This window comes from Mustela nigripes, chromosome 5 (genome assembly GCF_022355385.1).
Source record: "Mustela nigripes isolate SB6536 chromosome 5, MUSNIG.SB6536, whole genome shotgun sequence".
Lineage (NCBI taxonomy): Eukaryota > Metazoa > Chordata > Mammalia > Carnivora > Mustelidae > Mustela > Mustela nigripes.
The window spans coordinates 16,725,175-16,861,987 of NC_081561.1; the positions used below are offsets into that span (position 1 = coordinate 16,725,175).

At 41.3% G+C, this 136,813-nt stretch overlaps 2 protein-coding genes and 1 pseudogene across 3 annotated transcripts; 2 read left to right on the plus strand and 1 right to left on the minus strand.

Moving 5' to 3' along the window:
* Positions 1-29,470: 29,470 nt before the first annotated feature.
* On the plus strand, positions 29,471-39,127 carry FAM8A1 (family with sequence similarity 8 member A1). The gene is made up of 5 exons (XM_059399506.1): positions 29,471-30,266; positions 31,451-31,571; positions 33,181-33,304; positions 34,041-34,180; positions 35,672-39,127. Exons 1-5 carry the CDS (start codon positions 29,549-29,551, stop codon positions 35,814-35,816), a joined length of 1,248 nt encoding a protein of 415 aa, XP_059255489.1. The 5' UTR covers positions 29,471-29,548; the 3' UTR covers positions 35,817-39,127.
* A 2,192-nt stretch (positions 39,128-41,319) lies between these two features.
* On the minus strand, positions 41,320-114,693 carry NUP153 (nucleoporin 153). 2 transcript variants are annotated; one of them, XM_059399507.1, is made up of 22 exons: positions 114,583-114,693; positions 99,566-99,791; positions 88,951-89,199; positions 88,694-88,833; positions 88,482-88,610; positions 82,682-82,798; positions 82,543-82,587; positions 82,378-82,434; positions 80,326-80,469; positions 76,821-76,873; positions 76,441-76,567; positions 69,065-69,202; positions 68,018-68,116; positions 66,907-66,997; positions 61,504-61,629; positions 58,789-59,412; positions 55,587-55,781; positions 51,730-52,614; positions 48,974-49,330; positions 48,047-48,319; positions 42,897-43,074; positions 41,320-42,703 (listed from the first exon to the last, which is right to left on the minus strand). In XM_059399507.1, exons 1-22 carry the CDS (start codon positions 114,691-114,693, stop codon positions 42,619-42,621), a joined length of 4,449 nt encoding a protein of 1,482 aa, XP_059255490.1. In that variant the 3' UTR covers positions 41,320-42,618. The 2 variants fall into 2 exon arrangements, with proteins under 2 accessions (XP_059255490.1, XP_059255491.1); XM_059399508.1 differs by lacking the exon at positions 114,583-114,693 and adding an exon at positions 114,188-114,285.
* Positions 100,202-100,602, plus strand: LOC132017131 (large ribosomal subunit protein eL31-like; annotated as a pseudogene).
* Positions 114,694-136,813: the final 22,120 nt, after the last annotated feature.

The following is a 136,813-nucleotide window of genomic DNA, read 5'->3' on the forward strand; positions in this document are numbered from 1 at the left end:
AAAGGACCTAAGTGTGTGGCAATATGGTATTTATGGGAGCCGTAAGTCACATGTATTCCCCATATCCTAGGATAAAGAGAAGCTGGAGGGAATCAGGGATTTTCCTTCCTATTACAGATCTTATTTCTTTAGCTCTGACTGCAATGATGAATTGAAACAGAAATTTTTATATTTATTGAATTGAGACAAAACAATTGGTTAAGCCTATTGAAAAAAATCATATTTAAAAGCCTAAGTTATCCAAATTATCTGTCCACATTCACTAAATAAGTGGCCGAAACTGACCTATACATCCTCAGTCACGCTGATATGGCAGTATCTGAAGAAGAAAGAATATTTTAATGGAAGCCCATTCAGTGGATGTGGAATTCAGAGAATGGTGTCCCATCATTAACTAAAATCTAGCTCTTGAGAGAGTCATCAAAATGTTCTCTCATTTGCTAGCATCTAAAATAACTACAACAGCAATATGGTCTACATTCTGCATGCTGCTTCTTCCAAATGGCTACACAACTATTTTATCAAATTAATTCCATACTCTAGTTTTCAGAAATAATTCTCTCCTCAACATCTCACCAGATAGGCATATTTCCAGTAGGGCTTATCTTCTGCGGAAGAAAAAAGCTCCAATTTCGTTAACTCTTCAAGATAGTAAAGTAGGTCTTACACTAATTAGAAGGAACTTTGGAATGGGAATCAGATCTGGTTTCCATTTGGGATCTGCTACTAAACTGAGGTGTGTCCATTTGAAAACTCTGGTGACACTTTTAATGACGTGTCATTTTTTAAAAATTTTTTATTTTTTAATATATAATGCATTATTGACATGTCATTCTTTTAAAATGAGATCAATGTGTTAATTTTTTTCAGGCAGGATTAAACAAATATACAACAAAACTGCCGGTGATAAAATCTCTAGCTGCCCTCCAAAATCTATTCTTTCATTAGTAGACTACACTTCCCAGCCTCTCTTGCAGTCCAGTGGTCACGTGACCAGGTTCTCTTTGAAGGAAGGTGAGTAGTGTAAATCCCACTTCAGGACTCGGTCTTCTAAGACAGCGTATTTTCTCAGCGTTCCCTTTACCTTCCACCAGTCAGATCCCGGACACAGCAGCCAGCCTCCATAATGCCGATGACAATACACTCTGAACAAGTCAAAAACACCAAGTTAGAAAGTTGTGTCCCTGAGCCACAATATGGAATTCAGCCGCTCACTGACGCAAACCTGTTTGAGGTAGTTAAATGAGAAATAAATTTCAGCCCAGGTGTCCACTGATAGATGCACGGATAAAGAAGATGTGGTACGTGTACACAATGGACTATTACTCAGCCGTAAAAAAGAATGAACTCTTGCCATTTGCAGCAACATGGATGGATCTAGAGGGTATCATGCCAAGTGAAACGTCAGTCAGAGAAAGACAAATACCATATGATTCCATTCATGTGTGGAGTTTAAGAAACAAACAAACAGAGACAAACAAAAAAACAGACACAACTATAGAAACGGTTGGGCGCCTGGGTGGCTCAGTGGGTTAAAGCCTCTGCCTTCAGCTCGGGTCATGATCTCAGGACCCTGGGATCGAGCCCCGCATCAGGCTCTCTGCTCCGCGGGGAGTCTGCTTCTCTCTCTCTCTCTGCCTGCCTCTCTGCCTACTTAAGATTTCTATCTGTCAAATAAATAAAATCTTTAAAAAAAAAAAAAAACTATAGAAACTGTTGTTACCCGAGGGCCAGTAGGTGGGGGGGATGAAGATTAAGGAGTGCCCTTCACTAGGATGCGCACTGAATAATGTGTAGAAGTGTTGACTCACTATATTGTTTGCCTGAAACTAATATAACACTGTATGTTAACTCTACTGGGATTAAAATTTTAAGTATATATATATACATATATATATATATATACACACACACACTTAACTATATATACTTAACTATATATACTTAAGTGTGTGTATATATATAATATATATAAAATTCTAAGTATATATGTATACTTAAAATATATATAAGTATATATATACTTGAAATTTTATATATATTATATATTATTTATATATTTGTATATATTATTTATGTTTATATAAATATAGCTATATATTTAATTACTTATATATATAAATATATATGTGGTGAATTAAGGAATAAAATAATTCTTGCCAATGATTTTAAAAAAGCAATGTTTATATTGTGCTTAACTATTACATATTTGAATTTACTTATCACAAAATTTGCCTACCAAAACTTACATGCCACCTAATGAACCCTTTGATTTACTAGTTCAAGCACCAGAAACACCTTCTAGTAATTTGGAAAGATGTGCACATTAAGTCAAGTGAGCATATATCAGAAAAACAGATTGTAAGAACATTTTTATTAAAATGTTATAAAATGAATAAGTCACAGAGATGAAAAAACAGGGAATACAGTCAATAGTGCTGTAATAAGGTTGCTTGGTGACAAATAGTGGCTACATCTATTACAGCGAGCACTGGGCAATGTATAGAACTGTCGGGGGCATCTGGGTGGCTCAGTTGGTTAAGCCTCTGCTTTCGGCTCAGGTCATGAACCCCCCCCCCCCCATCCAGCTCCCTGCTTCTCCCTCTCCCACTGCTGTTTCCCTGCTTATACTCTCTCTCTCTCTGTCAAATAAATAAATAAATAATCTTTAAAAAAAAAAAAAGTGTTGAATCATTACATTGTACAGCTGAAACTAATAAAGCACTGTATGTAATTATACTTCAATTTAAAAAATTAAATAACAAAACAAAGGTTACCCGAAGGATCTTTTGACAGCCCAGCTAAAACAATGTAAAATCAGTTTTAAAATCTTAAAAACTAAAAATGTATGCTCATTAAAAGAACTATGTTTAAGGGGCGCCTGGGTGGCTCAGTGGGTTAAGCCTCTGCCTTTGGCTCAGGTCATGATCTCAGGGTCCTGGGATTGAGCCCCACATCAGGCTCTTTGCTCGGCAGGGAGCCTGCTTCCCCCCCCAACACCCCGCCTACCTCTGCCTACTTGTGATCTCTCTCTCTATGTCAAATAAATAAATTAAATATTTAAAAAAAGAACTATGTTTAGTTTCTATAGAGAGGTATATAAATATATATGACAATAAATCATTTAGTATAGTGTTTAAAACTGGATCATAATTTTATGACTTTCTAAAATTTTTTTTAATTACTTCTCTGCACTTCAGTTTGTTCATCTTTAATAGAGAGATGATGATAATAACAGTATTTACTCACCAGATTGTTTTTAGGATTAAATTAATATTGATATAGCACATAATAAAGTCCCCTTAGTTAATATTATCATCATCATTATAGCATTGAGACAAATATGGAAAGATACCAAAATGGCAGCAATGGTTATCTGAGTAAGGAGTTGAAGGAAAAGACATTTTCTCTTTCTATTCTTCTTTATTGTTTGAATTTTCACAATAAGCTTATATGCATTTCATTACTAAAATTCCCATAATTCTCTATTATTAAAGACTAATTTTTTCAGAATTTTATTCTTGAGTAATCTCTACACCTAATGTGGGGCTTAAACTCATTATCCTGAGATGAAGAGTCACAGCTTCCACTGACTGAGCCAGCTGGGTGCCTCTAAACACCCAATAGTTTTTTTTATTAACGTTTAATGTATTATTTGCTTAAGGGGTACAAGTCTGTGAATCATCAGTCTTACACATTTCACAGCACTCACCATAGCCCATACCTTCCCCAATGTCCATAACCCAACTACCCTATCCCTACTCCCCTACCCCCCAGCAAACCTCAACTTGTTTCCTGAGATCAAGAGTCTCTTATGGTTTATCTCCCTCCCGATCCCATCTTGTTTCATCTTTTCCATCCCTACCCTCCCACGACCATTCGCCCTGCCTCTCAAATTCCTCATATCAGACAGATCATGTGATAATTGTCTTTCTCTGATTGACTTATCTCACTCAGCATAATACCCTCTAGCTCCATCCACGTCATTGCAAATGGCAAGATTGGGGGGGTTGATGGCTGCATAGTATTTCATTATGTATACATGGAATATATATATTCCATATGTGGAATATATATGGAATGTGATATATATATATATATATATATATATATATATATGTAAAGAAGATGTGATATTGATACCACTCATCTGTTGATGGACATCTAGGTTCTTTCCATAGTTTGACTATTGTGGACATTGCTGCTATAAACATTCGGGTGCATATGCCCCTTCAGTTCATTTTATTTGTATCTTTAGGGTAAATACCCAGTAGTGTGATTGCTGGGTCATAGGGTAGCTCTATTTTCAAATTTCTTTTTTTTTATATTTTCATTTATTTATTTGACAGAGATCACAAGTAGGCAGAGAGGCATCCAGAGAGAGAGAGAGAGATCTCGAGAGGAAGCAGGCTCCCCAGTGAGCAGAGAGCCAATGCAGGACTCGATCCCAGGACTCTGGGATCATGACCTGAGCTGGAGGCAGAGGCTTTAACCCACTGAGCCACCCATGCGCCCCTATTTTCAAATTTCTGAGGAATCTCTATATTGTTTTCCAGAGTGGCTGCACCAGCTTCCATTCCCATCAACAGTGTAGGAGGGTTCCCCTTTCTCTGCATCCTCTCCAACATCTGTCATTTCCTGACTTGCTAATTTTAGCCATTCTGACTGGTGTGAGGTGGTATCTCACTATGGTTTTGATTTGTATTTCCCTGATGCTGAGTGATGTTGAGCACTTTTTCATCTGTCTCCTTACCATTTGGAAGTCTTCTTTGCAAGAAATATCTGTTCATGTCTTCTGCCTGTTTCTTGACTGGATTATTTGTTCTTTGGGTGTTGAGTTTGATAAGTTCTATATATATTTTGGATATTGGCCCTTTATCTGATATGTCATTTCCAAATATCTTCTCCCATTCTGTCAGTTGTCTTTTGGTTTTGTTGACTGTTTCCTTCACTGTGCAAAAGTTTTTTATCTTGATGAAGTCCCAATAGTTCATTTTTGCCCCTGCTTCCCTTGCCTTTGGCGATGTTTCTAGGAAGACCTTGCTGCGGTGAGGTCGAAGAAATTGCTGCCTGTGTTCTCCTCAAGACTTTTTTTTTTTTTAAGATTTTATTTATTTTCCTCAAGACTTGATGGATTCCTGTCTCACATTGAGGTCTTTCATCCATTTTGAGTCTATTTTTGTGTGCGGTGTAAGGAAATGGTCCAGTTTCATTCCTCTGCATGTGGCTGTCAAATTTTCCCAACACCACTGTTGAAGAGACTGACTTTTTTCCATTGGACATTCTTTCCTGCTTTCTCAAAGATTAGTTGACCATAGAGTTGAGGGTCTGTTTCTGGGCTCTCTATTCTGTTCCACTGATCTATGTGTCTGTTTTTGTGCCAGTACCTTACTGTCTTAATGATGACAGCTTTGTAATAGAGCTTAAAGTCTGGAATTGTGATGCCACAATTTCTTTTTCATCATTCCTCTGGCTATTTGGGATCTTTTCTGGTTCCATATAAATTTTAGGATTATTTGTTCCATGGCCTCGAAAAACATTGATGGTATTTTGGTAGGGATTGCATTAAATGTGTAGATTGTTGTAGATAGCATAGACATTTTCACAATATTTGTTCTTCCAATCCATGAGCATGGAACATGAGCATGGAAACATGGAACATTTTTCCATTTCTTTGTGTCCTCTTCAGTTTCTTTCATGAGTACTTTATAGTTTTCTGAGTACAGATTCTTTGCTTCTTTGGTTAGGTTTATTCCTAGGTATCTTATGGTTTTGAGTGCAATTGTAAATGGGATCGACTCCTTAATTTCTCTTTCTTCTGTCTTGCTGTTGGTATATAGAAATGCAACTGATTTCTGTGCATTGATTTTATATCCTGGCATTGTAATGAATATACAAGTATATTCATTGTAATGAATATACAAGTCCTAGCAGATATGGAGTGGAGTCTTTTGGGTTTTCCACATAAAGTTTCTTATCATCTGCAAAGAGTGAGGGTTTGACTTCTTCTTTGCCAATTTAGATGCCTTTATTTCTTTTTGTCGTCTGATTGCCAAGGCTAGGACTTCTAGTACTATGTTGAATAGCAGTGGTGATAATGGACATCCCTGCTATGTTCCTGACCTTAGAGGAAAAGCTCTGTTTTTCCCCATTGAGAATGTTATTCGTTGTGGATTTTCATAGATGGCATTGATGATATTGAGGTATGTACCCTCCATCTCTACACTGTGAAGAGTTTTGATCAAGAAAGGATGCTGTATGTCCTGGAAGCTTTTTATCTCTCCTTCTATTTTCAATGAGAGCCTAGATGGATATAGTATTCTTGGCTGCATGTTTTTGTCATTTCATGCTCTGAATATATCATGCCAGTCCTTTCTGGTCTGCCAGGTCTCTGTGGATAAGTCTGCTACCAATCTAATATTTTTACCATTGTATGTTACAGATTTCTTGTCCCAAGCTGCTTTCAGGATTTTCTCTTTGTCACTAAGACTTGTAAGTTTTACTGTTAGATGACGGGGTGTGGACCTATTTTGGGGGGGGATTCTCTGTACCTCCTGGGTTTTGATGCTGGTTCCCTTTGTCATATTTAGACAAATTCTCTATTATAATTTTTTCCAATGTACCTTCTGCCCCCTCTCTCTTTCTTCTTCTTCTGGAATCCCAAGTATTCTAATACTGTTTCATCTTATGGTATCACTTATCTCTCGAATTCTCCCCTCGTGGCCCAGTAGTTCTTTGTCTCTATCTTGCTCAGCTTCTTTATTCTCTGTCATTTGGTCTTCTATATCCCTAATTCTCTCTTCTGCCTCATTTATCCTAGCAGTAAGAGCCTCCATTTTTTATTGCACCTCATTAATAGCTTTTTTTTTATTTCAACTTGGTTAGATTTTCGTTCTTTTCGTTCTCTAGTACCTTCCAGGCTTTTTTCAAGCCCAGCTAGCGACTTGATAATCCTCATTCTGAACTCTAGTTCTGACATCTTACTAAGGTTGTATTGATTAGGTCCCTAGCCTTCGGTACTGCCTCTTGTTCTTTTTTTTTTTTTTTTTTTTGAAGTGAGTTTTTCTGCCTTGTCATTTTATCCAGATAATAATAGATGAGGGAACAAAATACTAAAAAGGTACCAATAACCCCAGAAAGATATACACTAACCAAATCAGGAGAGACCTGAAACTGGGGAGAGAAGAAAGGAGGGAAAAAAAAAAGAAAAAAATGATATAGATATAGGGGCCCCTGGGTGGCTCAGTGGGTTGAGCCGCTGCCTTCTGCTCAGGTCATGATCTCAGGGTCCTGGGATCGAGTCCCGCATCGGGCTCTCTGCTTGGCGGGAAGCCTGCTTCCCTCTCTCTCTCTCTCTCTCTCTGCCTGCCTCTCCATCTACTTGTGGTTTCTCTCTGTCAAATAAATAAATAAATAATCTTAAAAAAATATATAGATATAGATAAAGACATAGATATAGATATATAGATATAGATATATAGATATATTAGACTGGTGAATATAACAGAGTCACACACTTGATTTTGGGTGGATTTTGGTCTGTTAGAAGAAGCTGCCTCCCAAAATTTTAAAGAAAGAAAAACCTATATACACAAAAATAAGGTCAAACATGATGAAGGGATGGTATATGACTGTAAAGATGAAAATTTTAAAAGATTCTAAAAAAAGGAATTGATAAGTTAAAAGTTGTTTGAAAAAAAGAAAAAAAAAAGAGGAAAGAATGTGATCAGGCTGGAGACTAGAACAAAGCCATGTGCTAGATTTAGGGTATGTTTTTGACCTAATAGAAGAAACACTATATATATATATATATATATATAGAGAGAGAGAGAGAGAGAGAGAGAGAGAGAAATCTATATGTATACAAAATAATAAGTTTAAATACATTGAAGGGACAGATAGAATATGACTATAACAATGAAAATTTTAAAAGATTTTTTAAAATATGTTGATAAGATAAAATAGTTTTTAAAAACTTTAAAATAGGAAAGGGGAAAAATTTTTTAAATAGAATAAGAAAAAAATAAAATTTAAAAAATTTAACTTTGAAAAACTAAAGAACCATGGGGAAAAGAGCATGAATTCTATGGGTTGCGTTGCCCTACCTCTTGAGTTCCGCAGTTCTCATTGATCAGTGAACTTGGTCTTGGCTGGATGTTCTTGCTGATCTTCTGGGGGAGGGACCTGTTGCCGTGATTCTCAACTGTCTCTGCCCAGAGGTGGAATTGCACCGCCCTTGCCAGGAGCCGGACTAAGCGGTTCTCGCTGGGGAGGTTTTGTTCCCTGAGCGCTTTCCGTAGAGCTCTGGAGGGCCGGAATGAAGATGGCGGCGCCCAGTCTCTGGCTGGAGGAGCTGAGAGCTTGGGGCCCCACTCCTCAGTGCACCCTCGGAGAAAAGCCGTCAATCCCTCCCGTCCCCCTGGTCTCCGGCCACGCTCCAAGCTCACCCAGCCTGTGACCGAGCGTTTCTGTCTCTGGCGCTCGGCCCTGTTTGGAGTCTCCAAACCCAGCAGATTCCTGCCATGCTCCTCCCAGAGGAAGGTGAATCTCCCCAGATCTGCCACTTGTGGGGTCCCTGCTTGAAGCACAGTGACCCAAACTGTGCCTCCGGTTACTGTTTTAAGGTAACCCCGAGCTGAGAGCTCACTCCTCAGCTCCATCTCTGCCACGGCTCCCCCACTCCGATACCTGGGGGCTCTGCTGCACTCAGACATCCCCCACCCTTCTGTGACTCTGCAGGACCTGAGACCGCACTGTCCCTGCGAGGGCTCCATCTTCTCTTAGTCTCTGGAGTGATGTCCCTCAGTAGAGCAGACTTCTAACAGTCCCGATTTTGTGCTCTGCTGCTCCACCACTGGCCCCTCCCCCCAGCAGTCTCTCTTCCCATTTGTCGCCTGGGACTCACTTCTCCGCAGGTCCTACCTTCCAGAAAGTGGTCGTGTTTCTGCTTCTAGAATTGGTGCTCTTCTTCTCCTCTATCTCCTGTTGAGTTTGTAGGTGTTCAGAACCGTTTTATAACTGTCTAGCTGAACTCCTGGGACCCGACAATATTTAGGTCTCTTACTACATCCCCATCTTGGTCCTCCCCCAACACCCAATAATTTTTAAAACACATTCAAAAGAAGATAACTACATTTTGCTTTATCAGTTTCCTTTGGTCTGCTACATATTAGAGGTTTCGGTTCCAAAAGAGCACACATGAAGAAAATGTTTTGTAATCAATATGAAAAACTATAACCCAAAGGGAAAAATCAAATTGTTTTCAGTGCTTATTATTTAAAAAGAGGTAAAGCCTATTTAACCAACACAATTGCTCAGAACCTGGTGATTTCGATTCAGCAAATTAAACATTTTTTAAAGATTTATTTGAGAGAGAGAGAGAGAAAACAAGCAGGGAGGAGAGGGAGAAGCAGTTCCCTCCTAGCAGGGAGCCTGATGCGGGGCTTGATCCCAGGACTCTGAGGTCATGACCTGAGCTGAGGGCAGACAATAAACTGAGCCACCCAGGTGCCCCTAAATATTTATTAAACACTTCTATGTGATGGTACTGAGTATATAAGGGGACAAGTGTCACAGTCCCTACCTCAAGAAAAAATATAGATTCTTTAGAAAAACTTAAAATTGTTTTAACTCCTAAAAGGATTATTAAAAAATAACGCATGCTTTCTAAAACATGAGGAGAAAGGGGAAAAAGTCATACACCAAAGTACAGCAAATAAAAGATATGAGACAGAATAGAGCAAGATGAAACCTAAGACCAAAGGTATTACAGAAATAGGTATAAATGTGATACATTATAGCACAAGAATATAGAAACTCTATTCAACAAATATACGCACAGTTTTTATTTTATTTTATTTTTAAGATTTTATTTATTTATTTGACAGAGAGAGATGACAAGCAGGCAGAGAGGCAGGCAGAGAGAGAGGAGGAAGCAGGCTCCCTGCTGAGCAGAGAGCCCGATGCGGGGCTTGATCCCAGGACCCTGAGACCATGATCTGAGTCGAAGGCAGCAGCTCAACCCACTGAGCCACCCAGGCCCCCTACACACAGTTTTTAAAAGCACATCTAAAACAAGGCATCTCAGGACACCTGGGTGGCTCAGTCAGTTAAGCATCTGCCTTTGGCTCAGGTCGTGGTCCTGGGGTCCTGGGATCGAGCTCCATGTCCAGCTCTCTGCTCTGCAAGGAGCCTGTGTCTCCCTCTGTCCCTTCCCCTGCTTATGCTCTGTCTAGCTCTCTCTCTCATGCATCATTCTCTCAAATAAATAAAACCTTTTTAAAAAGTTTTTTTTTTTTAAATTTGAGAAAGCATCCACAAATGTGAGAACTAGGAGGATGGGTAAAAGAAATTAAATGAATGCAAACAAGAAAGGAGTCACAATACTAATCCTATATAATAAAATTCAAAGTAACTCTATTAAGTAGAGTTATAAAGTTAAAAAATGTATAAAGTTACTCTATAAAGTAACTCGCTTTATAATGATGATGAAAAAGAATTCACAGTTAAAATACAACTCTCAGGGGCCTGTCAGGGTGCCCGTCAGTTAAGCGCCTGACTTTTGGCTCTGGATTTTTGCTCAGGTCATGATCTCAGGGTCGTGAGATTGAGTCCCAGTGTAGGGCTCCCCACTCAGTGGGGAGACTGCTTGTGGATTTTCTCTCTCCCTCTTCTCTGCCCTTATCCCCTGCCCCTCTAAAAATAAATAAATCCAAAAGAAAACATAACTCTCAGAAGTCTTTCTGTGGTTGTGTCAATTTTCTATTACTGCACAGCACATTACCTCAGACTTAACTGTTATCCCACAGATTCTGCAGCTGGAAGTCTGAGCATGACATGGTAAGGGCTCCGATCAGGGTCTAACAAAACTGAAATCACATCAAGATGTCCTAGAGCTGTGTTCTCATCTAGCGCTCATCCAACACTTGGGGTCGTCTTCTAAACTCATTCAGATTATTAACAGGATTCCATTCCTTGAAGCTGTAGGACTGAAGTCTCTTATTCCCTTGTTGGAGATTGGCTGGGGATCCTTCCTAGCTTCCAGAAGCCGCCCTCAAGTCCTTGCCGCAGGGCCCCTTCCATAGATGGTTCACAACAGGGCCATTTCCCTCTTTAAGGCCAGAGTGAGGATCACTCTCCACATATCTTTTTTTTTTTTTTTAAGATTTTATTTATTTATTGGACAGACAGAGATCACAAGTAGGCAGAGAGGCAGGCAGAGAGAGATGGGGAAGCAGGCTCCCTGCTGAGCAGAGAGCCCGATGTGGGGCTCGATTCCAGAACTCGGATCATGACCTGAGCTGAAGGCAGAGGCTTTAACTCACCGAGCCACCCAGGCGCCCCCACTCTCCACATATCTTAACAGCTTCCATCTCTGACCTTTAAACTCTCTTTTAAGGTTCACCTGATTTGGTCAGACCCACCCAGGATAAGCTACCTTTCGATTAAAGTTGGCTGCGCAGGTACATTCATATTATCTGCAAAATCCCTTCCCCTTTGCATATAATGCGGCCTAATCTTGGGAGGAATAACTCGTCATATTCACAGATCTCTCTCACACTCAAGGGAGAAATTACACCCAGTATGTACACCAGGAGGCGGGGATTTTTGGAAACATTCTTAGAGGTTCTGCCTGCCACAACGTGGAATTGTTTTTCATGAAAATGTGTTCAGCAATAACTTAAAAATGCAAAAAGACGAATTTTATAAAATACAAAAGAGGCGGGCTCTAATGTGTATTTCTCTCTTGGACAGATTGGGCAGGCAAAATTACTGTGACCCTGATATAAAAAAAAATCTAAATTAGCACGCCTGGGTGGCTCAGTGGGTTGGTTAAGCCACTGCCTTCGGCTCAGGCCATGATTTCAGGGTCCTGGGATCGAGTCCCGCATCGGGCTCTCTGCTCAGCAGGGAGTCTGCTTCCCTCTATCTCTCTCTCTCTGCCTGCCTCTGTCTACTTGTGATCTCTCTCTGTCAAATAAATAAATAAAATCTTTTAAAAAAAATCTAAATTATATTATTAATGAGATTGATTTGAAAGATCTTTAGAAGTCCAAAAATAGAGGAAATAGGTGTTTTTCCAGTTTTTTGTGGACTTAATCCTTTATTAGGGTGAAATGAAAATTTAAGAGCCTAAAGAGTAATTATTATATGGGCCGTAGTATTTGAGGGCAAGGTAGTCAAGCCAAAATGGGAAAAAAAATATTTTTTCTCTATTCTAACCACTGAGAAATTTTAATCTAATGCTTGAATTGAAGAAGAAAGCAATATTGCAATAGCAAATTAGTGACAACAGAAGCACCGAGTATGAAAGATTTTAGAATGATTAGCATACTGGCAAAAAAGTTAGAAAAAGGAAACAAAGCTTATTAAAGGAATAGTGTAGGCATAAATTAATAAAGCAAATATTAAAAAATCATAACAATATTTTTTTGCATTTGAAAAAGTAAAAGAAAATGTAGAAAGATCTATAGAGACAATGTGACAATCCTTTGGAGTGCAAAGATATTTCTTCTTTTTTTTTTTTTTTAAAGATTTTATTTGTCAGAGCGAGTGAGAGCGAGCACAGGCAGACAGAGTGGAAGGCAGAGTCAGACGGAGAAGCAGGCTCCCTGAGGAGCAAGGAGCCCGATGTGGGACTCGATCCCAGGACGCTGGGATCATGACCTGAGCCGAAGGCAGCTGCTTAACCAACTGAGCCACCCAGGCGTCCCGCAAAGATATCTCTTTGTGGCTTGAATTCATTATAACTGGCAGATTTTACTTTTGCAATTAAAAACAGATGAGAGGTAGGCAAAGTAGGAATATTCTGACTTCCGCAGGTTAGCTGGAAAGTGCTAATTATATTGACTATTTTTCCAGTATCTTATGAAACATTTAAAAATTGGGGCGCCTGGGTGGCTCAGTGGGTTAAGCTTCTGCCTTCGGCTCAGGTCATGATCTCAGGGGCCTGGGATCGAGTCCTGCATGGGGCTCTCTGCTCAGCAGGGAGCCTGCTTCTCCTCATCTCTCTCTCTGTCTGTCTCTCTGCCTATTTGTGATCTCTCTCTCTGTCAAATAAATAAATAAAATCTTTAAAAAAATAAAAATAAAAATAAAAATTGATCATTCAGTAATTTGAAATTAGCATCAAATTCCAAAACACAAAAAATACACAGGCATTGTTTCTGAGCTCAAAACAATGAGGCTAGAAAACTAGAATTTTAAAATAACAGAAAGATTAGCTATTCGTCAGTTCTTTGATTTTTTAATTTCTTCAGGTATAAATATCTTTAGGTTTTTGTGTTCTTGAGTCAATTTTAGCAGCTTTTTTTCCCTAAAAACTAATCCATTTAAGGGGTGCCTGGGTAGCTCAGTCATTTAAGCATCTGCCTTCGACCCAAGTCATGATCCCCGAGTCCTGGGATCAGCTTGAGCAGGGAGTCTGCTTCTCCCTCTCCCTCTGTCCTTCACCATTCTCTCTCTCTTTCCCTCTCTCTCAAATAAATAAATAAAATCTTTTTAAAAATCCATTTGGATTATTTAGAATGAAATTAAATGTCATATTGTGGGATTTTTTTAATTGCTTCAGTGTTTTCAATTATATATTCTTCCGTAATGTTCTATAACTGTAGTTTCTTTTTTTCTTAATTAACATTGCCAGGGTTTTCACTGTACTGTTTTTTTCTTCAAAATACTAGTTATCGAATGTGACAAATTACTCTACTGTTCTTGATTTCTAGCTTTTAATTTTTGATGGCTACCTCATTTATTTTCATTGGTTTACTTTTACAAATAATCCTACAGGAAATATGCTTGCCTTCTATCTTTATACCGTAGTGCTCATATTTCTGAAAGGCAGATTCCTAAGAGCGGAATTCAGGAATCCCAAACTGAGACATTCTGAATGTTGGTGGGTGCTACCAAAATTTCCTGCAAAAAAGTCGTGCAAACGCACACTCCCTTCAACCCTGCAGGAGTGAACCTATTTCTCCACACCTCATCAGCACGGGGTACCCTCAATCTTCTTAATTTTCCAGTCTGATAGGCAAAAACAGGACATGGCCTATTTGAGTACACAAAATTGATTAGAGGTGAGGGGGGTGGCAGAAATTACTATATAACGAGAAGATAAATGAGGTGCCTGCGTAGCTCAGTTGATTGGAGATCGGACTTGTGACATCAGCTCAGGTCATGACCTTGAGGTCATGACCTCGTGACTGGGATTGAGCCTGAGTCAGGTTGTGACCTTGAGGTCATGACCTTGTGACTGGGATTGAGCCTGAGTCAGGCTCCCTGCTCAGCCCCCAAATAAACAAAATCTTTTATAGATAGATAACTGATAGATAGATAGATAGATAGATAGATAAAGTGAGTCAGGATATTAAATTTAGAAGAGCATACAGGTCAACAAAACTCCGTAGACAAAGAGAAAGTGGAGAAGCAACCAGAACTGAGAACTTTTTCATTCTTTTGACCCCCAAGAGCAAGTAGGCCAAGAGCAGAGTGGGAACTGGATGGAGTTGGGTTGAAGTTTCAGTTCCCGTCCGGCTTAATGATAGGTGATTGTACAGTGGGGAGAAATCATGTAAATAAAGTAAGTGATAATGAGGAGGGAGACAGGAGCCCTAGGCTAGTTGGCTCCGTCCTGGAGGGAATTCAGGGAGAAATCTGGAAGGAGCGGTGCTGTGGCCAAGGAGTGAACTCTAAGGGAAGGCTGTGAGTTGAGCACCGAAGGGCTGGTTGGAACTGGCTGCCCACGAGCTTCTGTGGGCCCAGTAAATGAAGGCCCAGCGAGCAGAGGCAAACAATGGATGTTTCCAACATTCATTTGTACTAACACTTTGTAAACATTTGTCCTCTGTCTTTCAGAATAGCTTTGCAGTGCAATGCAGCCACGCTCTGCCTCCCCACCTGGACCCTTCTGGGTACCACACTGCTCTCTGACCTGTGGCTGGGGCACCTGTCGGCTCCTTCCCTCCTGATGTCGCTTCCTGCACACATCTACTTATTTCCAGCTTTTTACCTCATGCTATCCATACCTTAAAAGCTTTTATTTCTCCCCCAGTTCTCGAATTTCCAAGTAAAACATAATTCTAGCCCTAAAACAGTCCTCCGTTTCAGGCATCTCAAGGGCACCAGGTGTATACGTACCTATAACCTGAGATTGTCAGCAGTCCTTGGTTTCCATTAGGATCAGATGAAGACCAGATCGATTATTTTTAAGATCCCCAGGTTCTGGAGTTGCGTTTGGACGGTGTGGTAGAGTTTTTAGCTTTGGAAATTCCTCCACCTACTGGTTGCCTAAAGTCAGTTTCCATTATGTAAGACTTGGGTTGCTTTCTGAGTTCTGCCTGCTTTCAAGAACATGTGCGTCTTGCAGATGCTGATGTGTTTATAAATCGCTTTGAATTCCTAAAATCAAAAATTCTGTTATAAAGAAAGTATATCCTTCTAAAATATTTAAAAGCAGAGGATGTTTCTCAGTGCCTTTTTCACAACCACTAGAGGGCAGAAAAGCATCATATTTGCTCCAAGTTTAGCTAGAGAAAAAGGATGCCTTATGTTATGTGTATTTCTAGAATTTAGTACTAATATCAAATTATTATTATTATTATTATTATTATTATTACTATTATTATTAATTTTAGGGGGGAGGGGCAGAAACAGAATCCTAAACAGGCTCCACACACCCAGGCCCAGGGCAGAGCCAGACCTGGGGCTCAATCTCAGTCATTATCTGAGCCAAAATCAAGGTCAGATGCTTAACCAACTGAGCCACCTAGGTGTCCCAAAAAGCAAAGTATTTTTAAATGTCATCTTTTATTTGGTACACTACACATCTTTCGGGAAGAAAACTTCGGTGGTGGTGGTTTTATCATTTTTTTCAAACTTTTCTACCGCTGTATCAAATCAGCCAAACTTTATTCCTGAAGTGGACATTTTAAAGAGCAGTTTGCCCGTCATGGGGTGATTCTGTCATATACCATCAGTACGAACAGGTGAAATACATTGATCGACTAAATCTCACTAAAAATGAGAGAAATCAGTATTAAAACAACAGATTCGTGGCTGCTCAGTTTTCAAGAACTCTTTTCCATGGTCCTAGCAAAACGTGGATTCAGGCATAGCAGAAGCAGTTAGCTACTCTCCTAACGCAGTCCCAAACTCCTGGAAGAATTCGCTTCTCTCTACTTCCTTCCCTTCCCTTCTCTCCGCCATCAAACTTTCACCTTTCCAAACCCTCAGGGACCTCCTACTGGCCATATCCAGTGAAGGCTCTTTAGCTAAAAAGACAATAAACCAGCCCTTGCTAAGCTACACAGAAGAAGAATTTATGGGGAGGGCGTGGGCTGGCTCCGCCGGTAGAGCGCGTGACTCGATCTCCGGGTTGTAGACGTGAGCCCCATGTGGGGTGCAAAGGGTACTTAATACTAAAAATCTTCTAAAAAAAAAAAATATATATATATATATGTATATATATATGAAGGCTATCACAACCTCTAAAATTAAAGGAAGAAGTATAGATAGCAAGAGATAATCAGCGGTCTTATCAGGGGTTGATGCTGATAAGAAGTGCATACTTGTTCCAAGTCCCAAGTGCTCAATCGGCTGAGCGTGGGTGTGCTGCCACCCCACCAGCAGAAGGCCCTGACAGCCCCACTTCAGCTGCGCAGAGTGGGAGAGGGGCATCAGGAAAGGGAGACTGGCGTGCTGCTGTTTCCAAAGGAGGGAGAAATCAGGAGCGGGGCCCACCGCCATTGTCATTCTCCTTGGTTTCGTTCACGGCTTCAGCACCCGGTGTAGCTCCCTCCCGTGGAAAGTCTCTGCTGCTCAATCAATCCCACCTTCCTTCCCACCCCACTATTTTCTCTCTCTCTCTCTCTCTTTTTTTCCCCCCCCTTCTTCAGTAGGACCCTGGCCTCTGTTCTTGGCTTTCTTTTCTTGTCATTTCAGAGTTTTCCACCTACTCATCACCTGCAGGCTTAGGAGTCCACAGTCCGTATTCTTCCAGACACACGACAGCCAACAGCCAGTACCCCTCGGACATCCCAGGGCCATCTCATGGTCCTGCCTTTCACCATCTTGTGCTTCCTTCCGCCTTCTTTTATTTCCATGGATGGCGTCACCTCCCACTCGCTCAGGCATCCAAGCCAGAGACTCTGCAGCTTCTCTCACTCTCGGCAAATCCATGCAGTCGCCAGATTCCAGAAGCGGGCCTTCCTTACTGTCCCTCGAACGCCTCCTCTCCTCTACATCTCCCTGCTGCTGTCCTGGCTGAGGCTCTGTCCACGCATTTAAACGCCAGTCTCCTGCTGGAGTCCCTGCCTTCAATCTTACACCATCCCATGCCCCCTACCCCGCACACATGGCCACGGAGAGATGAATCTAAAGAAACAAATATGACCGAGTTTATCTCCCCAAGTTTCTGTCCCTTCGATAGCTTCTGCTGTCCCCCAGATAAAGTCCTAAACTCTCTTATGAGGGACAAAAGCCCTTCCTACCCTGGCCCCTCTCTACTTGTCCAGATTTATCTCTACTCAGGCCATCCCAGACCATAAGCACCAGCTTCGCTATTTCCATGAACTTTGTTCCTCTCGCATCCTCTCCCTGGAGCCTTCCTTAGTCATCTTATAATAAATACTTTAAGACTTAGCTCAGCCCAAAGTCACCTCCTATATAAAGCCCTCCCCGAGTCATACCTCTATCTCCCCGGCAAATGGAACTGGCCACTCCCTTCTTCAGGCTCACGCTTATTTTGCCTAGTACTTGTCAATTTTTCTCACCTACTACATCCCCTGAACTGCAAAGACAGGAATTAACTCACCTTTGTACTCCTCGGACAAGGCATAGTATCTGTACCTTAAAACGCTCAGGAAAGGACTATAAACAATTCCTGACTTAGGATGGTGGGACTTTTTGACTTTACAGTGGTGCGGAAGTCACAGGCATTCAATAGAAACCATACTTTGAATTTTGAATTCGGCTCCTTCTGGGACTAGCAATGTGGGGTGTGATCCTGTCCCATGAGGCAGTGCGGTGGCGGCTCCTGGCCGGCCCAGCGACCCCCAGGGTGAACCACCAACGCACCCACAACCAACCACTCCGTCCCATATAGCTGTTCCGTTTTCACTGTCAGTACAGTGTTCCACCAACTACACGAGATTTTGCCCAGCTAAAGGATAATTCTAAGCCCATGTAAGGTAGGCTGAGTATGATATTCTGTAGATTATAGGTATTAAATGTTTTTCCCCCACTGAGGCTGGGTTTCTTGGGACCTAACCCCATCGATGCAGTGGAGAAAATCGACATACTCACTTGAGGAACCCACGGAGAACAGAATCCCCAATACCTTCTAGCTAGAATCAGCGAGGCCAGTCGAGAGATGCACTGTGTATCAGCGACTCTTCCAAATCTACTTGCACAGTAGAATTGCCTTTGGAGTTTTTAGAAAACACAGATGGCTAGAGCCTAATTGAGACCCGTTAGATTAGAATCTTTAGAGGTGGGACGTGACACGGGTGGCTTTTAAGGGCTCCTCAGAGACTGTAGTGTGCAGCCAGAATTGGGACCCACTGGTGCACAGCATTCCTGAAATGACTATAGCCAGACTGTAGGAACAAGAGGAGTGGAATGCCCAGGTAACTAGGGGCTACCCACCCAGGAAAGAACATCGGCATCACTGGCCTCTGACCTGGGCACTGGTTCGTCATCAGTGAGGAGAAATGCTTTCAAGAGCAACTTGAATCTTATATGTACCACTTGAAGTGTTTTATGACCCAGCTCTAAGGAAGTTTGTTGAAAATTAATACTTGTTGGGCACCTGGGTGGCTCAGTGGGTTAAGCCACTGCCTTCGGCTCAGGTCATGATCTCAGGGTCCTGGGATCGAGTCCCGCATCGGGCTCTCTGCTCAGCGGGGAGCCTGCTTCCTCCTCTCTCTCTCTGCCTGCCTCTCTGCCTACTTGTGATCTCTGTCTGTCAAATAAATAAACAAAATCTTTAAAAAAAAAAGAAAAGAAAAGAAAAGAAAATGAATACTTGTAAAAAGCTATAAACAGGGATCGACCTTCCTTCTTCTCCTGGAAGACGTTGCAGGAGAGAAACTGTAAGCTATTTAGTTCGCTGACAAGAACGAAAAAGGGAATGTGAGGAACTCTGGAATCCCACCTGGTTTAGGATTCTTTTGGTTAGGAGTAACAGACACAAAGGGAAAAGGGACTTACTAGCTCGAGCGACTCTAAAATTCAAGGAGATGGTTGCAGACACCGCTGGATCCGAGAGAGAAACAGGTCACAAGAGTATTTTCTGTGTTTCTCTATCTGTCAGTCCTACCTTTCTCTACGTTGGTTTCACTTTCAGGCAAAGTCATTCACGTGGCGTCAGAAATGGCCACCGACAGCTACAGGGAAGGCAGGAACCATCCTTGCGTGCAGCCAGCGTCCAGCAAACCTTGGGCGCCTCCTTTTAGATGGCAAAATCCCAGAGACGATCCGATTCCTGATCCTGTGGCTGGCGGATACTCTGAGGTGTAGGACCAGAGGCCACAGTCAGTCTCATCAGAACCACAGATTAAGAATGGGCGGAGAGGGGCACCTGGGGGGCTCAGTGGGTTAAAGCCTCTGCCTTCGGCTCAGGTCATGATCCCAGGGTCCTGGGATGGAGCCCCCCATCGGGCTCTCTGCTCGGCAGGGAGCTTGCTTCCTCCTCTCTCTCTCTCTCTGCCTGCCTCTCTGCCTACTTGTGATCTCTGTCTGTCAAATAAATAAATAAAATCTTAAAAAAAAAAAAAAAAGAATGGGCGGAGGCGTGGTTCTCCCGTGAGACGCCGAATAATGAAAAATAAGTCTATTTTGTGTGGTTCAACTGGTACAGAGGTTTGTGACTATTATCCTGTGATGGTTACTATTTCTGGGTTATAATCCAAAGACTCTGACTCTGGCTAACAAGGGCCTGGGGAGGATGACGAGAATAATGGGTGATTCACAGAATCAAAGGGAAAGGTGAGCCGACTGTAAAGCGTTAGGAACCAGGGACACTCCAAGGATCCAGTAACAAGCTCACGGACGATCTGTTTGGACTGATGGGTACCCGGCCACTGCAGTCACCGTTCAAGACTCAGGTTCTACTGAGACAAAAACCCGTTGGCCCAGCTGTGGGGCAGGTTGGTAGAATGATGCTCGACAGTCCCATTGCCACAAGTATCGAAAGAATGGGGGTGGGACGGTTTTCCAAATCATGAGCAGGATGCTGTTGCTCAAAGGAGAAAAGGGTCCTTGGTAGTAAAACCCAAAAGCTAATGGATATAAAGTTTGTTAGGCAGGATGCATAGTTCTAGAGACCCACTGTACGATATAGCGTCCACAGTTAACAATACCGTATTGTACACTTACAAATCTGTTATGAGAACAGATCTCATGTCAAGTGTTCTTGCCACACACACACACAGCCAAACACCAGCTGTCCTCCCAAACCTCGGAGGCCAGAGGAAGGATCAGATAAAGGCACTTTTCCGCCATCTTGTTACTTACAGCAACTAAAACTATCGACTGTGTTTAAAGTAAAATTTTCTAGTCTGGATCTGAAATCCAAAACAGTTCATACCAAATACAGAAGAAATAAAATGAAAATGGCCCCCTGGACACTAGATGTGCATGACTCTATGATGTCAGCTACCGCAGATCTTACTGAGCTTTCAAATACCTCTTCTGTGCAGGGGAAAGGGGGTACGTCTTTTCGGGTATCAATCCCGCAGGGATCGTACCCTGCCAACAAATTTTAGTGTGTCTCAGAACCGATTGGAAATCTTACTAAAACACAGCTTGGTAAGCCCTCAGGTCCAGAGCCTCTGATTCAGGAGGTCTCATATGCAACCCAAGAATTTGCATTTCTAGCACATTCCCAGGTGCTGCTTCTATTTCTGGTCCAGGAACCAGACCTTGTAAATCACGGCAATGGATTCGGCTTCCACGGCTCTCCATGGTACCGTCCTCTCACAGTCAGCCATGTCCTCTTCAGTTCGGTGCTCTTTCTCCATCTCTGTCTGTCTTCCGTGACTCTTCTGTTCTATTTCAGACATTTTCTTTCCTAACCTTCTGCTCTTGTTTGATTCTATAAAAGTTCTTTCCCACTACTATTGTCTTCTTTCGCTGACTCTCCTGTCCCTTGACTGATGTGCACACAACTTGTGTTAGCACTTTTCACCCACAGAAAGTGTACAGCTGCCGCTACATACTACATACTTGAATATGGAATGTGAAGGCAGAAGACTTTTTTTTTTTTTTACTCTAACAGCAGAGTGTGCTTTGCTGACACGGAAGCCAGATCCCGGGGATATTATTTGAAGCTTCTCTTTTGAATCATGAAGTCAGCCCCCTGCCTTCTTTCTTCTTTTCTTTCTCGTCCACCCTTCCTTCCTTGCCATCAGAGTAATATCTTTTTTTTTTTTTTTTAAATCAAACAGTAGAAGAAAAACAGCAAAATTCTGCCCCACCTTTCCCCACTCTGGGCACTCTGTCCCTCTCCCTGGAAGCAAGCTCACTGGAGTATAGGGTGTGCACTGCACAAACTCGCTGATGTGTTCACAACACAGATAGTGTTTATTTTCTTGCTGGCAGCGGTGTTTTTTGTTTTTGCTTTTACAAAATCAGAATATTACATTAACTTCCTAACAGGTTTATGTGTCTTGAAAAAAGGGAGCCTCCACTTAATTTCCATGAAGGTAACCGTACTTCCAATGCTTTCAGCTGTTTCGTCCGACATTTGCTTCCGTATTTCTAAATACGTTTACTTCAACTTCTTTATAGCTCAGCTTTAGAGGTCATGTCATTTAGGAGTCTGTCAGCTCTTCTGTGTAGGAGATCCATGTTTAGCTTCCTCATGCCCTCCCCCACCTCCTCTGTTTCCCCTCCTCTCAAAGTTATATATGCCACAGTTTGGGCTAAAACAACAGTACTGCTTTTAGGACTCTTGTAAATATTCCTCAAAGATGAGCCAAGTTGCAATTATGACTGTGTTTCCTTTCCTTTCTTGAGCTGTTTTTTTTTTTTTTCCTGGTATTTTTTTTTTTTTAAAACTGTTCATTTTCCATCACCCTTATTTCCATTTCCTGCTTGGAAGTCTGTAAAAGAACAGCTGGAGACTACTCAGCGATCATTTCTACACATCCGGTAGTGTGCGTAGTGGGAGCCCAGACCAGCATTGCCTGGCAAGCTGAGCGTGCCAGGCCTCAGTAGGGAACAGGTGCGTGGGCAGAGAGGACCTCCTTGCTCGCCTCTGACCTCAGGCAGAGTGGCAGTAAACTTGGGACATGCAGCAGTCCACTTACGCTGGAATTCCTCCCAGGCCGCAGTCTTCCTGGCAGCAGTGTGACTTTCAAGCTCTTCTCGATCTCTTCAGGATCTCTGGAGTAGAGACGAGGCGTGATCTGCCATGGGAGTTCACAGGAGATGTTACCGTGTGCGCGCAGAACCTCCAGGGCCAGCATCTGCATCAGACCCGCTCAGGGAGCTCCTTGTTGGTGCTGGGATGGCAGCGTCCATACGGCACAGAGGAGGGTCTGTGTTTCAAAGAACAATGGAGACAGGTTCCCTGAAGACAGTTCTCTGAGAGGCTCGTGGTCAGCCCTGGGATCAGTATCTTCCAGAAGGAATGACTCCCAGACAGCGACCCAGATCTAGCTGGGGAGGGTTCCAGGAGGGAAGCAGCCAGGAACAGGAGTGGCCCCTGTGGCAACAGCACCCTTCTGCCCAGCTCGCCGGCCAGGATTCCTAGAGGATGTGACATGACATCAGCTGGGTTTTCAATAGAAACAGTGGCTGGAACTGCCAAGCAGAAGCTTCTATCTTGTTCTCTTCAGATTCGTGATGCAATCCTCTCATTTTCTTCTGTAGATGTACCGCTCCATTTGAAAACCAAGGTCAGTGCCATCCAAGTTGTACTTCCACAAGGAATTGAGGACATCTCCTTTTTCTGTAGGTCAGCAAGAGCTCCAGACACTGTAAACATTTCTCTTTAACTTACGACTGGAACTCAGAACACCAGCATACAGACCTCGTTCTGGGTAGCAAGGAAAGGCTTGCTTTTCCTGGTAGTTAAGGTGGCCTTTCTTTTTTTTTTTTTTTTTTTTAAAGATTTTTATTTATCAGAGAGAGGGGGAGGGAGAGCGAGCACAGGCAGACAGAATGGCAGGCAGACGCAGAGGGAGAAGCAGGCTTCCTGCGGAGCAAGGAGCCCGATGTGGGACTCGATCCCAGGACGCTGGGATCATGACCTGAGCCGAAGGCAGCTGCTTAACCAACTGAGCCACCCAGGCGTCCCGAGGTGGCCTTTCTTTTTAAAACATTTGGTTTTAGGGGCGCCTGGGTGGGTCAGTGGGTTAAAATATTTGGTTTTATACGTATCCAGCTATTTTTTTTAACTGCCAAGTGTTCATCAATATTATTCTCCACAACTCTAACATATTAATAGATTTGTTTTTGGAAAGCTCTTTCCCTAATCTTCTACTTTTATTTTTATCTTCTGGTAGGCTTCAGGATAAAGTAATAAGCTGGTTAACCAAACTTTCTTGTTCTTGGACCCGTGAATGGCAACAGAGAGGCTTTCTCTGGGACCATGTCGTTTCTTGAAAGAAGAATATTGCTATATCTAGCTTGGGAGGCATAGGTTTAGCTGACGGGAATTTCAAAAATGGGGGTGGGGGAGAAACTGGGAATGAGGAGTCACTGATAGACTTTTACTTAATCTCCCACATGTCAGCGCTGTGTTCACTTCCACTACGCAAAAGACCTTGTACCTCCTGTTCCAAGCCTTCCTCCTTAAGTCAGTGACCTTTTTGCAAAACTACCTCTATCTTGTCAGTTTATAATTTTATTCCTTTGTTTCATTTCAACAGGTGTTCTGGAAAAGAGATGAGTACGTGGGGTCAGTTCACCATGCTTAAGATGATTTTTCTCAATCTCATTTAACTCAGCAGTTAGACCTGTGCGAGGATCTAAGGTTTTTTTTTTTTTTTAAGATTTATTTATTTGACAGAGAGAGATCACAAGTTGGCAGAGAGGCAGGCAGAGAGAGAGAGGGAATCAGGCACCCCGCTGAGCAAGGGTCCCAATGCGGGACTCGATCTCAGGACCCGAGATCATGACCTGAACCAAAGGCAGCGGCTTAACCCACTGAGCCACCCAGGCGCCCCGGATCTAAGGTTTTTAAAGCCATTTCTTTTTCGCACTGACTTCCTTGTTTCTGTGTTACATTTCCTTTTTGCTGAAGTATACCCTTCGGCGTTTAGGTGTGAATGAAAAACATTCCATTTCTATGTGATGGTTTATTAGAAGGGGAACGTCCCTGTAATCCCTTCCCAAATCAAGAAACAGAATTTTGAAGCCTGTCTGTGAGCCCCCTCCCAATTACCAGCCCCTCCCTCTCCCTTGACTTTGATCACTTTTTTGGTATTTCTTTCAGTGAATCCCCCTAGACATTATATTTTAGTCTTGCTCTTTTTTTTTTTTTTAAAGATTTTATTTATTTGACAGACAGAGACCACAAGTAGGCAGAGAGGCAGGCAGAGAGAGAGGAGGAAGCAGAGCAGAGCAGAGACCCCGATGTGGGGCTCGATCCCAGGACCCCTGGGATCATAACCTGAGCTGAAGGCAGCGGCTTAACCCACTGAGCCACCCAGGTGCCCTAGTCTTGCTCTTTTCTTTAATCGGGTGCCTTTTCAGTCTCCTTTAATCTAATGGTTCTTCCCATCCCTTTCTTTTCCTACAATGTATCTCTTGCCGAACTCAGCGGTTCCTCAGTCTGGATTCTGCAGATTGCATACCAAGGGTGTATTTCAACATGCTTTTTTGTTTTTTGATTCCTATAAACCGGCAGTTAGATCCAGACACTTGATCAGACTCCAGTTTAGTTTCTGTATTTAGTTTCTGTATTTAGACATAAGTGACGTGTTACTGTTCATTCTAATTATTACCTTTATTGAAACTCAAATGATCCCATCTTTGGCCAAAGGGAACCTCTTGAAGTTGGCTTCTGGGTCCGTTGGACATGACCTTAGAAGGCTTTAATAGTTCCTCTGCTCTCTGGTATTACAAGACATATCATGTTCATTCTATGCATTTCCTGCCCCAGATATAGAATCATCCAACCCTCCAATAAGCCCATTTCTTTTAGTGGAACATGACACTTGAAGACCACCGTGCAGGTGATAAGGACAATGACTTCCTGAAAAGAATCAGAAAATCAGACAAGAGATAGGTAAGAGTTCAGACTAATGATAATTACTCATTTTATGCAACATTCCACACACATTCTCAAAATACAAACATTACCACCATCATTATACTGAAAAGTTTAAAATTTTTTGCCTATGTTCTTCCCATACTCCCCTCCAGTTTTATAGAAATTTCGTATCAATATTTCAGAACATATATCCATCTCAGATGACACTCTCTCAACCCTGTATTAGATGTCTGTTTTTGGACTCTGGGCTCCAAATCTTTACTTGCTCTGCAATAATGGGGCTGAACTCTGTAAATACTCCTTCCATGCCAGTTGGTCAGATGTTAGGTTTGGTTAGTAGAAGGCACTGGAGAGCCACGGGGGAGGAAGAGGCTTCCCCTTCCGGTTTTCATGTGCTAACTTCCTTGGGCTCCCACAGAAGGCAGGGTTCCTTCCGATACTGCCGGGGGGCCAACACGCAGCAGCTGCCCAGGCCACCCCCTCTCTTGGATGGCTTCAGAGTGGCAAGCTGCTGGCCAAGTGCCTTCCAGAGAAACCACTTACAGGAAGGCGCTCTCTCTGGACCGTGGGAGATTTCTAATAAGTCCCACTGAGGCCACACTTCTGTGAGCTTGTGTCCAGCAGTGAGCCCCAGTCATGCCCTCCCCAACAAGGTCCAGACCTCAGCCCCGGGGTGGGGGTGAGGAGCCCTTCCTCGGGCATTCAGTTTCAGTGCTGGGAGTGGTGGCCGCTCCCCAGATCTACTGCTCCTACATGGTAGGACTTCTCTTTGCTTCTTACCCTCCAACTTCCCCTCACTCCAATTCCATTAATAATGCTTTATAGCAAACGTTCTCCATTCCGATTACTCTGCGGTTTCTGTCACTTGAACGCACCCTGACTGAAACGCACCCTCATTTAGTCTTAGAGCTACACGTAATTAAAGATTTAATGTTCATCACTGTCCTTCTGCCTTTGTTTTTATTGCCTGTTTTTATACTTGAAAATCAGTTTTGTTGAATATAAAGTCCTCAGTTCTTGTTTTCTTTCTTTGAATACTTTAAATGCTTTGCCATTTTCTCCTCTTATGAAGTGGTAATGTTGAAGTCCTATGATAATCCAGTTTTCTTTCTCTTTCTCTAATAAATGTTGGCCTTAGAGGCACCTGGGTAGCTCAGTTGGTTAAGCGCCTGCCTTCGGCTCAGGTCATGATCCCAGTGTCCTGTTGGAATCCCACTTTGGGCTCCCTGCTCAGTGGGGAGCCTGTTCTTCCTCTCCCTCTGCCTGCTGCTCCCCCTGCTTATTCTCTGTCAAATAAATAAAATCTTTAAAAAAATAATGTTGCCCCAAATGACCAAAACGTGAGGTGTGGTCATTTTTACTAGAATACACCTTGCTATTCATTGTTTTCACAGTATGCTTTTTCAGTATGAGGCTTTAAAAAGATATGTGAATATACATATGAATATATATTACAGGGCATGTGTGAATATATATACATACAAAAATATATTTGTATTTCAGGAAAAGTTCTCTTAAAGTACCACGCGCTGTATTTGTTCTGTTAACTGGCTCTGGTGTTCTTTATGGGGTTGGGGGGGGACTTCTTTATCCATATACTGGATCCTCTTTGCCAATCTTCAGTGTCCATCATTTCTTTCTCTATACTTCTTTTGGACTTAAAAAAAAAATCTCATTTTCAAATTCTAGTTCTCTTTGGACACTATCTGTTGGGTTTGTTCCTCCTAGTTTGTGTTGTGTCTGTGTCTGTGTTCCTCCTAGTTGGGTACTCTTTTCAGATCTTTTCTCTTTTCAAATTTCTAATTCTTTCCTAAGTTCTATTACTTCATTTCTGAGTTCTTCTTACTCTGATTTATTTTTGCTTTTTATTTCTTTTATCATTTTAACATCTTTACAATTTTGATCTGATTTTTTGGGCATTGACCACTGTGCCTGTTTTGCATTTGTGGTCTGACCTCATCCTCTTACATTCTGGGGCTTGTGGTGTTATCTGTTAGTTAGTTTTGCTGTAAACATTTCATGCATTTTTGGTTTCACTACCTAGTCTGTTTCTCTGTAGGGGCCCATGGAGATTCAAAACTCATGTACTACCAGTTTTCCAGAAGCCATTTATATTTTTGAGTCATAAATACTTCTCTTTCTACATCCCTGGGATTTCAATCCTTAGCTGAATGACATGGGAAGGGGATAGGGTTGATCAGTATGTTATTTGGATCGGCACAGTGCATTACATCACATCTCCACTCTTGAGCATTGTTTACTTGGTTCTAACATTCTAGGTTGTCAGTACTTTCTCTTCAGTACTACATATATTCATTCTACTCTCTTCAGCACCTATTTTTACTTTTGAAAACTTGGCTTCCAGTCTAAATGTCATTTTTTGTCAGTAGTTTATGTTTTGATTACTATTGTTAAACTTTTCCCTTTGCTTAAATTCATCATGATGTATGTGTTATTTTCTTAAGACTTGATCTTTCATTCTAAAGCATAATCTTTCTTCAATTCTAGGAAATTTGGGGCTATTACTGCTTTGAATTTTGCCTTTCTTCTCTCTTTTGGGATGCCTATTGGATGTCCTGTTGAATGTTCTCATATTATGTAGAACCCCCCAAACTTGTTGATTTACGTAAGCCAAAAATTTCTTTCATTCAAGCTAGTTAGAATTCTGGTTTTGTTTCGTTTTAATCACTGAAACAGAAACACTCTTACTTTACTCAAAAGGCAGGTCAGAAAATAAACCAAAAAATAAGTGATTCCTGAAGTAATCAACTGTAGCCAGATATCTGTGAAACCTGAACTACTCCTGAACTTTTTAGTTATGCAAGTCATGAATTCACTTAGTTTTTCTCTTAAATCAGTTACAAGCCAATTGCAAGCAAGAGTCCTGATTACTATAAATGTCTACTATGCAGGTGGCACTGTGCCATGTGCTAATCAATGATATTGAAAACAAAGTCCATGCCCCTAATAACTGCAATATTTCACACTCATTCCATATCACCGTCATGTCTTCCTGCTTCTCCTGCCACCCCCAGTCCCAGAACCCTCCAGAGTAGGAATGCTTATTTGCGTAAATGCTCCAACTTCCTCACAATTCTTAAAACCAAACATGTTAAGAGTAACCTTGCTAGCCATAGACCACCATGATCCCTCCCTTACTTTGGATTCTTATACTTACACTGTCTTAAATAGGTCTTCGAGTGTTTCATGAAAGGTCCTTCCCTTTAATCATATGAGCTACTGAACCTTTTAAGGGCAAAAGTCAACCCTTTTACTATTCTAGTTCCCGGGGCAGTCAAGAATGTTTCTGGACATCACTAGCAACAAGTGTGACCACAGTACTTAGCCCCTAAAGGTCTTCGGAATGGTACCGCGATACAAACACATACTCTTATCACTTAATCAACTTCATGACATTTGGAAGTATATTAAAATATAAAAATATAAGGTGCTATATACAGTTCAGAGGAAGGGGAAATCATGCCTGGGCCCCAGTATTCAGAGAAGGCTCCAAAGCCCTGGGATACGAACGGGTCTCGCCGTAACAGAGTATAAAGGAATAGATACACTAAAGGCCGAGACGAAGGCTTGAGGAAAGGCAGTGTTGCTAGTGTACAGCCGTGGAAAGTAAGATTTTAGCGACACAGGTTAGCTCCGGCATAAGGACGAGTTTCGATCTTAAATCAACATAATCCCTATAATCCCACTTCCCGTCCTTTGCACTGAAAATCCCTGCAGCCGAGCCATCCTGTAGTTTGGGGATTCATTTCTTAACCCTTAACCCCGGGGACAGGTCTTGCGTCACCGTCTTGCGTCCACACGGCCAGGGCTGATTACTAGAAAGAACGCAGGCGGAGTAAGCAACAAGCCCCGTGCCTGGAGACCCGCGGTCGCGGCTCGTCACCGAAACCGGGACCCCGGACCTCCCTCGGAAATCCTCCTCCTCCCTCCGCAGTTTCTCCTGGGACAGCCTGAGCCCACCTCCCAGGGGATGATGTGGGGAAGCCACGGGCCTTAGACTTCGTGAAGACCGTGAGAGTTGGCGAGGGAGCGGGCAACCTGGTCCGAACACCCGAGGAGCCACCAGCTCGGGTCAGCTGAGACGCCCGACGCCGGACGCCCGCGCCGCTGCACGCTGCCCCTCCTCCACGCCCTCCCTCCCCGGCTCCGCCCAGCGGCCTGCGACGCCGAGGAGAGGCGGGGTTTCCGCTTCCGGTGGCGGATTGTTGACGCCTGCGGCTGCTGCGGTGGCGACCCGGCCGTTGGGGAGGGGCTAGTGGGGGAGGGAGACGGCGCAGTGACAGGACCGCCGAGGGTGCTGCTGAGGCGACGATGGCAGAGGGGCCGGAGGAAGCCCGAGGCCGCCCTCCTGGGCAGGACGACGGCGGAGGAGACGCCGAGCCCGTCCCTTCCCTGAGAGGCTCTCCTGCCGCCGCCGCCCCACGGCCCCGGGACGGGCCGCAGGCCGAACCCCAGGCCCCGGGCAGGCCCCCCGTCCCGGGCCTCGCGCCCGCCGCGGGCACCACCGAGGAGTCGGAGCCGCTGCGCGAGCCCGGGAAGTGCGGAGAGGCGGCCCCGGGCCCTCGCGCGGGGCTGCAGGAGCCGGCAGGCCGCGAGGCGCCCGAGGCCGCCGCGCCGCGAGAGAGGCCGGCGCGGCTGAGCGCCCGCGAGTATTCCCGGCAGGTGCACGAGTGGCTGTGGCAGTCCTACTGCGGCTACCTCACCTGGCACAGCGGCCTGGCCGCCTTCCCCGCCTACTGCAGCCCCCAGCCGCCCCCGCCGAGCTACCCCTCGGGCGGTGGCGCCGCCGCCCCCCAGGCCGCGGCGCTGCCGCCCCTCCAGCTGGGCTATTACAACCCCTTCTACTTCCTGAGCGCCGCGGCCGCCGGGCCTGACCCGAGAGCGGCTACCGGCATCACCGCCGCTGCTCCGGTCGCGGGCCTGGGAGCCCGGGCTCCGCACGGGCAGGGGCCCGTCCGGACAGCCCCAGTGACCAGAGTGGGACCCGGCGCCCCTTCGCGAAGCCCGAGCGAGACCGGGCGGCAGGCAGGTGAGCAGCGCGACGGAGAGGCGGGGCGGGGCGGAGCCGGAGGGTCTTAGGGGCGCTCTGCGGGGGGTAGAGCGGCCGCGCTTGCGACTTCCGGAGCCGCTGCAGCCGCGCGGGTTGTGTTTCTCGGCGTTCCGCGGCGGTCGTTCGCCCAGGCTGGAAGTTCCTGAAGTGTGCGGCGAGGCTGTACGGGTTCCTTTTCCTTTAGACCCGGTCCTCCGACCTGATTCCCTTATTCCTGGGACTAGTCGTCTCCACGTGAAAGGAGATGTTTGCTCAGGAGACTGGCCGCTTGATCTCTGTGCTGTGGAGACCGAGCTCAGAGCTTCGTTCTCGGGTGGCAAACCCACTCTGAGGGCAGGGTCGGGGTCGGGGTCGGGGTCGGGGGTGCGGGTCGTGCTGGGAATAATCCAGACGTGGGCTTATTATGTATGATGCGGTCTATGATGATAAATGGTAGTATCGGTATCCTTGATGGGGGAATTGATGAAGCTGACGGATATGAACGGAGATTGACATGAATGCAGACGTTGTTACGAACCTTGGAGCCCTGCCTGATGTTCTTTGTAATATTGTCTGTTTACTTCTGTATGGGAATTGGAACACTAGTTACACTTTTTAGTTTATTAGTTAGACTTTCTGTTTACTTTGTTCAGCCATATAGGAGACAAGATCTAGTTTTCCTGAATTTGATCCCACTCAGAACTTGCGGTGTCAGATTGATAATCATTGGATTTATTACACAGAGAAGCAAGACAATCTTAATGAAGAGGGGGTAGTATGAGGAACGCAGGCGTTTACTTTGTAATTATCTATACTTGACCTGGGTTCTTACTAAAAAATGTTTTATTTTGTGTCACAGGCTTGGTGATCACCAGGGTATGCTTTGGAGTCCCTAGTGAAATGTATTGAGTGCCTTAAATAACTTAGTATCTGTGAAATCGTTTTTAAACCGTAAGGTGGTGAAAGCAAACTTTAAGCTGTTCAGTAAATAGTGGAATAAATAGCATGTGGTACTGATAGAGATAGTCAATACCATGAACTGTTGTGAGGTTTTAACTTGTTTTTTTATTAGCTGGTTATACCTTGACTTTGTGTTCTCCATTTATTACCTAGCTTGGGTTCTAAGGCCTTTGTGAAATAATTAGTTTTCCTTTTTTTTTTTTTTTTTTTTTTTTAATTTACAGGCAGAGAGTATGTTATTCCATCCTTGGCCCACAGATTTATGGCAGAGATGGTGGATTTCTTTATTCTCTTCTTTATAAAAGCAACCATTGTCTTAAGCATTATGCACCTCAGTGGAATAAAGTAAGTTAAGGTTATTTGCAGAAAGGTTTTAATGTCTACTGCATAGAAGTCTTGTTTTCTGTAGTTCTGGTCATGGCCGCAGGTGACTGTGTGGACAGTCAGTGTGCCAGTGTCATGATTTCTCCTACAGGGAGCTCCTCCAAGGAGCTTGGTCATATTTGTTTTCTTGCTTTTAAGAAATAAGTACAAAAAAGAAAGAACAATGAGTTCTGAAAGATCTGTGGGAATCTCACTTATCAAAAGAGGGTAAACATTTGATTTTTATTCAACCATTTTATTAGACTAGGCATTAATTTCCCTCTTACTATCCCATTCAGAGTAAAAACATAAAGAGCTTTGGGTAGCTGAAGTGTTGGTAATCAGTTAGACGGCTTTTCCAAATGGGATAGCTGATAGCTTATATATCGGGGGAAGTCCCAAGAGAACTGCAAAGTGAGCCGTGTGTCTGAATGATCCTCCTTTCACATTAGTAATCACAGAACAGTGACCGCTTGCTCAGCCCTTTCTATATATGCTAAGCGCTGAGCTCATTTCATACGAAGTCTTCAGTTGTATCACCAACATGAGATGCAGAGCTTCATACTTCCTTTTTGTAGACTGAAGTTTGGGTTTACTTCAAGAAGTGAAGCCCGGAACTTACAAATCCAAAGGTAGTAAGTGTGTCAAGATACAAACCCTTTGGTGAAATTTCAGGGTCCTTGCCAGGAACCTGAGTGTTACTTGGATTCCGCTGACTCTGCTCTCCCACCTCCCACACAGCCAACCAGGTACCAGCTCCTTTCTTTTCAGGCTCCCATTCCGCAGCCTCTGGCTCAGACCATTGTCCCTGTACTGTTTCATTGTCACTGCTTCTCCCCAGTCCAGTGGTTGTCATCTCTTATCTGGATCATAGCAAAAACCTCCTGACTGGTATCTCGGTCTGCCATCTCCTGCTCTATCTCAGTCCAGTCTCTGATAGTAAAACCAAGGAGATCATAAATTCGGATTCTGCCCCTCTCCCACCTTAAAACTCTTCAGCGATTTCTTACTGCCATTAGGATAAAGGCTTGTCTTCCTATCACTTAACAGATGCTCTTATTTCTGACCTGCTGTACTTAATATTTGAGCCACACCGTCCTGCTTACAGCCTCCATCACAGCCTTGTTCTGTTCCTAGGCGCGCGCTCTCCCTAGTCTCTCTCTCCTGAAACTCCCCCCGCCCCCTTCTTCTGTCTGGCTAACTTCTCTTCCTACGCAAGATCTCAGCTCAAACTCAAACGTCCTTTCTGGGAAGCCTTCACTCCCTAAGTGAAATGTACCTGGAACATGTCTCCCTACTACCCTGGGGTTCTCCGTCATCACCCCCATCCCACTTCATTGGTACTTTGTTGTGCTTTGTCTGGTAGGTAAGAGTCTCTGTGAGAGCAGAGATCAGGTTGAGTCCCTGAGGCTAGTTCGATGCTGCTTGTTTGTTGAACAAGCTAATGAATGTTCTGTGAAGCTAAAATGTGTGGAAACCTAAAGATTAATTTAGAATTTCAGTTTTAGTTTGTGACACTGCTGGAAAAAATACCAATGCAAATTGCTCTGGTAAATAATTCTTTATAACCCCAAACTATTGTTTTGTATAGGGATATCTCTAAGTTTGCTATGCATTATATAATAGAAGAAATAGATGAAGACACATCAATGGAAGACTTGCAGAAAATGATGATTGTGGCTCTTATATACAGATTGTTAGTTTGTTTCTATGAGGTAAGCTACTGACTCAGCAAATATTCACATTTAACAAGTTATTTTATTTATTTTTTAACAATCTAATTTTAGATGATCAGCCCAACATAAAAAGTAATGGAAATTTATAGTTATGCATGTTTCTGTCAAATATCTCTTTAACTTTTTCCACATGTTCTTTAACGTAGTATTCTTCAAGTCAAAAAGCAGAACTTTTGAGTGGAGACAATTTCTTTATAACATATTTGAGCCTTGTGGTCCAAAAATATACTTGTAAGTTGGTTGTGGAACTTGAAATGTATTTTCCATAGAAACAAATTGCTAAACAAAAAAAGAAAATGGGTCACAGAGAAATCTTACAGTAGACCTCTTGTGGTACTGAGGGTATAAAAGACTTGCAGAGAAGCCTTACAGCGTTGACCTCCCAATATTCTGAGATTCTTTCAACTTAAAATTTTAAAACATGAATAACATGGCAAAAAAACTTATCTTTAAAATTGGTAGAGTTGAGCTAGTAAATTATTTTTAAACTCTCCTTCTCTCGGGGTACTTGGGGGTCTCAGCGGGTTAAGCCTCTGCCATAGGCTCAGGTCATCATCCCAGGGTCCTGGGATCAAGCCCCGCATCTGCATTGGGCTCTCTGCTCATCGGGGAGCCTGCTTCCCCCCCGCAACCGCCCGTCTGCCTCCCTGCCTACTTCTGACTTCTCCCTCTGTCAAATAAATAAATAATCTTTAAACTCTCCTTCTTTCCTTAGATAATTTGCATTTGGGGAGCAGGTGGAGCTACCCCAGGGAAGTTCCTGCTCGGCCTTCGCGTGGTGACATGTGACACATCAGTGCTTATTGCACCGAGTCGGGTTTTAGTGATTCCTTCCTCAAATGTTAGCATTACAACGTAAGTTCTTTTCTTGGCTTAATTTCCTACATACATACGAAAATAATTAAGTGTAGAATTCAATGTTAGTCCTAAGTTATACCATTTGATAAGTATTTTTAGGATGTTGGTATTTTTTTCCCATGGCATGTAATGGTATTAACCTGTGTTAAGTTTAAAACGGAAAAGGTGGAGGTTTTCAACTGTTGTGGAATTGTAGACCCCTCTTCAGTGTACAATTTCAAGATAATCATTTTATGGAATAAAAGTTGCGAGGGGGTTTGGGTGGTGGCGGTGTCTGATCAGTGCTCCGTACCTAGTTCGGTTTTTCTCTAAATCAGTGGCTGTTGGGCCAGTTACTAATCTGCCTCGCGCCTCCAGTTTCCACGTGGTAGTAATCCGTGTCATCCCATCGTGAATGGGCAGCAAGGGTTCGGGCGGAAACGCCTGCACACACCCAGCTCCGGCTCTCAAACCACACGAGCGCGCTTGTCCCGCTGGCAGGACACAGGGCTGGCTGGCGGCGTCTGGCTCTGTGGGGAGAGGTACACATTGTGCTCATGGGAGTTGTAGAGACTTAAGTAGGTGGCAGTCAGCGGAGCAAAAAACAAGATACAGGCTGGAATTGCTGCCAGAATGATTCAGAGCTGGGGTGTTATGTAAAGGAACAGGAGAGACTCTGGAAGCCTCCATTTTGCAGATATCCTCAAGTTTCCTTACAGTTTTGTGATTATTATAATCCTGGTTGCTACTTTTAATGAGAATCAGTAATGGCTGTTTATTGAGCACCTCTTACGTAACGGGCCTTGTTTAAAACAATACGCATTAATAAGCCAGGTACCATCCGTAGCGTTATCCCCTTTTTACAGATGTGGAGCGCGAGTGAGTGGTTGAAAATGGATCTGACAGCAGCCAGTCTGCGTTCAGAGCCGCACTCAGCCACGCACTTTCTCTATAGCCTTGCCGTGCACGGAGAGGCAGAAATCTAACACGGATAGGAGAATTCTCCACTCTGAGCCACACTTGGAAGCTTTGTAAAGCTTTCTTTAATCACAGCATCCCCCAAAGAAAGAATACACAGTAATTTAAGCTGTCAGAGCCTCACAGAAGGTAGAAGAGGGGACTGCAGGAGGCATGAGTGTAGAAGGTACTAAACCCACACGAGTGAATATTCAAAAGGTAAGTAAAGGGAACAGCTATTCTTCTAGCCAAATATCCAAGAAAATACTCTAAACCTTTAGTTCGCATTCTGAGAGTACTCCTCAGTGCTCTTCATGTGGAAGTTCTGAAGTCTTAGTCTTACTCTTCTGTTGATGTTGTCTTTAGAGCCCAGGTGGTTTGATCAGAATATAATGCAATTATTTCAAAGTAACTCCGATATCTAAGGTAAAAACGCTCAATACTTTGAATGTATATTTTAAATATATATATTTTAAACTTGGTGTAGGATAGTATTAACCTCTAAGTGGTTGGTATGTAATTTATCTGGTATTTTTTACCTTAATTTTTTAGGTCTACTATACGAGCTTTGATCAAGAATTTTTCTATTGCTTCTTTTTTTCCTGCTTTCATCACACTGCTGTTTTTTCAGCATAATCGAACAGCCTATGACATTGTGGCAGGAACCATTGTGGTAAAAAGAAATGGGGTCAGATGATGCCTCCAAAAGCTCTGAATTCCATACTCTCTGGAGTAACAAGACTAAATTATGTGTCAAGGCCATCGGTATCCCTGAGTTACACTAATTGATGATTTAGAAATTAAAGCAGTCGCTCCAGTGTGATGCAGGTGACTATTCTGAAAGTATTGATTTTACTTGAATGCCAAAGAACTTTTCCAGAAGAAAAACCTGTTAAATTCAAGTGTTAAAAATTTTCAGATCGAAAAGGCGGCAAGTGGTTTTATAATCGACAATGGACAACATATACTTTCTTAAGATCTAAGGCTTAGAATTTGCTGAAAGCATTTTCAGCTGTGAAATCGCCAGATGAAACTTTCAAAAATTTATTTTGGTTTATCCCAAAATGATGGAAAAAGTCCAGTTGTGTTTTGTAAACACATTAACTCATCTTTAGTTAACACTTCTTGGGGTAATTGTGTTTGCTTTTGGGGAGACGGAGTGGAGACACAAATCTGGTAATGCACTTGGCCCCCAGCCTAGGAGGAAGTGAGTTAGCTGCAAGACAAAGGGGCGGACGGGGCAGGCCTAGCAGTTCCCGCACCTGAAGTTTGCAGATCTGGACTACAGTGTATTGTGGGAATGATGTCACTGTACAAGTACTGTTCCTGTTCAACACGTGTTTGGGGCAAGTTTTGCATGACGATGAAAAGTATTCAGCCCTACTGCTCTATTATCATTGATTATTTTTAAAGAAAAGGTAAGTTAGTGATTGCTTTTAAAGGGGGAGGGGAGGGTCACCTAAATTTTCACCGTAAATTTAAGTTGAAATTCATGTGCAAGTGTTTTTAGTGCCCTAAATCAAACGAGAAGTATGTGGGGGGAAGGACTTCATCAAATTGTTGCATATTTACTGTAAAACAATATTCCCAGTATGTGAGTGGCATGAAGCATGAAGTGTTAGTGCTGTTCAGTGTCCTGAATGTACCTTCTATTTCTACACCAGGTAGTCACATACTAGCTAGTTTCTTTTTATTATATTTTATATAGTTCCATGACTTTTGAAACATCAAGGAGTTAAATATTAATCTTAGTATTTCATGATAAAATACTAGTAGCCTGTGAAATATTAGCAGTTTTCCCATTATGAACTGTTCTTTCTACAACAAAGACACTTACCATTTCCATACATTTTTCTAAGTTTTGGGGGCCTGCCAGGGATGATGTTTTGAGGGAATTGTTAAGTAACACTTTGTGTATTACATTTTAATTTATTCTTCTACTGAAGCAAAGCTTAGTGTTTTAAATGTGTGTGCATGCTTTTGTTAAATGGCCCAGTTAACAGTGTTGAGATTTATCGGAGAAATTTCTTTGGCATTTTTTCCAATCCTGACATTGTTTTCCCCAAAAACACTAGCCTGTCTTGGATACTTCATAATTAGATTGCTTAAAAGATCAATCTGGACTTTATTTTTGGTCTCAAATAGCAAACACATGACATGTGGGTTTTTTCTTTGACTTTAAAACTGAAAATATTCACATTTGATGTCTATAGAAACCTGAACAGCACCCTTATTAATCTTTATTGTAAAATTTCATAAACCATGTTTTTCAAAATTTTTTATTAAATCAACATCACAGAAAGCCTATTAAGTGTGTCAAAGTACTCAACAGATCACTCACTTGTAGCCCCTGAGAAGATGTTTAAAGTGTTTGGCCCTTCACAGTAGAAAGACACAGTAGGAAAAGTTACGTAAACTCACTCAGTAGTGTATACGTTAGCATCAGTGGATACTGCTCTCTTGGCCACTGATGGAGAATTCAACTTGAAGTGTCCTTCAGCCATGTAGCTCTGGAATAGATCTTTAATGTAGAATTTCCTCTCAGATAATTAGAAGGTTCACCATCTAGGCTATTTTTATTTCTATTGCCAAACAAAAGCAAGTAGCCCAGTTTAATTCTTACAATATTGCACATTTGCTATATATGAGTTATTTAGAATCCTAGCTGGATGTAGATTCATTTAGATCCATCTTGGGATCCAAGTTATATACCCTGATAAAATAAATACAAGTTCTGTTACTGCTGTTCTACCTTTCTAACAAAATGAAGTGTGTTTGTATTTTGAATTCGGCACACAGGAAAAGAGATTTTGATTTCCAAATCATTGGGGGGAAAATGACAAAATAGTGGGGAAGAAGGGGGAGTCACTTTTTTTCTCTTAGGGTTGTGAGGGGTTGAGCCTCCGTCTTTTCAAAAACACTTTATTTTTTCATTTCTAGAAATGCTGATTTTCTGTGTCCAAGTATAATTCTCATGCTGAAACTCTAGCCTAAAAAGGCAAAAAGAGTTGTTTTCATAGTACAAACATTATTCATCACTTTTACAAGATAAGTCATAAGGGAACAAATATTAGAAGTCAAGCCAAGTAAGACCACTTGCAGTGAATATGGCCTGAATAAAACCGCAGAACAGGCAGTTAACGTGGGCATCTAGAAAATCTCCATACCCAGGCCTCCGGACGGCTGGTGCACCTTGAGAAAAGTCTGACGCACTAAGTCCATGCTGGGTTTAGGGAAGTAAATGGGAGGATAGTAAGCCTTGATTTTTAGACCAAGCTACAACTATAAAAATAAAGCCAACAACTTTTTGGACAGTAACGCGTTATAAAGTATTACCCAGCTGCTGCTTGTATCGCACTGGTGCAGAAGTCACTTGTTTCCACCTAAACACTTACTTTCCAGTTTTCCCCCACTATTTAGGACTGGGAAAAAAATACATATTTGAGGGCCCTCTTATTTAAATAACACTACTAGGTCTTTAGTGATTATTGCTTTACATGACAAGTATAAGTTGTTTTAACTCTGCTTTAAAAGGACTTGTTCCCTTAAGTGACTTGTGTGGGGGTTTTACTCATGCATCAGTATTTCCAGCAACAGGAAGGGAGAAAGGAGTTGAAAATACTTGCGAGCACTGGGCTTTGTGAGAGAGACAGGGATATTAAATATTTTCAGTCCACACTTAGCCCTATTAAAACAGGCTGTTGTTTCTTTTGAAAAATATGCCCAAATAATACCAGTATTCCTAAAATCTGACAAGTACCGTTTCAGGTACTTGCCATTCCCGTCCCCTGTACCAAAGGCCAAAATCTTCACACTATGTGCTTGCCTGGGTGAAGTTCCTCATTCCAAACTATGTTATTATATGTATATCCTCACAGTTCATTAGAGTAGGGCTTGACCCACAAACAGTATCTGATGGCCTGCCTATAAAAAAAATTCAGCATTCTATTTTTAATACTTTGTATGCCACCTTTGTATTCTTTATCTCAATAAATACTTGATCACCAATGCTTTTGTTTTCTGACTGTTAATTGAAGTTTGCTCTAGAATCTCCTGCTTAAGGGAACCCTTGCTTCCAAATACAAATTTCTAGCATTCTCGGCCTTTAGGAGAATGGCAGTCAGCTAGAGTGCTTTCAGAAATAAGAGGTCTACCCCCCCCCCCAAAAAAAAGAGTGTACCTTTTGGGGTATATTCTTTAGGCAAGTCACTCAGAAGTTACCCACAGATGACTATGCTTAATGTTCAACTAATTCTGTCCTTAAAATGGTTAACCCCCCCCAACTACTAAGCAAGATACTAAGGACCCATGTTACACATGGGGAACCGGAAGTTCAAAGGCTCATAGCTGGTAAATGACTGAGCTGGACAGTTTAAACCTCATTCTGATCTTACAAGCGCTTCCTATTCTAACACATCTAGAGGAGGAGGACAGGATACAAAACAGGTTCCTCAAGAAGAACGCAGATCAACTCAATGTAGCTAAACAATGGCCGGGTCTGAGTTCTACAGACAATGTGCTGTTCGGAGCTGAGGCACAACCTACATTTCTGGAACTACGAACGACAGTGGACGTCGAGGTAAGCTTGTAAGAGTTGCCCCACAGCGCTAGTCCATTCAGTTGCCATGTGTCACTAGACCCAATACACGTATTTTCCCAGTTTTACCACATCAAGTGTCAGTTTCCATTCAACACGCAGGCTAACCTTTGTAAACCTTTTCATTGAGTTTCAAACTTTAAATAGACCCAGGAAACAAATGAAGTCATGGAGACGAAAGGAAGCACAGGAAGGAGTCACTAACCCTATAATCACGTGTGGTGACCACACTTACGGTGGTGAGCACTGAGGAACGTACAGAACTGCCGAATCCCGCTGTACGCCTGAAACGACTGTAACAGGAGTTACATGAATAATGAGTACTTGAATAATAAAAATTTTAAAATTTGGATTTTATTATTTGAAATTAAAGTGGTGGACTAATTTATAGCCTGGTTACAAACTTAAAATTAGTCTACCACTTTAATTTCAAATAAAATCCCAAATACACGAACAATTTCGGGAGAGAATTTGTTAACTATTAATAAGCAGCTAGCTTGAAGACATTTTTCAATGGTCTAAATTACACTTCTTCTTAATGCCCCAAATCATAAATTACTTGAAACAACCTGGTACCTGAAGTGCCATCCTCAGGCCTGGACCTCAGGCATTCGAAGTCTTCCAGCACTAGAAGTAGCTTCTTTCCATGGTATTTCCCCCCTTCTTCTATGAACTGCCCTCAGTTTTCACTTGTGTAGGGAAGGTAGGACCGAGGCCTGTCCAAGACCGCTGTTAGAGTCACAGAGAGTGGCTGCGAAGTACGTCTGCCGGCGGAGCCAGTCCAGGAAGGAGATTCCCTCTGCTGGACCGAGTCGAGTCGGGAGGGGCAGGGTTGCCGCTGGAGCTGCGTTCACGAATGTCGTCTGGAGCCACAGGCGCAGCCTGGGAATAACGACAATGGAGACAGAAAATCCAAGTCCCAAGCCCTGATTACAGCTCTGTAGACTACAGCTTTGGTGCCAGATTTCATTTTTAAGCCACCTTGATTTTCAGTCAACTTGTTTTAAAGAATACTAAATAACTATTTCTAGCACATTTCTTATGAAAATTTTTCCCAGAGCAGAAAGCCTAATACTCCCACTCATTATGGGCCCAGAGGATGACAGATAATGAACAAACCTGCCACTTAGTTAGGCATTAACATCTCCACATTAAAACCAGGTTTCCGGTATTCACCATCATTTGCCCCCAAACAGGCCTGTGTCAAATGTATATTATTAATAAAGTGAGAATTATAAAATGTCTCTCCCCAAACCAGCACCAGATAATGACCTAAGATGTTTTCAAAACAAAAAATATCTTTGCAAAATTGGAAAAACACATAAACATTTTAAAGTTCTGAATTTGGATTTCAACCAGAAGTTAAGCAAAATAAAAGTCCGTACAAAATCACCATGTGCTCAAATTAACTCTAAAACCAAGCAAATGCTGTCCCAACAGGTCTTTTATGGACCATGGACGAGATCCAGTTGGGGGGGAAAATTAGTAAAAGAATCTGTAAGAAGGACCACGTAATTTCTTAGGCTGCTTTCGGCATGTGTCTCCAAGGCCTGATCAGTAAACACTGTCTAGTCGCCTCTCAAGGAAGATACAGATACAAGCAAATGGTTACGTGTGTTTATTTTCAACTTTTAAAAAGATATGTCATTTTATATGCAAAGTAGGCGTGATTCCTAGCACCAGAAGAAAAGCAGGGTACCTTCTCTATGTTTCACCTCCAGACTTTACGTAGGAGTTGTCCAAATCACTTAAATGTATTTAATCTTTCACTTCCCCTTCACGTAGGAGTTGTCCAAATCACTTAAATGTATTTTTTGGAATTTCTCTGACCATGGCGAACCTTTACAAAAAAAGGTTCCCTTCCATTAACACTGGTACCTTCATTATAAGTTAACACTAGAACAAAACATATTTCATAATTTTTTATTGATGGCATTTATCCCATGGTTTAACATGTTAATTATACTGTAATAAACATGGCTTTAATATTAAACTTTTCCTTATTATCCAAAGTCACCACAGTCCATTTCAGTAAATATAAAAATATATGCTTAATACTTTGTACAATACTGGTTTTTGGTCCAAACAAAACTGGATCAGAAAAGCCAATAAATTCACTTTAAGAATCCCCAATTTTTTTTTTTAAAGATTTCTAAATGGATTTAGGCAACTTTGAATAATGGGATTTACATAATAAAATCTGAGACAAGACTAAACAAAGAACAAACAAATTTTCTAACACAAAATTAAAATTTCAAGTTCACAGATTTATGTTATGCCAAAAAAGTACAGAAACAAAATTGTATTTACACCAGTTTCATAATAAAATAATGAAAAAGGCAAGACAGGTGATAGGAGAATGAAAATATAGAAATAGCATATAATTATTAAATGGAGAACGCACTAGATCTAATAAGTCCTTAGCATGGACCATTCTTTAATCAGGCTTCCTCTATCAGAAAATTTTAGTGCACAATACACCCAACTCACTCACTTCACACATACACCAGCACAAACTCAGCATAGAAATCATTCACTTCCACATTCTCTAATCTATACAGAATTCCTCCCATATAATTACAACGTCGACGCGTCCCCCGGCGAGCGCAGCACGGCGCGCACGGAGGCTCCCTACAAAGCCACCCGCCCCGGCGGCGCGCGCGGCCGCGGGGCCCAATCAGGGGTCATGTGCTGGATCCTATTTCTGGGGCAGAAGCAGCCGCCGATCTAGCGATTATTGTTTCTCGAACGGGGGAGGAGGAGGGGAGGGCGGGGCTGGGGGGGCGAACTCAGGAACTCGTCAGGCAGGTCTGGCCACAGCCAGCCCCACGCACAGTACGGCCGGGATCTGAGAAGCAGGGCACCAGCAGTTGCCAACGTGGTGTGGGACACACCGCGACCTTTATTTCCTGCGCCTGACAGCAGTCTTTATCTTGCGACCAGGAACCGAAGTTCCGGAAGAAGAGAACATATTTTTCCCGTTTGACCTGTGAAAAAGAGGGACTGCGTTACGTCACCCGGTGCTCCGGGACACTTCAGCATCCAAACAAGGCGACAGCGCCCGCCCGGGGGGCCGCGCCGAGCACCCCAGCCCCGCTCCGCGCAGGCGCGCGCCCGCCCCGCCGCAGCCCCGCCCCGCCCCCGCCGCAGCCCCGCCCCGCCCCCGCCGCGCGGCCTTACCCCACAGTGAACGCGGCCGAAGACTGGCCGAAGGCGAAGGCCGCGGAGCCGGAGGGCAGCGCCGAGGCGGCGGGGGTGCCGGGGGTCGCCCCGAACGTGAACACGCCCGACGGGTTGTTGTTCGCGAAGTTGAAATTGGTGGTGGTGCTGCTGCTGCCGAACTGGAAAACTGAAGAACCTGCGGCGGTTAAAGCAGAAACACTTCACTAAGGTCAAAATGCTGGTTTTCTGGTAAGGACTCGGGGAAGGACTAAGCGGTCTTACCGTCACCCAACAGAAAGTTAAAGTGAGCCGTTCGCTCCACCGACACACCGAACACACTCCGACACCCTCGGACGAGGGACCCAACTTAGCCGTGACCAAGGAGAACAGGGTAGAAGAGACTTCGGGTGAAGGACAGCCGAATCCACACCCACATTTAGCCCTAACTTCTTCAAAAATTATGTTAAAATAAGAGTAAAGGTTGTTTTACGAAGATGGGGGACAGAGAGGAGACAACAGCGACAAAATGGAGACGCCGGAGGGCTGACTGGAGCCAAGTACTAAGCTGGCAGCCGGGAAAGCACAGGCGTAGACAAACCCAAAGGCTTGGGTGCCAGGGGCCTCTGCAAGGGAGAATGAGGTGTGACTATAAAACAAGAAAAAGGAGGAGGAGGAGGAGGAGGATGGGAGAGTATCTGTGTGAGAAGCAGGAACCCAGGTCACTCCTCCCCAATACCAAACGAGACTTTTCTCCTCTACCCCAACAGGACAGAACTTCAGTCTCTGGACTAGGTGGCCACACACAAAGGCCCGAACATCCTACTGAACACAGAAGATCAAAAGTAAGCTGACGTTAGGACTACGGAGAGCTGCAGCCTTCCTCCCTGACTCGGCTCCCAGAGCACAGGCCATAGGGAGTTTGCACACTGGCAGGACACTGGGAGTAACCTCCGGGGAGTCTGACCTTCTGAAGGAAAGACCTACTGATACCAAGATCCAGGTCTTCCTAAGGAAGCAGGCCCATCAGATGAACCTACAGTGAGATTCAAGATATATGAGCTTCTCCATGCATGAAGAATTATCAAGTGGTACTGAGGTATCCCACACTCCTAAAATTAAGAGTTGGACAGGAAAAGATGTTTGCAAACCATGTATCTGATGAAGAGCTGATATCCAAAATACATAACTTCTACAACTTGGTAGTCAAAAAGCCCAAATAACCGGATTTAAAAAATGGACCAAGGACATGAGCAGACATTTCTCCAAAGATGACACAAACAGCCAAGAGACACGTGCAAAGACGCTCAACATCACTCATCGTCAGGGACGTGCGCATCAGAACCACAGCGAAGTGCCACCTCACACCTGTCAGAAGGGCTAAAATCAGCAACACAAGAAACAACAGGTGCTTGGTGAGCGCGTGAAGGAAAACAACCCCGTGCTCTGCTGGTGGGGATGCAAACTGGGGCAGCCACCGTGGAGAACAGTGCGGAGGCGCCTCAGAAAATAACTAAAAACAGAAATTACCCTATGATCCAGCAACCCTGTTCTGGGTATTTCTCCCAAACATTTAAAATCAGGGCCTCAAGGAGACATCCAAACTCCCGAGTTCACCGCACCATTATTTACTAGAGCCAAGATGTGGACGCAACCTAAATGTCCGGCGACCGAGGAGATGAAACAGGCGGTTCGTACGCAGGAACACTGTTCAGCCTTTAAACAATATGCAAGCGCCTGGCTGAAGCGGGAGGACGTCCTGCTAAGTGGAATAAGCCGGACCCACGACGGGTACTGCATGACTTCTCTTACATGAGGAATCCAAACTGCCAAACCACAGAAGCAGAGAGAAGGGTGGTTGCGGGGTGGGGGGTGGGGGGGTGGGTTTGGGGTGTGTGTGAGAGAGAGAAGAGAGAGAGGAACTGAAGGAATGGAGAGGGGCTCGCCAACAGGTACGGAGCGCAGTTACACCAGAGGCGGGGTGCAGCCGTTAGCAGTACAACAGGGGCCTGTAGTCAACAACACTGCATCGTGCACTTAATTTGCTGAAACGATGGATCTCATGTTAATTATTCCTACTACCATTTAAAAAAACAACTGTTGAGTGGATAGCCAAGAAGCCCCAGACAGTTGAGGAAAGTATTTCCTAAGAAACACCAAGAGCCAAAGAATAAGAGAAAAACAATTTGTAGAAAATGGATTGAACCACAATGTAAAGGGGAGAAAAGAAAACCCCACATCTCATCATCCATATCCTAAAGATATAACAGGTAACAATTCTGAAATAAGAACATTAAGAATATAAAAAGGACACCCCCACGGAACAAAAAAGAGCATCTGAAATTAGCAAAAGTAAAAAAGTAAAATCCTGACCAAAGGGGAAATAAAAGATAAATGGAAGAAATCTTTCCAGAAAGGACAAAAAGGAAAAAAGAGCAGAAGTAAAAGAATGAGGCACAAAAATCTTCAAAGAAGTAATTCCAGAAAGTTCCCAACAATGGACATTCACAAAAAGACAAACTAAATTCTTCACACAGTCAATGGATAAAAATGGATCCAGATTAAGGAACATCCTCCTGGTTAAGTCAGAACACCGGAGCCAAAGAAAAGATCCAGTGAGATTCAGAAAGAAGAAATGGGTCCAAAAGCAAAGATCAAGTGCTTACTTCAGCAGCACACATACAAAAGCAAACATCAAGAAAGACTTCCAGAGCAACTCTGAGATCCAGAAAGTCCAGCATGGAGAAATCCTTTCACAGCTATGAAAATTATCTCCAAATGAAACCTTCATTCAACCAAAATCTTACCAAACACAGGCACAGAATAAAGATACTTCCAGAAATGTAAGGTCTCAAAATTCTCTTCCCTGAGGACTTAAGAAATCACTGGAAGATCTGCTCTCTCAAAACAGAGGAATAAGAAAGAACAAGACACTGGCATCCTCCAGCAAAGAGAGGAAGTGAAGGGCCATCTCCAGAATGGTGAAGAGAGACACCAAGACCACAGTTCAACAGCAAGCCTAGAAAGCCTGGTAGAAGGAACGGGTGAAAAGATTCTGTGAAAAATTTCCTTCCAATACTTTAGTATTGTTATTTATAACAAGCAGCCAACGTATAAGGAAAGATTGAGAAGCAATCTGTATGACTGGGAGAAGAGCTAAAGTTATAACTAATGACAGGTACAAAGAAATTCCTAACACAGACCGGCATCACTGGTGCTGGAAAAAACAAAATTCTGTATAGAAAAGCAAAGCGCACTGTACCATACGGCACCTGCATACTCAGAACTGATCTAAGCACACAGCGGTCCCTGGCGGAGGAGGACTGCGGGGAGGGGCGCCCCTTCCGAAGGGAGTCCGAAGGGAGGCTGCACTGCGCCACCCCATGTGCTGAGAAGAACCCATACGTCCTGATTAAAATGGCTAACACAGGTCCCAGTGGAAATTCTGCTACCTGTATTAACTGGCCAAGTACTAATATCCAAGATACATAAAAAAGTCCTGCAAATCACTAAGCAAAAGTAAAACCTCCCACCCTCCAAAAAAAAAAAGGCCAAAAAAATCCTTAAAAAACAATTCACAGAGGCACATGGGTGGCTCAGAGGGTTAAGCCTCTGCCTTCGGCTCGGGTCACGGTCTCAGGGTCCTGGGATCGAGCCCCGCATGGGGATCTCTGCTCAGCAGGGAGCCTGCTTCCCCCTTTCTCTCTGCCTACTTGCGGTTTTTCTGTCAAATAAATAAACAAAATCTTAAAAAAAATAAATTCACAGAAAATGAAATCCAGTAGACTCAAAATATGAGAATCTTCATACAATGTAGTAGGATGCGAACAGGCACACTCTGTCAGGATATGCCTGCATTATTTTCTGAAGTCTAAGATATGCCCTTTTAGTTTGGCAATCCCTCTCCCAGGTATGTACCCTCGAAAAGTATGCACGTGTGCCTCCAGGCACATATACATTTGAGCAGAGGTGCATTTCCCGACTGGTAATAGAAACAACTCGGACACAGTCAGCAGCAGCGTATGGATGAACTGACGGACAGTGTGGCAGTGACTGAGCACAGCACATGCGCCAGCACGGGTGAGCTCTGCCAGAGTGAAAGCCACGCGAATCCAGAGACTGAACACAGTGTGGATTCCATTTACACAGAGTTAAAAATAAGGCAAAATGATGTTCTGTAGAGCTTCACAGGTCAGCAGTTAGCTTTAAATAAAACCCCAGGAAAGGGATCGCCACGAAAGCCCAGACACGTCAGAGCAAAGGAAAGAGGCGCGTGAAGGAGCAGGGAGCCGGGGGCGGGGGCGGGGGCTGCTGGTGGAGGGCGAGCTACTCGTTTCTGCTCATTTCTGTCCCAGGCTTTTCTGTATGAAGTCGTATTCCACGGTCAGAAAACCACACATCCTACAGTTTTGAGGAAATATATCCTCAGAGTACAATGTGATTAGCCGTATTAAGTAGATGTGTGCATGCACGCGCGCGCGCACACACACACACACGCACACACACGGGAGTGTTCGTTTAAATATGCAAGTCAAGGATCATCAAGCAGTGTCCTGGGCACCTGGGGGGGTTCTGTTCCAGGAGACCACTGCAGCGGCGGGGAGGACCTCCCGAAGGAAATCCAATCACAACGAGGACTAGAAAATGCGGCTGAAATCTAGGCTGGGGTGCCCCTAAGCTCAGATGGGAGAAATGGGACAGAACCGATACCGCACCTCAAAGAATAAGAAATAACTACATTTTAACTGCATGGTTAATGCCTTAAAGTGCTTCACTGTATAAAAGTTGGGAATGTTGTTTCTAGGGAAGTCCCAACACATACTTTTCTATTCTGCCAAGTACAAGAGACATTTAAAGAAATACGACAGGGGTGCCTGGTAGCTCAGTCGCTGAAGTGTCTGCCCTCAGCCTGGGCCACGATCCGAGTCCTGAGATGGAGCCGCGTACTGGGCTCCCTCTGCTCCCCGCTCTCCCTGCCCCTCCCCCCGCTTATGCACATTATCTCTCTCTCAACTAAAATCCTTAAAAAAGAAAAAGACATAAAAATAAAAATAAAAAAAGAAAGAAAGAAGACACAGGCACAGTTTCAGAATTGAGAAACCATTCTGTCTGAAGACACGCAGAGCCCAGGGGCAGAGCAGACACAGGCCCCATGAGCGGGGCGCACTCACCGGAACTTGGAGCTGCTGCGGAGCCAAAGGCGGACTGACCCGGCTGCTGTCCGAACACCGGAGGCTGGCTGCTGCTGGACACGGTCCCGAAAGTAGGCGGTGTGGGCTGAGGGGCAGCAGAAAACAACGCCGCCGACGAGGACAGAGCTCCAAAGCCTGGGGGAGTGGGCTGGCTGGCACCTTGACTCTGTCCGAACGTCGGGGTTTGGTTAACACCAAATGCTGGACTGGCAGATGGCGCCGAAGGCCCCGTGCCAAATACAAAGGAGGATCCTAGAAGCCCAGAGAAACACCAATGTCACCTGAGAGCCACCACGAGATAATCCTCAAGAAACTGCTAGCAAGTCAGCAGCAAACCTGAAGCTTCCTTTCAGACACTTGTCTTGGAGCCAACCCCAGCAAGGCCAGTTTCGATAATCACGAGGAGCACAGTCCTCGCCCATTACTCAGTGAGACCATACAGAATTCGCCATCAGCAAAGTGGCTGACGAGCCAGTGTCCCCACCTACGCAGCCACATTTTTTGTCAGGCAGAGAGAGCGATCGAGGACAAGCGATCTCTCGCCCGACTACCTAACCCGCAGCAGAGGCCACCAGCGCTGTCCCACGTACGTGCTACCAACCGCGGGCTCACGCCGAATGAGAGAGTCCCCAGTTTCTGGTTACTCAACCACCCAACGTTTCAAAAAGAACACCTGGAAAATCTAAAGCGGACACTCACACTAGAAAGCTCCCCGCCACGAGTTCATGATATTAAACCGAACCACCAAATGGACGTGATTCCAGGCAGCGAACGTGTGACAGCACGCTGGGGGCAGCCGGCCTAGCGGCACCTGTCACTTCTCAGGTCCCCGCTAGTTACCTGCCGGGAGAGGACAGTCCCAGCCCGTCCGGCTGCAACACATCCACTTTCCTCGCGTCACCGTACCTGCAGAGCTGGATGTGGTCGTGGCTCCGAAACTGAAGCCGGAGCTGGCGGTGCTGTGGCTGCTGGCTCCCGGCCCAAAGACGAACGGGGTGACGGCCGCGGCTGCGCTCGACGTGGTTGCTGGTTTGCTCTCTTGAGAAAACAGCAGCGACTGAGATGCGCCCGACTCGGCCGAGCTCCCGAAGGCAGGGCCGCTCCCAGGGTTGCCGGCCTGTCCGAATACAAAGGCAGTCCCGGGCGCGCTGGAGGCGGCGGCGGAGCTCCCGAACATGCCCCCCGCGGCGGCCGGGGCCGGCGCGCTGGACGTGGGGGCGCTGCTGTTCAAGAAGGTGAACGCCGGCTTCGCGGCCCCCGGATCTGCAGACACGGGTGACGGGACACACAAAACTCTGAGGACACGGAACCACAGAAAGGCACTTCTTCCTACCGTGCAGTCTAGCCAGTCATTGGAACACAGAACCACTAAAGTTTTTTTTATATAAATTCATCAAATGGACGTGTTATATTGAATTTTGATGTAAGCAAGTATGTCCATCTTTTCTTTTATGGCTTTTGGACTGAGTCTCAGATCAGATAACTTTCAGCATTCAGATTAGTAAGAATAAAAAATATCCCTTCAATCCCACACCCCAAACTGGAGGCTACATCTGGACACCTGTTCAGACGGCGGGAGACGGCTCTCCTCTTGATTTTGCAAGAAATGTTAGCAAGACCCTCATCTGTCCCACTGCCTCACTTACTGACCAGGCCGTCCTCACTCCCACTGCGTCACTTACTGACCAGGCCGTCCTCACTCCCTCGTTTATAACTCCCCCCTTAGGACACACTGAATTTCCAAGTACGTGTGCATTTATTCCCTCTGCAGTTACCTCTCCTAGACTGTTTTAATTCCTGTGGCTTCACGGTATGGTCTGATACGAGCGGAGCAAACCTGTCTGCATGCCTGCCCTTTTCTCCAAAATCTCTCGTGCATTCTCCGTTCCAGGTGAATTTTAAAATGAGCTTAGCTTGTCACTCTCCATCGAAATTCCTCTCAGAACTGAAACGAAGGCTTCCAGCTCTGGAAGGAATCCGTCACAGCTGACACGGCCCAGCACCAGAAGACAGTCTACAGTGCTGTCCCGGCACTGTGTGGGGACAGATGGCGCGGCGCTGGGCACGGACTACCACACGCAGCCGCCCGATCGCTATGCTGCACACCTGAAACTCAGGTGACAGGTGTGTCAACCACAGTCAATTACACACAGAGCGAGAAGACACGGAGGACACTGGGAGGGACAGTGCTCTCACTCGGGAACAGGTCTGAAATAGGTCATTTGTGCAGCTATTTCTTGCTGATTTAGAGGAAAGCTACTGGTTGTATATGAGCCTGAAATCACCCACCTTCCTGAAGATTTTTTTTTTTTTTTTTAACTCTCCCAATGAGGTCTCAGTTCCAATACTGTCTCTGTACAGGCCAGCCGCGATATGGTATGGGTGTTAGTATAATTTACAGAAAGTGGAGCATGCTGGCTCACTTTCAAGTTCATTAATGGGAGACTGAGAGTCTGTTTCAGTGGAAAAAGTACAGTGATACCACGATTACATCTAATTAGACCTAATCGTGTTTTTACTCCTTTCCAAATTGTATATAATGGAGTATTTACTTTCTTTTTCTTTTTTGGAGGGTGTTTTGAATGTCCAGACAATGGACTTAAAAAAAAAAAAAATCCACTAATTTCCTTTTTTTTTTCCAAAGTAAATTTTTCATTCGTGTTTCCAGTGTATGTTCAGAAGTGTTCACAGGCATTCTATTTTTTTGCCTGTCTGAAAACATCTCTATTTTGCCCTTCAGCTAGATATAAAATTGTAAGATCAAGACCATTTTCACTTTTAGGACGCTGCTCTACTGTTTCAAGCACATGGTCTTACAAATTCAAAGTCTGATGGCAAAGAGCTTTCCTCTCTCTGAAAGCATTCAAAATTTTGGCTTTAGTGTCCTACAACCTCACTGGTCCTGGCTAATGAGTGGGCCGTTTTCATTTTTAAGGAGAGGTTTTCTCTGCACAAAGGAAATGTTCTTCTGTCACTGCTTTCATACTTCTTCCGTCCTGTTCTCATCTGCTAAGCACCCCTTCTGCAACGGCACTTGTGGGCTGGCTGGACCCAGTCTCTCTGCACATCTGTGAAACTGAGTTCTGTGAAATCCTAGTTCACTAATCCATCATCTAAGGTTTTTCTGCTGCTCAGCCCACAGAAGGATTTCATTTCACCAAGCACGTTTTCTGAAAGTTTTTAAAATACTCTTTCATTTTTCCTTCAGGATACTAGTTTTCATAATCCCCTGTTTAGAGACAAATTATATTTGTTGTCTATGCTCCTTAAATGCCTGATGACAACTCGTTAACTGTATTTGTGAATGAAGGCCTGTACATAAAGAGTGAGTTAGAAATATTTCATGAGCTTACGAAGGCAGGCCTAGGCTCCTGAATAGGAAGCCAGTCCCAACTGTCAAAGCTCAAACAGAAGGGAGGAGCGTGGACAGACGTGCAACCCTGCGGGCTTACCATCACAGCTGTAGATAACCTCTTCACCTCTTGGGGTATGGAGCAGTGAAAACTGAAAATCCTATGCTCCTTTCCAGAGAGCTGTTCTTGGTCTCGCTCAGCTCTGTTCAGTGTAAACCACTCCCTGACCTGCTGCATTTGTCCAGAGATCAGAGACGCCTTGTTATTTAAAAAAAAAAAAAACAAAAAAAAAACAAGTTTAATACTTACCAGCCGTAGTATTGGTTGGCGTTCCAAATGTGAAAGCGGCCTTTGTTGGCTGTTCCGATTCCTTCTCAGCTGGTTTCGCCACGCTGAAACTAAAGGTGGACTTTGAAGAACTCTCCTCTTTGGTCTGCTCTGAATTTCCAAAGGAAAACACTGATGGACACTTTGGCTCTTCACTGTCAGCTTTCTTCCCAAACACCAGAGAAGTGGAAGTGACCTGTTCCTGCTGCTTCTCTTCTGTCCTTCCCGGCGCGAACAACGAGGCAGACGGCGGAGGGGCGGGCTCTATGCTGCCAAACGTGAACCCTCCTTTGGCGGCAGGCGTTTCTTCTTTTTTGGCTTCTGACGTCTTACACGTGAAAGGAGCCACGGAAACACTCTTGGTTTCTAGGGTTCCAAAGCTGAAGCTGCTCTTGCTCTCAGCGGCCACTGCGGTGTTGGCAGCAGCAGGGGTGGGGTTAATAACACCGGGACCAAAGCTGAAGCCCGCAGACGAAGACTTAGGTAGTTCCTCTTTCTTCTCCTGCGGCCCGAGATTAGACGCGCCGAACTGAAATGGAGCTAACGAAGCCGTGGTACTTGCGCCCGAAGGAAGTCCAAACTTAAAATCGTTCTCACTCTTACTGTCTTTTTTAGCTTCCTCAGGTTTAGTTTCAGACGAAACTCCAAATTTAAAATCTCCTAATGGCTTAGGAAATTTAAAGCCTTCACTCACGGAGTTTGGAGACTCAGAATCTGAGGACACTCCGATTTTGAAGCCTCCCTGATCTCCAAACTTAAAATTTCCAGTGCTTGTTAAGGTCTGAGAAGGTCCAGAAGAGGATGATGGGATACCAAATTTGAAGGATGAGGCTGCTGGGTTTGAAGATGAGGAAGATGTGCCAAAGCCTTCAAAATATAAAACACAAGTCACTGAGTTAACGCTATCCTCGCAAACAAAATGTCCCACTGAAAAACAAACGAATACCTCCGGAGGAGCACCGGGGTGGCTTCAGTTGGTTAAGCGTCTGCCTTCAGCTCAGGTCATGATCCCAGGGTCCTGGGATTGAGCCCTGCATTGGGCTCCCTCCTCAGAGGGGGTTTGTCTCTCCTTCTCCCTCTGCTCGTGCGTGCCCACTATCTAATACAGAAATAAAATCTTTAAAAAAAAAAAAAAGGACTAACTCTGGAAAGGCCTCCTTTGAAGAGTGAAAGGCAGTGAACACGACGCAGCAGCCCCATGTTCGGCAAGAGAATTCCATCTCGCTCCTCCCAAGTACACGGACACGCCACCTTTCATCCGTGACACCGGCAGGGATCCAACAAACCTGGTAAGGCAGTGTTGGTGAGGAGTCGAGGAGGAACAGACACTTTCTACAGGACAGGTGGATGGGTAAATTAGCACACAATCCATGGAAGGCAACTGTATTTACTAGAAATTACAAACACATGTATCCTTTGACCCAACGATTCTACAGCTAAGTATTTATTTATTCTGTAAAGAAAGGCAGATTGATGCATGCAGCACGTCACTTGGATACATCTGGAGTCTTGAAGCTTCACTACCCTACACGCTCCTAAGAATGGACCTTGAGAGCTTGCCTGGAGGTTCTAGCAGGGGAGCGCAGCTGCTCTACATACACGCTTGAGTTGAGAAGGGCCCTCCTCTATCTGGGAAGGTCGTCCTCTGACCAGAGCACGCAACTTTGGGACGGAGGTACGTGGAGCCGTAGGGAGGAAGGGAGCCCCAGCCAGCCAGATCAGGGGAAGCCACCCCGGTGATCAATGGGGTGACAGCACAGCCAGATCACCTTCACATCCTAGCTCTTTATTTTATTCCCCCTAAGTCTTTATTTTTAAAGAAACTCACAGACATGCAAAATATCATATGCAATCCCAGGCAGTTGTGAACGAAGAGCAAAGATGTGTCCAAGCTAATCCAGGATAAAATCAAGGGGGCAGAAAGACAGTATGGTACACAACATTTTCTAACAAAATAGAGGAAATAAGAACACACAGAATAAGAGTATATTTGCTTATCATGTGTTATGAAGAAACTCTGGAAGAATTCTGAGGAACTAACCACCAGTTATTCCCTCTGGTGGGTGAGAAGGATGGAAAATGAACCAACGGGGACAAAAGACAGACTTTTCACTAGGAATCCTGTTATAGCCAGAGTTTGACATCTTGTGAATAAATTCGTTATCAATCAAACATTAAAAAGAAGTTCAACCTCAGAACACCAGAAGACCTGCATAAGCAGAAGCAAACTATTTGTTTGCTTACCATGTTGACAAGACCAAAGTCTTGGTTTCATAATGCTTTTCTGTAGCTTAGAAACTAGAAATGAACAGGAATCACTGGCGTGCCAAGATATTTATCCATCAACCCGGCTTACCCACGTATAGAGACAAAGCCCTCTTATCTTCAAATCTCCCTTTAATGATGACCCATTTCTTTCTTTCGCTAAGAAACTTACCTTAAAAATTATCAAAATCTGAGAAGCAAACAGCATTCCACATGGTCTGTAAATACCTCAAGTGATATTAGACGGAAAGCTAAAACTTGAGGTGCTAAAGACAATAATTAACTCGTTCTCACTTCTGCCTCAAAGGCACAGACTTGAAGGTTTGATGATTATAGCACAACAGGGAGAGGGCACGGAAAGAGGACCACGAGGTTCACAGCTATACAACAACCTCAAGTGGACTGGAAAATAGTGACCTAAAACACCCAAATGCAGAGTCTGGGGTTTTATTTATTTGATCTATTTGAGAGATAGCGAGTAGGGGTGGGGCAGACAAAGAGAAAGAAAGAAAGAGGGAGAGACACTCAGTTTCAAGCAAACTCCACACTGACTGTGGAGCCCAACACTGGGCTCGATCTCACGACCCTGAGCGAAACCAAGAGTCAGATCAACTGAGCCACCCAGGCGCCCCCCAAAGGCAGTGTTTTTCAAACCAGCTGCGTCGCTTTAGCCATGTAATTAATTTGGTGGGTTGCAACCAGCATTTTTCTTCTAAAATGAAAAAGAATGGAAATAGGGTAACTTAAACAAACTAAAGAGTAAGTATTGGTTTGTGACACTTTTCAATCAATCATACAAATATGCTATACATGTGGTGGGTCACAATGTAAAAGCGTCCTGCTTGGTTTCCAGTCAAGAGTCTGGAAGTCATTAGTCCAAGATACGGGTACAAGCTGATTAAACTTGGCATTCTTTCTTTAATGCCCTCATGTTCTCGCCTTTGAGGCCCTCTCCCTTACTGGTAACAATCTTTCTCAACTCTTCCTGACTGCTATTTCAGATCTAAAATTTCTGCTCTTTCCCAGCTTTATCAACCTTTTTACTGAAATGTATCTCATATGAAATATTAAGTCACAAAGGATAATAAAGACTTGAAAATGTGGCCTTCGGCGACAGTTCAGCATAAATTGTTTTTAGAGGCTCTTCCTTTGTATTTACAAAACAAAATTATTAAGAGACTCCTTTCTCTGGAACATTCTCTGGGAAACCAAAGCCCAAGTCCAGATTACTTGGTTCTCAGGGTGTAAATCCCCAGAATCAGTAAACTCATCTAAATCCCAAAGGGCTGTTAACAGTTAGAAACAAGTATCTGCAATTCTCAGTTAGAAACAAGTATCTGCAATTCTCTCAGACTCAACACAAGATAGAATAGTCAGTCCCTTAACAGTTGCAGGGAATAAATAAATAAATAAATAAAGCAAAACAAACAAACAAACAAACAAACCAAAACAAACCCTCACTGCTGACCAGGCAGTCACCCAGCTTTACAGTAACTCAGATGTGAGACTGAAGTTATCTGCAAATATTTCACTTTAAAATGGCAGTACAAGGAGGCACTGCACCGATGCCTTACCTTTAAACTCAGATTTTGTGCCTGGCTTTGCACTTTCGCACGCCACACATTTAGTAGCATCTGCTTTATTCTGTACCAGGCACACTTCACAGTCCCAGCTGCCCTCGGGTTTCTTGAACTTGTCTAACCCCAAGCAGCTTCCAGAAGACAGAGAGGTGGGGACAGTGCTGCTACTTGAAGCAGGTACCGAACTTCCTAAAAAACAGTAAGGAAACAAATTCTAATTCACATTATGTCAATATCTTAAGATACCACTAAGTCTAAATGTTCAATTAGTGTAAAGTGCCAGAAATATAGACTTTACACTGTTAAAAACAATATAGACATATCAGAATTCTTTTAATCTTACAAACAAGCAGCTCACACTCACCTTGCCCAGTGATGAGCTCTCTTAACCCGAGTTTTGAATAATCATGGTTTAAAAAAAAAAAAAATAACACGTGCTCAGTAATCAGAGACTGAAAGACTAAAATGTCCTTAAGAATCTTTATCAAATCTCTTCGAACAGCATAGCATTTTGAAATCTTAGATATAAATTCTAGGCAATAGTCTAACACATAAAATACATAGCCACAGACCGCATCAACTGCACGATTTCAAAACCCAGGTCTCTGCCTTTGAAATTTTTACACAGAAGTTCATGGCATTGGTTAGAACCTAGCTATTTAACATTTATTAAGTACCATAATATACCACAGTTCTAAGGACATGGGGATGAATGAAATGCCGCTTAACTTCTCAAAGTGCTAACGGTCTACAAGGGGAAAAGTACAACATAATGCGTAGTAGCACCATCACCAAGATGGAAAGTGATGAGTGAAGAAAGAGCTGACTAAGGAGCAGGAGAAGAACGGATTCGCAGAGGGGTCATTTAAATCTTCAGCAGAACTGGCAAGTCCGTGGGGAGCAGAGGGGGCACGGGAAGGATGGCCCCGCGAAGCCGTCGTGAAGCAAGTGTGTGATGAGGGGAGTCACTGACTCCTGCGTCTCCACCTGCTGTCCTGTCACCTCTCCCAGGCACCTGGCGTCTGTTCTACCATTAGGTTCTCCTCCATCTTGCCACGAAAACTGCTCCCCGAGGTTGCATCGTCGGTCCACCGTCCTCAAAAGTCTCATGAGCAACGAAGCAGTACCTGCAGTCGCAGCTCTGTGGTCTCCTTCCCGGGGGCAGTGCCCCCGGCCAGCTGGGCAGCACGGCTAGAAGCGTCTTCCTGTTTCTCCTGTTTCCTTCACCTTTTCTGAGCCTCCTACTGCTCCCCCGAGTCAAGCAGCCCTCAGCTCTTGCTTGAGTAACGGTCTTCTTACTGCAACCTCTGCTCTTGTTCCCCAAGGTTCATTCTTCTAAGAAGCAACCAGTGCCATGTAGTTTTGGGATTTCCTCCTCTCTGGTTCCTCCTCTAGAAGATTAACTGTTCCAGGGGCACCTGAGTAGCTCAGTGGGTTAAGCCTCTGCCTTCAGCTCAGGTCATGATCCCAGGGTCCTGGGATCGAGCCCCGCATCGGGCTCTCTGCTTGGCAGGGAGCCAGAACCCCCACCCCCTGCCCCGCCTGCCTCTCTGCCTACTTCTGCTCTCTGTGTCAAATAAATAAAATCTTAATAAATAAATAAAGATTAACTGTTCCAAAATTTCGTTCCTGCCACCCCCTTAAGTTAAGAGTTCAGTTTCGAGCCATCTTCTCTATTCCCACCAACCCCTCAGTTTATGTAGCCTCTACTCCCATGCCTTCTTGGAAAACTATAACCTAATGACTCCCAAATCTGTATTTCCAGCCTGGAGCGCCCATTCTAGGATATCCAAAGTCCTCACATTATTTGTCAACTTCACAGCTTCAACTTCACAACTTCAAAACCCACAGGGCTTCAACTGTACATTATCTGACATCCTGGTTTGACTCCATTAGTATCCGTCGCCGTTACCTTTGCCCACACGTACTACTGATACAACAATCTCATCTGTCCTCCGGTATCCCTCCAACTTTTGTTGTCTTCAGATCTACCCTCCAAAAAGCCACCAAGAAATCTGTCAAACACACAACTTTAACTGTATCACTCCTCTGCTTAAAATGATGGCTCATCATTTACAGGATGAAGCTGGGATTTCTTTAATAAATGTACGAGCTTCCTTTATCCATAGCTGACATTACTTTTACTTCCTAACATTACTTTTACTTCCTAACTCAGTTTTATTCTCCTAATCAACTCAGAATTAATTCTGGTTTCTTGTTTGATCAAAGACTTGCCCTTTTTCTCTTTTTCCCCTTTAGGGGAGGAGGAGGAATGACAGATGGAAAAGAAAAGTTATTTCAGAATGAAGACTCTGAAATCTTATTCTTGTGGAGATGTGCAGTGAGAATGAGAATTATGGCTCACTCCTTATGTTCAGACATAGGGTAGAGGCTAACAAATAAAGAACTTCCCGTTGCAGACCTAAAACTTCATATCCATGAATAATGCAATAAAAAGGAAAGCATAATTCCCAGGGCATCCATAAAAGGTTTTACTTAGTATCCAGGTTGCCATATACCTAGACCAAACAATTCTATAACATTATTACAAAAACAGCAAGAAGTCATTTCCAGTTGTGAATCTCAGTAACTTCTTCAAATTTGAACAGAGACACAGGAAAAACTCAAACCTGACTCCTTTTTTCTCACTGCCAGGTTAGAATTTTTTTCATTCATGATTCAGTAATTTGCTCTCACTGCAATCTCTCTGGCAGAGAACAGAGGTACAGGTATCACCATTAACAGTCAGCCTCTCATAAAGTGATACTGACTACCTTCTGTGAAAACTTCTCTGGAAATGACCAATTGCCATCCTCACTTCTAAGAGGGAAAGAGATGAAGTGCTATTTCGTTCTGGAGAACAGTCTGAGAAAGGCTGAAGGCTGCCCCTTCTAAGATCTTTCAGCATCTGTACTAGTCAACTTCGAAAATGACCGTGACGAGCAGGAAGGTTCTGATACAAACGGATGCAAAGAAAGCGTCTAAGCACGTACTGGGCTGGTTAACACACCGCCCCGGAAAGACGCAGATCCAGCCCCAGGCAAATCACTGTACCTCAGGACGGCTCAGAGAAATGAAGGTGGACGAGGAAAGGCTCAACCAGCCGCATTACACGGAGGTGGCTGTTAGCACACAATGAATTTAAATGTCCTACTCAAACAATGAATAAAATTTTCCCAAAGAGCCACACACGTACCTGGTTTCTCAGACACACAGGACACACATTTACTGTCTTCGCCATTATTAAAAACACAGCATACTGGACACTCCCAAGAGCCCACGGGCCTTTTAAACTGCTCAGCAAACCCTAGGGGGGCAGTGGTCACAGTGCACGTGGCAGAGGCGGCAGCCGTAGTCGCAGTCACCGCGCTCTCCGGAGCCGTGGGCAGCGTAAGGACTCGCTTCACACCGGTCCCGGGCTTCGGGGTTTCACAGGCCACGCATTTTATCGCCTCAGGTTTATTCTGCACTAGGCAGGTATCACAATCCCAAGTGCCTGCTGCCGGTTTAAATTTGTCTCCGAACCCCGTCCCTGAGGAGGGAAGAGCTGATCTGTCACTTTTATTCGGTGTTCCAATTCCAGTTTGTTTCGCAGTCTCTTTGGGCGGCAGCTTTGCAGCCTGACAGGCGATGCACTTGCTGTCTGTAAGTTTGTTCTGGAGTAGACAAGTATCGCACTGCCACAACGGTCCAGCTTTTAAATTTTCCCCAAACCCGATGCCACTAGAAGAAAAGCTACTTATTGCTGGTCTTGTATAAACAACTGGGCTTGTGGTAGGAGGCTGAGCAGCAAGAGAATCTGTCTTCGGTGATGCGAAACCTATAATGAGGGAAAGAGGAAAGTGTAAGCAAAAAAAAAAACCAAAACAAAACCAATGAACAAAAAACCAAACCATCTGGTAAGGTCTAGAACTACAGAAAGGAAGACCCAGTCTACCCTCGTGGAGGATGAGCTCATGCTACTCAAAGACGCCCGTGGAACGTTACCAAATCCTAATTCAAATAAATTGCCTCACATAGTTCTCCAATATAATCACAGAACCTTTCCCATTGTAAGTATACCTTTTCCGTAACCAATGAATGTACTCAGACAATTAAGTTATTCACACAGAACCATGGAGTAACAGGAGTTGAGAAAGTCTTGGTACTACCAAAACTGCTGTCATCGAATTGAATCGATTCATTCCAGCTTTACTCATGGGAATGACCTTCCAATCCTTTACTTTGGACCCATTACCCTTTGTTGTACATGTACCAACAAACCCAGTGACCTGTTTTTCCAGCTTTTAACACAAAAGGAAAATAAAATTGGAGGGTAAGAGGATACAGAAGACTGTTTAGAGATTTTCTAAGGCTACGATTAATCCAACCTCGAGCTAGTTTTAGCAAAAAGGCAAACATACTTTAGTTACTCCCAGTGGTCTAAAATGTACCATCTTGTTAATGATTAATCTGAGTCACTAAGTTTGGTGCGATTTTAACAGTAACCATCTTAAGGTGTTATAGATTTCCTTTCCTTCCTCTTTCTCAGGTTTTCCTAATTTCCCTCACAGAACATAGGACTCCTCCAAATCTTGCTAAAGAAAACTGAAAGGGAGGAGGGCTGGGCACCCTGAATGCAGAGCAGAAGCTACATGAGGACGGACTGTAGGACTGCGCCGCCGCTCTACCACCCCTCAGCTGCTGCTAGCCCAGGCGCTCTGCAGCTCTCCCCAACTGTGCCACATCGTCTAAGTCACCAGGACTCCTGAAGGCAGTACCCTCATCTCTAAAAATGACAAAGCCAGACCAAAAAAACCTAATCCTCCTAAATCTTGCTGTGGAAGCCAACCTTATCTGCAAATTCTTATTCAATTAGACATGTTTATCTGCTCAGTAAATCCAAATTCTCTCTGAGCAACCACATCATGTTATAAACATGTTTACATCTCTATAGCAGACATCATAATCGCAGTCGTAGCTGTCCTGATTCCCAAACTGAAAACTTACTGAGGATTTCTAGTCACTGCCTTCAAGTTATTTCTATGAGCTCTCGAATTTCTTTTCAAGTGAGCACAGTCCCTTACATATACCTATGTTGGGATCAGCAAATGTTTTCTTTCTTTCATTGCCCAGAAAGAACTAGGCAATGATCTGAGAACGAGGCAATTCAACATTACCATCAGAGAAAGATATGCCCAGGTGTATAATCAGGTTTATTTACTTTTTCCCCTCATATTGATCTATCGCTACTAAAAGGCAATTCATTTTCTCCTTCTACACTTCCCTCTTCTTCTCCTGCTATACTTGCCTCCTAAGAGATCTGAATTCTAGGGCGCCTGGGTATCTCAGTGGGTTAAAGCCTCTGCCTTCGGCTCAGGTCATGATCCCAGGTCCCTGGGATCGAGCTCCGAATCAGGTTCTCTGCTCAGCAGAGAGCCTGCTTCCTCCTCTCTCTCTGCCTGCCTTTCTGCCTACTTGTGATCTCTCTCTCTGTCAAATAAATAAATAAAATTAAAAAAAAAAAAAAAAGAGAGAGAGATCTGAATTCTAAAGGAGAGTTTCTAAGATACTTACTTTAAAAGACTTACATCTGGGGCGCCTGGGTGGCTCAGTTGGTTAAGCAACTGCCTTCAGCTCAGGTCATGATCCCAAAGTACCGGGATCAAGTCCTGCATTGGGTTCCCAGCTTCTCCCTCTGACTTCTCCCCTCTCATGCTCTGTCTCCCTCTCTCAAATAAATAAATAAATCTTTTAAAAAAATAAATAAATAAAAGACTTACATCTGACTATGACTACTTTCAAGTCAATCTCCTATCAAACTAGCCATAATTTCTTAAACACCTAAAGCATACCCTAGACGGCATTAAAATAAGACCACAAATTTGTACTTAAGATTTTAGAGTATTTTCAAAGGCAGCTGTTAACTTACCGGGGCTTTTGAGAACATCTAGGACACTTCCCTCTTTCAGGGTTTTTGCAGGTCTAAAAGGGCCCTCACAATCTTCATCTGGCTTCTTCTTACAGCTTGTACTATTCACTGCACCGATATCTTGAGCTGCAATTTTTTTAAATGTAAAAGACATTATGCTAAGAAAAAGCACTGGATTGAGTTAAATGTATTAAAAAGATCCTTCAAAGCCAATTTGGACCAACTGCTAAAGTATCATGAAAAAGTCACTGCAACTCAAAGGTAATGAATAAATTTACTTAAAATTTAAGGGTTAACCATTATAAGACAGTAGAGACAGTATATCCCATTCTATACTCTGGGTATTTTTCTCCCCCAAAAGGGCAGAAAGTATAAACTGTACATAAGATCATCCCTCACCCAGGGAACTAAAAGGTAATCAAGAAAACCGCACTGACACGCTGAAAAAGAGACGGCAGCGGGAGCAAGCTCAGAAACTGCATGAAATGTGTTTCTGATTACACAACAATTTACAAGATTAATCAAAAAACCTTAACAATAAATTCCCAAACTGAGCCAGTTCTTTCATCTCTAGAAATTCATCCTATGATTCAAAGTATCCTTCAGTTTTCCGGCGCCCGGGGGGCTCAGTCAGTTAAGCATCTGCCTTCAGCTCAGGTCATGATCTCAGGGTCCCAGGATCCAGTCCTATACTGGCCTCCCCATTCAACAGGGAGTCTGCTTCTCCCTCTGCTCCTGCTCACTCTCGCAAATAAATAAATAAATAAAATCTTTAAAAAGAAAAAAAGAAAGGATCCTTCAGTTTTCATATTGAAAACCTGGATAACAGATGCTAACTGTCTGAGAACATCAATCACAGAACAGTGATCACAGAGCAGCAGGGTGCCATGCTGTGTGGCCACAAAAATCATTCTTAAATGCAGTTATAGGTAAAGACTATAAAGTCCAAAAGACTTTGAATGATACATCAAAAGACTAATAGTGGCTGATAGTGATGACTGACTTTTATTGCTGATTCTTTTTAGGTTTCCTAAACTTTCCAAAATAAACATATTCTTATACTTAAAATAAGAAATCTGTGACGATACTGGCTTTGTGGTTCTATTTCTAAGGAAGAAAGTTTTACAAATGAAGTATGTGTGGGATTGTTTCAGTACAACTAATAGGTGTGTTTCCAGGCAGGACAGGGAGGAATGAGAGAAAAGAGAAACAAGACGGTTATAAAATGCTAGGTGCCAAAGCTGGGTAAAGAGTACATGGGAATTCAGTCTACTACTTCTGAAAATGTTTGAAATTTTTCGTAAAAAAATATAAATAACCAGGTTTCTCATAAGCATTTGCCAATTTAAAAGGAGTGGATCAAGTAGTTTCAAAAAATCCTACCACATGTCATAAAACAAAAATTAACCCAAAATGGAATCAATGATCTAAATGTGAGAACTAAAACAATAAAACTCTTAAGATGAAAACCAAGAAGGTATTTTCAGGACAATGGATTTGGCAATGAATTCTTAGATGCGCCATAAAAAGCATAAGCAAAGAAAAAAACTGACCACCACCACATTAAAACCTTTGTGGAGGACATTATCAAAAAAGTGAAAAGACAATCTACTTAATGGGATAAGTTATTTGCAAATCATGTATCTGATAAGGATCTAATATCCAGACTATATAAAAATGGTTAAATCTTAGCAACAGAAAGGTAAACCAACTTAGAAATGGGGAAAGGACTTGAATAGACATTTCTCCCAAGAGGATAAAGGACCAAGAAAAGCACATGAAAATATGCTTGACACCATTAGTCATTAGAGAAATGCAAATCAAAACCACAACGGAAGTATCACTTCAAATTGGCTAAGGATGGGTATGAACAAATGAAAAAGCAGCACAGTGAGAATGTGGAGAAATCCGAAGCCTCATACACTGCTAGGAGGAGTGTAAAAGGAGTCAGAGGCTGAGAAAAACAGCATCGTGGTTCCTCAAAAAATTACACATAGAACTACCATTTGGGTATATATCCCAGAGCACGAAAACCAGCATTCAAACATACAAGTGCGTACGAATATTCACACTAGCGCTATGTACAACAGCCAAAAGCTGCAAATAGCCCAAATATCCATCAATGGATGAAGAGAAAACTATAGTATATCCAGACAACGAATATAGTTCAGCCACAAAAGGAGTGAAGTACTGGGGCGCCTGGCTGGCTCAGTCAGGAGAGCATGTGACTCAAACTCAGTATCATGAGTTTAAGCCCCACACTGGGTATGGAACCCACTTAAAGAAGCAAATAAATAAATAATAAATTCTAAAAACACATAAAAAAGGGAAAAAAAAGGAGCGAAGTCCTGATACATACTGTCATACACATAAACCCTGAAAACAGTAAGTAAAAGAAGCTAGACACAAAAAGTCGTATTATAGGACTCCAGAATGGGCACATACAACGAAACAAAACAGCGACTGGCAGTGGAGAGATCGGAAGGGCTGTTTAGCAGGTACAGGTCTCTTCTGTGGGAGCAGGGATAAAACTATTTGGAACGAGACAGACTGCAGTGACTCGCTGCACACAGCCAGCGTACTAAACACAACTGAGTCTGTTCCCTTTAAAAGGATTCATTTTACCTTATCTCAATTTCACCTCAGGAACAAAAAAAATATACAACAAAACATTGTGCCTACCTCATAACTGTGTCAAAACAAAACATATGCAGGCACCTGAGTGAAAGCAGTAAGCCGCTGCCTTCAGCTCAAGTTATGATCCCAGGGTCCTGGGATTGAGCCCCGCATTGGGCTCCCTGCTCAGCGGGAAGCCTGCTTCTCCCTCTCCACCCTGCTTGTAGTCTCTGCTGCTCTCTCTCTAATAAATAAAATATTTAAAAAAAAAAAAAAAAAAGGCAGGGGAGGGTTAAACAAAACATATGCTTGTAGCACTTAGTCACAGTCTATCCTCCTTTAGAATCAAAACTGACATGCTGGGGCGCCTGGGTGGCTCAGTGGGTTAAGCCACTGCCTTTGGCTCAGGTCATGATCTCAGGGTCCTGGGATCGAGTCCCGCATCAGGCTCTCTGCTCGGCAGGGAGCCTGCTTCCCTCTCTCTCTCTCTCTCTCTGCCTGCCTCTCCATCTACTTGTGATTTCTCTCTGTCAAATAAATAAATCCTTAAAAAAAAAAAAAAAAAACTGACATGCTTTTAGTAACTTAAGGCAATTTTAAAGATACCCTGCAGTGTACTCAAATTGATTGGAAAAATCAGCTCCTGCCACAAAGTAATTAATCATGACTTACACATTTTCAATCAGCTTCTTAATGAGAGAAGTGGTGAGAATCACTCTCAATTCTAGGATGCCACTCCTAAAAAATGCCCTAAAAATCTGGATAACTCCCCCAAATGTAATGACACGAAAGTTGTTTTAACAAATTCCTGCTCATCCAGTTACCATTAGTATCGCATTAATAAAAACTGGCATAAAAAATTAACCAGGCAGGATAATGGTAATTTGCAAAAGTTTATTCCTCAATGAATTCTTAGTAACATTAAAGAAAAAAATCTTGTGGTAGAAAGTACACCTGAAATGTGCTTGTTACTTCTTTCTCTTACACAAGGCTGTTTTAATCAATAAAACACAGGACTGCAACATACAAATCCCTATGCTGTGCCACTCTCACTATCTTTACTCTTATCTTCCAGCTCCACCAAAGCTAGAACATCCAGCTTCTATGTCCTAGCTCTTTCGCTTTGTTGATTTTTTTACTCTATCCTTTGAGGGAGGATCTAGTTTGTTTTAATTCTAAAACTATGAGATTAAAAAAAAAAACAAAAACAAAAAACAAAAAACAACTGAGAGAGTCAAATAAACACTTCTGGATAGGGCAAAAGAACTTAACTGGTATTTCAGCCTATAAAACCCCACTCCCAACCATGCCCCCCCTGCAATGGGCACTGCTGTCAGTCCATGACACCCAGCTCACCCCATTCATTTATTTATTTATTTTTTAAAAGATTTTATTTATTTACTTGACAGAGATCATAAGTAGGCACAGAGCTGAAACAGAGAGGAAGAAGCAGGCTCCCCGCCGAGCAGAGAGCCCGATGCAGGACTCGATCCCAGGACCTTGGGATCATGACCTGAGCTGAAGGCAGAGGCCCAACCCACTGAGCCACCCAGGTGCCCTGAGCTCACCCCATTTAAAATCACTCAATGTCTTCCTACTACATTCAGATTAAATTCCAATTCCTTAGTGTAAATTCAAGAATTTTTATAGTTTAAAGCTATTTTTTAACTGCATGACAAATTACCTACAGATTTCAAAGACCATCATGCTTTTTTCTCTAATTCCTACACCCACGCATTTGCTGTCATCTCTTGAGTAAAATGCCCTTGCTTAAAAATTCTTGACCTGAGTATCTTTAGCCCAGATGATTCCCCACTTCCTAAACAGCAAACACTTGCAAGGAAAACCACCACTACCGCAACAAAAGGCTAGGATTTAATTTTCTGATGACTCATTTCTTTCCCTCAATTACACCCATTCCTTGAAATTATGAATCACTATCGGCACAGGCCGGCATAACCCTTAACACATAAAAATGTTTGTGAACTGAACACTAAACCTAGAGATAGAATCTACTGCCAATTATACTTCACCTCAATAACAATGCAGACAACTCTTCAATTTCTTAATACTTCATTTATACTAAACTATCACCTTATTTTAATTAAACAAAGACAATGAATATATGTGCTGACATAAAAATCCCTGTAACATTTCCATTTAGTGAGCTAAGTATTTCTGAAAATAGAGACTAAAAATATTGTCAAGGTTTGGTATTAGCTCCTGTTTGCTTTTTACAGCTAACTTCATTCAAATTAAACCATTTATAAGAATTGCTAAAGATTGGGGCGCCTGGGTGGCTCAGTGGGTTAAGCCGCTGCCTTCGGCTCAGGTCATGATCTCAGGGTCCTGAGATTGAGTCCCGCATCGGGCTCTGCTCAGCGGGGAGCCTGCTTCCTTCTCTCTCTCTCTGCCTGCCTCTCAGTGTACTTGTAATTTCTCTCTGTCAAATAAATAAATAAAATCTTTAAAAAAAAAAAAAAAAAAAAAGAATTGCTAAAGATGAAGCGCCTGGGTGGCTCAGTGGTTAAGGCCTCTGCCTTCAGCTCAGGTCATGATCCCAGGGTCCAGGGATCGAGCCTCACATCGGGCTCTCTGCTCAGCAGGGAGCCTGCCTCCTCCTCTCTCTCTGCCTGCCTCTCTGCCTACCTCTCTGCCTACTTGTGATCTGTCAAATAAATAAAAATATAAAAAAAAAAAAAAATTGCTAAAGATTAAAGAATTTAAAATACTAATGTAATGTAATGCAACTATTTTTACATAAAAACTTAAGAAATTCTTACTTACCTGAACTACTACTTGTAATTGATTCTGAAATACTACTAGAGCCAGAAAGTTCTGTTGTTTTTGCAACAGGCACACTGAATATAAATCCAAACTGTAAAGAAGAAAACATATCCTTTAAGAGTCTATTTAGTTTTAAATGAATATCAAGTAGCTTCTTCTTATCCCAAGTCAAAACAACAACAACAACACTGAATTTCATGTATTCCAGGTTTTCATATTTTACAATCTCTAAAATTGAGATGCTTCTTAGGATGAATGGTATGTTCTATCAAACAGCATTTTTCATTTCTTAGGCATTTTTTTTTTCCTTCAAAGCAGTACATAAAATAATTATGTGCTCCTAAAGCTCATTTCTGGATTTCTAAATACCATTTTCTAATAAAAAGCAGGAGACTTTATGGACAATGGAACAGGTCACAGGCATGCGACAGGCAAATTTACACAATGATCTGGAACATCCAGCTGTGACAGAAAATGAGAGCATAGTGAAAAAGAGAAGGCAACATGTAAAAATGATATGCATGCCAAAGATGTATGAGGCAACTCAAACATTAAACTTATTATCTCCCCAAAATATTTAACTACAAAGAAACAAACAAATATATACTCTGAGGCACAAAAACCCAAAACTTCTCCAGATTAAAGGCAATTCAAGAAACAGGTTTACCAAATGCAATCGCAATTTAGTTGATTAGGTCCTGATCTTAATTGGATGTAGGCCCAAGAGAAACAAAATAGTAATTAAAGGACAGTATAGGACAATGGGGGAAAATCTGAATATGGCCTACGTTGTTGTTATTCTATCATCTTAACTGTAATGGATATGATAACTGTACTGCAGGTATGCAGAGGAATGTCCTTTTTCTTAGGGGACATATGGAAGAGCTGTAAGGGTGTCAAGAGGTTTGTATCTTAACCTTCAAATGGTCATGAGAAAACATATATGCTGATGTGTATATATAGGTAGTGGAAAATAAATAGGTGTTCATTCAAGTTCTCTGTACCCTGATTTTTTTTTTAAGTTTAAAGAAAAACGGTGTTATTTCTTACCCCAATGGCATCTCGGTTTTGATAAAAAATAAATATGAAACATTCCTTGCTTGCTACTTACAGATGATGGAGGTAGTAGATCTGCCTCAGTAGATTTTACAATTGGAGATGAAAATCGAAACAAGGGGCTGCCAGTGCTGTTTGGAGAGGTCATTTGTACCTGGTTTTCCAAATTATTAAAATACAAAAAGCTTTTTATTTTTTAGAGAAATTGACAACAAAATAACTGTAAATTAATTATTTTAAAGAACCCCAAAACAACTTCCTTTTAGATTTAAAAATCACTTGTTAAGGGGTGCCTGGCTGGCTCAGTCAGTAGAGCAAGCAAATCTTGATCTTGGGGTTCTGAGTTCTAGCCCTATGTTGGCCATAGAGATTACTTTAAAATAAAATCTTCTAAAAAAATGAATAAAAATAAAAATTAATTGTTGGGGCGCCTGGGTGGCTCAGTGGGTTAAGCTGCTGCCTTCGGCTCAGGTCATGATCTCAGGGTCCTGGGATCGAGTCCCACATCGGGCTCTCTGCTTAGCAGGGAGCCTGCTTCCCTCTCTTTCTCTCTGCCTGCCTCTCCATCTACTTGCGATTTCTGTCAAATAAATAAATAAAATCTTAAAAAAAAAAATCAATTGTTAAAATTTCTGAAAAATAAACTGTAACTGCTAGAAAATCTGGCTTCTCCTTGGGAAAGGAATATACTCTATCTCAGAAATGAGTACCTGCCTAAGGAAAAAAAAACATCTATAAGAATACTTTCAGAAAAAAAAGCCAAGGCAAAAGCATGAAACATTTCAGGAGCAGTTAATCCTACCAGAGAAATAAAAACAATAACCTCATTCTTACCCCCCAAAATAGCATCTTAATTGAAAACAGTGTTTGGAAACAAACTTAAAATCATCAGTCTCTAAGGCATGAAATCAGAATTAAAAAACACTCCATTATAATGTATCCTTTTATAACATACATTTAAAAAAGCAAAGCATCGTTTCCATTTTTCTCTTCTTAGTCTGAGTTATTAATTTCCAGAGTGGGAACTTAACATTGCTTTTAACAGAATATTAAATTTTTTTAAAGAACAAAAATCACCTCTACTTGTATAATGGTTCTGTACCTTGTTTGTTAATGATTGTGAAGGACTAATGGGTGATGGAGAGGACGTTGTGATCACAGAGGAACTAAAATTGAAGGTAGGCAGTGAAGAACTGGTGATGGGTAGAGAGATTTTCGGCAATACTGGTACTTCCATTTCCTAAAATACAACAGATTTCATAATGATAGATTTCAACTTTCATGTCAGTGTTCTATCCCTACTTATTTTCAGGAAGAACTGCTATAGTTACAGGTAAACTGGGAATGGGGTGAAGGTAGAACCATATATGGTTACCAGTGTGGGCTCCTGAATCAAAAGAATTGAAAAGATCTGAATCCCAGCTGTGCTACCAGATATGGTGGCTTTGTAAACCTAACTGCCCTCAGTACCAATTTCCTGATGGCTCAAACTGAGAAAAAAAGCAAAACAAAAACCACACACATACACAAAAAACCACATAGTTGTAGTATTAATTTAAAACATAAAGTTATATATGGGCTCAGGAGAGAGAATAAACATTTAATAAACATCAGTACTGGTGAGTTTGGTGAAATGCCTTGGGTTTTTTACTCCAATACAATAAAGACCACCCCAAATCTCAAACAACCCAGGTTAAGGGCAAACAAAGAGAGCTCTGCTTTTGCTAATGGTGGAATAGTTTGTTATCTGACCAATGACCTGACATTTTAAATGACCTGACAATTTTTAAATCTGAACAGAATAAAAAGAAACAACCATGTGGAAACACTGGAGGGCAACCAGAAGCAGCAGGAACTATAGAGATAAAAAAAACACTTGGAAGAAGAGGGGGGCACTGAGTGAGTTTCCTGCACTGTGAATTGGTGCCACTGCATAGTTGAAATTCTGAGAGAAAAGCAAATCTGTTCATGGAGGAATTAGAGGACGGAGTAAGTGACCATAGATAGAGAAAATGAGGGAGAAATGCAGCAATGAGGAGCAGATAAATCTGCATGTAAATTGTCCAAATTTCTAGCAGACGTGTAAGTTGCTCGCATGTAAGGCACACACCAAGCAGCCAACTGAGACTGAAGAGTTCCAGCTGCCACCCATCACAACTGGGAGAGAGTGTGACTTGAAGAAAGTTCCTGCTGGCTAAAACTATCTGAATATTTCAAATGGATGTCTTTTACAGTACATCAATCACACCTCTGTAAAGTCAAGCCCTCCTCTCCCCAAAGGAATAATAAAGATGCCTTCAGATAAAAGAAAACTAAGATAATCTATTGCCATAAAACCTGTTCTACAAGTTCTCCAGGGTGAAGGGATAGGATACCAAATAGATCTCAAGTTTCTGGAAGAAATGAACGGTATGTGAGCAAACACAAAAAACTTGTATTCCTCTTAATCTCTTGAAAATACATATAACCAAAGAAAGTGAAAATTAGATGCTGTGAGTTTATAGCCTATCTAATTTTAATACAGATGACAACAAGTATAATCTAAAATACCAAAGAAGAGGGGAGGCAAATCAAACTATGTAAAGTTGCAAGATTGCTAAATATGAAAGGAAGTGGTACAGTATGAACACAAAGCAGAATGTGAAAGTTAAGGACATAATATAATCTCAAAAGGAACCACTAAGTAACATGAAGAGGTAAAGATCAAAGTAACTAAAATATAATTCTAACAAATAGTCAACTAACCAAAAGGACAGCTTTCAAAAGGAACAAAAGACAAATGGGAAAACCAGAGAAAAATGGGAGACATAATCCAACCATATAAATAATGACATTATAAATATTCCAAGGTGCCTGGGTGGCTCAGTGGGTTGGGGCCTCTGCTTTCGGCTCGGGTTGTGATCCCGGGCTCCTGGGATCGAGCCCCGCATCGGGCTCTCTGCTCAGCAGGGAGCCTGCTCCCCGCACCCCCCGCCCCCTCTCTCCCTCTGCCTCTCTGCCTACTTATGATCTCTGTTTAAAAAAAAAAAAAAAAGGCAAAAAAAATACATAAAAGGCAAGATACCCATATATCATTTTCAAGAAACTCACTTAAAAAGATATAGGTTAAAAGCAAATGGATGGAAAAAGATAACAACCTACAATTCATAAGCTTAAGAAGTCTTATTCTACTAACAGAGTGGCTGGCTATAGTAATACCAGATATAGGAGATTTTCTAGACAAAGAATACTTGCACAGTCTTTTCTTTCTTTTTTTAAGAACATTTAGTAATATTAAGAGGAAACTGAGGAACCACAACACGTAAGGCACACACTTTAACGAGGGCTTCAAAACATGTAAAGTAAAAATGGACATAACAGGAAAAGACAAGTTCACCAAATGGAAGTGGACAATTTTAACTCCTATCTCAACAACTTGATAGACTAAAACAACACACCCCACACGCTGAAAAAACCTTCAGCAAAGACAAAGAAGATCTAAGAAATACCATCAGTCATCGGACACCTTATAAAACACTGTACCCGAAAACCTAAAATACAGGCTTCAAGGTTCATCAAGCAGACCATATGCTGGGCTACAAAACAAGTGTCAATACATTTGAAAACATTAATATCACAGCTAAACCCAGTTCTAAATAACCCACAGATCATATAATAAATCAAAAAGGAAATCAGAAAGATGCATAAAAACACTACTATAAGTCCTTTAGAAGAAAACATAGAATTACTTTGCGGCCTGGAGATAGACAAAGGTTTCTTAGGACAGAAAGAACAGTAAAAATAAGGCGGCACGTGGCTGGCTCAGCGGGAGAACATGGAACTCTTAATCTCAGGGTTGTGAGTTTGAGCCCCACATTGGAGGTAGAGATAACTTAAAAATAAAATCTTTAAAAAATGATTTTTTTTAAAAAGGATAAATTCAGAACACCTGCTAATCAAAAGATACTGTTAAAAAAATGAATATGCAAGCCAGACTGAGAGAAAATATAAGACATGTATCTGACAAAGTATTTGGATCCAAATTTATAAAGAACTCCCACAACTCAGTAAGAAAACCCAATTTTTAAAAGGGCAAAAGACCTGAAGACACCTAATAAAGGATTGGTAATAAGCATACAGCCCATAAGCACATAAACTAGAATACAACATTATTGCATCAGGGAAATGCAAATTAAAATTACAACGAAACAGCACCATATACAAAGCAAAATGGATAATATTAAAAAGATGACAACTTAATAAGGATGACAAGTGAAAGAAATGTTCACACATTGTTGGGGAGAGTGTAAAATATTATTCATCTTGGAAAATAGTCGGGCAGTTTCAAGTTAAACACATATTGGGGGGAGCTGGCTGGCTCAGCTGAAAAAGGATGCAACTCTTGATCTTGGGGTTCTGAGTTCAAGCTCCACGTTGGGCTTGGGGATTACTTAAACAAATAAACCTTTTTATAAAAAAGTGAAACACGTATCATACAACCTAGCACCTCCACTTTTAGGTTATTTACCCCAAGAAAAATACACACATGTCTAAAAAACCCTATAAGAATGTTCACAGCAGCTTTATTCATAACAGCCAGGCACAAAAGCACACACACACTGGACAACTGTATTGATACGAAGTTCCAGAACAAGCAACACCAACACAGGACAGAAAAAATGAGAGGAGTGATTGCCTCTGGAGTAGGAGATGAGTACTGACTGGGAAGGAGCACGAGTCAAGTGTGACACTTTGAAAAGGGTTAGGGTTAATGAATTGTAAAAATTCATTAAATGGTATACCTACGAATTTAACATTTTACTACATAGAAATTTTTGCTAAATTACAAAACAACAGATATTTGACTGTAGTCTGTGCTGAAGTATTTGGGGTATATATCAAAATCGGGAGAGGGGAGCAGAAGCAAACAAAGACACATTTGGCTCTTTCCATAGGGAAGTTTCATCTGATCTTCCTTTTAGAGCCATACAACACCTGGGCACATCAACTGAATAGCCTGTGTCTTACTTATGCCAACTCATCACGTCACAGACTTGGCTATACTGGTTCTTGATATCATCGACCTAGAACAAATTCTAAATTTGATTCCTATTCACCAACATTTTGACTCAGTTGATCAGAAGTGGGGCCCCCAAGTCTACAAGACAGTTAAAAATTATAATTAGATGCTTCCAGGTACTTCAAGTTGAACACAACAATCACCAAATATGTGACTTACTATGTATTACCTTTGTAGTATCTTTACACGGGTTATCTCCCATAAGGAAGTTTCTACTGGGAGATGTATGGTCTAAGCTCATATAGCATTAAATGGCACACATCCCATAGACACAAACTCAATCTACTTATTTTTCTTATCCCCATTTTACAGATAAGCTGATGTACAAAAGAATTAATCTGACCAACATCATTCACAGTCAGTCAGTAGCAGGCCTGTACCTGACATGACGATATTAAGCAATTAAATCTCCGCAGCTCAGCAGTATTACATACTCATTGCTCTGTATCAATAAGCTTTTTCATTATAAAAATCAAACCGGTATCACAGTAGAGGCAAAATGCCAAAATGTTCAGTGACTAACACACAACCCTTACACATTTTGAGATCTAACAAGAAATGAGAGCAAAACCGTACTTCTACTATCTCATAATGCAAAATGGGTTATTTACAATATAAAGTTCTGTTTAACCTGGTTGTTGAAGTGAATCAAAATGTACCAGCACTCTCTGTTACATACCAAACTAAAATTAGCATAGTTTGTTTACACTCCACTAAAAATAAAATTTCTTTCATTTGACCTATCCCAAAAGCCCATTAAAATAGTCATAAAAAATGAGTGTTCCATCCTTAATCAAAAGTTCCTATTAACTCTGAATTAAGAACAACTAGTGGTCTAAACATATTCGTTATCTGAAACAAAACCAGCACTGAAAACAAAGTAAAAAGCATCCACCCCAAACCCCTTCTACCTAGATTAAAAAAACACAGGGTGGGCAGAAATTTGGGGCAGCCACCCATTGGTACCTCTTTCCTCAGAAACGTGGAGACTAACTCCAATGTAGAACAGATCCAGAACTAGGGACAGGAGTTGGGTGAGGCATCCTGGGATGCAAAGTTGGCAGTTGGCAGTTGGCCGGAATGGAGAGGGGGCAGAGAAGGGGGAGGTGATAAAGGTCTGCAGGGTTAGACTTTCATAAAGCTCCTCACAGTATACCAAGTAACAAGAGTAAAAGTAAATCAATAAATTTTCATCCCCCTCCCAACATCTTGATATAGCAAAGTCACATAAACACACACCTGTAAGACAGCCAAAACCGAACTACAGATAGCTACCTGAACTTCAGCTAAAGATCGTGGGAATATATTCTTAAAAAGTTGAAACTGAACAGAAATAAGCAAAATTCACAAATCTGTTATCTGGCAAACACCAAACCAAGATGTTTTCCTCATCAAGGATAAACTTTAGAAAGCTAGAAACACAAATTCTACTGAGAAATATAAAAGCTCATGTAAAGAACAGGATATATAATGAGCTATATTATCCTCGGATACTAATTTCCTTATGTACATAAAGCAAGACAACCCATTTCTTAAAGGTAAGTTTACATAAAGAGCTTCAATTAAAAGAAAATCAGTTAAGAAAGCTACAAATTTTGTTATACTGTGTCATTAATGGCCTTCAATACTTTTGCTCTCAAAATAAGAGAATACATTAATACATTCCGTCCCTTCACAACACTCCAGCAGGAGAGCAACACGTAGAACCCCTAGACCAGTCCAGGAGCCGAGCCCCCAGCATAATGCCATATACCGTGAGACAGCCCGGGGGCAGAAAGTCCAAGTGACCAAAGCAGTCACGGTTCTGGTACCTTCAGAGAGGCACAACTACCAAACTGCCCACTGGGAAAAGGGATGATGAAGGAAATGAAAACAAAATAGACTGCCTACTCTAAATAACCTTGGAAAACACACCAAGAGACAAGAAGGAAAGCAATACTTTAGAAAGCTAGAAACACAAATTCTACTGTACAGCTTCAACCAAAACATGACTTTAGAGTCAACAGAAACTGTTATAGAAGATCTCCTGTTTAAAAATTCCTTAAAAACTCATGAGTCAATGAAGAGGTTACAAATGAAATTTTAATTAGAAACAAACAAAAAATAAAGCATTATGTATCAAAACTTAAATGATCCAGTTAGGCTGAAATTCACTTGTAAAAAGATTGAAAGAAGGCCTGCATTCAACTCCAAGTAGTTAGAAAATATAGCCTGTAGAAAGATTAATTTACCCAATCTTCAACTAGTCCTTATCTTTTTCTAACTTTCTTTTTTTTTTTTTTAAAGATTTTTTATTTATTTATTTGAGAGAGAGTGGGTGACAGAGAGCATGAGCAGTAGGGAGGGGAGCAGCAGAGGCAGAGGAGGAAGCAGGCTCCCTGCCGAGCAAGGAGCCCAATGTGGGACTCGATTCCGGAACCCTGGGATCATGACCTGAGCCGAAGACAGCTGCTTAACCAACTGAGCCACCCAGGCGTCCCTCTTTTTCTAACTTTCATTTGCAGAATATATACAGAAATCTTTCCCAAAAAATCTTCCCAATAAATAATAAATAAATAAATAATCCAATAAAAAGTGAATAAAGAGAAACCCCAAATGACCAAGAGACTCACAAGAGGGTTCCCTCCCTTGTAAACAGGAAATGCAAAATGAAAGTCCAATGGCATAACACTTCAAACCCATCACCTTGGCAAAGACTTTGGAAAAAAAAAAAAAAAAAAGTACCCATAAGATAGAAGAAAAAGCATATCCACCAACTGTCATGTGCAAGAAGTATTTAAACTACCTTCAGGAGCAACAGGGCAACATCTAACACGTGTGAAGATGTGTATCATCCCCTAGAACCCAACGAGGCCAATCTAGAAAAAGCCTAGAGAATACACTACACGCGCCGAAGCAGAAGTGCATACACATTCACCTCAGCACATATCAGGAATCAACCCACAGGCACCCTGGGGAACAGGGTGGGGTAAATTTTCAGATTGGATAAACCTGTAACAATGAAATTACACAACTTGAATTACCTTTCACAACACTTATCTGATAAGCTTCACAAATAATATGAAGAAAATGCCAAGGGAGCAGAGCACAGTTAATCCATTTATGAAACAGGCAAAACCTACCTAATGATACAATAATATTCCCAAGGTCAAATAATTTCAATTGTAATTCTCTTATATGGCTTTTTAGCGGCATCCATGGAGTTTAAGGTCCTAGGTTAGGTTTTCTGTGTCGTCACAGTAAAAGGGGTACTGAACACACGTACGTGCATGCACACTCACACTGGCAAGGGACTGCTCCAATGGCAGAGTAGTCGTTCTTGTGCTGGGTCTCCCCCAAGCCCCACCCCTTAGGGTCTCCCCACACCACCACACCAGAGTTTCCCATATACTTCAAGAATATGAAGGACAGAACCTTACCTCCTCCTCCGGAGGCTTAGATGCAACAAAGCGCGTTCTCTCTCGTCTCATCTTGCCGCCTCCACTACCTACTCCAGAAGATAAACCATTGGCTGCAGACATACTGAAATTTGGATAAGAAAAGCCACTAGGCAAAGAAAAAGAAAATTAAAACAAATGATATATTACTCTGGTTCATAACTTATTAACTAATTGAATACCTAAAAATTAGAACTGCTAACAAGAAAAGAAATATACAGCTGAATGTGATTTTAGAAGGTGACAGATTTCTGTGCATGAAGTTTGTTTTTTAACCTTCTTAAATGTCAAAAAAGAAAAACACATAAAAACAGGCCTTACAAGTGAAATATAAAGAAGCTTTAGCTAAAAGACGACATTACCTTTCTCGCTGTTCTCTAGTTTGTCGTGGCGTCACAGGTCTTTCACACCCGGTCTAGAACAAAATGAGCACACCAAATTTATATGCCTGCTTCTTCATTTTAATTTTATGAATACTTCCCTTTTGTCCGTCCATTTTAATATTTGCAATCAGGAATTTGATGGGTTTTTAGTTAGTGAATCCTAAAACTTGTGACCTATACTCTGCTTTCTGAATGGTAACTGAATTACAACAGGATTACACACATAAAAGGTCACTGCCCTTTCACCAAAAAGGTAGTAAGTGTACAAAGTAAATATACTTAGAAATCACAGAAATACTTTTGCCCCCCATCTCTCATGATGGCCTATTAAAGGTATAAGCAAGTTTATAAGGATATTCTCTATGAAATGATTCTCTACAATTTAAGTTCCTCCATTGAAAGGATATCATGGCTCTTTGGAGAAACAGCAAAATACAAGGCAGGGACCTGAAACTTGTAAGATGAATTTGAATTTTTTCTTCAACATTTTTTATTTGAGAGCAAGAGAGAGAGAGAGAGGAGGGGGAGGGGTAGAGGGAAAGAACCTCAGGCAGACCCCCTGCTGATTGCAGAGCCCCACTATTGGCTCAATCCCACGAGGCCGAGGATCACGACTTGAGCCAAAACCAAGAGTTGGATACTTAATTGACGGAACCACTCAGATACCTGGAGCCTTGATTCTTTTATATCAAAAGCAACTAAGTGTTCAAAAACTTAAGGGAAATACAAAAAGGACAGAGGAGCCAGTTCAAAGGCCAAATGGCACAATATGAACATCATAATAATACCAATAAAGAACTATAATCTATAGAATGTGAGAAATAAAGCTGACTTAAACACATACACAGATAGGCACATAAATGAGAAAAAAGAAAAACTTCTCCTCCAGGAGGATGTCAACTAATAAATGTAGAAAGAATGGGGGAGTTAGAAAACCACCCTTCGGCAATCTATAAACAATAGATTTAGGCAAAAATCACCAATAATATTAACTACTTAAAGGATATTTATCCTTTCAAAGTTATCTACCCACAATATACCTATTAATTACAAAAGATTAAAAAAAAGAGTAACTCTACACTGGAGAAATCCTACTACCACCACCTTAATAACACTACTGCTGGTACTGAGATCAACTGGTAGCATGTGCTTTTTGAGAGGACAGGCTGAGAAGAGCTCAGCATCTGTTCTTTGATATTATTACCAAAGTACATAACTGGGGGACCGCTGGGCGGCTCAGCTTGTTAAGCACCTGACTCTTGGTTTCAGCTCATGTCATGATCTCAGGGTCATTGAGATCAATCCCCACGTCAAGCTCCGCACTCCGTGCGTAGTCTGCTTGAGATTCTCTCCCTCTCCCTCGGCCCCTCCCCATGCTTGCACACCCTCTAAAATAAAAAATAAAATAAAAAGGATGTAACTGGAATCTAATTATGAGGAAACATTACACATTTTGCAGGACATTCTACACAGTAACTTATTTGTACTTTAGAAATACCAACGTTACAAAATACAAAAAACAAACTAAAAACCCTAAGGAACTATTTTAGACTAAAGGAGATGAAGAGATATGAAAACTAAATGCAGGGGTACCTCGGGGGCTCAGTGGGTTATGCATCTGCCTTTATCTCAGGTCATGATCCCAGAGTCCTGGGATCAAGCCCCACGACAGGCTCCCTGCTCATCTCCGAGTCTGCTTGTCCCTCTCCCTCTGCCCTGCTCGTGCTCTCTCTCTCACTCTGTCTCTCAAATTAGAAAAAAAAAAAAAGTTTATTTTCTAAGAAATGAAAGACGGAAGGAAAGAAAAAGAAAAAAGAAAGGAAGAAAGAAAACTAAATGCATACATAATCTTGAATTTTTTTCCTCTGGGACACTAGCAACATCTAAATAAAATCTGTACATTAGATAATAGTATCGTAAAATATTAAGTTCCTGGTTTTGATAATTATTCTGTATTTATTACATTAAGGGAATTTCCTATCTATAAGAAATACACAGTAAAGGAAGAACAAATATAGTAAACCGTGAAGCCTTATAATTGTTCTTACAGAGTCTGTAAGTTCAAAATTATATTCAAAACATTTTTAAAATTTTAATACAGCAAATATGACAAAGTGTTAATGACTGGTGAATGCAGGAGTAATCGGTAAACACTGTACTATTCTCTCAACTTCAGTTTGAAAATTTTTAATAAATTAGGTTATGAAGACCCAATGAAACTAAAGTAAAGGCATAAACATAAGATACCATATAAATACAATAAATATAAAAAATACACTCTAGCTAAACAGCCCAAGAAAACAAACCCAAACACAGGACATTTTAGGTAACTGTCCTGGTCTCTTCAAAAACCAATTTTGCCTAGCAATTCCACTCTTAGGTATGAACCCCAGAAAAATGACAACATAGAACTACAGAATACCTGTAGACAAACATTCACAGCAGTATTATTCATTACAATCAAAAAATAAAAAGAACCCAAGGTCCCTCAACTGAAGTAAGGATAAACAAAATCTAGTCTATCCAAACAAGGAAGTATTATTCAGCCACATAAAAAGGAATAAAGTTCTGATGACATGGATGAACCTTTGAAACATTATGCTGAGTGCAATCCGTCAGTCACAAAGGACCACATATTTTAAAACTCCACTTACACGAAATGTCCGGAAGAAGCAAATCCAGAGAGACACATCACTGGTTGCGTGGGGCTGGCGAGGAGGGGGTGGGGAGTGACTACAAACAGGGGTGGATCTGGAGGGGGGGGGGGGGGGGGGGGGGAAAGGGGGGGGGGGGGGGGGGGGGGGGGGGGGGGGAGCAGGGAGGACAAGGGACTAAAATCGACTGTGCTGATGACAGAACAACTCTGAATATGCTAAAAACCACTGCACCACAGTACTCTTCCAACAGGTGAAGGGTACAGTATGTGAATCGCATCTAAATAAAGCAGTTATTTTAAAACAAAAACAATGTGGTGAGGGGTCGAGGCCTGAGATCTAGAAAGACAAAACCAGAGCAATGTGTGAAATCTGCTTAGCTTCTGATTCAAAAAACTACAAACAACACTGGAGTGTGGTCTACATATTATATAATATTAGGAAGGAACAGACATCAATTTCTTCAGATATGATAAATACAGAAAAAAGTACTTGGGAAATGCACATCAAAGTACTTTTAGGGATGAACAGATATATGACATTTTATTTTCAAACAGTTCAACAATAATCCAAACAAAACACACAGATAAAGCAATTCTGAGCAAAATTATTTAATCTAAATCATAAGTACATAAAATGGTGTTACTAGTAAATACGAACTTCGGATTTGATCAAGGTGCTAGCCATCTGAAAGGCATACCAATTTGTAATCACTAACACAGACTTTATGCATTATCTAGTTGTTACACTGCAATGGTAGAGTACTTGTATCTTATTCTTACTCATTTTAATCAATATTCAAAGACGAGTGAAAATAAACACATACTCACACTGTGCTTTTTATCTATTCTTTGATTAGTCTTCCTTAATTCACCAGACGGAGTCAGAGATGGTTTAAAATAAACAGTTCGATTTGCTATGGAAACTGGCTTTGGGGTCAAGAGTCTTTGAACAGGAGGATACGGAGAGTCCACCTAATAAGTAATCAGAAATCAAAGACAAACCTTTACTTTCAAATATGTATCCGCACATATCTAAAACTTATCTGGCAATAGCTTATGTCACCTAGAGACTACGAGCACTTCTTAGAGAAATACCCAGAGAATGCAAACAAACACTAAAAGGAAAAACTGACAGTAACAGAACCAAAGGTATATATATTTATAAACCTATATAAAAAATTCCAAATGGGTTTCACAGACCATTTTTTTCTAGACTGAATGACTTTTCATATGTATGTGCACATTCACAAAATGGAAACTATATTCAAAACTATTCTACAAATCTAAGCTTTTACAAGTTGAATTTTGAATACAGAAACTAAAACTGATTTTGCCATGTTTTCCCCAAATTACTTTTTAGATATCCTTCAACTGGAAATAAGATTATTTTTAAACTAGCTATGAAAATAGTTGCCCAAAAAATGAGAAACCTCTCTCCAAGTTTATTTTCCTCTATTATTATCAAAAAACTAAAGCAAACAGAGTATAAAACTTTGTTAAGAATTTCAAGTCCTAAAATAAACTGGCATTATTATCTAAGCACACAAGTGTTTTGTCAACAGTCCTTTGCAAAAAGGAAACACAGTAAAAGTCCTATTGGTGTAAGATGACTATAAAGCCAAGAACTTCTACTCTGTCCAAACACTGTGATGCTATGAATACAGTCCTTTCACTCTGAAGCAGCTGTGAGCAACATTGGTTTCCAAGGCAAAGCCTCTGTATTCTAGCTCTTCCCTAAATCCTCATCACAACTGTGATCTTACAACTCAATGAGAGAGTCTATTCTGCAGACTGCTCTGATCACATCTGTGAAACATGAACTACGATATTATATTCTGGCCTTTATATATCCTAACACCCATTAATAAAATTCTATTGCTACTATACTCAACCTTTAATATAACTTTAATCAATGAGAACTTGTATTACAGCACAGTTTTTTGACATTTACTTATTTTTAGACAATCTGATATAAACCAGGAGTTTGAGAAAAGCAGCCAATACCATAAATTAATCCTATCACAACGGCTAATAATGGATTCCCTCTTGCTTGATTACAGACATCTAAAACCTGTAAAGCAACACTATTCGCCCAATACCCCTCAATTTTACCCCTTCTCTGCAAAGTTTCAGTGAAAATAATTATAATTTACCAATATCTTATACACAGTTCCCACAGTTAAGTCAGAAAACTATGATTCTTGCTATCAGTTACTTCTGGGGGAAACTGGTGTTGCAATATATGCTTTCACAAATAAGATCTGGGAATCTGCTTTCTTGAAGGATACTTAACTAGCCACAAGTATAACTAACAAAAAATACACCTCTTTAACTCTATTAAGCATTTCATTTTCCCCCAGAGTAACCTCCAAAGCTAATTTTTACCAAATAGAACACAAGAAGTGTTATCAAGATACTAACTTACAGTTTGTAGTAGTTCCCATACCTTGAAACAGTATTTTGGGCTGACTAATGAAAGATCTAGCAGTCTGAAATTCTATTACACACCACAAATTTGATTTGTTTGTTAATGAGGAAAGTTTACAACACTAACTATGCTCAATGTGGGTTTTAGTTCACTGAACTTCTATGATTACTAAACACTTCATGCACTGTTTACTCCTACTTTTATTTATCGGAAGGTAGACTACCAAGATGCTGAAAAGGGAAATGCCAATTAACCAAAAAGTTATGACTGAGCATTTACTGCACTTACAGATCTGTACTAAGGCAGGCCCTCATAAGAAGCTACAAGGTCCAAGCAAAACAGTCTTATCTTTCAAACATGTTCCCTAATGACTATCAAATTCAATTTGGATATTTACTAACTTAAATATAACAAAACTGCTGAAACTTTAATAAATGCAGAAGAAGGTTTACCCTTTCCCTTTTGGCCTGAAAGTCTGCAGTGGTATCTATTCCACTCCTATCCAGAGGCTGAAAAAATAAAAATACTATTAGAATAAATTGGAAATTTGAAAAGTATGACTTTCATCACCAATATATAAAAATGTATCTCTAAAAGAGGTTTAAAAGTCAACTTACAGAATTCAGGGGAGAAGAAACAACAGATGGAATTCTTTTTGCATCCTGTTAATATTGAAACAGTAACAAAATTTAAGATTTTTCACGAAACTATCCAATTGTCACACACCCGCGTTTAATTGTGATTCTAAAAATTTACCGCTAGAGGGCTTGACATCTTCTCTAAAGACTGCAATATTCGCCGAGCTGTTGAACTGGTCACACCATAGGATTGTGCATTGAGCTGCTTAGCTTTCATCTGTCTTCTGACTGGTGCCTATAAAGTGAACACTGTATTATTTTTCTGGACCCTTAACTCTAAAGCCCATATTTCAGGAGATGAAAATATTTACAAAACAGAATAGATATTCAAAGAGAAACCGAATTAATGTGGTAAAAACAATTTATCTCTGGGTGGTGTCATCAAGCATGAAGTTCAACTTTTTTTCTTTATACCTTTACTGAAAAGCCAATTACTTTTGCAATCAGAAACAAATAAGCACGCACCACACCTACAGATCTGCAGCTATGTTAATTTAAGTAGGAAAAGTGAGATCATTGTTATAAAGTTTTACCGTTACCTTGAGCCATTTATCCCTGATATTTACATCAAAGAACACTTCCTGTTCAATCACTATGCCATCACTATGCTGTACACCTAAAACTAACATAACATTGTGGCAACTGTAATTCAATAAAAAATACATAAATAAGTGAAAGAGAGAACTAAATTAATGAGAACTATATTGAAATATTACTCTAGGTATTAGTTAATTAAATTCCAAGATAACTAAACGAGGCTACGGTAGCTATTGTAAAGGAAATTTAAATTTTTTAAACTAACTTTTTCAAATTTTGACATAAGAAAAATTTTAAACACTCGGGCTATTTCTTCATGATCTTTAACCTTCTTAAAATTGGAGTTAAAGGGAAGCCTGGGTGGCTCAGTGGGTTAAGCCTCTGCTTTTGCTCAGGTCATGATCTCAGCTCTCTGCTCGGCGGGGAGCCTGCTTCCCTCTCTCTCTCTCTGCTTGCCTGTCTGCCTGCTTGTGATCTCTCTCTCTGTCAAATAAATAATTAAAATCTTGAAAAAAAAATTGGAGTTAAGGAAAACCCCTTATAAAGAATAGATAAGTATCCTTTAATGTACAAGCAATGTTTTCAAATTCCAATTAAAACAGTTTCTTTGCTCAAGAATCCATTACAACAATCCAATAACCAAGTGATTGCCACAAAACAATTTGGCAATGCTTGATATAAAGATATTATCACAATCGAAACATAACGCAGTTTCTACAAATAGCTATAACATCCGAAAAATTGAGTCATAATAATTATTTATAAATAAGGTTTCTCTGATACCAAACATTTAATGACATTTTCAGAGTAGCCTCAAGAATTCTTTAACAGTTTTATTAAGAACTGGATGCCCATTAAAGACTGCTGTTCAGGGGCGCCTGGGTGGCTCAGTGGGTTAAAGCCTCTGCCTTCGGCTCAGGTCATGATCTCAGGGTCCTGGGATCGAGTCCCACATCGGGCTCTCTGCTCGGCGGGGAGCCTGCTTCCTCCTCTCTCTCTGCCTGCCTCTCTGCCTACTTCTGATCTCTCTCTGTCAAATAAATAAATAAAATCTTTAAAAAAAAAAAAAAAAATTAAAAAAAAAAAAAAAAGACTGCTGTTCAGGCCAAAATCTTTGGCAAACACGAGGTCAACATTAAAATCCTCTAGGAAATTATGATAGTCTGTCCTGTCACTGGATTCTACTTGCCACGGGTCACTCAAGGCCTCGATTCGCTAATCAACAGAACAGAACTGAGTTAGAGAATCTTTAATGTATCTCCCAGCTCTAACACTCTAGGGAAAGGAGTAATAGACTCATCCCAAATATCAATGATAGAACATTTGGAAGCCTGTGCTGAGAAGGATTTTAAAGGTACATCACAACTTACCATTAGAAAGTGTTAAGATTCAATGTAAGAAAGGAAGAAATAGCAAGAGGACACTCTCATTTGGACTATTCTATGAATCATAGGCTTGCATCATCCTATCTTCTAAGATGCTTAATTATTCTTTTAACTTAAAAAAAAAAATGTTTAAAGGAATACTATCTATGATCCAGTTAAGCTCTAGAAAAAGCTCCCCATGTAACTCTAACATTCAGTTAACACTTCCTAAAATAACAAAATATTGCCCTTCATGAACACTTCCAGATATAAAACTCCTAATTACTGTTAACTATATACATGAAATCATCCTCCAATTAGGAAAGCAAGAAACTAAAGACAAAAAAAAATCTTGAAGGGCATGTTATTGCGTGGAGCACTGCGTGTTGTGCATAAACAATGAATCTTGGAACACTGAAAAAATTAAATTAAATTTAAAAAATATATTTATATATGTATATATATACTTGTTTCTACCCCATTGCAGTATTTGTTATGGACTTTCATCTTCACATAGACTCCCTTCTCGAAAAGCCTACACACTGCAAGTATAATTATTTCTCCATCTTTAAAATGTCAAAATCTGTAAAAGCAAGCACAGTAATATACACAACAAAACCATTTTTATGAGCTTCAAAAAACTCTTAAGGGCAACACAGAATCATGGAATTCACCTTGAATTTATTTTTTTTAAAGTTATCAATTTCCACTTGTTCTTTGTTAATACTTATGTAAATACAAGTGATTTTGTATATTGACCTTGTCTTCTGTGATCTTGCTAAACTCAATTATAAGTTCTGATAATTGTTTTTTTATCTCTTGGGCTTGTCTATGTAGATAAGCACAATGTCTATGCCTTGCATTTCTTCTTCCTGCGTTGGCTAGACCTGCAGCGTGGCATTAAATATCCTCGTTCTCTTCCTGACCTGATGAGAAGAGTACTCAGTCTTTCACCACTAGTATGATGCGAACTGAAGATTTTCTATAGATAACACCCTTTAACAGGTTGAGGAGATCTCCATTTACTCCCCAGGCTACAGAAAATTTTTATCATGTCTGGACACTGAATTTTGTGGAGATGTTTATGGTTTTTATTCTTCAGTTTGTTTCAGTATCAGAGTAATGCTGCTCTCACAAATACGATGGGAAGGGTGCCCTATCATATGAAAAAGTTTGTGTAGAATTGGTATTCTTTCTTTCTTGAAATATTTGGTAGAATTCACCAAGGTAGTTATCTGAGCCTGAAGTTTTCTTTGCTGGAAGATATCTTTACATATTCAATTTACTAAATAGACTATTTGGGCTATTATATCTCAACTAGTATCAAACAACATGAAAACTTAAGTATTAATCTAACAAAATATGTGCAAGTTCTGTATGATGAATACTATAAAACACTGATCAAAGAAATTTCAAAAAGACAAGTAAATAGAGAGCCATGTTATGTTCAAGGATTGGGAGATTCAAGTTTATTAAGATGTATATTCTCCCCTAAATTCACCTTTAGATTCAATAAAATCCTAATCAATATTCCAGTAGATTGCAGAAACTAGTAATGTGATTCTAAAATTACGAAAAAGCAAAAGATCTAGGAAACCCCAAAAAACTTGTAAAAGAATAAAGCTGGAGGACTCACATTAGTGATTTCAAGATTACTGTAAGGCTACAGTAGTCAAGAGAATTTCGAGTTGGCCAAAGGATACATGAAATGAAAATAATAGAAAGTCAAGAAACAGAGCCACATATATGGTTAACTGATTTTCAAATAAAGAGGCAAGCCAAGGGAAGCCTGGGTGGCGCAGTTGTTAAGCGTCTGCCTTCGGCTCAGGTTGTGATCCTGGGATCGAGTCCCACATCAGGTTCCCTGCTTATTGGGAAGCCTGCTTCTCCCTCTCCCACTCCCACTCCCCCTGCTTCTGTCTCTCTTCTTCCCTCTCTCGCTGTGTCTCTCTCTGCCAAATAAATTAAAAATTAAAAAAAAAAAAAAAGAGGCCAAGGCAAAGCAATGTAGACTGTATAAACTGTATAAACTATAAACTTTTTAGCAAAAGTGAAACTGGACAGCCCTTATGTCAAAAAAAAAAATCTTGATCCCTGACATGATACATACCACAGAAAAAAATTAACTCAAAACAGATCAGAAGTCTAAATTAAAACCTCAAACTATAGGGACGCCTGGGTGGCTCAGTTGGTTGGGCAGCTGCCTTCAGCTCGGGTCACGATCCCAGTGTCCTGGAATCGAGTCCCGCATCGGGCTCCTTGCTCGGCAGGGAGCCTGCTTCTCCCTCTGCCTGCCATTCTGTCCACCTGTACTCGCTTTCTCTCCCTCTCTCTCTGACAAATAAATAAATAAAATCTTTAAAAAAAAAAAAAACCTCAAACTATAAAGCCTATGTCTTACATACTACACCAAAAGCATGAACCATTTAAGAAAATTAAAAAAAAAAAACAATATACTAAATGCCATCAAAAGTAAAAACCTTCTCTTCAAAAGACTTAAGCCAGGTTTCCACAACATATATCTTTTTTTTTTTTAATATTTTATTTATTTATTTGAGAGAGAGACAGTGAGAGAGAGCATGAGCGAGGAGAAGGTCAGAGCTGGGAGCCCTACGCGGGACTCGATCCCAGGAATCCAGGATCATGACCTGAGCCGAAGGCAGTCGTCCAACCAACTGAGCCACCCAGGCGTCCCCCACAACATATATCTAACAAAGGACTTAATAAAGGAACAACATACTCTCAAAACTCATTAATAAGAAAACAACCCTATTAAATAACAGGCAAGGGGAGCATGGGTTATTCAGCTGGTTGAATGTCTGACTCTTGATGTTGGCTCAGGACATGATCTCCGGGTCATGAGATGGAAGCCCACTTGGGCTCCCAGCTCAGCTGGCAGTCTGCTTGAGAATCCCTCTCCCTGCCCCTCCCCCATTTCACATGTGTGCACACACACTCTAAAAATAAATAAATAAATCTTTAAAACAAAAAACGGGCAAAAGATCTGAACAGATGTTTCACCAAAGATGATACATTTATGGCAATTAAACACACAAAACAATGCTCAGTTTCATAAATAAAAACCAGAGCAATGTGGAGTTACCACCACATGCCTATCAGAATGACTAAAATTAAAAAAAAAAAAAAGAAAAGGAAAGAAAAGAAAAACCAAAGAAACTAGATGAACTGAATGCAAAGTGGTGCCAGTCATTCTGGAAAACAGTCTGGCAATTTATTATAAAGTTTAATGTATACTTAACATAAGACCCAGCAGCCAACTTCTAGGTATTTACTCAAGAGAAATGAAAATTAATGTTCACACAAAATGTTCATAACCACTTTAATCAGAAATGCCCCAAATCAGAAGCAACCCAAGTGTCCTTTCACTAGGGAACAGATAAACAAATTACACCTCAGCAATAAAAGAACTACTGATACAGGCAAAAATATATATTAATCTCAGATGCATTACACTGAGTAGAATGAGCCATATTCAAAAGGCTAGAAATTATACTGATCAAATTTAAATGACATTCTGGAAATATCAAAACTACAGGGAAAGAAAACAGATCAGTGGTTGCCAAAGGGTGGAAAGCAGAAAGAGGGGTCAACTATAGACAGGCATAAGGTAACATTTGGGGTGATGGAAGTATTTATTCAATACTTTGCAGAGTGGGCACACGACTGTAAATATTCTGTTAAAATTCAATTACTCTAATAAGGGTAAGTTTCACTAAACATAATTTACACCTCAATTTTTTTTAAGAGGAATATGAACTCCCAAATTAATTTCTAAAGCACAGATGCATAGAACACACTCACAAATGTAATGAATAAATATTCACTTGGGTCAAAATAATGTTCAGATAGTCCCTAAATAAAAAGAATGTTTCTAACCCACAGCTCTATTACTTTACCAAAACAAATGGCCAAACCACAACTCCACTTGAGGTCCATGAGTTACTTGTCAATTATTATTACTATTTTTAAGTTCTCAGTCCTTCTATTCAAACCAACCTGATACGCTGTGTTTCGTAGTTTAGGCTGTCTTACAGCAGCTGCTGCCCCACCATACACTGTTTTTCCAGGATAAAACGGAGAATCTCCAAGTTGACTTGTTTTAAGGACTGAAGAATTCCCAAGTGACTGCACAGAAACACAACAATAAATTATGAGCAATGAACACTCAAAACTAATGTGATTAAATCAAATCCTATTAGTACACTCACAGGGGAAAGTGTTCCAAAGGCAGCCAAGTTGAATGCTGGTTTTTTCGAGCTGGTGGCAGTGTGCTGTGAGAGAGAAGGAGTACGTTCAGCCTCTGGGGACCACAGAGGTGGCACTGAAGTGTTCTTCGTAACAGCTATATCTGAAACAAAAATATGCACTGCATAGTAAGAGCACTAATTACAAGAAAATGGAAATTACAAGTCAGAAGAAAACCTATCCCACGAAATTTAACTTTACTACCAAATGCCAAGAATACCTTTATCAGAAGCTCTTGAAGAAAAACCACTGGTAGTAGAGATGTTATCATCATCATGCTGAGAGGTAGAATCTTTAATTTCCTTTACAAGGGAAAATCCAGAACTGCCAATTGGGAATGCCGAGGATGTGGAGGGCTGACAGTGTAACGTAGGAGATTCCAACATGGAGAAATTCATATGGCTCCGATGAAGAGAAGGCCTTGTTAATACATCTGGGTAATTTGAAGAAGTACTAGTTGTTGAGGGTTCTTTAAAAAAATATATAATATATTATGAATACACAGCTTAGAAAAAGCAATACAGTATCACAACAAATAGAGCCTAAAAAGAAAAAAAAATACTATATAATAAATATATGTTCAATGCAAGTCACTGAAGCCTCCATGATAAGCCCAATTTAGGCAATTCTTTAGCTAAACAAGATTTCATCTCACTGCAATGAATTTACTTAACTGAGTATCAAACCACGTTTAAGGGTTCACATACAACTTCTAAAAGTGCATGGTCCTTTTCTTTTCCTAGAATTGCTATTGTAAAACTTGCTTGTAAAAAACAAAATCAAAGAAGCTATTAAGAAAGCCATGAAACAAGTTTATAGCAGCAATGTCCACAATAGCCAAACTATGGAAAGAACCTAGATGTCCATCAACAGATGAATGGATCAAGAAGATGTGGTATATATACACAATGGAATACTATGCAGCCATCAAAAGAAACGAAATCTTGCCATTTGCGACAACATGGATAGAACTAGAGCGTATCATGCTTAGCGAAATAAGTCAAGCAGAGAAAGACAACTATCATATGATCTCCCTGATATGAGGAAGTGGTGATGCAACATGGGGGCTTAAGTGGGTAGGAGAAGAATAAATGAAACAAGATGGGATTGGGAGGGAGACAAACCATAAGTGACTCTTAATCTCACAACAAACTGAGGGTTGCTGGGGGGAGGGGGGTTGGGAGAAGGGGGTAGGATTATGGACATTGGGGAGGGTATGTGCTTTGGTGAGTGCTGTGAAGTGTGTAAACCTGGTGATTCACAGACCTGTACCCCTGAGGATAAAAATATATGTTTATAAAAAATTAAAAAATTTAAAAAAACAACAACAAAAAAGAAAGCCATGAAACAAAAAGAATGTCTTCCTCCGGGCACAACCACTATTAAATTTGTGTATCCCTCCCAGATATTTTATATGCACACATAAATGCTGTCCCTAATTACATGATCACACGATGCATCCAGTTCTAGGACTTGTTTTTCTGTTTACCAATATAACTATCTCTATATACAAAGCATTCGCTTTAAAGACCACGTTGTATTTTATCACAGGCATTGATTATATTTATGTGATTATTTCCCCAATGCTCCATCAAACATATGCACTGATACCTGCGTACTTTTCAGAATATTCTTTTGGATTAATCCACAGTTCTCTAAAACTATAACAAAAACATGAAATTATTAAACAAATACTCTTAAGCTACTCAAAAGAAATATCTGATTCTGTAAGCCTGGGTTGAGCCCCTAGAGCTGCCTGAGGAACCAAGGTATGACATTCCATGGGATAAACAGTTACATTGGTACTGCTCTGGGGACTGATGAGAGTGTGAGCTCGTTTCTGCTTATGAGACATACTGTGATCTTGTCAAGCTAAACTCCCACAAAGAGCAAATGACAAAGTACATTTCCGCCATCCTAACCCTGGGTATTAACCTTTTTTGATTTCTGTCAATCTACTATGTCAAATGGCATCATTATCTTACTTACATTTACTTAAATGAGAAGGCTACTGAGCATCCTTCTCTATATTCATTGGTCATTTACATTTCTTCTATTAATTGCTTACTGATATAGTCCCTCTTACTAATAAAATAAGCTAAAATCTAATTTTTGATCAGTAAGATCCTGTGATACGATCTGAAATAATTTTTCACCATTGGTTGAACCTATTCATTTTGTTGATGGGTGTCTTTTACAGTACAGAAAATAACCTGCACCTTATTTACAAAGACTTTTACCATTCCAAAACTGTAAGAAATTAAAATTTTTACTCATTTTTTGGGGGGGGTACTGCACTGTCACTTTTATTTCAATATAATCTTTAATCTTGAGTCCATCTGGAATCAGTTATGATGCAGTAGTGAAAGAATGATTCAGGCTTCATTGTTTTCCAAACGGTTAGCCTGTTCATATTCTAAAATAACCTTCTTAAACAAGCTATCTCTTAATCACTGATTGAAAAGCCACCACTACCACAATACTAAGTTCCAAAAGGCTTTTCACTCCTTTCCCCAGTGATGTATCTGTACTAGCAGGATAATGTTTTACTTACTCTAACTTTAGAACACATTTAGTAACTGTAGAAGTTACTCCAACCTACCCCCCACATTCCCCTTATTCTTTTTCAGAATCTCTCTATTCATCTTCAGGTATATTTTCAAGAACTTTAAAATCACTTTTCAAGGGGCGCCTGGGTGGCTCAGTGGGTTAAAGCCTCTGCCTTTGGCTCAGGTCATGATCCCGGATCGAGCCCCACATCAGGCTCTCTGCTCAGCGGGGAGCCTGCTTTCTCCTCTCTCTGCCTGCCTCTCTGCCTACTTGTGATCTCTGTCAAATAAATAAATAAAATCTTTTAAAAAATTTTTTTAAAAAATCGTTTTTCAAGTTTACAAAAAGACAGGCTAGAATAACTAGGCCTCCAGACTAGCCCTTCTATGTATTTTAAATAATAATTAAACTAGACAAAATGGACGTCTTTCGGACAATAAAAAACATCACTCATAAATAGAAAAACTCAAAATAAATAGAAAACTCAAAAAGTGAGCCCTATCGCTATCCCGCTCTCTACCTAGGCACATTTCTGGACCTGGAAGAGAAAACTGTGGAGTCCAAGCAGAACATGCAGGCAGAAACCAGAATTAAGGGCACTTGACAGTAAGTAAGTAAGTAAGTAAGTGTTATTGGGGTTTTTTCCTGTATTAATTTTGTGATTAATTTCTCTTCTACAATTCTCTTAGTCTAACAAGTTTTGTTTTGTTTTGTTTTGTTTAATCAACTGGCTTAGGTTTTCTGGCTATTACTGGCAGGCAAGGATCATTTTGCCTCCTTCTTCCCAATACTTACACATATACCCTCTATAATTATAGCTTTAATATCTAGAAGTAGTAACAATGGGCTTCCATTTTATATCTGATTTTAATGGGAATGTTTCTAATGTTTAACATTACATCTGATTGTGGCCTTTGGACGACTGACTAACATGTTTTAGAAGTGGTGGAATCCAACTTCTAAATGAAATAAAGAAGAATGGATTTTAAGTTTTAGTAAATGCCTATTAAATATCTACCAGAAAGAAAAAAATTGTAAGATCACTTCACCTATAAATATGCTGATTATAGGGGCACCTGGGTGGCTCAGTGGGTTAAGCCGCTGCCTTCGGCTCGGGTCATGATCTCAGGGTCCTGGGATCGAGTCCCGCATCGGGCTCTCTGCTCAGCGGGGAGCCTGCTTCCTCCTCTCTCTCTGCCTGCCTCTCTGCCTACTTGTGATCTGTCTGTCAAATAAATAAATAAAATCTTAAAAAAAAAAAAATTAAATATGCTGATTATATTAAAACCCTCACGATGAATGATTCCTAACATCCCAAGATTAATTCTTCCCAGTAAGAAGATTCTACTATTCTTTAATGTACTGCTGAACCGTATTTGCTATGCTGTAATTTTCTTCCCAAAGTAGGTCTTCAAATAACTTAACAGCATAGGCAATACAAAACAATTCTGGATTAGTTTCAGAATACTATTATGCAAAAAATAAGATGCAGATAAAAACACTTAACTAGGACTAGAAAGAAACATCAACTTAATAAAAGCCATATATGAAAAACTCACAGCTAATATCAAACCCAGTGGTAAAAGAGATTTTCCTCTAAAATCAGGAACAAGACAAGGACACCTGCTCTACCGACTTCTATTGAACCAGTACTTGAAGCTCTGGACAGAGTTGTAAGGCAAGCAGAAGAAAGATATCCAAATTGGAAAAGAAGTAGTAAAATATCTCTATTCACAAATGATACAGCTTATATGCAGAAACTCCTAAATATTGCACACATACATAAACACACACACACACACACCCTGCTGGAATAAACAAATTCAGCAAAATAGCAGATTACACAAAAGTGACCTGTTTCTACACAGTAACAATGCACATTCTGAAAAGAAAATAAGAAAACAATTCCAGAGGTGCCTGGGTGGCCCAGTAGGTTAAGCGTCTGCCCTTGGCTCAGGTCATGATCCCGGAGACCCAGAATCAAGCCCTGCATTAAACTCCCTGCTCAGTGGGGAGGGAGTCTGCTTCTCCCTCACCCCGACTCTCCTGCTCTCTCTCAAATAAATAACTAAAATAAAAAAAAAAAAAAAGGAAAAAGAAAGAAGAAAAGTAAAGAAAACAAAAAACTCCATTAACAATGGCATCAGAAAGAATAAAACACTTAGAATTTAACCAAAAGAGGGACGTCTGGGTGGCTCAGTCAGTTAAGCATTTGCCTTCGGCTCTGGTCATGATCCCAGGGTCCTAGGATCAAAACCCATGTTGGGCTCCTTGCTCAAAGGAAAGCCTGCTTTTCCCTCTCCCTCCACTGCTCCCCCTGCTTGTGCTGTCTCACTCGCTCTCTTTCTCTGTCAAATAAATAAATAAAATCTTTTTTAAAAATCACTATTCACAAAAAGCCATATTTTAAAAATCCAATAGAACATTTAAATTGTTTTATGTAATAATTTCTTATCAAGTTCACTCAAGATAGATACTGGCTCGAGTCTGAAAATCTACTGGTACTGACAGTTAAACCTTTTGGCATTTACACATTATTTCAATTTTTCTGCAGTCAGGATGCACATACATAAAGGCTGAAATGTTTCTTGGGGTATTTAGTATTCTCATTTTGTAGTATACTATACCATGAAACTGTTTTTTTACTTATCTCATTCTCTCATCCTTGCAGCAGTTTATCCTATAGGAGAAAAGCAAGGGGACGATTTTCTAGCTATGGGCAGACATCTGCTAAATCTAGTCTACACAGAAATTATAAAGAAAAAAGAAATCTACTATGACCTGTGTCTCCTTGAAGGCATGATGCTAAAAGCAGTGTTACTTTTTAATACCTACAGGACTACTTTACCCCCAAAACCAAGCCCAAAGACAGTTTGGGATAATGTGAGTAAATAAGGCAATGTCATCTATAGATTTCTATTAGCCACAAATGCTCAGTTTCTAAGAATATACCTATAATCACATGGTATCAATTAGACAAAGCAGTCCACAACTTCAATCTACTGCTGACTAGTGTACTAGATATGCCATTGTGGAGTCTTTCGGAGGCCTGAACTCATAACTAACTCAATGAAACCTGTACATTATTTCAGATTCCACTAACCTAGCAGAAGAAATCCAGACACCCAAAGGCTCACCATCATTAAGATAGTCAACACAACAGAGTACACAGGCAGAAAGCTGCAGAGAACAGATTTTAAATGGGCCACAGATTCTATAACTGTTCGTACTGCCCTGTACTATTTGAAGAATGCACAATCCCCTCCAGCTCCAGTTACTATTAATACAAAAGTTACACTGGCAAAATTAATATTGAGTAAACAACATTCAGGACTGCTTTAAGCTTTCCATTATTTTAAGCTTCGAATAATCTGACACCACTTTAAGAGCAGAGAGGTCTAAGTTGTTTGTTGAGAATGTACTGTCAAATTTAAATGTAGTGTTTCAGAGTAAACAGTTCTTTCTCTAGTAAGAGCTATATTCATCACACTGGGGAGTTATCAATGGTATTTTAAATTACATATTATGTGATTACAACTACTGAATAATCCAATACCCAGAAAAGAACTATCTGGGACTAAAAGTTTTTTTTTCTTTAAAGATTTTATTCATTTATTTGACAGACAGAAATCACAAGTAGGCAGAGAGGCAGGCTGAAAGAGTGAGAAGAAGAAGCAGGCTCCCTGCGAGCAAAGAGCTCGATGGGGGACTCGATCCCAGGACCCTGGGATCATGACCTGAGCGGAAGGCAGAGGCTTAACCCACTGAGCCACCCAGGCGTCCCTGGGACTAAAAGTTTAAGATAAGAGCAGGATTGGGGCAGATGGGTGGCTCCGTTGGTTAAGCGTCTGCGTTTGGCTCAGGTCATGATCCAACAACCTCTCATTGGGCTCCCTGCTCAGTGGGGAGACTGCTTTCCCCTCACCCTCTGCCCCTCCCAACACTCATGCTCACTCTCAAATAAATACATAAAATCTTAAAAAAAAAAAAAAAGAAAAGAAAAGAAAAGAAAGAAAAAGATAGGAGCAGGATTCAGATTTAAGGTAATAATGAGGTGGGAAATGCTATCAAGTTCCTGAAATTACTATAAAGCAGCAGCTCACAATTTGCTTCTACATAATTAGCGAAGTGAGGGTGAGGAAACAAGATCAGCCGTCAGTGGGTTGTGTCTGAAGCCGGGTAACGGGTACGTGGGAGCCTCACTGCGCTATCCTCCTTAGCTGCGCAGTGTGAAACCTTCCATGGTAATTTCAGACACTAAATCACAAAGGTATGCATACTATACATGTAACAGAAAAGCTATGATATAACCTTAGTGACATAATGCATAAAATCCAAGTTGGAAATGACCTCGGCAAACCACCGAATTAATTCCATTATTTTACTGAAAATACAAACAAAAAACACACACAAAAAAGAACTTTACAGATGTGAAATAAGAAACATTCCATTTATGTCACCCCTGAACTAAATTAAATCTTCAAGATAGTTAATCCTCAAAAGCATGCTCATTAAGATGGAAAATAGTGTCAGTCACTGTGGATATTGGCCGGGGAACACTGGAAGTCTCTCACGGAAAGGAGAAGCCAGGGTCCCCCTTAAGTGCCCAGGAAAAAAAATGACATGAAGTCAGTCAGCATAGACCTACTAGATAAAGCCTCAAGGCGGTTGTTGGTAATGTATCTGAAAGAAATCTGTCCAAAGTATAGATAATAGAACTTCCCAAGTTATTCTAACAAAAAATAAGCAAACATTTAAAGACTAAGCCAAACTGAGAATTACTAAGAACACTTAGGGAAGCCATTTGTCCACACTGGGAATCACTTTTTCAGGCCCACTTCATTCTCACTGGGTTTCATGACAAGCAAATCAGGCAAGAAAAGATGTTACTATAGCCAACAAAATTAACAGGCCATACACCCACCTCAATTATTTAGGCAAGACAAGACTTCAACACATAGTCAGAAAACTTTTATAAGCTAAAACATAGTGAAAGAAAATAAATATAAGGAAACATATGGAGAGATAAACAGGACTTCATCAAAATTAAAAACTTTTAGGGCGTGTGCATGGCTTGGTGGGTTAAGCCTTTGCCTTTGGCTCAGGTCATGGTCTTAGCGTCCTGGGACTGAGTCCTGCATTGCATCCGGCTCTCTGCTCAGCGGGGGGCCTGCTCCCCTCCCTACCTGCTTCTCTGCCTACTTGCGGATCTCTCTCTCTGTCAAATAAATAAATAAAATCTTTTAAAAAAATTTAAGAACTTTTGTGCTTCAAAGAACACTATCAAGAAAGTAAAAAAGACAATCCATAGAAGAGGGAAAATATTTGTAAATCCTACACTGATAAGGGACTTACATCCAGAATATACAAAGACCTCATCCAATTCAACAACAGAAAGACAAATAATCCAATTAAAAATGGAAAAAGGAGATGCGAATAGTTATTTCTCCAAAGATATACAAACAGCCAATAAGCATATGGTAAGATGCTCAGTATTACTCGTCATCATGGAAATGCAAATCAAAACCACAAGATGCCACTTCGACCCACTAAAAGAGCTATAAAAAAAAAAATTAAAGGGATGCCTGGCTGGGTCAGCCCGGGCTCTTGATCTCACGGTCATGAGTTCAAGCTCCATGCTGGGTGTAGAGATTACAAAAAAAAAAAAAAACCACACAAAAAATTAACTTTAAAAAAAACATTTAGAGATGGAAAAGGCTAGTGAGGATTAAAGAAATTGTAATCTTCATACATTGTGGGTGAGAAGGCAAGATGATATATCCGCTTTGGAAAACATCTATTCCTCAAAATGTCAGAATTACTATGTGCTCTAGCAATTCTACTCCTAGGTATACACACAAGAAAAAACATAGCCACACAAAACTTTGCACACATGAATATTCAGGGCGGCAGTATTCATAATGTTCAAGAGGTGGAAAAACCCAAATGTCTAGTAACTAATGAATGGATAAACAGAATGGGAGTTTTGTCCCTACCATGGAATATTGCCTGGCAATAAAAAGAAGTTCTGATGCATGCCACGACCTGGATGAACCTTGAAAACATGCTAAGTGAAGTAAGCCAGTCAACAAAGGACCATATATTCTGTGACTCCATTTATATGAAATGTCCAGTCTAGGAAAATCTACAGAGAGACAAAGACAAATCAGTGGTTGCCTGGGATGGGGAATGACTACTAATGGGTCTAGGGTTTGGGGGTGGTGACAGGGATGGTAATGAAAATGCTCTAAAACGAACTGTGGTGACAGTTTAACAACGCTGTGAATATATTTAAAACCACTGAATTGGACACTTTATCTTTTTAAATTTGGGAGTACAGGTTCACACACAACATGACATTAGTTTCAGGTGTACAACATATGATTCAACAAGTTTATACATAAAGGGATGCTCTCAAGTGCGGCTTCCATCTGTTGCCACACGACACTACGACAACCAACACTGTCTCTATGCTGTGCCTTTCACGCCTGTGACTTCTTTTCTCCCTAAATTAGAAGCCTGTATCTCCGGCCCACCTCCACCTATTTGCCCACCTCCATACACCCTCCCCTCTGGCAACCATCAGTTTGTTCACTCTAGTTATCATTCTGACTCTGCTTTCTGTTTATTTATTCATCTGGTTTTTTTAGATTCCACATGACTGAAATCATATGGCTTTGTCTTCACTTCTCTGACTTATTTAGCTTAGCACAACACCCTCTAGGTCCATGCATGTTGTCGCAAATGGCACGATCTCATCTTTTCTTATGGTCACATACTATTCCTGTGTGTATGTGTGTGTGTGTGTGTGTGTTCGTTCCACATCTTCCGCACCCATTCTCTATCAATGGACAATTGTATTGCTTCCGTAACCTGGCTGTTATAAACAGTGCTATAATAAACACAGCAGTGCATTTATCTTTTTAGATTAGTGTTTTCTTTTTCTTTAAATACCCAGTAGTGGACCTGCTGGATCCTGTGGTAATTCTACTTTTAATTTTCTAAGGAACTTCCACCCCCACAATGTTTTCCACAGTGGCTGTACCAATTTACACTCCCACCAACAGTATACAAGAATTCCTTTATCTCCAAATTCTTGCCAACACTTATTATTTGTCTTTTTGATTTTAGTCATTCTGACAGGTGTGAGGTGATACCTCATAGTGGTTTTGATTTTCATTTTTCTGGTGATGATTGATAATGAGAATCTTTTCATATGTCTGTTGGCTACCTTTACATCTTCTTTGGAAAAGTGTCTACTCAGGTCCTACGTCCATATTTTAGGTGGAATGTTTGTGGAGTTTTTTGGTATTGAGTTGCTAAAGTTTTTTTACATATTTTGGACATTAACCCCTTATTGGATATATCATTTGCAAATACCTTCTCCCATTCAAGTAGGTTACCTTTTTTTTTTGTTAAGCTTTCCTTGGCTGTGCAAAGGCTTTTTATTTTGATGTAGCCCTAACAGCTTATTTTTGCTTTTGTTTCCCCTGCCTAAGGGGACATAGCTAGAAAAATGTAGCTATGGCCAATGTCAGAGAAATTATTGCCTATGCTCTCTTCTATGATTTTTATGGTTGTAAATCTCACATCTCAATCTTTAATCGACTTTGAGTTTATTTTTGTGTATGGTGTAAGTGGTCTGGTTTCATTCTTTTGCGTTGAACTGTACACTTTAAATGGGTATGTGAAACAGTATATATCTCAATAAAGCTGTAAAAACTATATACAGTGAAATAACAGAAAAATATTTCCAAATATGCCATGTTCATGGATTATCTGAAGCTACTGAACGTTTCCAAAAACGTTCAAGCCATTAAAATGCAGGCTCACTTAATTCTAAGACTAATGAAATGACCCAGCTGAGCGTGCTGCGGAAAGGACAGGCGCCAACTGCGGTTATACTACACCTAAATTCTAGTATTGGGGGAGGCATTATCACAGTTTCACTCTAAGAGTTCACACTTATATAGTGTTGCTTTAGTGCCACGGCCTATACAAAACAATTATGAGGATACTGAGGGTGAAACACAATCTCCTGTCAAAAAAGCCACATGACAGTTGATGGTCTAAAAATTCAAAACCCAAGTCTAATCCCAGAGCTTGCATTCCTAACTGATATATCAACTTACTAAACAAAAAGCTGATAAAGAACTCATTTGAACCTGATCACCCTCCTCCTATACAGCTTATGTACTACCCAATGAGATTTAACTACAGCAAGGGAATGTGAAAAGATTTATGAAAACCTATCACACCTAACAAAATATTCACATTCTACATACCTTCTGTATTACTGACTGTTGGCTCAGGAGTGATTCTCCCATCATGAATATTAGAGTTCTCCTCATCAGCATAGACCAGATGATCATCTTCTCTATTTTCTGGCCATTGTGGAACCTCTCTTGTGTCTGATGAGCAGCCACATACATCTTCATTCTTGTTAAAGTATCTTTGTAACCATCCTGGCACAATATTCTTAACAGATTCTGTAACTCTGCTAAGAATGCCCTATTGGAGGAAGAAACACATAAGACAGTTTTAGAAATTTATCTCTTTAAATATGTACCTAATTACAGAAATCGTATCAAGCAAATCATGACTACTTGCAACAAAGTTTCCTAAAGTTCAATTATTTGAGTTAATGCTGACATGCTGGTATTTTACAAATTCTGTAGACATTATGAAATAACTACTTTCTTTCTTCCATATGCATACATCCATGAGTCAGTAATTGCCCCAAATGGCCTATGTTCTAACCCTTAAAAACTCCAACAGACCATCCAATAAGCCATATACTTTTTTGATTGAATAATAAAATAATGCACTAAAATACTATAGTATCAAAGAAAAGGAGTCTCTATTTTGATTCTAGAATATTAAAAGAAGCAACATTTTCTTTCCAACCAGGACCCAGCAGAATGGCTCCTACAAAGAAGGGTGGCAAGAAGAAGGGCCTTTCTGCCATCAACGAGACAGTGACTGGAGAATACGTTACCCACATTCACAAGCCCAACCATGGAGTGGGTTTCAGGAAGCATGTGTGCCCCTCAGGCACTCCAAGAGATCCAGAAATTTCCCATAAAGGAGATGGGAACTCCAGATGTACACACTGACACCAGGCTCAAAAAAGCTGTCTGGACCAAAGGAATAAGGAATGTTCCGTTCCATACCCATGCACAATTGCCCAGAAAGCTGTAATGGGGATGAAGATTCACCAGACGTGCTCTACACTTGGGTTCCCTATGTACCCGTCGCCACTTTCAAAAAAATCTACTTAATATGGATGAGAACCAATCACTGATTGTCAAATAAAGGCATAGAACTGCCAAAAAAAAAAAAAAAAAAAATGCAATATAAATAATACCTTCAACAGCTTCCTTAAACAATTATTTTACTGCACACTAATAAAGAAAAAACCTGGACAATTAAAAATGAGGTTTTTAAAGACAGATAACAATCCAACATAATAAACTCAATAAATAACCTAAGTTTTTTTGATGGGAAAATTTTGTTACATCACATGTTGTCTGAAAATCCAAGGAATTAATTTTATTATGACAACTGTTAAGGGGAGGAAAAAAAATGTGTTACAACTATCAGTGCTCTTAACATTTATTGTAGCTTTGCTATGTGCCAGGCACTGTTCTAAGTAGTTTATACATATTAAATTGAATCCTCACAATAATTTTAATGAAATTGATATTAATAATGTCACTTTATGGATGAAGAGAGACAGTGAAGTTTTAAGTAATTTGTCTAAGGTACAAACACAACTACTGTGGTTTACCTAGGGACAGAGTTAAGGGAAGGGCTTTGGGATTGGTAGGATCTAGGAAAAGTTTGAGTACCTCCCTGTACTTTGATTTACTCCAGGTAAAACAGTAACATCCACTCCAACCTGAGAGAACCATAATGAAGACCAAATGAAATAAGGTGAAAGCACCTCACAATTTCCAAAATATAACAGAACCATACCGATAATTGTATTACTAATGAGGAGAAAAAAAATTAGCAGAAACAAGCTGGGGTGAGATAACCAAGTTTAGGGAATGATTTCCTTCATAAAGTAGCATTAGTAATATTTCAAAGAAAGAATCACAGGAGGAAAAACATGAATTGACAGGTACAAAAAACAACAGATAAAAATCAAGACACTGGGGCGCCTGGGTGGCTCAGTCGGTTAAGCGTCTGCCTTCGCATCAGGTCATGATCCCAGGGTCCTGGGATGGAGCCCCACATCGGGCTCCCTGCTCAGCAAGAAGCCTGCTTTCCCCTCTCCCACGCCCCCTGCTTGTGTTCCCCTCTTTCAATATCTCTCTTTGTCAAATAAACAGACAGAATATTAAAAAAAAAAAAATCAAGGCAGAATATATAAATCTACTCCAAAAGCTAACCCAAGACAAAGAGGCCCTTGAAATACCCTGTCAACAGAAAAGATAGAACACACTTCTGATACTGGCACTTGAATAGTATTTTTCTCCACTATTTGAAAGGTGTAGGTATCAATTGGGAAATATGTAGTTATTTTTCCACCTATTCTCCAAACAGAAACTTTGAACCAAACTATAACAATGTGCGCTCTCCAGCAACACAGGAAGCCAGCAGGCCTATAAAAAAGACTCCCTACTGAAAAGCACAAATTCACTGTTCCCCTCCTCAATGCTAATGTTACACAGTATTAGTTCCTCTGGAAAGAAAGATTATATAACTATATCCATAATTTAGTATTTATAAAATATAATATTCATTACTTTTACTTATTATTTATACTTAAAGATTTATTTACCCCTTCCTATATATTTCAAAAAAGATTGGAAAGTGCTTATAAGATATAACATTATTTAAATAAGACTTGAAAAAAAGTAACTTGCTAGGAAGCAATAAGTTAGCTAAAGCACGACAGCAAGAATTTAAGGTAAAATAAATTCTTTGGTGAAGTTCTAAGGTGTTAGGCTATGAAAAGTATCAGAGATTCCCTGTGATCCCTACTCACTTAAGGGGGGAAGTCCAGGGCACCTGGGTGGCTCAGATCATGATCCCAGGGTTCTGGGATTGAGCCCCACAGGGGGTAGGGGGGCTGCTCAGCAGAGAGTCTGCTTCTCCCTCTCTGTTTGCCTCTTCCCCTTGCTTTCACTTGCTTGCTCTCTCTCAAACAAATAAATAAAAAATCTCTAGGGACGCCTAGGTAGCTCAGTCAGTTAAGCGTCTGCCTTTGGCTCAAGTCATGATCCCAGGACCCTGGAATTGAACCCTGCACCAGGCTCCCTGCTCAGAGGGGAGCCAGCTTCTCCCTCGGCTCCCCTCATGGCTTATACTTTCTCTCTCTAATAAATAAATCTTAAAAAAAAAAAAAAAAAAACTTAAAAAAAAAAAAAAAAGAGAGGTCTGGGGGAAATTGGAGGGGGAGACGAACCATGAAAGAGTATGGACTCTGAAAAACAATCTGAGGGTTTTGGAGAAGCGGGGGTGGTGGGGGAGGTTGGGTGAGCCTGGTGGTGGGTATTAGGGAGGGCACATATTGCATGGAGCACTGGGTGTGGTACATAAACAATGAATTCTGGAATACTGAAAGAAATTTAAAAAATAAATAAAAATTATTAAAAAAAAAAAAAGGAGGAGGCAAGTACAGAACAACTTAAAAGTAATACCATACTTCACCAAAAGTCACTTATGGGGAAGCATTAGGAATTATGGAGAATAATCAGTGAACAAAACTGAAGAGTTGGGCGCCTGGGTGGCTCAGCAGGTTAGGCCCCTGCCCTCAGCTCGGGTCATAATCCCAGGGTCCTGGGATCGAGTCCTGCATCGGGCTCTCTGCTCAGCAGGGGGCCTGCATTTCTCCCCCCCACCCCGGGTCTGCCTGCCTCTCTGCCTACTTGTGATCTCTCTCTGTCAAATAAATAAATAAAATCTTAAAAACAAAAACAAAAACAAAAAAACCTGAAGAGTCAAAATGGGTAAAATAAAGCTCACTCTAGTTCTAAAGTTCATGAACTTTGCTTGGATCCTTCTCTTTTCTCCACTAAAATTTAACCAATGTACCTGATCATGGCCCACAGCTGCTCTAGCACAAGAAAAGGACAGCGAGAGAGGAGTTGCTGGGGGCACTGGAAGGGCAGCATGAAGATCTTGACAGTAAAAAGAAACACGGGGGTTTAAACTGACCTGTAACCATTATAAAAAACCAACATCCCTAACGTCAGGATACCTCTGGAGAGTAAATGATCCTACAGCAACCACGAAAATTAAGCTCAGTGGACTCTCATGTAATAGTTCCCAAAGTGTGATCCCTTTACTGGTAATGTCAGCTTCCCCTCAAGCCCTCTCGCAGCCCTACTAGACTCAGAAAAACAGGGCTCACCTGTTTTAACAAACCTCATGTGAGTCCTATGTAAGCTAAAGTTTGAGAACGACCATTCTAGTAAAAGATATTAGGAAATTAGATACATTTCAGGAAATTACAATACATTTCAGGGAAAAGGTCCCTCTGAAACAGGCAAATACAAATTATACTTAAGTTCTAAGAGTTTTCTGGAAAACATATGTATGTGGAACATTAGTCAGACAGTAATTAAAATATATGTAAGATACTCTACAATTAATCAGAAAAACAAATCTTACAGTGGACTGTGCTGAATATAATACAGCTTACAGAAATATCTTCCCATGATCCCACACTTTAGCAATGGTTTTTACCTGTACTATTATTAATGGTTTTCTTTTATTCATTTCTCTCAATGAATTTAGCTCTTCCTACAGAATGAAATCTACGAAATCACAGATTTGATGCCTTCTTGGTCTTCACTTGCTCTTCCCTCATTCCATCCTTGACAGGCCATCCCACCAAACTGGATTCTTACCAGAAGGTAGGACTGGCCCATAAGATACCAGGGGATACTAGAGATCATGGAAGGGAGGAAAGAGAAGTTGTTCTTGGGCTTCCTCTCTGATCAAGGATCCCACCTCTAAAACCCTGCTCCAGCCAGGCGGCCATTCCTCCACTCCAGCTAGACCATTTCTTCCTTATCCTTCCAGTCCTAGAAGAATAGCAGCTTCCCACTACTACTAATTTCTGGGCATCCAGTATTTACTATCCAGTATTTACTCCTTTAACCACCAGCATATTTCTATGTAGACTCTTTCTTATAGATAATTTCAGATGAACCATCTCAAGTGAACGCGTATCTTGCAGGGTCCCTAGCTGATAAAGCAGTGCTGCATGTTAGTTTTTTTTTCTAATGAACATGAAAATTAAAGAGCCAGTCCGTAGCTTTATCAACAAAGGAAAACACATACAACAGGTGGGGAAGCACTCATGTTACTCAGAAGCTACATTCAATCTTTATCTCTGTAAAATATTTTAGAATCTTGTCTAACTTATAAAGGTAAACACAGACAGGACACCTGGGTGGCTCAGTGGGTTAAGCCGCTGCCTTCGGCTCGGGTCACCATCTCAGGGTCCTGGGATCGAGTCCCGCATCAGGCTCTCTGCTCAGCGGGGGGCCTGCTTCCTCCTCTCTCTCTGCCTGCCTTTCTGCCTACTTGTAATCTCTGTCAAATAAATAAATAAAATCTTTAAAAAAAAAAAAAGGTAAACACAGACATTATTTTGTCCATTCAAGTCATTCAATCAACACTTACTGATCACACACATGTCAGGCAAGGAACAGTAGGAGACAGCAGAAACAAGTTCCTGCTCTCTGGGAGCAAACACACCAGTAAATATAATAGGAACACATAATATGGTGATTCAATGCTATGAACAAAAATAAAGCAGCAGAGCAAAATGGGATAGTTATTTTATATAAGCAAAGACCTAGCCATGCAAATTTCTACTGAACTATTATAGACTGAAGGAACAAAAAGTGCAAAGTCTTAAATATAGGACTGTCCTTGGCACATGCTGTCTAAGGTTCTGTAACCTAATTAATAAATACAAAATCTAATAAGCTTTAAATAACTACTTATAGCTTTCAAAATTCCTCTTTAATCATGTGATCATGTGTGTGCATGTGTGTGAATCTGTGTGTAATCTTTTGTTTTATACCTATCTCATCACTATTATGGGACTAAACCGGTGATCTCAAAATTAAAGTCTTCAAATCAGCAGCATTGATGTCACCTTTGAGCAAGTGAGAAATGCAAATTTGTTTTAACAAGAGCTCATGAGGTGATTCTCATGCAAATTAAAGTTTGAGAACCAGTGCACTAAAATCATCTAAAACTCAAGAGACCCATTTCCCAATTAAGGCCATGGTAAACGTTAACTGTCGTACAAGTTTAACTACAATATAAACTTTTGCCTAAAAAACTACCCTATTTCCATGATTATCTTATTATCGAATACATCATACCATTTTATCAATTTCGTAAATACCTACTTTATAATATCAACTCTGAAAATGAAACCAGCAGTAAACATAAAAGCCTACTTTTGAACCTATTTCCAGTGTAAAAAGACTTAGTTAACACACTTCATTACAGTAAATAACTACCAGATGTTAGAGGTTTTTTTTTTTTTTTAACTTATTTATTAGACAGAGATCACAAGTAGGCAGAGAGGCAGGCAGAGAGAGGAAGGGAAGCAGGCTTCTTGCTGAGCAGAGAGCCCGATAACAGGGCTCAATCCCAGGACCCTGGGATCATGACCCGAGCCGAAGGCCCAGGCGCCCCAGATGTTAGAATTTTTAAAAATTGCTAGGGAAAATAGAAATCTGATCATGCACAGAACTGGGCAGACTATAACCAGGGAAGGGACTCTCTATCTAGAATACTTGGGAGAGTTACTTGTTACCAAAGGATACTTCAGCCACTAAATGGAAAAGTGAGAGTGAGGAAACTAAACTAGAAAAGGGGAAAAGCAGTTTTCTTACGAAAGAGAAAGCTCTTCTGACGCTAATACTAAAGAAGGTCTACGTTTTCAGTTCTTTAGAGACAATGTTTCAGGTCTTTATGGGAATGAGACAAACCAGCCTCCTATATGGACCTGAAGGAAAACCACTTTATGATATTAAGTGAGGGTGGGGGGGAATACCTCTAACAGGGAAAGAGAGGTACATGGAGTAAAGGTCTACTACTTTACACAAGATTAACTTCTCTACTTTCAGAGGCTTCTGTGGTAAGCCAAACTGCCACCACTGTAACTTGATGTCAGTTTTCCACAGAAGACATTCTCATCCTCCAGTCTGGAACAGGCACCCCCTGTACTTCCCACACGATGGCACACTGTCAAGCAGGATGACAGGCAACCTGTCCATCAGCTCCACTAGGGCATCACCTCTGTGAGGACAGGCACCGAACTGCACTGTGCACAGATAAGTAGACGCACTCTTTTAATTTATCTACAACTGCAATAAAAGAAAAAAAATGTATCCACAACAGCACTGCTCAACCAATCTCTTATGTCCACATAAAAATATTCTTTGACTAACTGCTAAAAAGGACTTCGGCAAATCTAGAATTCGAAAATAAACCATGTATTTTCTTGATGTAATACTTTCACCTTAAGAAAAAATAATTTTTGTTGTCACACTAATACCCCTTCCTCCAAAAAAACAACTTGTGAAAGCAGTCCAAGAATATGGGAAAACAGAACCATCCTCTGGAATGACAAATATAGCCAAGTAAATGAAGAAAGGTGGCCAAAGAAAGCAAATTAATGAAGGGCTTAGAAAAATCAACAAAACAAATTCGGCATTAAAATTTTTTAACCCTAAAGCAAAATCTACACTAGGTAATCATAAACAACGATGTTGATTTTAAGGATTAAGAGTGAATCTTTAAATGTGGATGAGTTAAACTGTGTCTTTTCTTTCTTTCCAAGAACTCAGGGTTCTTCATTTGGCCAAACATGGCAAAGTATCAGAAATACCACTGATATTTACAATAAATAATCTGGGACCAGAAGTAAATGCAATTCAACACTAAATAGATATTAAGCACAATCAGTGTGTAAGACACTGTGACTATATTAGCTTTTCAAATTACTTTTAATCAGAATTCAATGATTAAGAAAAGAGGGTGGAGGAGGGGCAAGGCTTTTCCCCAATCCTAACTCAGAACTCTTTTGTAATGAAAAAGACATTCTTTTCTTGTGTATCTTTTCACCAAGTCGTAATCTCAGAATTACCAGACATCTCTCCCACATGGCCAACACCTTACCAAGGGTATATGGTCTTCCCTCTCCTTATGTAACTATTTCTATTAGTTTTTAGTTTTCTTGACTTCTGTTCAACTCTCTTTTCTCCACATTATCCTCTATTAAATAGTAGTATTCAGATTATAAAATCTCCTCTCTCAAATAACTTCACTGGATCTCTAACTATAAATATCAAATATAATCCGTCTTCAGTTCTTTTTTTAAAGATTTTTTTTTTTTTATTTAAGAGAGAGCGAGTGAGTGCACGCAGCAGCCAGAGAGCACAAGTGAAAAAAAAGGGGCAGAGGGAGAGGGAGAAGCGGTCTCCACACTGGGCAGGGAGCCCGAAAGGGGGCTTGATCCCAGGACCCTGAAATCATGACCTGAATCAAAGGCAGATGCTTAACTGACTGAGCCACCCAGGCATCCCAATTCATCTTCTGTTTTGACTTCTATCTGCTCTTTGGATGCCTTTATTTTGTTGAGACCTGTCACTTCCTTTTCTTCCAATGTTCTGTGCAACACTCTCCTTAGCCACTGAACTCCTGTGTTGCTAGGTTCTCCTTTCCAAACTTTTTTTGAAAGTCTTTTTTTTTTTTTTTTAAGATTTTTATTTATTTATTTGACAGACAGAGATCACGAGTAGGCAGAGAGGCAGGCAGAGAGAGAGGAGGAAGCAGGCTCCCTGCCAAGCAGTGAGCCTGATGTGGGGCTCAATCCCAGGACTCTGAGATCATGACCTGAGCCGAAGGCAGAGGCTTAACCCACTGAACCACCCAGGTGCCCCTTTTTTTGAAAGTCTTACTTCCGAGTTTCCCTCATGAGTTTTCCTCCTGGCTCCCTCCAAGCCCAAGCGAAGAATAAGGGCTAAGAACCCAAGACTTCACATGAGACTTAAAGAATATCCAATTATAAAAAATCTTAAATGCTAAATAATAAAAATCAAGATGCCATCATAACCTTTCAGTTATTTCCAGTTTTAAAATATATCTATTCTACCATCGATTTTAATAGTGCATCTCTATTATAACTTTAACTCACAGCTATTTCCATGAGCGAAAAAAGTAATGAAGTATTCAAATTCTAATGTGGTCATACTGAATCTGTTTTCAATCATCTAAATTTAACTTCCAAACCGAAGCTACTTTGTCTTATTTTACAACCTACCAATAGTCATTCAGCAGCCAAGGTTCCCCTATCCACATTCCAAATCCTGCTAGCCACTTAAAATCCGTAATTTTTATTGCTCTGCTCCACCTCAAGAGATGAAGAAAAAAAAAAAAAAACAAAACCTCATACAAATTATGCTGGCTAAAAAAATTTTAAACTACAACTGGCCACAAATTTCAACATCCCTCAAAACTCTGCCCTAATGCAATAAGGAGAAACATGACCTGACTTAGTCTCTTATTTTTAGTTATCTGTATTATAGAGCCAGTGTTAACAGACAATTAGAAGTAATCAAACAAGGACAAGAAATCCCTAAATCCTTTCAAACTAGCCATAGGAACCAAATAAAGCCGAAAGCAGTTTTTAACCGACTAAAAGTTACCTGCAAGATATTGTCACTTTTCTTAAATAATCTATTTGAAACTGGATTTAAGAGTTTATTTTTCAAATCACACTATGAAGAAAAGCAGCAAAATCAAGCAAACTGAAAAATGTATACACAGGAAAGGCATTCTACCATCCTGTTTCTGATAGCAAACAAAGTAAATTGTATCCTGTGGCAAGATTTTATATCAGGGTTCCTAACATGAAGAATCTTAAAAATAAATATATTACATCAAGTAATATATTTATTACTTGATATTACATCAAGTAGCTACAAAACATTTCTAAAAACACGAGGTCATTACATCGTCCTAATAATATTCTGTGCCTAAAGAAAACGATTTTAATTAATGACCTCAGACCAAAGTCTTGATTTTATTTCAAACTAATATATACTGGCCTCACCAGGGGACTTTCTGGGATATGGAGACAATCCCTGGGCTTTGTTGTCATTTATTTTATTAAAAACATTGATAAGGGAATTGCTAAAATATCACACACAAGGGCCTCTCATCACAAACAAAAAAAAACTACTATGCACTGAACTTAAAATTTGATTTATTTTCCTCGATACACTCAATAACTGACATTTCTATGAAGACAATGTATTTGAAAATAAGTACTTAAGAGGGTAACAGTTTAAAGTCCCACCTCATCACCCAGTTAAACAAGTCCCTAAATCCAATACAGGCCTATAAAAGACTGAGCTTGAGTACATAAAGGGAAAGAAATCTCTAAGAGGCAGCAAAATTCAGAGACAAACATGTAAATCAAAAGGCTGTATTTAGGGCACCTGGGTAGTTCAGATAGTTAAGCAACTGCCTTCCACTCAGATTGTGATCCCAACATCCTCGGATCGAGTCCCACATTGGACTCCCCCTGCTCTGCAGGAAGCCTGCTTCTCCCTCTCTCTCAGCATGCTGCTCTCCCCTGCTTGTCCGTGTTCTCTCTCTCTCTCTCTTTCAAATAAATAAATAAATAAATAAATGAATAAATGAATAAATAAATAAATAAATAACATCTTGGAACACCTGGATGGCTCAGTGGGTTAAAGCCTATGCCTTCAGCTCAGGTCATGATCCCAGGGTCCTGGGATGGAGCCCCGCATCGGGCTCTCTGCTCAGCAAGAAGCCTGCTTCCCTTCCTATCTCTGCCTGCCTCTCTGCCTACTTGTGATCTCAGTCAAATAAATAAATAAAATCTTTTTAAAAAATTTTTTTAAATAAATAAATAAAATCTTTAAAAACAAACAGGGGTGCCTGGGTGGCTCAGTCAGTTAAGCCTCTGCTTAGGCTCAGGTCATGATTCCAGGGTCCTGGCATGGAGCCCTGCACAGGGGCAAGAAGCCTACTTCTCCCTTCTCCCTCTCCCACTCCCTTTGCTTGTTCTCCCCCTCTGTCAAATAAATAAAATCTTTTTAAAAAATTCAAAAAAATAAAAAATAAAAATAAATAAAAACAAACAAAAGGTTGTATTTAATCCAACAATTTCAAATGAGTTCTTACTATACATATGCCAGGTCCTGTTGTAAGAGATTTACTCATCTCATTTAACCCTCCCAACCATTCCCATTTCACAGATGCATAAATTAAGCAGAGAGAATTTAAACAGCTTCCCTAAGTGCTGGTAGAACAGGATTCAAACCTGGATGCTCTAACTGCATTATAGTCCATTTTTTCCCTACCAACTATTTCCAGTTCTGTTTCCACTGATAGTATTTAACATCTAAAATAAAACAAATAGCGACCCTGCATGGCTCAGTCGATTGAGTACCTGACTTTTGGTTTCAGCTCAGGTCCTGATCTCAGGGTCAGCAGATCAAGCCACAAGTTGGGCTCCTTGCACAGCACAGAACCTGCTTGACATTCGCTCTCTCCCTCTCCATGTGTCCCTCCTGCCCGTGCTCACTTGCTCTCTAAAATAAATAAACCTTTTAAAAATAATAAAATAAGATAAAATAAAGCAAAAAAAAAAAAGGTAAAAATAAAGACAAAACTACTTAGTGACCTCTGGAATGAGTTAAATATTCCATGTCTGAATATCATTACTTTACAAAACTGAGAATAGTTTTTCCCCATCAGATCCCGAGTGGGGCATATTGGGAGACAGTATCATATAGAAACTACCAAAGGAAAAAAAAAAAAAAAAAATCCTAAACTAACATATAAACCAGGGTTAAGCAAACCATGGCCTATGGGCCAATTTTAGCCCTCAGCCTGTTTTTATAAAAGCCTCAGGCTAAAAATGATTTTTACATTTTTTAAAGGGTTGTAAAAACAAAACAACAAACTTGCAGCAACAAAGCCTAAAATATTTCTTATCCGGCCATCTACAAAAAAAAGTGTGCTGATTCCTGATCTAATATGGCTACTCAAAAAAGGGGTTCCCTCCTTTTTCTAAAATAGCTAAATGCAAAAACTGACCTGGTGTAAGATAAACCACAACCAGGCAGATAAAATGAGTGGATTCCCTCAGCTCCAAGCCAGAAGACAAAAACCTCTTAAACACACACCCCCAAAAAAGGGCAAAAATGAGTAATTCCCTTTCACCAGGAGGTGGCAGTAGACTCTTTCCCAGGCAAGGTTTTGGTTTCCCCACGGACTCAAGTTTTTTGTGGTGACTATTAAGAAAAGCTTAAGAGCCAGAGCTGACTTCCTGGACCTGACAATCTGCGTAAGAAATGGGAAAGGAAACTGAAACAGTGAAAAAAGCCACATCTTCTTTAGTGTCCTGTTCACTACCAGCTAGGAAAACGATACCATTCCCTAAAGGCATCTGGGCTGAGTTAGGGGGTAGTACAGAAGGCAAGGGAAAATGATCAACTTACATTATTCAGGGCTGTTCTTCATTTTTGCTTCTACAATTCTTTAAGTTACTACCCCCTTCAGTTAGTTGAATAAGACAATGGATTTGTCTCCAAACTTCCAAGCAAGATGAAATTTTAAAGATCAGAAGTTAAAAGAAAAAATGTAATCTTTAGATGTATCTCAGCAGAGCTAAACCAGAAGTCAAAACAGGAAATTACAAGTCAGAGGAACACATGCAAAAATTGCAGGTACTGCATGACTGCCCAAGCTAACTGGCCTGACAGGCAATGGCAAATACCCATGAACAGTGCCAGACCGCTCATTCTTATTCCAACCCTCTAACCACACAACCAAAAAACTTCATTTTTGCCCAGAAACCCTTGGAAACTTAATCAAATAACATTAGTCTAAAACATGCTATGTCATGAAGCTCCTTGCTATTCATGATGACTCAGCAGCTGCTGCAAAACATAGAGGTGACAGCATAAGACAGTAGACAGCAAGCAGGTAGTCTACAAGTCCACAAAAGTTCCAGCCAGGACTAAAGACAGTCTTTATTTTAAGATTTTAAAAATTGAACATTTTTTTGGTATACTCCTGGACACTTTAGTAGCTTCTGCCAATATTAAGTAACACTGGCAGTGTTGATCAAGAAACCCTAAACCCCTTTAATCACAGTCCAAAAGCTAAAATGTATTTTCTTCTTCAGTTAAATGCCTAGGACAAGAAGCTAAAACTATTTTAAATAGGGAGAAATGATAAATTATCAAACTCTAAAACAAAACTAAACAGCCCAAAATCTTATCAGCTCTAAGACAACTTGATCGTAGGTACTATGATGTTAAAGCATCATCTCCCTAAAATTAGATTTTTAGGTAAGTACATTTAAAAATAAGCTGTGATTGTACCTTTTGTCACCTGGAATATATTAGGTGTTTTCTAAACTCTGTCCAGACCATCCAATACATGTATTTAAAACATTTCACTTTTTATATAGTAACTTCCTTTTAAAATCTAAGAAAGCACTCAAAGACATTTATTCTTCAGGGGAAACAGAAAGCATGTGTGTCTAACTTCCCCTCTACAAAAGGATTAGGTTAAATGGCCAGGCGTGTGACCTGAATTCTAATCTTAAACTAGCCTGCAAGTACCCCTGGGTCCTCACAAAGAAACCTGAAAAACAATCATTTTCTGTTTATATCTGGGGGAAAACTAGGGAGAGGTGAAAGTAATGTCAAGACTTCCAACCATTAGCAGAGAGCTACTTAATACTGTAAATCACCATTTTTACTATTAAAAAAAAATCCCCCCAAATTTTCACTTTAGAAGTTTTGTTTTTAATGATACAATTTAACACCATCACCAAACATGTTATTCAAAAACCATCACCATCCAGAATAAAGTAATCTAGGAATTCTACCTTTAACAGGATGCAACAAGTTATCAGACCCTTTTGCTATACTTTTGTTTTTTTAACAAGTTTAAGACACATACATATCTGCACCTTAGTCTCACTGAGAAGTTTTGTAAGTCACTTTATTAAAATAAATTTTTAACAGTTTCCTACTCAATTCCCATAACAAAAAAGGTTTTTTTTAAATCGGATTTTCTCAAAATGTCTCATTTACAGTCAGGATAAACTCCTTTTCATAATTTTAAACACCCCTAAGTACGCAAGGTGGTTCATTATTTAAGACCTCCTCTCCAGGGGCGCCTGGGTGGCTCAGTGGGTTGGGGCCTCTGCCTTCGGCTCAGGTCATGATCTCAGGGTCCTGGGATGGAGCCTCGCATCGCATCGGGCTCTCTGCTCAGCGGGGAGCCTGCTTCCCTTGCTCTCTCTCTCTCTCTCTGCCTGCCTCTCTGCCTGCTTGTGATCTCCGTCTGTCAAATAAATAAATAAAATCTTTAAAAAAAAAAAAAAAAAGACCTCCTCTCCAACATTCCTGGGTGTCAAAAGTACCTAAACGTCTAGAATACGTCCCGTAAAATTAAAATATTTCGTGCATGAGATCAGGACTGGAGTCCCGGTCAACTGTACTGAATAGCCAATTCTAGCCTCTAAAATAACATGGGGGTGGGGGGAGGATAGAGGAAGGGAGGAAAGAGTCTCGCAGCGGAGAAAAGACGTAAGGGTGGAGAGGGACTTTCAAAATGCCCCAGGGCCTAGGTAACTACAACCAGGTTACGGGGGTTTCGGGGGAAAAAAAAAATCAAAGCAGATGCTCTCAGATCGAAAGACACCGGCGGGGGAGACTCGGAACGAACAGGATGAAAACAGAGTTATTCCACTTTCTGTTTAACAGCGCCCCATCCCCACCCCCGGCGCCTCGGCAGCAGACTGCCTAGGACAGCCCCCTCCCCACACAAACTGAAACGCGGGAGTAGAAAACAGCGAGCGTACGAACCTCCAGCCACATCGTCTCCTTTCTCCCTCGAGAGGGGGCTGAGTAATACGCTCAAACCTCCCAGTCCCCGCCAAAAACGAAAGAAATACGCATCGTAGGCCTAGAATTTCCGTTCCCGCCCTACGCCAGCCTGGGGAAGCCCCTGGCCCGGAGGCGGGGGGGGGGGGGCTGGCGGGGAGGGAGGCGGCCTGAACCACACGTGTGTGCCGCAAAGATGGGCCTGTCTCAGCCCACTTCCCGTCGCCACCCCAGCGGCCTGAGATCCCGCCGCCTGGCTCGGGCCTTTCCTCAGGCCCCACCGTCCGCTCCACGTGGGGCGCCAGGGCCCCTCACCGCCTGTTCCCTCCCGCTGAGTTCCCGACCCGCTGAGACGCCACCGCGTCGGGGTCCCATACCTGGTGCTGCTGTCGCCCCTGCTGGTAAGGCTTAATTGGCCCCTGGTGGCAACGCCGCGTCCGGATCTTGCCGCCACCGCCCCCTCCTATTCCTCCGGCTCCCGAGGCCATGGCGGAGCCTCCGCGGCTTCCCGCTTCGGGGCGGGTAAGGGGGCGGGAGAGGCAGAGGTGGAGGCCTTAGAGCCCCCCCCCGCCCGGCCCCGGCCCAAAAGTCCGCCTTCGCTGCCCACACACGGGAGCACGGCCACACCAGGAGGCGCGAGGTTTCGAGCAGGCGTGAAGAGAAAATGCGCGCTGGCACCAGGGACGGCGGTGGCGGCGACAGAGGCCGAGGAGCTGGCTCCGGTCCGGCAGCCTCCCGCGGACCCCCGCCTCTGTGTATGTCACGGTCTCTATGGAGATCCCCCGCAGAGGACAGAGCGAGCCGCTCCAGGCGCTGCTTAGGCCTAACCCGACCGCCGGCTGATGGGGATTCTTCCGTCGCCCTAGCCGTAGCTGCCGCAGTTGAAGCCGCCGGCGCCGCCCGCCTACCCCTCCCCTCTGCGCACAGCGCCCGCCCCGCCGTCGTCGTCGTCCCTGCAGTCGCCGCCGCTATTGCGCCTATTGCCGCTGCTAAGGCCGCCGCCGCGGTCGCGAGCCAGAACGCCGTCACTCGTCAGCGCCCGACGCGCTTGCGTCATCATACTGCGACCGAGTGATAGGCCAAGAGGAAGGGAGGGCCGGTCGAGCCCGCGCTCTCGGCGCGCGGCACGCTGGGAAGAGTAGTTCGGCGGAAGAAGGCGAGTTCTCGGAAAGGAGGACGCGGAAGGAGATCCACGCGCCCGCGCAGAGGCACAAAGCCAGGAGCTCCATTCTTTCCGCGGCGCTTAGCGGTAAACTTAGACTTTGAAAGAGGCGTTCAACGTGAACACTAACCTCCGTTCGCTCTGCTTCGCCATCGGTTGGTAAAACGGATAGATACTGAAATCAAAAACAGAAGCTAATATAGAACCGTTTGGGGTTTTTTTTTAAATGGTTAAAAAACAACGTCCGAGATCTTGAAGCCCAAAGCGGAATTAGAAAATGCATCCAGTTTCATTAACGTCCCACTAACATGTAAGGGCTTTGCTGTCCCAACACGAGGGGATGGGGTTCTGGTTCCACCCCTCTCTAGCTTGACCTTGGACAAGTCCAAACTTTCTGAGCCTTGGCTTCTTCCTCTCTCAGATGGGAACCATAAGATCCGTGGGACAGAGCTGTTGTGCTCATTTCGGTAGAGTACTTAGTGCATTTCTTGTCTACCGGGACAGGTACTAAGTGGCTACAATTATTACGCAGTCAGCTCCCATTAGAGGTAAGTGGTAGGTTGCCAGTCATTCAAGTGTAAATATATTTGCTCCGAATAGAAAACATTATATTTAGGAAATTAAGTAAGCTGGGATCAAACACTGAGCCCACAAAGTACAGAGGTTGTAGGCATTGACCCGTTAGAAAGGGCTTGGTGGTCTCACGGTCCTGCCTTTCCATTCAACGGACCAGAGAGGGGTTCAGAGAATTCAGGTGGCGCCTTCACGCCAGGCAGTCAAAGCCACGGCTACAACCCAGTTTTTCTTTAACAGTAGAAACAAGTGCCCAAATGAGTAGCGGGGGGAAGCCTGCTGGAAAAAAACAAAAAACAAACACTACACATGGGCTAGTGTTACATTTGAGACAATTGGTTTTAAAGCTTAATAGTATCTTTGCACTCAGACTTAATTTCAGATCACTTACTAGCTGTGTGGCCTTGGGGAAGTTACTGATCCTCTTTCTAAGCTTCAGCTTCCTCATCTGCAAATAGAATGAATATTTACCTCAACAGAGTGTTGGTTCCAACCAAAGCATGAATAAATGTATAGCTCATAAGAACTGTTCAGAGGGGAAGCATGTAATATCCAGCTATCAGATACAAATGGACTCTTAAGACATTCATACTGTCTCTGCCACCAAACTGCACCATTCTAAGCAAACCAAACATACAGTACCTGGGATTTTGTAATGCTTTTCAGCACCTAAGGAAACATGCTGTATCAAGCAAGCATTGGTTTACAGAGCAAAGGGCTTTCCGTGGTGCCTCTGACAATAACCACCAAGATTATAAGGAGTTGCCAACTATGACAGACAAATTTAATCTACTTCCTCCTCTGTTTTCCTGGTCTTCTACCCCCATGCCCAGGCTCTACCAGCAATGCCCCACTAGACCGCTCAGGTGTACATACTTTCCCTCATCCTTTAAAAATACAACTGTTTCTCTTTCACAGCTCTTAGCTAGGTTTTTGACAAGCAGAGCAAAGTAGTTCCTAATAAGCTAACACATGGGGAAGATCTATACCTGAATCTTTCATTGGGCTGTATATATGGAAGCTGGAACTGTAGCCCTATCTCGTTTTCCCTTTTCACCCTACCAGATTCAGAATTTCCGGCACAGGAGAGGGAACTGGCTGGGACTCAAAAAGTCATCCCTTTCTTGGTGATTTATTATTTGATGTGTATGGAGGACAGCCTTCATATCCAGGCTTTGAAATGAACATGTTAAAAAAAAAAAAAAAAAACTGTTTGAAATGAACATGTAAAAAAGAGCTAAGCCAACCTAAGACAAAATTTCAGAACAGAAAACTGTTAAGAACTGGGGCACCTGGGTGGCTCAGCCAGTTAAGCATCTGCATTTGGCTCAGGTCATGATCCCAGGGTCCTGGGATGGAGCCCCATGTCAGGCTCTCTGCCTGCATCTGCATCCCTGAGTCTTCGTCTCCCTCTGACACTCGCTCGTGCTATTGCTCTCTCGCTCTCAAATAAATAAAATCTTTTTTTAAAAAAAAAGTGGTAGGAATTGAGGAAGTATGAAAAAATCCACATCCCCCTTTAGCCTTGATCTCAATTATTTACCCCTTTTTACAGCTATTTCTTTGAAGTGAAACAGTATTTGCGAGAAGAATAATACATTAGTCCCACATTCATGTTACTGAGTTATTGGAAATGTTACCAGGCTTAACAGCAGAGAAGAAATAAAAGGCAAGAAAAAATTCGCATTCAAAACTTCCTACAGCCTAATTTTACCCTGAAATAGTATCAGCCTTACTGTGGGATGAAATTACTTCTTGTGCATAGTTTGGGATTCAAAAATAACATTGTTTCTATGCTGAAATTCAGTTTGGAGTTACAAATCACCAAACCTAGAGTTCCTCATACATTTTTGGTACAGGACTCGTTCTTCAGTTAGGAATTACTAGTAATAGAATGAATTTTAACCAAGTTATTCTGATTATAAAATTTAAAGAATCTGCCTACATTCGAACACAATGAACATTTCTCTAACAGATACCATATATAAATTAGAAAAAAAAGTATCAAATGACATGGAGCGATAATAGGGATTCTTGAAATCATCCCCGCCGTATTAGGAATTAACAGGTTCTTGAGGAAGGGAATAATTATTATTTAGTGCTTATAATTAGCCAATTCCTATAGATGATTAATTTAATCCCTTAAAAACTAGTAAGATTCTGTAGTTTACAGAATTGGAGGATATCCCTTAGAAATTTAGTGTTATGAACTAGCTATCTTTTTTATTCATTCTTTTCCTTATTATTAATTTCTCTTCCCATCAATCTTTAGACCTCTAAGAAGTTATCTTAAGTTTTGGGTTGTTTCATTGAGTGTATTTTAATAGAAACTCATTTCTCCCTTACTCCATGAAGACAGGATTTTCCCCCCTCACTTCCATATCCTGAACACACAGAAAAGCGTTACATAGCAATCACTTTGTATATACTACAGCTAATCACTACCAATTTTGGCTGTTTCTATTTTATTATAATAAGTAATACACTCATGAATATAGCTAAACTGCTTTATATAAGCTTTCTGAGTCTGCGCATTTGTTTTCTATATTGTGTAACAAGTTATTTCTCAAATTCATTTATTTATTCGATGATGAAGCATTCCGGAGTACCATGAACAAATCCCTATGATAATATACTAGAGAGACTCTTGTGTAATCCTAACAATCCTTAGAGAAACTATCATCATTTTACAAATAAGGAAACTGGGTATTAAGGGGATAAAAAAATCTTTAAAAAATATTTTTAGGGGCGCCTGGGTGGCTCAGTGGGTTAAAGGCTCTGCCTTCGGCTTAGGTCATGATCCCAGGGTCCTGGGATGGAGCCCCACATCGGGCTCTATGCTCAGCAGGGAGCCTGCTTCCTCCTCTCTCTCTGCCTGCCTCTCTGCCTCCTTGTGATCTCTGTCAAATAAATTAATTAAAAATCTTTAAAAAAAATTTTTTTTAAATAATGGCAGAGCCAATATTTGAGTGATTTCTCCTCCTCCTAACTGCAAAGCCCATGCTGTTGCCCTCACTTTGTCATTTTTTTAGCCAATTTAGAGACCCATCTACCATTTAAAACATTTTTCTTTGAAAAGATGATTTTCCACTTTAATGGAGACTAGCATACCTTAGAAACCTCTCCCTTTCTCTTGCTCTCTCTCTCTCTCTGTCCAATGGCCTCTACACCAACTAAAATGTTTAGATATTTGTTCTGTCTTACCGCGTAGGGAGAATGGATGTTTGCCAACTTTAAGGTATGATAGCACTGGAAAGACCAGACTCAAATATCTGGCTTAGGATCACATGGGAATGCACTGATCCTCACCATGGCATGGGGACATGAGGATATGGAGTAGGATGGAAGCATATTATATCAGCTGGGCCATTTGGGTGGAAGGGATGTCATATATCAGGCTTCCAAATTCAGAGAGAAGCCACATAAACAAGATCAACAGAATTCAAAATATATTATAAAAACAAAAGATTACCGTGAAGGATGAGTAGAAAAACTAAAAGTTATTTATATTCAGACCAAATAGCAGAACCTCAGAAAAAACACAGGAATTCCTTCCCAATAACCAAGTTTCCAACAAAGATTAGCCCAACTAAACTTTTCTTAAAACTGGACCCAGTTTTATCAGCCAGAATGGTTGGTTATATTGGGAGAGATGGCAATTTATGAAAAGCCTGTTCCTACCAGGGCCCCTGCCCCACCCCCAAAAAAACTTTTCCCCCCCCCCCCCCATATGATATGGTAACTGTCTGCCCATTACAAGAACACACAGGGAGGCTGCTGACCCTGCTCTAAGAGATAAGAAATACCCACTCATTTCAAATGAAATACAATTTAGTCTAAGCCCAATCTGGATTGAAAACAGTCTTTGTATATTCTTCAAAAGGTAGTCAATTCTGGCCAAGGGAGTATTTAGAGATGACAATTATAGGAAGTTAGAAAACTATGTGTTTATTTTATCTTAACATAAAATGAAGTATCCACTGTGATGTCTATTGAAACAAATTATTATTTTTTGAGAATTTTGGATAGATCTCCACACACATTTTCATGTGCTAATTATTATCAAGCATTTCATTGTGTAGGAAAATAAGGTGAAATTCATTTCTTTTGTTTAATTCATTATACACTTCAGTCTTAACTGGAGAAAATCCAACGTGGGGCTGAGATTCTAGAAAGTTAACTGGGTTTTTTTTGTTGTTGTTTATATTTAAGGAAGAAGGGCAGTAACATTGGGAGACTATTTCAAGATGCATCTCATTATTGCTCTCATTAACTTACTGTGTTCTCTCTCTTTGGGGAATAAAGTTATACTTAAGACTAAATGAACCAAAAAAAAAAAAAAGACTAAATGAACCAACTAATATCAAATTTTGATTAACTACATATATCACTTAATTCTAACATCTCATATAAAATTTTTTCCTCTTCCTACTTATGTCAATGTAGTCTAGCCTTTGGCATATATGTGTTTACATATATCCTTTTACAGTTTAAGGCATGTTTTAAACTTAGCAATTCTAAATAGAAGTTCAGTTCTATTGGATGGAATAAGAACCAAATTCAGGAAGACTAGTTCCATCCTAACAAGACAGTTAATGAATCAACTAGGATTAAACATTTTTGTCTAATATTCAAATATACACTCGTATTAAGTATAAACAATTGAGACCCTGGCTAAAGGAAGATGTGGATAGCTATAAGCCATTTATAAACATAATCTAAATATTAAAAAACATTTATTGAGGACATACTATATGGTAGTTTCTAGTAGATGTCAGTATGCCAAATAACAAAACAACCTCTGTTCATAGAGGGCATTACACTTGACTATTTCCCTGAGTTCTCTTAAAGTTTAGTGCATTATGATCTATTAACCACTAGAACTTCACACTAATAACTCACCCCCAAAATTCTACATTCTAAATTCTAAACACATGCTACTAAATTCATTTACTGAATATAAATCTACTGGCTTAGTTTCATTTTTAAAATATAGTTAACCAGTTACATTAAAAAAACTAAACTCATCATTAAGGTTGCAAGCTGTGTACAACTATAATGTCTGCAAAACTCAATTTGCTTGGACTAAACTTTTTCATTTTTTGTCTTTTTTAAAGCATTTGTAGAGAATTCTTGGATTTATCAGATCCTGATTCATGATGATGTTTCTTTTCAAGAGCATTCTGTGAATTGACATGTTAACAGCTCTAATGTGCACATCATCTCACCACCACCACAAGAAAGGCATAACCTACCAGGTTGAAATGTGTCTTTGGGCCCCCTTGCTACTCATGGACTAGCAGCACTAGCCCCTGGAAGCTGGTAAAGTATTTCTGCCCATCCCAGGCCTACTCAGTCAGAATCTGCATTTTAACAAGGTACCAGGTGACTTGTACGTACATCCCATTTGAGAATTAACTATGCACTAGAATTTATAAAGCACATCTGAAATGTTAAGTGTCTGAAACTAAACCTTAGTTAGGAAATATACTTGTGCATAGATATTTAAAGAACATTTTGCTAATTCCCAAATATCCTTATCTGTACAAGTTTTCTTTCTAGAGTTAACTCATGAGAAACAAGGAATGTGGATGTAGAATAAATCCACTCATAATCCAAGAAGCTAGGAGCCAAGAAAGAAATGCCAGACTACTTCCCTTAGAGTTGCTGACTTTCCTCTTCCCAAAGCACTCACAAAATCACTGTTAAGGTAGAAAAGCAAGCAGGAATAAACCCTAAGAGCAAAGATTCACAGTACTGCATTGGCATCCAGTATCTAAAATGCAGGCAAAGATGTCAGGCAACTTGGAGTCAAATGTATAGCTTTCACCTTTCCTAAACTGTAACAGAAATAACAGCTTTCCACTTGACCAATCACAAAAACAATTCAGTAGATTACCTACTTCTAATAGCTCGAGCCCTTATGTAAGTGCTATGAAATCAATACAACATTCAGATGCAGGAATTTCTCCAAAAATTACTTCTGGAAAAAAATTAATCATAATGGATCCTTTAGTCTAAAGATTTTCTGCAGCTGGTCATCAAAAATTCTCTCCTCCTCCCCCACACCTAGAGTTATTTCGTCCTACAATAAGGAAGGCATAAAACATGAAATACAAGAAATAAATCATTTTTAAAAGACTCACATACACCTTCCGTCCTGGAAGCCAAACATGAACACATTTGCTCCTTTGAACATTTATGGATCAAGGCATCAAGGCAATGAGCTATCCAAGGTTTCTTTAAGGAGCAGGCTTAGGAATTCCCCTTCGTCGTTAGTCTACAACAACCAACAATTTTAAGAGTTGATGAACCAGCAGCTTATAGAGCATGTAGATCTTTCCCCCCCTTATTTAATATTTGGTACGTTTCACCTTACTCCACAGCAAAACAGAATTACACATTTTTTTTTCTTTTTATTTTCATTGGCTTCTTTTTCCAAAGGAATCTAGATGCTACCTGAAATGATGTTCTAGATTTAATGCATCCTTATTCTCCAGTATCCTGGGTAGCCAAGTTGATCTAACAGACAGAATGCTTGGTTAATGGGGCACCTGGGTGGCTCAGTGGGTTAAGCCGCTGCCTTCGGCTCAGGTCATGATCCCAGGGTCCTGGGATCGAGCCCCACATCGGGCTTTCTGCTCTGCAGGTAGCCTGCTTCCTCCTCTCTCTCTGCCTGCCTCTCTGCCTACTTGTCATCTCTGTCAGATAAATAAAGAAAAAATCTTTAAAAAAAAAAAAAAAAAAAAAGAATGCTTGGTTAACAAGATGAATGGGAAGCTGGTATGTGTAACCCATGGCCTCTGTCCTCAACGTATCTCACCTTGTCTGGATCCATTACAGAGACCATAGAATATCGTGGGCTACCAAACATACAGTCCTTCAAATCCAAAAGCCAAAAAAGAACTTTTCAAATATTCTCCAGTGCAAATGCAAGTGACGTTCACCATGCTACTACATTCAATACTAAGTAGGCAGTATTATCATACAAACAAAAACCAACCCCGCAGACATGGAGCAAAGTCTGCTTAAACACGCCACCCCCGGGGAAGGAAAACCACCTCACACCGGAAGGTTTAAGTTCAGCACGTATACCGGGCACAGAATTAAAACATCAAAGCAGAACCTAGGTCTCCACACGGCCCGGAACCAAGCAACAAACAGCTTCTGCCAGCCACAATTAAATACAAGCCCTAACTTAGATGCTTTAAATTAGTAACAGTTAAACCAGCTCTCTTTCACTTGTTTGCTCATAAAATCTTGCCCCCGCTGTGAGTCAGCGGTGACTCATAAGCACTTCCTACAAGAAGCACCTGTTTTTAGGCCCATCCCTTGCAACCGAAGTGCTGAGATCTTAGCTTAATGCTTGCTAACAAGGGAGTATAATCCCTCGTCTCTCTGCAACCAGACCGGGCCAGGCAGAGCTGCAGGTACTGCAACAGGTAAGGTCTGCAGCTGGGTGGTAAGGAGACGAATCTATAAAGGGGCACTGGGAGTTGATGAGATCGGGAAGGAAAAGCCGTTTTTCTGCTTTTACTCTTGGCCATTATGAGTATGCCTCTCCCTTAATTCCTCATCCCACGGGCTGACCCTTCTGGAGCTAGGCATCCTTGGGGACCAGCATCTTCCTTCTCTTAAGGACTGGGTTGGGTTTACAAACAAAAGGGAGCAGACTTCTCCCCTTCGTTTGTTCCATCACTAACTTTAGAACTGGATCCTTTGAAAAGTATTAAAAACGGAGATGGAAAAAGGAAATCCAATAGTTCTTAGAAGCTCTCTGTCCTCTTTTCAAGCGAAGGAAAAGAAACGCCCCGTGGCCATTTCTATGTCGTCTGAACAAGACAGGTCAGATAGTTTGTTTGGATTTTTCAGCAACCTTTACTAAACACTTCTATCCACGTGAGCAATAAGAAAAAGGGGAGCTGTTTAATGAGTGTGTAAGAGAGAAGGGGGCGCTGAGAGGAGGAAGGGGAGAGAAAGTGCTCAATTCTGACAAATAGTCACAACTAGCCATTTCGGAGAACTCGGTCGAAATTTCCGCCGGGTCCACAGCTGACCTGGACTCACCTTTGGTGTGTTCACTCTCCATAGGTCAGTCCTCTCAGTCCAGATTGGCTCCTCGTTGACTGAACTTAAAAAGCTGTGAAAATACACGAAGGGAAGATGACGGATACCTTGCAGGAATCGTGGTGCAGAAGGGACCAGTATCACTTACTAATGCCCTAAATAATGAATGACGGATGAATAATACATTCGAAAGAAAAGACCCTCCTTAGGGCCCCTTCACGGTATCCTAACCTCTCCTATCCGGGCACAAATTGGAGAAGTGTTTTACGGATTGGATGAGGGCATACTCATAGGTTTTGCATTTTGTTATTCCTCTCAACAACTTTTATGTTATGGAATTTTTTTTTTCTGTGTGTATCAAAAATACTTTAAAATGAATATATATATTTTTAAATACTCTTATATGGTTAAACCACCTTTAATCTCCCTCTTTCCTTTTACATAAAACCCACCACAGACCGTGGACTACTTAAAGTGTCGGAGGGAAACAGAAAAAAATCGCATTTCCACAATTTCCACAATCTGATGCAAATGGTGTCTCCCCTGAGGGGTTATACCAAAACAGGAAGTGTGAACCAAAGGGACAAAGATATATACCCTAAACTTCGGGATGCTCTTCGACACATATTTATTTTATCCTGGGGCACACATTCGGCAGGTAGGAACGTGGTGATGATTTATGTCCGGCCATTAGGGATGACAGCTGTACTGTTACTTATTTTTTAAGTATTTTGAATATGTACTGATGCGGATAAATTTCCTTTGGAAAATGTACACTACCTAAATCGTTTTAAGTTTGTGTTCTACATTTTTTTTTATGTTTTGTTGTACTTTTATTTTTTTAATTTTATTCTTTTTTCAGTGTTCCAAGATTTCCTTGTTGATGCACCACACCCAGGGCTCCATGCACTCCGTACCCTCCTGAATACCCACCACCAGGCTCCCCCAACCCCCCACCCCCCTCCCCTCCAAAACCCTCAGTTTGTTTCTCGGAGTCCACTCTCTCATGGTTTGTCTCCCCCTCCGATTTTAAACACCTTGCCAGGCAGATGAAAATTGAACATTGACCAGCCTTGTCCCCCAACCCTGGCTCAGTGGAAAATGATCAGGACATTCAACCAGGGGACTGGAATACAACTTGAGGGTGTCATTGCTTTCTTTAGATGTAAATAAATTCTAAAAAGTTTAAATGAAGGTACTGTAGGGGCACCTGGCTGGCTCAGTTAAAGCATGTATGTGACTCTTGATCTTAGGCATGTGAGTTCAAGCCCCACATTGGGTGTAGAGATTACTTAAAGTCTTAAAAAAAAATGTATACTCTAGGGACGTCTGGGTGGTTCCTTCAGTTAAGCGTCTGCCTCTGGCTCAGGTCATGATCCCAGGGTCCTGGGATCAAGTCGTGTATTGGGCTCCTGACACGGCGGGAAGCCTGCTTCTCCCTCTGCCTGCCACTCCGCCGTTAGTGCACACACTCTCTGTCAAAATAGATGGGTAAGGGTGCCTTGGTGGCTCAATGGGTTAAAGCCTCTGCCTTCAGCTCAGGTCATGATCTCAGGGTCCTGAGATCGAGCCCCACATCAGGCTCTCTGCTTGGCAGGGAGCCTGCTTCCCCCCGCCCTCTCTGCCTGCTGCTCTGCCTACCTGTGATCTCTGTCAAATAAATAAATAAAATTTTTAAAAAATATTTTAAAAATTAAAAAAAATAAAAGAATAGATGAGTAAAATCTCTAAAAAAATAAACAAAATTAAAATTTTTAAATAGGGGCGCCTGGGTGGCTCAGTGGGTTAAAGCCTCTGCCTTCAGCTCAGGTCATGATCCCAGGGTCCTGGGATCGAGCCCTGCGTCGGGCTCTCTGGTCCATGAGGAGCCTGCTTCCTCCTCTCTCTCTGCCTGCCTCTCTGCCTCCTTGGGATCTCTGTCAAATAAATAAATATTTTTAATTTAAAATTAAATTATTTTAATTAAATTATTATTAATTAAATAAGTTAAATAATTAAATTATTTAAAATTAAAAATTTTTTAAATTTAAAATTTAAAAATGAATGGCTCAGTGGGTTAAGCCTCTGCCTTCAGCTCAGGTCATGATCTCAGAGTCCTGGGATCGAGCCCTACATCGGGCTCTCTGCTTGGCAGGGAGCCTGCTTCCCCCTCTCTCTGCCTGCTGCTCTGCCTACTTGTGATCTCTCTCTCTTTCTGTCAAATGAATAAATAAAATCTTAAAAAAAATTTTTTAAATGTATACTTTAGACAGAGATACAGAGACTGAAGTTTGCTATAGGACCAACAGTGTCCCCAAGTAACCGCAGTATCAACGTGGGGCCTTCTGGAAGCAAGGAAGACCGCAAGGAAGAGGATTTCAAGTGTCCTACACTCGTATTTATGACTCAGTGCATGAAATGATAGCGCTCTGGAGTACCCACGGCCCTCGCAGGCCGCATTCCCATTCATCCTCATAAGTCTTCTAGGGGAGTAGTCTGAAAGAGAAAGGTTAAGTGATTCCGTCAAAGTCATGCACCAGGGACAAGATCTGAACACAGGTCCTACTGATTTCCAAACCTGTGCCTTTTTCATTAAGCTAAGAGGCGTTCTAGAACTTCCCACAGGCAGGGCAAACGGAAGGAGTGGGGCGCGAGATGTTTCCGGAAGCTACTGAGCCCACTGACATCCTGTCTCTTCTCACAAAGCTATGTCCAGCTGCTTCTCAGCAAGGCCTTGGCAAGATTTCCGTGGTAGCCTAGGATTCTGCTAACCAGATCGGGGGACTTGGGCCGATGTCTTAGTGGGCCCCGGACTCCAGGCAGTGAATTCCCTTCTTGGCAGCGTTGCTGGAGAACATATAAGATACCCAGTTCAATTTGGATTTCAGATAAACAATGAATGATTTTTTAATACAAGTATGTCCCCAATGCTGCAAATATTGCATGGGACAACTAATTTGCTAAATCTGGTCACCCTATTTCTTTGCCCTATTTTGAGATGTCTTAAATTAGAACCAGAGATAGTACGTGTATCCTGGAGTGACTTACAACTCTACACAAGATCTTCAGCCGGGAATGAAGATACCCTGGCCGTTGGCTGCATCTCAGAACCTCAGCTGCGAGCACGTCACACCTCCCCCCTCCAGGACACACACCTACTCCAAGCTGTTAAATGGTTTATCATGGGATACTCCCATAATTCCCTTGATGAGTAACATCTAGGGCAGCCGACTTGAATCTTGTGCCCACACCTCAGGGATACAAAGAAATGTAAATTTATACTTAATTCAACAGAATTCGTTTCAAAATCACATTCTTCAGAGAGAGCAAAAACAAACCCAGTCAAGTCAGGTCTTACCATGCCCCCCACCCTTTCCCCAGAGCTGTTTCTAGGGCTCCATGATGCTGTGGGGAGTGGTGGGGGCAACTATTTCTTGTTGTTGTCCACCCACGCAAGTTCTGGCCCCTCCGATTCATGTGCTTTCTTCCCTGTTCTCCTCAGGTGCAGCGTCTGTATCATCCTAAGGCTTCAGACACTTTCTGCAGCCCTCGAAGGCCTCGCCTGCCTTGGTACCCAGTGTAGCCTTTCCTCTCTGTGTCCTTCTACACCGCTGGACTTCTGACTTTGGAGAGTGAAACGCGATACACTTTGCCATTGAATCTTATGGACTGGCTCCTGCTTTGCTGTCTCCCCAGGGCCCCTCCCCCTAGGGGATGCAAAGGCACCTGTGTCCTCTGGTCTCTGTGCCCCATATCCTCTCTGCCTAGATAGTCTTTCTCAATTTTTTTCTAGGGAAGGTTCCACCCTCCTCAACAGCCCCATCTTCCAGCTCTCCAACCTTTCTCCTGTGCGTCTAATCATTCCCTTAAGGATTTTAGGTTTTTGGAAGATTCTGGAAGGTTGCTTCCTTTTCACCCCGGCTTATTTTTCCCCCGAGGCAATGAATACAAGAGATTAGGTGCTTGAAGAGGAGAGAGGGTAGGAGAACATAGATTAATTAATTTAATTAATTTAAAACATCCCTGGGACTTTTTTTTTTTTCCTCCAAAGCCAGGCTAACAAATTGGATCCTGATTTGTTCAGATGTAAGCTTTGCCTTGCCACAGTAGTCCACAAATTCTGACCATCAGCGTCAGATGGGAAACATGTAAAACAAGGATTGTCAAGGCCCTACCCCAGACCTACAGAATCTCTGGGGTGGAACTAGGAACACGTATTTGAACAAACTCTTGTCACTTTTCTTACATACTCAGTCGCGCTGGTTCTCTGAGTGCTTCTTTCCTACACCTTCTGCCTTCTTTCTTTTTCGTCCTTACCCCTAGAATGCGATAGCTCGTTAAAGATTCCCTGCACAGGGACGCCTGGGTGGCTCCGTTGGTTGGACGACTGCCTTCGGCTCAGGTCATGATCCTGGAGTCCCGGGATCGAGTCCCGCATTGGGCTCCCAGCTCCACGGGGAGTCTGCTCCTCTCTCTGACCTTCTCCTCGCTCATGCTCTCTCTCACTGTCTCTCTCTCAAATAAATAAATAAAATCTTAAAAAAAAAAAAAAAAAAAAGATTCCCTGCACAGAACCAAAATCTAGTGCAGGGTTCTGGATCTATCTTTCAAAGGGGAAGACAAGAGGATGCTCATGTGTCCTGTCATCTCTCCTCGAGCCTTTATCTTACTTTTCTCTCTGACATTGGTGTCAAGTCCAGGTTCCAAGAAAACCTGAGTCTAACACACCAAATGGGCCGGTGCCAAAAGTGTATCTCCATCCTGTGTCAAATGCAAAGTTGTTTCCTGAGACCTCAATGCTGCTTGGCTCTTATAAAGATCATCTAGTTTTTCATAGCTTGGGGATATTTCCAGAAGAATTACCCAAGTGATTAAGATAATAGTCCCAGGGGCGCCTGGGTGGCTCAGTGGGTTAAAGCCTCTGCCTTCGGCTCGGGTCATGGTCCCAGGGTCCTGGGATCGAGCCCCACATCAGGCTGTCCGCTCTGCGGGGAGCCTGCTTCCTCCTCTCTCTCTCTCTGCCTGCCTCTCTGCCTACTTGTGATCTCTGTCTGTCAAATAAATAAATCAAAAATCAAAAAAAAAAGATAATAGTCCCAAAGCAGATATATTATGAAGATTTTTTTTTTTTTTATTAAGTCATCTCTATCCCCAGCGTGGAGCTCAAACTCACAGCCCCGTGACCGAGAGTCACACGCTCTATGGACTGAGCCCATGAAGTAGGATTTTTAAAATTGCTTGCATTGATTTGTTTAAACACCTTAATTTCTTTGAGAGAACAGTTCACTTTTTCTTTTTTTTTTTTTTTTTAGAAAAAAAAGTGACTATGGCTAGGTAGGTAGGAGATAGGAGACATTAGTCTGGCAATATCATTGGCCTATTTTACTCCAAAATGAGGTTAGGAGTGCTGAGCTAAATTGGCTTTCTTAAAGGATTATGTCCTAGGGAGTGATAACAGACACACCAGCAGAAAATCACTCACAAGTGATGGCAGGAAAGACCCTCTGGGATGGTTGGATGATAATTTATAAAAGTCAGCTAGGCTTACTGACTTGTCTCAACAAAAAGTCATGTGTGTTATTATGACATCAGAATACTACTCCACATCAAATAACAGAGCAAAGGGCCTGAAGAATGAGGGAGGGGAGTATCCTGGACAGGAGGCAGAGAAGGGAGTGTAGCCCAAGCTACTCCCGATAATTTTTTTTTTTTTTTTGGTCAAGAAAGTAAACTTACACTTACTATCTCACTCCAGATTTCCATCCTGGAGAAATACACTTTTCGTTTTAAAGATGGTTAAGCAGGGACATCTGGGTGGTTCAAAGTTGGTTGAGTGTCTGCCTTTGGCTTGGGTCACGATCCCGGGGTCCTGGGATCGAGTCCCACATCAGGGGGAGCCGGCTTCTCCCTCTCCCTCTGCTGCTCCTCCTGCTTGTAAGCTCTCTTTCTCCCTGACAAATAAATAAATAAAATTTTTTTAAAAAGATAGTTAAGCAGAAGTATCTCTTCTAAGTTGATCGATCAGGAAATATTGTAACATGTCAAGTGCCCATAGAGCACTTGCCCAGCTACTGTAAATGAAGGGACCCACCGGCGCCTGGCTGGCTCAGTCAGTGGAGCGCGGCTCTTGATCTCGGGGTTGTGAGTTTGAGCCCCATGTTGGGTGTAGAGATTCCCTAAAAACTAAATCTTTAAAAAAAATTAATTGGTAAAGGAAATGAGTTTTCTTCCACACGATGTCCTTTTTCCCTTGAAAGGCTGACCCAGAGAAGGAATTTGGGAGCAGAGAAATCAGATTCCACAGGTTGAAAGGAACAACAGAATCCTGCCAGACCAGTCCCACAACGAAGGGGTATCGTTTCTTCAACTCCTGCAAGCTGCCCGCAGTGTTTGGGCTTTCTCCTCTCTGGGGGTGGAGGCCGTGCTTCCTGAGGGGTGGATAGTGGTCCTGCTGGCCACAGCTGTTCTCTCTGAGGGGGAGCTGGGCTGCTGGCTCTCCTTGGTGAGCTCCAGGAGCTGGGCGGACGTGCTCCTGAAGGAAACTTCTCAGCAAGTCCTGCCCACAGGGCTTTCTTGCCCAAAGAGGTGATCTCCCCACAACATGCATGGGCCATTTTATCTGTTTCTGAACAAAGACTGTGTTCTTTGGGGTGGCTTGAAGAGTGGCAAGTCGCTTATTTCCATTGTTGTTAACTCACTCATCTAACACATTTTCTGGAGTTGGCGCGTTGTGTTTCATTCCAGGAAACCAAGGCCTACAGAGCACAGGCTATATACTCCGCTTTGTGACTCAATCAAAGAGTAGATATTTCCTGACTTTGAGTCCAGGGCGTTTTGCACTGTTCAGGCTTTTTATTTTGTCTTCATTGAATGATTTTTTTTTAAAGATTTTATTTATTCATTTGAGATGGAAAGAGAGCGTGCGCACAAGTGAGCAGGGACAGGGAGGGGGATGGAGTGGGACCAAGAATCTGAGGCAAACTGAGCCCAGAGCCCAACGCAGGGCTCGATTCCGCAACCCAGAGACCACAACCTGAGCTGAAACCAGGAGTCGGATGCCCAACCGACCGAGCCACCCAGGTGCTCACACTGAATGATTTTTAAAAATCTTATTCTTTTTTTTGAAGGTTTTATTTATTTGACAGAGATCACAAGTAGGAAGAGCAGCAGGCAGGGGGTGGGGGGGGCAGTCTCCCTGCTGAGCAGAGAGCTAAATGAGGGACTCGATCCCAGGACCCTGAGACCATGACCTGAGCCGAAGGCAGAGGCTTAACGACTGAGCCACCCAGGCGCCGCTTATTATTCCTTCCTAATGTTCATCTCTTAGTTCTCTTATGAAGGGCAACAAATGATTGGTAGGACCAGGATGATGGCAGTGTGGAGAAAAAAAATCAGAGACAACGTGTATTGAAATGTGACAATGTACTAGGCTCATGAGGTTCACTGGTGGCATCTCATTACTTTTCACAACCATCCTGAGAAGTATGTGGCATTGCTCCCATTTTGCAGATAAGGAAATTGAGGCTTAGAGAGGTCGGGTGTCTTGTGTAAGTTCCTTTGATGAGTTGTCAACTATTTGACACTGTTTTGAATCCAATTCTTTCTGACTCCAAAGCCATTAAATTATAGTGCTTCTCATGCCTCAAGCAGAAGAAATTTGATGTCTAAATGGCTGCTTCCTCCAATTAGCTCTGTCCAGATTTCTCACATATCTTAAGGAAGAGCCTTTCTATTGGCCCTTGATCCTGAGTTTAACTGACCAGAAGACACTGGTGTTACTCGGTAAACATTTACTCATTCACGTAACTCAGAATAGCCACATGCATTGCTACCTAGCTCCAAAAATACCTGAAGGCAATTACTTGAACAAAGGTGTTACTGTGCTTTCAAAACAAGTGATGGGAAGAGATGACTAGACTTCCCGTGGTCTCTGACCTCCTGGGACAGCTCTGATTGTTTCAAAATTTATGTTGTGAAAGTAAAATATTTTTCCCTGAGCTTTTTCATTCATTGGTCTCTGCACTGAGGGTTGTATACAATTCAAATTCCTTTTCTATGACAATGCTTCAAATTATTGGCAGTGGCTTTCAAGTTTTCCTAGGGTTTACACTGGAAGTGTGGTATAGGAGTGCTGAGTCAAGGACTTCAGGTGAAACAAGGCAGATTAATCATTCTCTTCTGGGTCCTCTTCCGCCCCAAACCCAACACACATGACAATGAACTAACAAACTTATTAAACCTCAACCTCTCCTGAAATCACTGATTTACACCACAAAGAGAAAAAGTTGTCTCAGTTCCTATTAACTGATAAATAACTATTTTGGCCCAATGATTGATTTTATTATTTGTTTTTATCCTGATTCTTTAATGGATTGGCTGAATGGAAATACATTCTGTTGTAGCATTTCTAGGACCCTTTCCTCCACTGAACCTTGGTTAAAGAGCAAACCAGTAGCGTAAATAGAAAATCTACACCAGCTCTTTTCTTAAAATTAAGAATGTCAAAATCTGACATACATCCAACATCTTTACAAAACCCTGTAGTGAATGTGGGGCGCAGGAAGGGTAATGGTGTGTGAATATGGAAAAGGAACCGAAAGTTTAGTTGGCGAGCTAAGCATGCAAATACGATTATGATGCAACATCCACTAAAAACATTCGAGAATAAATCTGAAACCTAAAAAAAAGCACAAAGAGAGATAGGTGAAGGGGATAAGGGAATGCTTCTCTGAGTTGATTTTGAACTAGTCCTTGAAAACGAGGGACAATCTTGGAGTAAGAGGGCAAGCACCTGATCTGATAAAGACCAGAGCTAGAGCAGTGAGCCTGGAGCAAGGGCGTGATTGTACGAAGCAGAGCCAAGAAGGTGGTCTGAAGTCAGATCAAGCAGGATTAGCCTGGGTCAGCAGGAGGAGCTGAGCTGGGGGTCCGACAAACTTGGGACGGCCATTCCCATCTACTCTGCCCTTGAGACGTTTTCTCGAATCTCTTTTCTTCCGTTTCTTCATCTGTAAAATGGGTGTGATGATGTTTATCATAGGGATTGTTCCAGGGATCAAAATGGGATGATATAATAAAAGATGTGCTACAGAGTGGGTATTTAATATTCTTTGAGCAAAAGTGCTAACTCTGCTGTCTATATGATGAGTGGGAGAGGTACGAGGTTAGAAGTAGGGAGATCGGTATTTAAAAAATTTTTATTTTCTTTTCTCCTGCCTCACTACAATATGATTGACATATCATAGTGTATAAGTGTAAGGTGTACAATATAATGATTTGATATATGTATATATTGCAAAATGGTTACCACAATAAGTTAACACATCCATCCCATTACTTGCATTGTTTAAGAACTTTAAAAATCTGCTCTCTTAGCAACTTCCAGATATAAAAATATAGTGTTGTTAACTACAGTCACCATACTGTCTATTACATCTCCAGAACTCACTTATCTTCCAAATAGAACTTTGTACCTTTTGACTATGTCCACTCATTTGAGTTTGGATTTTTTGGACTCCTCATATAAGTGAGATCATACAGAATTTGTTTTTCTTTGTCTGACTTACTTCACTTGGCATAACGTCCTCAAGATCCATCCATGTTGTTGCAAATGGTAAGATTTCTTTTTTATGGCTGAATAACATTCTATTTTATTTATACACCACACAGTCCTTTGTTTTCTTTCCCTCCTTCTTTCTTTTTTCACATTTTTTTAATCCGTTCTCCCACTGATAGGCACTGAGCTTGTTTCTGTGTCTTGGTTATTGTAAACAACGCTACAATGGCCATGGGGGTACAGATACCTCTTCGAGACAGTGATTTCACTTCCTTCTGATATATACCCAGAAGCAGTGTTGCTGAATCATATGGCAGTTCTACCTTTAATTTTTTGAGGAAATTCTGTTCTGTTTTCCATATTGGTGGTACCAATTTACATTCCCACCAGAAGCACACCAGGGTTCCCTTTTCTATACATCCTTGCCAGCATTTGTTATTTCTTGTTTTTCCAACAAGATGTGAGGTGATATCTTACTGTGGTTTTGGTTTTAATTTTCCTGATAATTAGTGATGTTGGGCACCTTTTCATGAACCTATGGGCCTTGTGTATATCTTTGGAAAAATGTCTTTTCAGGTCCTTGGTCTATTTTTTATTCAGATTATTTTTTGCTGTTGGATTGTATGAATTCCTCATAAGTTTTGGAAATTAATTCCTTCCTAGATATGTGGTTTGCAAATGTTTTCTTCCGTGCTATTTCATTTTGCTGATCATTTCTTTTGTTTTACGGAAGCATTTCAGTTTGATGTAGTCCCACTTGTTTAACTTTTGTTTTGTTGCCTGTGATTTGGGTGCTTCCTGGTCCATAAGAGGGGATCCAGTCCCCCATGTCTTGGGGTAGGACATCAGCAAAGCCATTAGAAGCTAAGAGAGCTGGAGAGAGAATTTGAGATTGCCTAGGCCAATGCTTTGCTTCTCCCTGTTGGAGCCCTCCCAGCCTCGTTTTGGTGGCACAGAGAGTTTGGAGAGACGAGCTGCAGAAAGCATGCAGCTTGTCCTTCTTTTGGCCGGGATGACTTCCTGAAAAACCCCATGAGTGATGCGGAAGAGAGCCTAGAGTTAAAAGTCCCTTCACTAGGGTGAAGTCCAGGCTTCATCATACAAAGGCACAGTCCTGGGTGCCATTGCAGGGATTGTGTGGCGGACAGCCCAGGTCTGTGTGTAGGAAAGGCTGAGTCTCAAAAGTACTGGTGCCAGGCCAGCAGGGAAACCTGGTCAGCCCAGGGAGCTTGCCAGTTTCCTGGGAGAACCTTCCCTGCAGTTAAGTTTCTCAAGAGACTGACCATGACTGACAGCAACGGTGGATGAAGCCAGGACAGAGGTCTGTGCCCCAAAATTAGGTGGGGGAAGGTACTTCCTAGCCAGGGGTCAGCAGGAGGCAGCAGAGGACAACCAATTAGAGGTGCCTACTCCAACTGACAGAATAAGAGCCATCTTGAGGAGACCCATCCTGGGAGCTTGGGTGACAGACCACAGGGAGGTGGAAGGAGCCCCAGGGCTGAGTTTGAGCTGACGGAAGACTAAAACAGGAAGAAGCTATCCAGGAATCCTTTTCTCTATACCTGTACCATTTTTTTTTGTTAGCTAATTTTAAATTTTTGTTAACCTGTTTTCCTTTTTAAACTCTTCTTTAAAAATTATTTTATTTTTATTTTTTACTAGTTTCAGGTGTAGAATTTAGTGACTCATCAGTTACCTACAACACCCTGTGCCCATCTCAGCGAGTAATTAGCTCTCCTTAATGCGCATCATCCATTTAACCCCGCCCCCCCAACTCTCAGGCTGTTCTCTATAAAGAGTCTGTTTTATGTTGGCCTCTTTTTTCCCTTCCCCCTTCATCTGTTTTGTTTCTTAAATTCCACATACGAGCAAAATCATGCAGTATTTGTCTTTCTCCGACGGACTGATTTGGCTTAGCGTAATACTCTCTAGCTCCATCCACATCGTTGCAAACGACAAGACTTTATTCTTTTAGATGGCTGAGTAGTTTTCCATTGTGTATATACCACGTCTTCTTTATCCATTCATCCGTTGATGAACGTCTGGACTCTCTTCATAATTTGGCTATCGTTGATAATGCTGCTATGAACATTGGGTAAATTCCTAGTAGTGCAATTGCTGGGTCGTCAGGTAGCTCTATTTTCAACTTTTTGAGGAGCCTCTATACTGCTCTCCAGAGTGGCTGCACCAGCTGGCATTCCTACCAACAGGGTAAGAGGGTTCCCCTTCCTCCACAACCTTGCCAGTATGTCATTTCCTGTTTGTTAATGTTGGCCATTCTAGCAGATATGAGGTAATATCTCAATGTAGTTTTGATTGGTACTTCTCTAGTGATCAGTGATGCTGAACATTTTTTCTTCTGTCTATTGACCATCTTCTTTTGAAAATGTCTGTTCATGTCTTCTGCCCACTTTTTTAAGGGGTTTATTTGTTTTTTGGGGGTGTTGAGTTTTACATATGCTTTATATATTTTGGATACTGACCCTTTATTATATATGTCCTTTGCAAATTTCTCCATTTAGAAGGTTGCCTTTTAGTTTTGTTGTCTGTTTCGCTTGCTGTGCAGAAGCTTTTTATCTTGATGAGGTCCCACTAGTTCATTTTTGCTTTTGCTACCTTTGCTTCCATAGACATATCTAGTAAGGAGTTAATATGGCCAATATCAAAGAGGTTACAGCCTGTCCTCTAAGATTTTGATGGTCTACTGTCTCATATTTAGGTCTTTAGCCCATTTGAGTTTATTCTTGTGTCTGATATAAGAAAGTGGTCCAGTATCATTTTTTTGCAAGTTACTGTCTGGTTTCCTCAGCACCACTTGCTGAAGAGACTGTCTTTTTTCCATTGGACATTCTTTCTTGTCAAAGATTAGTTGACCATAGAGTTGTGGGTCTATTTCTGGGTTTTTTAATTCTGTTCCACTAATCTATGTGTCTGTTTTTGTGCTAGTACCGTGCAGTCTTTTTTTGTTTTTGTTTTAAAGATTTTATTTATTTGACAGACAGATCACAAGTAGGCAGAGAGGCAGGCAGAGCAAGAGGAGGAAGCAGGCTCCCTGCAGAGCAGAGAGCCAGAGGTGGGGCTCGATCCCGGGACCCTGAGATCATAACCCGAGCTGAAGGCAGAGACTTTAACCCACTGAGCCACCCAGGTACCATACAGTCTTGATAACCACAGCTTTGTAATATATGAAGTCTGGAATTGTGATGCTTCAAGATTTCCTTTCATTTTTTTTTTTTAAAGATTTTATTTATTTATTTGACAGACAGATCAC

Bases quoted from the DNA above. Each gene is read 5' to 3' on its own strand.
- FAM8A1 (XM_059399506.1), top strand. From the start codon at position 29,549: ATGGCAGAGGGGCCGGAGGAAGCCCGAGGCCGCCCTCCTGGGCAGGAC. The intron at 31,572-33,180 runs GTAAGTTAAGGT...TGTTTTGTATAG, and splicing joins ATGCACCTCAGTGGAATAAA to GGATATCTCTAAGTTTGCTA. The intron at 34,181-35,671 runs GTAAGTTCTTTT...TTAATTTTTTAG, and splicing joins TCAAATGTTAGCATTACAAC to GTCTACTATACGAGCTTTGA.
- NUP153 (XM_059399507.1), bottom strand. From the start codon at position 114,693: ATGGCCTCGGGAGCCGGAGGAATAGGAGGGGGCGGTGGCGGCAAGATC. The intron at 99,792-114,582 runs GTATGGGACCCC...TTCCTCCAATAG, and splicing joins AGGGGCGACAGCAGCACCAG to GGCATTCTTAGCAGAGTTAC. The intron at 49,331-51,729 runs GTAAGTATTAAA...CCGTGTCTGCAG, and splicing joins GCCAACCAATACTACGGCTG to ATCCGGGGGCCGCGAAGCCG.